Here is a 144179-nt window from a genome sequence, read left to right as displayed (position 1 = left end):
TGATGAGAATTACATTGAATCTGTAGATTGCTTTTGGCAGGATGGCCATTTTCACTATGTTAATTCTACTGATCCATGAGCATGAGAGATCTTTCCATCTTCTGACATTGTCTTCAATTTCTTTCTTTAGAGACTTGAACTTTTTTTAAACAGGTCTTTCACTTGCTTAGTTAGAGTCACCCCAAGGTACTTATGTTATTAGTGGCTATTGTGAAGGGTGTAGTTTCCCTAATTTCTTTTTGGCCCTTTTGTCTTTTGTATACAGGAGGGCTACTGATCTTTTGAATTAATTTTGTATCCAGCTGAAGTGGGATCTTAGAGAGGTTTTAATTATATTTTTGGAAAGTAAGAGTTTATTTTTAGGTTCCTGTTCTTCTGCCTGCCTGATAGTTGTTTCTGAGTTTTCTTTGGCAAAATATTTGTTCAGGCTCTTTGCCCATTTTTATTATTACATTAATTATATATGATATTTTTATAGCATTATGACATTTTTATACATGCACATAATGTATTGCCCATCTTACAAATGTTTTATTACATTTATTTTCTCTCTGTGTGTATGTTCCACACAACATATATGGAAGTCAGACAGCAACTTTTCAGGGCTGTTTCTTTCCTTCTATCATTCTTGGGGCTGAACTGAGGTTGTCAGTATCCACAGATTTCCATACTGAGTCACCTCACTGAGAGTTTTCAACTGAATTTTTTTCTGCTATTGACTTGTGAGAGTTCTTTATAAACAGATATATGGATTGCATTTTTTTTTCTGCAGTCTTTGGGTTGCCTTTTTATTTTCTTAGCTGTTTTACAGTAAAGAACATTTAATTCAATGTAGTTCCATTTATTTTTGCTTTTGGTGTGATATTGGTCAAGATCATTGCAAGACCAAAGTCAAGGAGATTTTCTGTTATGTTCTCTTCTAGAACTGTTGTTATGCAGGGCCTCATATTTAGGATGGTATCAGTTTTGAGGTGACTTTTGGATGAACTTTATTCTTTTCCATGTGGAAATCCAGCTTCTTCTCCACACCGTTTATTTACTTTTGCTTCATGTTGGTTTTGTTTTGAGAGTTTTCTGCTTGTTGTTGTTGTCTTCTGAGGCAGTCTCATTCTGTATCATCGTTGGCTGCATTTGTAGCAACTCATGGCAATCTTCCTATGTCAGTTTCCTAAGTGCTGAGATCACAGACAGGAGCCACCGTTCCCTGCTTGTCAGCCCATTGCTGAAGAGCTGGCCTTTCCCACTCTGCCTGCTTGGTGACCCTGTTAAACATTAGTTGACATACGAGGCAGCAGCGTTTACATTCTGTTCCATTGGCTCACATGCCTGCTCTATGCCACCGCCATTTTGTTTTTAATGCCATGGGATTATCACATGGATTTTTTTCTCTTTCATTCTGATTGTATGATGCATCACATCAAATTATTTGCCTTGCATGCCAATGATTTGGTCATAATGTATGAACTCTGTGATGTGGTGTCAATATAGTTTGGCATTTTATTGAGGGTCTTTCATCAATTATCATCAAAGAAATTAATACAGAGAAATTAAACAGCATGTTACTGAACAGTCAATGGACCAAAGAAGAAATCCAGAGGGAAATTAAAGATATCTTGAAATAAATGACTGTGGATAAATGATGTATCAAAAAAATCTATGGAATGCAGTCAAGGAATTTCTAAGACACTTATAGCCAGGGGTGTCTACATTTCAAAAAGAGAAATGAACCTGGCACACAGTTATATTAAGAGCACTCAGGAGATAGAGATGAGAGGATTAAAATTCAAACTCAGCTTCAACTGAATGGTAAAGTCATGTCATCCCGAGGTACAAGGGATCCTGTCTCCAAAGAACCAAAAGAAAAAAAAAAGTCCAAATAAATAGCCTCAGATTGTGCCTCCAGGACTACAAAAGAAAAAAGAAAAACAAACAAACAAAAAATCAAATCCAAAGTTAGAAGGAGGAAACAGTAAAAGTTATAACAAAAATGAATCAAACAAGAGAACCCACAGGAGAAACATCAATAAAGTCTGCTCTTTGAAAAAAGTAAGTAAAATCAGTAATCCCATAGCTAAACAAAGAGTGTGAAAAAGAAAAACCAAATAAATAAAATCAGAAATAAAAGTGGAGACATTACAACAGAACCCTCAGAAATAAAATGGACCATAAGAGACTATTGTGAGCAATCATATGCCAGTGAGCTGGATAACCAAGAAGAAACAGACACGATCCTAGAAAATGCTAACTTTGAATTGGGAAGAGACGGAAAGCTTGAGGAGACCAGTAACAAATGAAGACACTGAAGAAGTAATTAAAACCTTCCACCACTACCAACAAAGCCTGGGACCAGATGGCTTCATGGCTTTATTCTAACAAACATACCAAGAATTGTCACCAATACTTCTTAAATTTTTCCAAAAATATATAGCTAAAGGGAGTGTTTTCAAACACGTTTTTTTAAGCCATCATCTTGATGCCCAAGCCAAAAGAAGAAAGGAAAAATGTGACACATGTATTTAAAAATAATTTAACATTTTTATATTAGTGTTTTGTGAGTGTAGTAAACAAAAAGAAATGCACATGGATCCAATGCTTCTCCATACTTCAAATAAGAAATGCATACCACTAAAAGCATTTAAAAATAGTGAAAAATATGTCGCTGAATGACTACCACGGTTATCATCTTTCTAAGGTCTGAAATATTAAGAATCTGCTTCTCTCTTTTTGCTGCATTGACTGCCAGAATAAGGATCATTCTCAGCAGTCAGACATATTCAAGAAAACCCACCATTACTGGGGAGCCCCAGAGGAACTCTCAGTAGGAACTTTAATCACAGCAGTGTAGCGCTGATTCTCCTTGCAAAGAAACACAAGCTCCAGGTTGGCAAATGGTTAAGAAGCAAAGAAACTGGCCCTGCCCACACCATCTGCAGCCATGTTCACGGCGTGATCAAGGGTGTTATGCTGGACTTCTGTCTCAAGATGAGGTCTGTGTGAGCTCACTTCCCCATCCATGTCATTATTCAGAATGGGGTTTTGATTGAAATTCAAAATTTCTTGGGAGAAAAATACATCTATGTGGTTCAGATGAGGACGAGTGTTATTTGATCTCTTTCTCAAGCCCACAAGGATGAGTTAATCCTTGAAGGAAATGATATTTAACTTGTTTCAAACTCAGGAGCTTTGGCATAGCAAGCTCTAACAGTCAAAAACAAGGATATCAGAAAGGTTTTGGATGGCATCTGTGTCTGAAAGGGCAACAGTGCAGCAGTGGTGATGACCTGCATCACCCTCCTCCAGAAACCAGATCCTGAATTGTAAGTACATTTTGGAATGTTTTTTGGGTCAATAAATGATTTATTGAAAAAGTTGTTTGACAGCATTTTTTGTCTTGCTTTGTTCGTTAGCTGCAGTGTTGAAACCATTCTTTTCAGTCTCACTAAGTCACATGAAGCCCATATGCCCAAGAACTGCTATTAATTACAGTCACTAAGAGTGGGTGCTTCTTGTGGCGACCACATTTTGATATTTAATTCACATTTTAATGCAATTTCTCTATCTAAACTTCAGAAACAATAATCACACTAAAGTTAATTTTTTTAAAAAACCAGGCCTTTCTTCTTTCTAGACTGCTACGCTTGCTCTAAGCCACAGTTGTTCTGTTTCCAACACACAGCAGTCACGGACAGTGTACCAAGCTCTGTGCTGAGCTGTGAGAAGTTAACAGTATGGACAAGAACCAAATGATATATTATTCAACCAATAGCCACCAAGAATAATGGAGTCAATGGAGAAAAGTGCAAGATTATGGAATCCTACAAGTGGGAATTAATCCTGATGTAGCCTTTAGCAAAGACCTTCTGGGGAAAATCAATACTTCAGTTGAAACCTAGTGTTAGTTTTCCTCCATGAATGATTTTTTTTTTGTTCCGTCGGATTTGTTTTACCTAGACATATATGTACTTAGAATAAAGACCCTCTTTTGGATCTGCAGTTAAATCAAGTCAAACAATTAATGTCTGATAAATTAAGCGGCAGGATGTGTGAAACTTCTTAGTTACAAAAGGGATAGAATATCTAACGGCATTTCCTTCCTGCCTGCCCGGTGAAACACACCCTGAATGATAGAAAGAAAACATGACAGGCACAGAGGAGTAGCATCCCATGATACCTAGAGGAGCTTAGCCCCACACCAACCTACAGGAGATAAACACCCATCATTTAGTCGGCTCTCTGACACACACACACACACACACACACAGGTGGCCACACATCCTCACAGTTTCCAGAGGAAAAAGGCTGTCAGCCAGCCAGGAGGAAGGAAACAAAGCGAGCACAGTAGACAAATTGATAGAAAACCTTATCCAAGGACATCAGTTGTTCCTATGACTGAAGCAGACGTGAAATGGCAGCTCTGTCAAGATGAAGCTGCAGAAAAAGTGCACTAGGTTGTGGTGGAATGGGTGCCAATCTGTTCGTTCCCTGCGTAGCTCTCTGAGCTTGGGCACGTGATTTGTTTTGAACAATACGAAAGTACAAGAGAGTGTTTGCAAAGTCCTGAAAAGCATTTCATGCACTGACTTTTTAACTCTCATTTTGCTCTTATGAGCCTAAAGGCCACTATACATGGAAAGCCTAGGCTAACCTAGTGGAAGATGAACATGCTTGGACAAGCTACCGAAGGATGATAAACTGCATGGAGAAAAATGTCATCTCCTTAGACCAAGCAATGGCCTAATGTAAAAAGGACTCCTTGGAAATTATGCTTTCCTACTCCTAAAAGGAAGACTTGGTCCTTATTTTAACTAATTCCATTTTGTTCTTCTAACCTGTGCTTCCAAAGTTATTTTCTTCCCCATCTTGTCTCAAGTTCTAAGAACACAGCTCTGCAGTATCACTGTGTGACTGAAGTCTGGGCTGCTCTGAAAGCAATCATGACATCCTCCTTAGGCAATAGTGACTTCCTCAGAGCCAGAAGGAGCCAGCAGACCGACCTGACTATAGTGAGCAAAGATGTTTGATTAGACATACGTCCTGCCCCATCCTAGTTTGTCCCTGAGGGACACCCTACATCCACTGCTAATATGCCAAGGCATGGCTTAGGTTGCTAGTCCTTATTGTCTATCCATGTGATATGGGTATCCAAGGAAGTCCTGAGTGAGTGTATAAAGACTAGATGAAGGCCTGAGTGACATCAGTTATGCTGTTGACATCAGCATAGCTACATCAAGGATCCCAATGGGAACTGGCGGATCCTTCCTGTTGGTGAGGCTCAGAGGCATGGCAAAACCTTCTCTGGTCCCAGACTGTTAGGGTGACTTTGAATGATTGGCCAGTATACACAAACCCAGCATCTGCAGTTTCCGTGTCCCGTGACCTGACTGCGCCCTACGGAAGCCTGCTGAGCCTGTCTAACCCTCCTTCCCCTGCTCTACATAATAAACCACTGCTGTGTAGTTGGAGCCCCTCCATTAGGCTGGATAAGGCCAACCTCATCCCAGCTTTACTGTGTGCATGTCTGTTCTTTGTTCATTCCCTCATCACCCCAATCAGGTTTCCAGGACCAAGTATTTCAGGACAGGGCACATGTGGTCACACTAAACATAATTGCTGTCCTCCTTGGCCATCAGTCATGTCGTTATTTTGATTGGACTGACACAGCAATGGACTAATTTGATCAACCGGGGCACTGGTAGCTGTGTAACCTACTTGACTGTAGAACACACAGTGTGAATCATCTTCCAGATGACCTCAGAGGTCCGCCAAGGCAGCCCCGGAGAAAAATGACAGTTGATCTAACATTATGAGCAAATGGTATTTTAAACTGTTGCATTTTGAGATTTCCTTTACATAGCAAAAGCTAAGTGACAAACAGTTTTGAGACGGTGTGGGAGGGATATGTTTGCCTCGGTGGTGAAACCACCGGTGGGGTACACGAGATCCTTGAACAAAACACACACGAAAGTAATTCTCCAAAGCAGAACTACACATTAGGGTAGAAGAGAGACTAGTTTTGAAGATTAATAGGGGTAGAAAGAGGAACAGAACAAGAGGTAAGTATAATTAAATTTATTACACACATATATGAAAATATAATAAAAACCTATTGTGTGCAATTAACATGATAAAAAAGCATTAAATAAATGAATAAATAAAATAAAACCATGATATATTTATTAGACAACAGTTCCATTCAAAATATTGGAGTAGCAGTAGACTCTGTGATGTAGCCTCTGCCCTCCTGGACCTGCCCTTCCTGTGGGGTAGGCTTAGGAATTTGGAAAATCATGAGCAAAGATCAGGATAGGTTTGAAAAGGCAGTCCCAGTTACAAGGCAGAGAACAGGTTGGAAGGGAGTAAGCATGCACACTAGTTGCAGTGCAAGAGGCTGATATAGCAACCCCGGAAAGGGAGGCCTGAGTGATGCGAGAACAGCAAGACAAGGACAGAGGGGAGACAGAGGACAGACAGTAGTCAGCTCAGAGGAAGCCAGAATAAAATCTATCAACTGATTAGAAGTGTGAAATGAGGGGCCAGGGAAATGGCTCAGTTGGTAAAGTGACTGTTTAGCAAGCATGGGGTCTGAGTTGGTACTGGATGCCGAGACAGGAGAATCCCTGGTGTTTGCTGGCCAAACAGCCAAATTAGTACACTCCAGATATAGTCAGAACCCTTGTCTCAAAAAAGTAGTCAAACAGGGGAAAAAAAGATGAGGAAGACATGATGTTGACTTCTGTTCTAAACATGTATGAACATGTGAAAACATAAACTATGCACACAAGTAGATAAGTCAAAGAATTATGAAATGAGGAAAAGGGATCATGACTCACTCACATGTTTCTAGTTTGAGCAAAACACCAAGAAAGAAGAGCATTATTTATTGAAATACAGCACACTTAGAAGTCTATGTACAGAGTATTATCAGTTTAGGTTTGAGGATACTGAATTTGAGATGCTTGTGAAATATTGATATAAAGAGATCAAAAAGGCATCGATGTGATAGTGGAGTTTGATGAGAACTCTGGTCTGTCAGTGTCAGTCTGGAAAAACCGTAATCAAAGCTGCATGGGAGCTGGACAAAGAACAGCATAAATGAGGGGATGGGAAGACTTGGGACAGAATTCAGGGCGTCGTGAGGCCTGATCATTTAATAGAGCAGGGCAATTTAGCTAAGACTGAGAAGTAGCAGGCAGAAGAGCAGCCCTCCACAGTATGTTCTGATTTGATGCAGGACGGGAGCCAGTATTTTAAGTAAAGAATGACGGACCTGTAGTGTGGTCAAGTAAGACGGAGGCCAGCAAGTATTGCCCACTCCTGTGATTAGACATAGGAACCACTGGTGGATTAGCAAAGGTCGCTTCAAAGAAGCCTGGAGTCCAAGGGGGTCTCTGAAAAGCCAGAGAAAGGAGGTACACGGCACGTAGATACACAACTCCTTCGGGAGTCAGTGCTGTAGGAGAAAGACAAGAAGTGCTTTGTGTCCAGTCTAACAGGGCAGCAGAGAATGTGCAGCTAGAATGCTGAGATGTCAGCAGAGCAGGAGCCCAGCAGCCTGGACAGATGAGAGGCAAGAACAGCCAGGCAGGTGGCAGGCACAGGAGGCCTGGAGCTGTAAGAGTCAGGGACATCTCAGGGCAGAGCCTCCCGACACTCGTCTCTTCAGGCTTCGTGAGGGTGACAGCATTTAATGGGGTAGCAGAAGAGAAAGGAGAAGCAACAGTCAGAAGAGTGAAAACCTGGAATGTATCTTGACAGGGAAAATAGTATTTTAAAAAATATTTCAAATTCTTCTTTTGCGTTTGAACAAGACCTATGACCTATCACTTGCTACAGTAGGGAATGCGACGTGCACACAGGATGGGAGTCATAGTATCCTGCCACGTACACATGGGACGGGAGTGACACACAGGACGGGAGTGACACTGCGCACACCATTCCCACACAGGCTATGTGGGCTTACAAAGGCCACCTTTAGTCAGACCCTCTCTTTTTCTGTCTTCCAGAACACAAGCTGCCACACCGGAAACTAGCCTGTGTCAGGGACCCTGTGACAGAGAATGGAAGACAGAAGCCAACATATTCTTTTTTCAATTTTTGAAATTAAAATATAATTATACAATTTTGCCTTTCCTCCTCTCCAACGCCTCTCATGTACCCCACTTGCTCTCTCTCAAATTCATGGCCTCTGGCTTCTTTTGCTTTAACTCTTGTGTAATACATACATACATACATACATACATGTGTGTGTGTGTGTGTGTGTGTGTGTGTGTGTTTGCTTTAACTATCTGTTTTATACACACACACAGTACACTTAATTTGTAAAATACACTTGTTTGCACACAACCTCAGGGCTGACATTTTATATTAGATAACCAGGCTGGGCACTCTCCCCTGGGAAAGACTATTTTCTCCTGCTCTCCCGACACCTTCTTTAAGCTCGTATTGCCAAAGCTACATGAACTTAAAGGGGCTCCTTCCTCAGTCTAACCTTAGTTGGCACAGCCCAACCCACATGTCTAGAGCAACGTCTAAGGACCTGGAGGCCAAGCCTGTCCTCTTAACTCATCGAAACTGTGGGAAAGTCAGTGTGCTTTGCGCTCTGCTGGGCCTATGAGGATAATTCAGGAAAAGCATATATAACTGGTGGGGAATAAGCCAGAGAGAGAAATGCCAGGGCAGGAAGACAGTAAAGCACAGAGCATGTCCAGCAGCAGGTGGGTAAGGTAACGTGGAGAAGGGGCTCGGGGGAATCCACAGGAGCGACTTCAAAGTCCTGTACACTGTGTCGCGTCTTCTACAAGATGCTGAGGACAGTCAGGCGTTAAAGACACTGTCAAGGCGAGCGCTGAGAGTGGCCGGGGGTGTATCTGCAGGAAGCTGTGGATTTAGGCGGATGACCAGGAAATGAGCATGACAGGGGATGTCTATCAATAGAAAATGATGACCACAGCCTGCTCCTTTGGAAGCATACTAAGGAGTTGATGGACGTGGTCTTGGCCTATGTCTGCTCCTCAGGGCTCTGTAGCTTTTGTAAGCATGCAGACATGGAAAATTTCGTTTAAGTACAAATTGTTTAGAAGTCAGTCTGGGTACCTGTACCAGTCAGTAAAGTGCTGTAAAAGTTCAATCCCCAGAATCCATGAAAAAAAAAAAAAAAGCCATGTGTGATGCCTTGCATACACTCGTGAAACTGGCAGGTGGAGACAGATGGACCCTGGGACTCCTAGACTAGACTCCAGCTAGTCTAACCTCGTTGGAAAGATCCAAGGAAGGAGAGAAACTGCCCCCAAGCCAAGATGAATGGCTCCCGAGAAACAACATCCAAAGTTGACCTCTGGTCCCCACAGGGGTAAGCAGACACATCCTTGTACTCATACATGTGTGCCCGTTAGGACTTACACACCGGCACGTGCACACACACTGCACGCAGGCATGCATACAATGCAATCGAGTACACTCCAGAAATGTATTAATTCACTGCATGGAGTTTAAGTGCGATCATAGAAGGACATCACTGTAGAGCACATTACATTAGTGAAGGCTCCACAACAAGTCTTCTGCCGCTCATTATTGGACAAACTTGTTTTACAAAAACAACTGGACATTCAAAAACGGGACAGAGTGCCACATATACACTCCAAAAGGGAAAGCTTTTAGAAGAAACTGAAATGAAACGAACAAAGCCATTCAATAACGGAAGAAACTGAGACGTCCATATGCTCCAGTGAGGGCAAGGGGGAGAATGACCGTTTATGAAGTATGTAAGGTAAGGCCTGGTTACAAACTTACCTAATGGAACACAGTTTTATGAATATGATGTTGCTCTGCCCTAGAAGAGGTACTCGACTGACATCCACCCTCCGTGTGATCAGCACATTGCGTGTGCACGTGTGTGTGAGTGCGTGTGTGTACCCCTGCACACACTTGCAGACATCAGGGAAGACAGTGGCAGTCTTCCTTTATCACCCCCTGCTGTGTTTTCTTAAGGAACTAAAGCTCACTGTATCTGCTGGGTGGGCTAACCAGCAAGGAAGGTCCTGGGATCCACCTGTCTCTCCCTCCACCCCAGTTTCAGGTTATGACACACATGTCACACCTGGATTTTTATGTGTGTGCTGGGTTCAAATGCAGGCCTTCATATTTTTATATAGCGAGTGCCACCTTACAGCCCTTGATCAATACACTTCTCAAAAGATGTTTTCTCACTCTTTTTTATTTTATTTTATTTTCTGCTTTTGAAATTTTTGTTAATTACAGTTTATTCACTTTGTATCCCACCTGTAGCTCCCTCCCTCCTCCCCTCCCAATCCCACCCTCTTCCCTCTTCTCCTCCCATACCCCTCTCCAAGTCCACTGATAAGGGAATTCTTCCTCCCCTTCCATCTGACCCTAGTCTATCAGGTCTCATCAGGACTGGCTGCATTGTCCTTCTCTGTTGCCTGGCAAGGCTGCTCCCCATCATGTGGAGGTGATCAAAGAGCCAGCCACTGAGTTCATGTCAGAGACAGCCCCTGTTCTCATTACTAGGGAACCCACTTGGAGACTGAGCTGCCATGGGCTACATCTGTGCAGGGGTTCTAGGTTATCTCCATGAATGTACCTTGGTTGGAGTATCAGTCTCAGAAAAGATCCCTGTGCCCAGATTTTTTGGTTCTGTTTCTCTCCTTGTGGAGCTCCTGTCTGTTCTCTCCAGGTCTTTCTTTCATAAGATTCCCTGCACTCTGCCCAAAGTTTGGCTATAAGTCTCAGCATCTACTTTGATACCCTGCTGGGTAGAGTCTTTCAGAGGCTCCTGTCCAGTTCCCTGTTTTCTCCCTGTTCTGATGTCCATCATCTTTGCATTTCTGACTTAGTGCCAACTTTTGGGCTAGCCTCATGCACAGTATAAGAAGAAGCCTACTCTCCTTTAGAAACTTAACCATATCAAGCTGTCTCTTTACCGCGATAAGGCAGCTGCTACAATTAAAGCAGAATTACCTTTTACAGAAAAACAAAATCTGGCTCAATAGGTTTTAAACTTGTTCTCACCAGAAACACAACAGCACAACTCTTCAATTCTTTTAAATGAAAGAACTATGTTTTAAATGAACTATGTTTTAAAGGATATGAAATTCTAATGTTATATAATTTACATTCATGAGTATAGAAATGTATTTTAAGAGTTAGTTGATATTTGAGAATATATACATATTTTATAATTTTTAAATTAAAAAAATCATGTTTTCAGTGCTGGGGCCTACCCCAAGGCCTCATGCATTCTAGGCTGTACCCCTGAGCAGACATATCCCCAGTCCCCACCCCCTGCTCCTTTATGTAATGGAAATAAATGCAAGCATCAAAAGCCCAAGCTCCTGGGCTCATGAAATAGACATAGGCTTGAAGCTTAGAAAGCTTTCCCTCATATTCAACGTTTATTCCAAGTTTATACACATTAAAACATCTGTAATGTCTACAAAATCCCCAGGTGTTTGAAGCCATTAATAAATGAAAATGTTTGCAGAATTTCATGCCCTGGAGCAGGACATAAAATTTATGCTTATTTAAAAAATAACTCAAGAATTTCTTTATAAGTAAGGCATATATTTTGAAAATAAAAGAATATGCACAATTCATGAATTCTAGAACAAATCAGAATTTGTGATCTTGAACTACACCATTAAAACAATGCTTTAGCTTTATCACATACTATTAAATTGATTATTTTGTTGCTTTGAGTTTAATGAAAATTTTTTGATCCAAAAAATTTAAATGCTATGTTTTTGTTGTAGTTTGTCAAAACAACATTGCAGAAATGCCTCTATCCCCTAAATACCTAAATAGTATTGTGCACATAAGCCAACACATAAGCTACACTAAAAGCATGTGTCCTACAATATTTCCTTCAGGGCAGTTATCTCTGAGTGATGTCTTCAAGGAACTTTTTGACATTTAAATATTTTTATCATATACTTAGGTTTGAATCCTACACATTTAGAATATACTTATATGTTTTCAAAAAAAAGTTTTGCTAGGTTGTCTAATTATCAAAATTATACACAGCTTAAGATCTTAAAGGATAAACTGTGTATCTTGATTAAGGTAGCCTATTTTGAATATACAAATCCTAATATTTTTTACATTCATATTTAATTAAAAACATCCTCAAATGAAACGTGTTTTTACCAATCAAAGGTTAAATGTCCATTTACGTATTTTGTCTCAGGGGTTTAGCTCCACATTTCATTAAATAACAAATATATATCCATTGAGGAATTAAATTTTGCTGCAGGGTGGTCTTGATAGGAGTCACAGCCAGGAAACTAATACTTAGTTTCCAAAACACCTAGAGCGTACAAAATGGATTAACTTGATAGCTGTGTGGGCTTCAGTTCTCAGAGCTTATCACGTACGTCTTCCATATTTTAGTAATTGTCTCCATAGTTAAGGTATTATATCTTTTCACACTGTGTATGTAGGGCTAAGATACAAATTGAGTTCACTTAATTGATGCAATCATTAATTACCGAATCATCTCGGTTTCAATCATTCTGTTTGTGAGGTGATTTCATGATGTAGACTGGTTTTCATTATTTTATACTTAAGAGCCACTTCTCCATAGCCTCTGGTGCCATTAGCTCACCCTTCCAATCACATCAGATGAAGGAAACTGTATTAGCAAATTACAGCACCATGGCTAGTTCAGGGATCGTAGGAGATTGACCTTACTACAGAGAAACCTCTCACATGTGCTATAAAAACCATGGCTTAAGTCTCTATCTCCCAATCAGGCACTTCATTTCACTTAGCTTTAACTGACCAGACACTGGTGTAAGAGACGTGGCCTGCAGCCACCCAAGGGAGATGATAGACTGTAATTACAGAAGGGGCCACGTGTTTGTTGGCACTCGATCAATGTGCACAGCAAGTCAGTCGGCTGGGCGTCAGCAGAGCGTGGGAGACCCAAAACACATGAGACATAGGGCTGGAGGGACAAAGGAGGTTATGGCTGTTGTGACAAATGGCAGGTCACCCACCGCTCCTGCAGTGGCATCATGATTCACTCCTGGGTACCAACCCAGGAACCCAGTAAGCCAGCAATCGATGCAAACGTTCACGGGGCTGCCGTCTGCTAACAGGTTTTACGTGCATCAATATTTTTTTTTGCAGTTGAATTCAATATAAATGGAATAGAATTTAAACTGATCGATTAGAGAACTGCAGTTACAGTCTGTGAATTAAAAAGCATTCGTTTGCATCTACAAAGTCACGTCGAGAGAAAGTGGCATGGGATGAAGCTTGAAGACAGTAAAACCAGCGGATCAGCGTGCAACTTGGGAAAATTTATAAAGGATGCATTTTAAAGTAGCTCTTGCTCCCAATTGCTTCATCCCTCTCATTGCTTGTCCTTAACCCGAACATGCCACATTTCTTTTGCTGATGTAGTCAACGTCTTCTTTATGGCCCATTTGCTGTTACTTCGTGTAAAATAAAATAAAATAAAAAAGTGCCTGACTTTTCCCCTGCCACAGAGGTGAAGTTGGGCACCTTCAAGGTCCACCACCAGGGCCGAGGAGGGCATTGCTGCTGGTGGTGTAACCCATGTCAGTGCTGCTTAGAAGAGGCGCGGAACACTGTCCTCACCCACGAGGCGAGGCGTATGTGAAACCGCCAGCGCCTTAGGCCAGCGTCAAGCCGTCTCCGTGCTTGCATTCAACTGCGATGGGCCTAGGCTCGTCAGGTAAGCTGAGGTACTCGGGGTTGAGCACCAAATCAATCAGCCTTGTTAATGGCGACGACAAAAAGGAACCGGGGGATTGGCAGGCCTCAAAACTTGATGGAGAGGGGACGCCACAGAAAATGGTTGGCTCCAGTTGTGCAGTGTTAAGGACTATGGCAAAGAACCTCAGGCCAAAGAGGTCCCCGAAGAGTACTTTAAAATGCAAGAAATGAAAAGATAAAAAATTTTGGCTCATTAAAATAAAAGTGCCTGTCTATCTTCATTCTTCGGCTCCCACAAATGTACAACCAATACAGCAATTTCCCTGCTGTAAATATTCGATTTGAGAAAATTTCAAACACTATAAATGTAGAACAGGGAAGAGACATGTCAGCAGAGAGCAGATGATAAATGCTCGTATTTTCCTATGGAATTCGAATTTTATTTGGAATAAAAATCCGCTGAAGAATCAAATGAAAGGAGTCTCATGAAATGGTTTGACATGTACAGGGATTAATTTAGTTGCCATGGATATGGAGTAGAGCTGAGGAAAGAAACTGCAAGCGTGGAGAAGGTAAGAAGTTGTATGATATGATATGATAGTGCGGGTTGGTGGCTAGCTAAGCCACGGAGTTCCAGCTAACTAAGCACAGGGATGTGCATTTGATCTCCACATCCCGCAGGAAATGCCAAGCGTGGTGGCAGGAGCGTGCAGCCCGAGAACCGGGGCGGAGGAACGGACACAACCTGGAGCACCCTGGCCAGCTGCCGGCAAGCCTGCGTCCTGGAGACAGACTCCGCTTCAAAAGAGCCAGGCGGTCGGCTCTCCTGAAGACTGGCACTGGAGGCCGGCCTATGGCCTACACACCTGGGCACACATATACATGCATGTTTGCATACATGTCTGTACACACTTGAGAACACACGTGTAATAAACAGGTAAATAAGCACTCCCCAAGTATGTATGTGGGCCGTGATCATCGGCAGCTGTTGAAAGCGCTGCGTGAACGTTCAAAGGAATTCTTTTCAGCGAGTGAATAAGCGCAACAGCAAAGCTGCGAAAGAAAGACATCTCACCATTGCAAAAACTGAACCTGTCATGCCCTTTATGAAGGGATCTTGCAAAAATTCAAATCAAAGGGCCAGACAAGACGGCTGAGGCAGTGAAGGCATGCTTTGCTAAGCCTGACAACCGGAGTTGGTTGCCAGGACATACATCATAGAAGGAGAAACTTGACCAAAATTTGTTGTCTGACCTCTACACGTGCACCATTACATGCATGCAAACACACAGCCGTCACACACACACACAAATACACACATATGCACATGCATCTTTTAAAAGAAAATGAACACAGCTCCTAAGTTTCTGGACTGATGGTTAGAAGTGCATGGCTTCCCCAGGGTTAGGGTAGAGGTCAGGGCATAGCTTAGGGGGACAATTCCACCATGGGTGGCCTGGGGATCTCACTCAGGTTGCTGGGCATGGCAGCAGGTGCCTGTGCCTTCCCAGCCCCACCACAGTCCCTTCTGAATCTAATTAAAAAATCTCTACTGTAAGAAAACAGGAAAAAGAAACTACTTATGTAATAATGAAAAAAATCAAATTAATACAAGAACTGCCCAAGAAGTCCCGCATATGAGAGAATTAGCACATAGAACATTAAAATTATCTCAACTGTATTTCCTGTATGATAAGAATGTTTACAAATGTATAAGAAAGACTAACCAGAAAGACATTGTAAATCCCAGTCAAAATTTTAGAGGTAAAAATGCGAGCTTGATAAAAAGAAAAAAAGGGGGGGGGGGGTTAGGAGCCCAGGATAGAATAACCAGTTGTTTAGACACTAAAGAATTAATGACTTTTAAGCAGAAAGTCATAGAATTTTCTAAACTAACAGAGCAAGGGCTACAGAAGGAATAATGGGATTAAATGTCTTAAAACTGCTGATAAAGTGGGCCTGAACGAAAGAACCAGAGGAAAGAAATTGTAAAATAAGAAAGCTATTTCTAGGTCAGTAAATATTTGGGAAGGAAGACAGGAGAGGTGTCTTACAGGTGTCCAGGTGCCCCTCAGTTTACATTCTAATAAACTATACCAGAAAAAGAAAAAAAAAAAGCCAGCAAAGAGCCAGAACTCGAGCTTATGTTGTAGAACCAGTGCACAAAACACGAAAACCATCTTTGCTGTCGTAGATTGTCAAGACTGTAGAAGACATGTAGGAAGTCCAAGATGCATCCCATTCACCTCAACCAGAAAACACCTAAGCCAACCCACATGGCAACCCACAGGATGGCCATTTTCCCCAGGAGCTCTCCTGCCTGGGCACACACTGCTGCTACCCAGCATCATAAGTGCCATGCCCCACCCCGTATTCGCAGGGAAAGGTAAGTATCAATAATTGAAAGTAAAGATTTTACTGAGTATCCATTTCATGGCCCCATAAAGTAAAATAAAACAAACTGTAAGTCCAGCCCACCTGTGTCTGGGCCTGTCTGAAAGGAAAGAAAGCAAAATCAGGCAACAACTTGTCAGCCTAAAACTCTAGACCTGGAGAAAAGTACCTCGCAAGGAACAGCAAGACAAAAACAATTCTTGCCACATAAAAGATGAAAATAAGGTAAATGCTTTCCAACTCCTACTACAAGAAGCACAGCCATGTGCCTTCAAACAGGAGGAAACCACATTGAGGAGGAATCCAGATGTGCCATAAGAATACGTGAAAGCATTAATGTTAACTTAATAAAACATTAACACAACTTAAAAAAACTATAGTGGGAAAAGAAAAGGAAAATCATAATCACATCTTACATAAAGTACGCGCACAGAGGTAGGTGATGGTGTGAAACTGACCTTTCGGATCCCTAGGCTCCCACCAGCAATGGAGGAGGGTTCCCCTTTCTCCACGTCCTTGCCAGCATGTGCTGTCACTTGAGTTGTTGATCTTAGCCATTTTGATGGAATCTCAGAGTCATTTTGATTTGTGTTTCCTTGATGACTACAGGTGTTGAACATTTCTTTAAATGTTTCTCTACCATTCGATATTCCTCCGTTGGTTCTGTACCCTGTTTTGTAATTGGATTGTTTGGTTTGTTGGAGTTTAATTTCTTGAGTTCTTTATATATTCTGGATATTAGCCCTCTATCAGATATAGGGTTGGTGAAGATCGTTTTCCTGTCTGTAGGCTGTCATTTTGTTCTGTTGACAGTGTCCTTTGCTTTACAGAAGCTTTTCAGTTTCATGAGGCTGCATTTATTATTGTTGATCTTAGAGCTTGATCTATTGGTGATCTGTTCAGCAAGTTATCGCCTGTGCCAATGAGATCGAGGCTCTTCCCCACCTTTTCTTCTAACTGATTTAGTGTCTGATTTTATGTTGAAGTCTTAGATCCACTTGGACTTTACTGCAGGGTGATAAATATGGCTCTGTTTGCATTTTTCTGCATGTGGACATCCAGCTAGACCAGCAGCATTTGCTGAAGATGCTGTCTTTTTTCCACTGTATGGTTTGGCTCCTTGGGTTCTGTATCTTTACACTCCACCAACTGTAGATCCAAGACGTTGCAAAGTGATCATATCTGTCCTGAACATGTCCTTATTCCTTAAAGAGCTAAGGATAACAACTACCCACACAGCCTTCACCCTGTAAGAAGTAGGTAAGCAATCTCGAGGTGAGTGGAAGTATATGGAGCCATGTTACAGGCCATATGTGGATGCACTGCTTTATAAAGCGGGTTTAGGCACGCATACTTCTGGTATCTGCGAGTGTTCTGGAGCCCAGCCCTCCACAGATTACAAAGGACACATGTTTGTCCCTTTAAGAGTTTGTACTGGAGTGGTGTCATAGCAAGTGAAGACATATTGTGATAAGTTAAACCCCCAAACAGCCACTAGAAAAGTAAAAGTAAGAGTAAGCCAGCAACAGAGACAAATGAGCACAATAAAAATATTAAATGATCTAAAATGTGAAAAAGTAAAAGAGAAACAAATAGATTAACAAGTAGAAAACAAATAGTAAAGAGTTTCTGAACCCACTGTCTCAATGGTCACTTTGAATACAAAGGATTTAGCCATCTCAACTGAGATGGATCGAGGATCTTCCCCCACAATAGGTTTCCACATTGGAAAATAATACACAAAACCCAACCCTATGCAGCTTGCAGTAAGTTTTTAATAAGTACACAAAAATAATAAGCAAATGGATGGGAAAAGATGCTTCATGTTAATGACAAGCAAAAACAGTCCTTACTGGGGTTAAAGGAAGGCATTTCATAACAGTCAAAGTGTCCATTCAAGAGATAAGTCATAACTATGCAAATAAGCACAGAGCTTCAAACAATACAAAAAAAATTGGTATGATCTGCAAGTAGGAGCAGGGAACTCTGTGCTTTACATGTCAGTATGACTCCTGTTAGAATTGATAAAACAAATAAGATCAATAAGGAAAGAGATTTTAAAAATGATCTACCAAGCGGGCATGGATGGGGTGCACACCTCTCCACAAGAGAACATGTATTCTCTTCCGTTGCACACAAGAATGGTTACCAAGACAGAACATTTCCTGCCCATGGAAAAGACTCTAACATTTGCAAATTCAATTTGTTTTGAATATACTGTGACAACAATAAGATCGAGTTAGAACAAAGTCATCAGGAATAATAATGATAATAATAATAATAAAAATCCTAAGTATTTGGAAATTAAATCACACAGTTTTCAGTAACTTATATTTCAAAGAGCTTGGGAAGTGTCTGGGACAGGGAGGGGAAGTTGAAAATATTTTGAATGAAATGAAAAAGAAATCTTATTATTTCAAAATCAATGGATGTGGCCAAAGCAGTAATAATGGCCTAAATTATAAAATTTTCTACAAGCCAGAGGCCAAAGAAAAAGGGAAAGACAAGCTCTCTCCTCTGAGCTTGCTAGTCCTGTCTCCATCATGCAATTGTGACTATAGCTTAGTTTATTACTCAAAGAATTGCTTCTTCCAAAGGTTTTTTCCCCCATCTTTATTAGCTCTCTGAAGGGTCATGAAATGTGTTTTGATCATATTCCTCAACTCCTTCCATATTCATCCTGGTTTCCTACTCATCCAACTGTGTTTCTTTTAAAAAAAAAAAATCAAGTTGAATGAATGCTGTGTGTTTATCCTTGGCTGAGTGACTTTTCCACTGTAGTATGGTGGACTTTAAATAAATCTCTGTCTCTGTGTCTCTGTCCTTTCTCTCTGTGTGTGTCTCTCTGTCCCAGCAGCTATCATTTGCCAACATCTTCTTAGCTAGAGCTGGGACTTTGTGCCACCTCTCCTCTCCATGCTGTGATTGTCTGGCTTGCTCTTGAGCAGGTCTTGTGCTGTCACAACTGCTCTGAGTTCATATGCACACGCACCTTCTGTCTGAAAAACGTTTCCTTCTGGTCATTCACCATCTCTGGCTCTTATAATCTTTCCTATTCTTGAATGATTCCTGAGCCTTGGAAGGTAGAAGTATGATATAGATGCCCCATTTGAGAACGAACATCCCATAGTTCTTTATTCTCTGCACCTTTCCCAGTTGTGAGTATCTGTTATTCACCATCCGCTGCAGATAGAAGCTCCTCTGGGGAAGACTAAGAGGTGCATTAATGTGTAGGGAGAACAGTGAGTCATTGGGAGTTAGTTTAACACTACATATCTTTAGCAGAATTATAATGGCAGGTTCTCCTCTGGGCCTATTTGACCTGTCTAGCTACAGACTCTTATAATGGTTCTTGTGTATTAGGACAAATCAGAAAGTAACTGGTCACTTCCCCAATGCTGTGTCATTACTGTACCAATGTGCATGTCTTGCCAGGCATTATTGTAGTTCTCAAGGTTCACGTTAGAGTGCATGTTTAGTTTTCTCCTGCAGTAGTGTGGGTAGCAACTTCCCACCTAGGAAAGGTAGCCAGTAGGGATGAAGCTTCCAGATGAGTACTAACTTGATTTCTCCTTTTCCACGATACAAGTGTATGGCATCTTCAGCAATAGGGTCTTGTAGTAAAATTTTGGTGGGTCACCAGTAACACTGAAATACAGCTGGGTGAGGTGGCACACACCTGTAATTCCAGCACTCAGGGAGGAAGATGCACGCAGATCCGTGTGAGTTTGAGGTCAGCCTGATCTACTGAGTGAGTTTAGGACAAGCAAGGTTACACAGAGAAACTCTGTCTCGAAAAATCAAACCAAACCAAACCAAACAAACAAACAAAACAAAAAAACCATTGCATTACACTGTAATGTTTGGAGGCACCTATGGGACCTCACTGGCCAGTTATTGGAAGTGACCCACCCTGACATTGGACGTTTGTCAGTCTGTGGGGCATGGTTTGAGCATTATCACCATGTTACAGATCAACTTCACTTAACCATTTTTTTTTTTTTTTTTTGGTTTTGGTTTTGGCTTTTCAAGACAGGGTTTTTCTGTGTAGCCTTGGCTGTCCTGGACTCTTTTGTAGATCAGACTGGCCTTGAACTCACAGAGATCCTCCTGCCTCTGCACCCCCCTCCCCCCAGTGCGGAGATTAAGGGCATGCGTCACCATGCCTGGCTCATTTTAACTCTTTATTTTCCATATGCACATATTGTAGGAATCTTCTATAGTGATAGGTCTCCACATGACTTCTTCAAAAGACCTTCAGTGTTGTCAGACCCTCCGTGGATTTCTTCATCTACCCTGGCCTCCTACCTCCAACCCTAGCTTAACCCTTTCTATTATGTTACTGCCCTTAACCTTTTATGCCACTGAGTTTTCTTTCCTCCCTGCAGGTTCTCACACCGTGACCCTTTGCTAATTTCCGACTCCTGTGGTATTCCAAATGAAACACACATATCTGAAGATTCAAAGCATCCACACATAACTTTCAGCACTTGTCCTTCTGGGTCTGGATTACCTCACTCAGGATGTTTGTTTCCAGCTCCCTCCATTTATCTGCAAATTTCATGACTTCCTTTTTCTTAACAGCTGAATAATATTCCATTGTGTAAATATACCACATTTTCTTTATCCATTCATCAACTGGCTTATCAGCTATACATTTTATAGAGAGCCTGTAGCTAGAATTTACAAAGAACTCAAAAACAAAAACAAAACAAAACTCCCAAAGGATCATGAAGCCTTGTCAGTATCCATAAAATTCACCTACTTGGAAATAGCATCTTCACAGAAAATTAAGACGTGGTTATTAGGATGGACAGTAACTTAACTAATATTCATGTAAGATGAAGAAATTTGCATAAAAACAGACACATCCACAAACAAGACACAAGGGCTCACTATCTGCAAACCAAGGAAGGGTGATGCCAGATACCAGAAGCCAGAAGAGAGGCCCAGATGGTTAGAAGAAACCAACCCCGATCATCAGATCAGTGAGGGATTCCTAGCCCCCAAGCCGAGACAGCACATTTCTGTTGTGGGGGGCATTGCGGCAGCGTTAAGGAAGGCATTCTTCTGGGCAGGATGAAATGTCTAGTCCCCAGCCTCCTGACAGTATTCCCATAATCCATTTCCCCACCATGGAGGGGTCAGCGCTGTCCCCACAGCTTCAAGCTCTCCTCTGCCTCCCCATTTCACTCCAGTCACGAGTTCCTTTCCTTCCACGGCCCTTTATGTGTTTCCAGTTCTCCAATATGTATTTACTCAATTCCACATTTTTAATTCACTCTGTCACAGTAGCCAGATGTTTGTTTCTGAAAAGACAGCTGCCTAGAGCAGGGCGTATAGTGCAGTGTTAGAGCGTGTGCCTACCATGGGAGAGGCATCTCATTAAGCGAAGGAGAGCCAAAGATCCCATACAACCTGGAACCTGGATGCTTCAAGATATCACCATTCCTGTCATTTTCTGTCACTCTCTTGTGTCCACTGTTGAGAGCTGAGCCTCGTTGCTAATCCCTGGACATCCCCATCTTGCCTACTTCATCCAGTTTGCTTTCCTGTTCCTTATGCTCTGCATATACACAGCCCACTGCTCTAATCTTCATAACAGCCATTCCTTTAAAGGCCTGTGCCTTCCTTCCCTCTGTCTCTTTTCCCTCTGTCACTCTTGGACATCTGATACAATCTGTATCTAGAGGTTATCTGCCTCTGCCATTGGAGGCAGTTCCGTGTCTCCAGCGCCTAGAGGAGAGTCTTGAACACAAGCACTTATTGGAATATTGGGGGAGGAGCACTCGCACAAACGCCAATGGATGCCATGATGTATGCAGAACATCAGAGGACAAGGTGTGGGAGCCGGTTTTCTCCTTCCATCATTCTCAAGTCTCAGGAATCAAACTCAAATTATCAGGCTTGGGGCAAGTGCCTCTATCCACAAAGCCATCTGGCTGGCCCAAGTACTATAACAAGGAAGGTTGAATAACCAGAGATAAAGACAACCAGCTATCCTGCCACTGTGCCGGTCACTCTCCCTGAACTATGGCCAGTCTACAGTTGTTAGATAATGTGTGGTCTTTCTCTCCCTCTATGGAGTCATACGGCAGTCCGTCATTTAACTTGAAAAGACGAGGTCTAAAATTCGTCACAATGGGTGTACACTCAAATGTCTGTTCCCCCTGTTGACAATAAAAAGATTTTTTCTAAGTCATTCAAAGCTTTCAGAAAGTATCAACTCAAGGAAGATGGCCAGTAGGTAAGATTTATTGCGAGTTGGTCACAGTAACATAAGAGCAAATTGGACTCAGCTGGGGTGATCAAAAAGAGAGCTGTCTAATTCCTGGATCTGGTACGTATAGCTCATTCACACATGATAAAGTTTCTTACAGTTACCAACAATGCATGGATGAAAATAAATGCAGTATGTACATGCTTCTTAAACAAGGTATAATGGCTGGAAAATGATCCTTCTGATTCTGTCCAGGTGTGCAAAGGCTTTCTTAGGAAACACGAAGTGTTGATGCTTGATTCCTAATGAATTAGATGGTTCATCTGCTGTGGGGAAAGTTCTCTGTTTGCGTCTGGAGGAGAGAAAAATCAGAATTTAGTCCACCTGTGAAACAGGAGTCAGTGACTATTTCAAAATTCTGTCAGGGGCAGAGGAATAAACTCGGGGCCCCATGAGGGACCTGATTACTTGCCTTTCATAAACTGTGCGCAGATAATTTCCGGTTGCATGTGTCAAGACAGAACAAAGAAGTGATGTAGCTCAGTTGGGAAGGTGTTTGCTTTGCACGTATAAAGCTTTGGGATTCTTTAAATTTTTATTTATTCTTTTTTCATACGGTGCCCGCCTTCTAGTTCCCACTCTCCTCTCCCCCAGATCCTCCTCTTCTACCCTCCCTCTCCACCCTTGTGCTCCTCAGAAAAAAGCCTCCCAGGGTACAGCAAGCTACAATAAGACCATCATGTCAAGGTGAGGCTACACTAGACAACCCAGTGGAAGTAAAAGGCTCCCAAGAGCAGGCAAAAGAGTCAGAGACACCCCCACTCCCACTGTCAGGGGTTCCCCCAAAACAACAATCCAACAAACACAACATCCATGCAGAAGACCCAGCTCAGACCCCAACCTGCTTTGTGGTCACCGTTTCCAGTTCTGGGAGCCGTCATGAGACTTCCTCAGTCGACGCCTCAGGCCATGCTCCCAGCTTTCTGTTACCCTCTTGCTCCCACAATTCCTCCTACCCCTCTTCCAAGGGTTCAGTGGGTTCCCTGAACTCCCACGCTCTGAGGGGAGGGACCCAACGGGAAATACCCAATGGACAGCTTCAACCTGAGTCTTCTCTCCACCTAATGACTGGCTGTGGGGTCGCTGTGGGGTCTTTGTATTTGCTCCCATCAGCCGCCTGAGGCAGCCTCTCTGATGATGACTGGACTAAGCACCCATCTATGAGTAGAGCAGAACATCATTAGGAATCATTTCACTAATATTCATTTATCTATCTATTCATTCATTCATTCATTCATTCAGTCAGTCAGTCAGTCATTCATTTTGGCCAGTCACATTTGGTTCTACCCTGGGTCTTGGGAAGCCCTGGGATTTTATTCTGAGCAGTCCCTCACGTAGGCAGGAAGGTCCTTGTTTGCAATCCCGACACTAAGGAGGTGGGTGCAGAAGAATCAGCCATAGTTCAAGGTCATCCTTAAAGCATAAGGCCAGCCTACGATATGCAATTGTCCCAAGTGGAAAAGAAGGAAATAAGCTTGTCTCCTTTAGATCATATATGAATGCTCTACGTCTCTACATTTAGGATCAGAGCTTATAACAGAAGCATAATTTTGTAAAATCGAGTATTAGTTCACTCCAGATGCCCTGAGTCTGGAAGCACACAGCACAGAAGTACGCAGGAAGACCTGCCCCAACGCTATTGACATGAGTTTATGGCTGAAAAGTGGGAACTTGAACGACTAAGATGACTTTAGAAGAATCTTCACTTTAGGAAAAGACGTTAAACTAGGATTTAGTAATAAAGCCTAAACGCGTTGTAGACGGGGTTCTGCAGTCTGAGTGACCTGGGATCATGCCAGTGGCTTGATCTCAATAGAAGTCCTCTCAAGAACTATGAACGTGAGAGCTTTTCGCATCTTAAAGTCCTTGTGTGATTTATTTGATGGCCAAAGACTTCTAAGCAGGAGCACTGTTGGATAAAGCACATGGGAAGCGGAGTGGTTTTCTCCGTAATCTGTACACGTTAGACTACGGCAGTCCATGGGAAAGTGTCAGGTCTGTCTCAGGGCATTTGCTCTATCTGAGGCCAAATGTGTCAGCAGGCCTTAGGTTTCTTCTAACAGGTCCCTCCTGTTGCTTAAAAACCCGAACTTCACACATAAAATGTAACTCAGAACCCTGGGACTGAAAGGGACAAGGCTCACCAAGCCTCTGATACCACTTTAAAAGTAATTAGTTTCCAGACTCAATCACCACCAACTTTCATGGGAGCCTGGTGAAATCTTTGTCCAAATATGGTGAACATTCCTCTATTGCCAAAATGGGAAAAACAGCCTTATCCCCTCGTCAAAAGCCATCCACCAGGAAATAGGCTTCCCCGTTAAGTTCCCAAATAGACAAAAAGCATGTTCTGTGTGCCGCTCCTGGGAGGCATGTCCCAGAGCGGGCTTGCGGGGCTCCGGTAAACATGCAATCACAGCTCTTGATAATGTCAACTCCTCTCTAGAAACGCTCTAGGCAGAACTTGTCCAGTGAGGGGAAAGGTAAATTTGTTTGTACACACGGAGCTACATGGGGGCTTGTGCTTTCGCACTTCACTTTGGAGACTAAATTCTTCCTCCTCTGTATTTGCATACCAGAAAGTTTGTGCTCGAGGGTGCGTGCACGCAAGTACTTTACAAATGCCTACTGAACAGCTAGCTTGAGATCTCTACAGGTGTCTCCCAGAGCTCTTAGTCTGGGGTTACAGGTGGCCCCTTTGGGGCATCTTGCCTAGGTCCAGCCCGCATCCCCCCCCCCCCCCAGAAGCACCAGGTTCAGCCTGCTCTGTGATACCCAGCCGCGGGGAGCACACGTGTCTCCTCGCCGCTGCAGTCGCTCCAGGAACTTCAGCAAGGACCTGTGGGTGGCCCCTCTCAGACGTCTCCAAACCACCTCAGCCTACGCAAACCTCGCAGCATCTGGGTTCTCTCTCAACGCCTCGAGGCTCGCTGGAGACCAGCGGCATTTGCCCACGCCAGAGAGGAAAAGGCACCCACGAGCTCCCAGCGGCCGGCTGCAGCCCGGGGTCCATTCCTCCCCGGGCTAGGGAAGTAGACCGGAGGAGCGTGGGCAAAGCCAGGGAACCGCCCCTCCCTTCTCACCTCCCGCGGTGCCGTCTACTCACACGCGGTGTGGGAGCCCGGCACTTTCACCCCAGGCTGGCACCGCGGCCGGGCCACCCCCACCCCCGCCGGCGGCGTCCCGGGAGGCTCCGAGCCCGGAGGCTGGCTCCGGGGCGCTGCCGTCCCCCTCCCCGCCCGCCTCCGCCCCCGCCCCACCCCCGCCGGGGGCCCCCTCCCCTCTCCCCCCACCCCGGGCGGGGGCGCGCGGGCGCCGGTGACGTCAAGGGGCGCGCGGTGGCAGCACCTCCCCGCGCGCTAGTTAAAAAGAAGAAGAAAAGAGGGAGCGAAACATGAGAGGCTGCGTGAGAAGCTGCAGCCGCCGGCAGAGGAGACCTCAGCATCCTCGGAGCCCAGCGCCGGCCCTGCCTCCGCCCGGCCCGCCGCCCTGCCGGTCCCCGCTACTGTCCCACTCAAACAACCCCCACTTAGCGGGCGAGCGGAGCTCCACGGCTGTCTTCTGCTCTCCTTCCTCCTCCTCTCCCAACTCCCTCTCCTCCCACCTCCCAGCCTCCGCGGAAAGCCCCTAACCCAACCGGCGCTGGCCGCAGACGGTGCCACCGCGCTCCACCTCGCCGCTCCCGCCGCCCTGAGGCAAAGTTGCATAGCTCCACATCCTTCTCCCCGCCACCTCCCGCGGCCTCCGGAGCGCCCCGCCGCCCCGCAGCCCTCTCCTGGAGCTGCGCCCTAGTGCCCCCGCTGGGCAGCGGCCTTCCCGCCCCCCGCCCCCAGCCTCCCGCGCCCTGCCCTGCCGCTCCCGGCAGACGATGCTGAAGATGCTCTCCTTTAAGCTGCTACTGTTGGCCGTCGCTCTGGGCTTCTTCGAAGGGGATGCCAAGTTTGGGGAAAGGAGCGAAGGGAGCGGAGCGAGGAGGAGAAGGTGCCTGAATGGGAATCCCCCCAGGCGCCTGAGAAGGCGAGACCGGCGGATGATGTCGCAGCTGGAGCTGCTGAGCGGAGAGGTCCTGTGCGGTGGCTTCTACCCAAGGGTATCCTGCTGCCTGCAGAGTGACAGCCGCGGCTTGGGGCGTCTGGAGAACAAGGTAGGCACTCCCCGGCCCGCAGATGCGCCCCGCTGAGATGCTGGTAGCGGCCAGAGAGGCTCAACTTATTTGGAAGTTCTGATAACTTTTTTTAACGCGATTCAGTGGTCCGGGCGCGTTTTCTCAGGGGTGTGCAGATGGCCCTTCCTCTCTGGAGTCCGTTGTGGGATGCTGGCGAGACTTGCCTATCTGCAGAGAGAGATGTTTCTGTGGTACCCGCGTCCTGGGCTGGGCCAATACTTTAAAAGAATGGGAATTAATAGTGTATTTTGGATCAAATAGAGCACTTTGTGAGGTGGAACTGTAAATTAGGGTGGCTGTGGTTTCCGGTTTATTTTTCTGGGGAAAAAAAAGATTTGTTCAGTTTTCCCCACGTGCTCCAACTCGTAAGCGGATTGAATTCTGAAGGCTATCGAGGCGCTGTTGGTTTAGCAGCCCAAGTCCAGGCTGAAGGGTCTAGCTTGCATGACAATGGTTAAACCAGAGGAAGGGTTCCTCAAGGACTCTGAGGTTTTGTTGGAGCCTCTTACTTGAAGGTTTCTCTGTCTTGCTGTAATATTGTAAATCCAGGCTTTCACAGGTATTGCGTTGTCTAGGACTATCTTGTCTGGAAACTCATTTTTATGAGTGATGACATACGCACTTCCCATGCCGTTGATTAGTTTAGTCAAGAAGGGTCTGCCCAGTGCAAGACATCGTTGGTCTTGATTTCTGCACCAGATTTTTCTCGTGGGATCCTGTCATTAACCATCACTGCACGGGGTGGGGGCAGGGGGACAGTCAGATGTTTTTGCTCCCTCTCTCTTTGCCCTTCTTGGGTTTAATTAAGAATTCCTCTGTTACAACCCTGCAGTTGTCAAGGTCTGAGAGACTCGGAAAACTTGTGCTCCACTCTTGCTGGCCCGGGCATTAAAAAAAAAAAAAAAAATGCCCAGGCTGAATCTAATTTTTATGCTCAGTTCACGGTAGATTTCACCCTATTATCATGTAAACAGCTCCTTCGAATCAACATATGTGTCTGGGTGGTACCTCTCACTTTGTTTTGTAACAAAAAGCCATATTGCATCATTTAATTTGCTCAAGTCATGCAAATAGGAAAAAAATCAATAGGACAAAAAGGGGTCGACTTATCCTCCTCCCCACTAAACTGCTGCCCACACACAGCGCCCTGTTGCTTATGGCCAAAGAATAACAACACTGCCATTGTATTTGTTAGTTGGTTCACTAATGGGTGAAACTAGAGAACATCATTCTCTTTCAGTCCCCAGCTCTGTCCAAATGTTCATGCCTTTTGAGGGAGCGTTTGTCCGACTCGTTCTATTCCCAGATGAGTGAGAGCTGTCTTGCCGTGGGTTTCAGCTGCAGCTCACTCTTTATTCTTACCATATGCAGCAGTAGTGTGAGATGGGGGAACAGATACGCCAGCATTTTATTCACAACAATGTCATTAAGCCCCAGCCTCCTAATTGAATGAAGCTACAGAAACAGCTCAGACTGAGCATCTTAAAGGCTTCTCCAGAAGTCCCCACCCCATCCCCAAGGGGGAAACTCAGAGAAAGGTGTGGAAATATTTCCTGGCCATGCAGTCTCCCTGTGTGTACTGTATGCTGACCAGAGCAAGGATCCAGAGACCCTTGCAATACTGACCCCTTCCAGAAACATGTGGAATGCAAACTGTTCTGAACCAACTATGGTGGGAAAAGGGACAAGGGGGCAGACGGAGGGGAGATTATAATCCTTGCGGAGGTTACATTAGAAAAACTTAAGGAAAATAATTATTTAGGAGAGGTCTGCCATGGGAGCTGTGCATGATCCTGTCTGAGCTCTTCCACTCTCCACCAAACTCTGATTCATTGGGAAAATGTGTGAACCAAGTTGGATTCAGCTGTGCTGCTCTAGTGTAAGTGTTTTATAAACAATACTCAGCTTGTTCAAGGCAGAGACTTGGTACAGCCATGCCCATGTATTCTTGACCTTCGTTCCCAAATTTTAATAAGCTTTAAAAACACGTTATTTTACAATAAACATCGGTGTTCCCCCTTTCCCCGTAGCCTTCCCACATTCTATGTTAGGATATTATTTTATAAATGTGTATACAAGAGAGATGGTGGTTATTTGAATGAGACATTTATTGTTGTTGTTGTTCAATAAACAATAAATTCACAGGAAACATTTTTGCATTTCTTCAATTTTTCAAGGAAAGTACTACTGTAGCTTTTTCTCAGGGGAGAAATTTCTAAGACAAATGGATGGGGAGCAACTAACTACTCAGAAGATTGAATGTGGTCAGCTAAGCAGTTAAACCCAGTTGCTAGGCTAACAAACTTTCTTCAGTAACGAACATTTAGTTCAGTTTCCCAGACTCCATGCTATGTTCTTATGGTTGATTCCTTGTAGGTTTTAATAATGTCATGTAATATAATTAGATTGTTAACTATGATAACACATAAGAGATGCCAAAATTTCATGCGGTATGTTGTCTTAGCAAAATTGCTGCAGATCCTAAATACAGCATGCTAAAGGGATCTAATTCTCATTAGCTAAACTGAATCTACAGCCCACTAAAATACCTCATTTCTAAAACTTAACTTGTAGTCACAGAGAAACAGCCTCTCTCTCTCTCTCTCTCTCCTCTCTGCCTTGGTGGTTTCACAGCCAAAGCTGTCAAGGAATGGGTGAAAAGTAATTGTTTTCAAGTGTGCCCTTTTACAATCATTTGTTTGCTCTGGCTCTTGCAGGGACAAAGGCTATTGTTGAACACATCCAACTAAACAAATAACTCATCCTGGGGTCCCTTTAACAGCTGCCTTAGTACAATGATCTATTTACATATTAGCCTAAAATTGAAACTGAACTCTTTAATGACATAATCCAGCACTGTAGCCCAGAGGCGCGTGTGTTCTGCCCAAGCTGAACAGTCTTGTAGGCATATGATTTTTTAGAAATAGCTTTTCTGTGGGCCAAGTGATCTTAAGGCGACATCTTAATATACTGTTCTGTAGTTTCTCTGTTTATCCCTTCTTGGAATCCATGTGGGCACCTCTTTACATTCTTTGTTTAGTTACTTGATAAATAAAGAGAAACATGATGGGGGGGGGATCTCTGCTACTTATTTCTCTGTTGATAAGCTGTAGCTGTGCACTTTCTTCTGCACCCTAATACTTACCATACCTTTCTTCCCTGGATTTCATTTGCATGTGGATAAAGATTGGAGGATGAGCTGCCAAAAGTTACAGATCTGTCAGCCACAGCCTCACCCTTCCTAGGCTGGCTGTAATCATGTTTACAAGCTTTACACCATTTCCAAACTGTATTTAGCTAAACCACTATAACTTGATGACTTTGTATTTGGCTTTTAAAAACTGAAACAGAAAATTAACCTAAATTTCTTCTTGAAATTCATGGCAATGTCAGGCATAAAGTTAAGAACCTGTATGTCTGGCATAGACATTTTGGAGTGGAGAAAAAAAAGAAAAGAAAAGAAGGGGTGTCACTGCCCCCCGCCAGCACACACACCAGGACTCATCTGTCTAAACCAGTGTTGTTGCTTGGACTGAGTCAGTTTAATTGACTTCAGTAAGACTATTGGTTCATTGAAACCGAAGCCAGAATGATGGCTCTATCTATCTTCAAATAGGTGTTTACACTGCAGACCGCACACGGAGTAAAATGTTACCATCCTGCTGGGCCAGAGCAGCGTCAACCTTAACAAGAATAATATTCTACTTGATTTCAGATAATTTATTGAACCCTATTTGTGAAACTTTTGATGAAGGATCTTGCGGGCAGGACACATTCCAAAAATTGTAAAAGACAAAATTCTTTAGGCACTAAAAGCAATCTCTTCCTGAAGAGCAGCTGGGAGAGGACATGGGATCATTCTGTGTTAGCTATTAAAAAAGAAAAAAGAAGAAGCACAAATAGTCTCCATAAAAGCAAAGGTAATTACAGCCTAGTTTTCAGGCAGCAGAAGAGGTGGCTTCAGCTCTCTGCAGTAATTTGGTTCCTGAAGGATTGCTATATGCAAAATAAGCAGAATCAAGCTGTACACTATTCATCCTGAATAGATCTGCTGAGGTCTCCAGGCTGGACAATAAAAGACATTGAAAACATTCCTGGAATGCAAATTCTAAGTGTCTGGTGTAGGTTTTCTTCTACAAAACTTGGACCATTTAAGCAATTGTCACTTAAACAAGCAGATAGAAATTAAAATGTAAATGCAACTATGATTAATAACTTTTGAAAACTCTAAGTAGCTGTAACATATACATGCTTTTTTATGACCTGGAACAGCCTCTTTTAGACTGTTGGAGACTCTCACTGCAATTTATTTTTAGATTACCTTGTCTTTTAGACCTGTTTTTTTTTTATGACCTTTGTGATATTATAATCCAGAAAAACAGAGGCTATATTATTTATTCAAATTAGCTCAACTTGTAAAAGAAATACTTATTTTAAAAAACTAAACAATTTTCTAATATCTCAAACTTTTAATTTTAATGCACTGTTCCAGAGAAATACTGAAGTAGAAGCCTACATTAAAACACTGTAAAATTCATACATGCTCTGGCATTTTGTGTGTGTATGTGGGGAAATCAGTGATTGATTAAGATAGCATTAATTTTATGTCTCAGTGCTGATACTTCCCCTATACCCATTAAAGGAATCCTCAACTCAGGTTTCCAAGTGAAGACTGATGCGAAGACTTGCACCTACAAGTTATTAACTCAAGAAATCATCAGGTCCTCTGAATTGATCTTACTGAAATAAAGGACATATCACTGTAAGAATAATAGTAAGAGTATTCTTTTCCTAAAAATTCAATGTCCACTATACAAAAACACTTTCATTAAACTCTGAGTGTATTCATGCATATAAAATACCTAAGGAGCTAGCTAGAAAGTTTTTCCTGGCTTAGATATAATGAATATTAAAAACGGATCTTAAGCCCATTTGGTTCAGTTTGGGGTATTTTTATAGAGCATGAAAGACAGTACGTATTACTGCTGTCAGACTGGGAACAAGTAGAAATGTACCAAAATGATATCTAAGTACAGTTTTGAGTTGTGTTAGGGGCTTTAGGAATTAAATAGATTTTTCACCCATGACACAAATAAGCCATGTCTTTAAAATTACACTTCGGACACAGTTGGATAAAGGTACAGGATTTTTAAGGTAAACAGCAACCAGCATGTGCCCTGGGGCAGAGAAAGTGAATCAAACATTCAACAGTCTATAAACGTCTTAATTTTAACAGCAGGAGAACAGCTCACACACTCGGGTTTGCAAAGGCAAGACCAGCTTCTATGTGTCCTTCTCTGACCTTTGTCTCCCAACCCTGGCCTCAAAGATAACGTTTGTCCTTTTTTTTTTTTTTTTTCTGCAGTAGACTTTTCTACTCACATGATTGAAAGGGGAAAGAAAACCTGACAAAGCTCACTTTTCTCATGACTGACAGGATGTGTCTCTGGTTTGTGGCTTTCAGATCTCTTCTGCCACCAACAGCACAGAATGCGGCAAGTTGCTGGAGGAGATCAAGTGTGCGCCTTGCTCTCCACACTCCCAGAGCCTGCTCTGCTCACCTGAAAGAGACGTCCTGGGCGGCGAGCTCGCACTTCCGCTCCTCTGCAAAGATTACTGCAAAGAGTTTTTTTATACTTGTCGGGGCCATATTCCAGGTAAAAAACAAACAAACAAACAAAAAACCTGCATAGGTTAAAACATGCTAAGAATCTTTCTAACTGTTCTTAAATGTTTGCTGACAAGAGTTGTAAATTGTGTTTTGCCTTCCTGTTTTACTTCATAATTAACTTTTCCAAATTCATGCATTTTATTGCTATGGAAGAGAGTACTATAACTTGAGCTGACAGAGTACACCAACTTTGTTCTAAAGGTTTAAGTCTCGTATTAAGACACTAAGACAACGAGTAAACTTTTTACACATTGGATTATCAGTTTAACTTTATACATGCTGGGTTATTATCAGTCAAACCTTCTTCCTTTTCTTTTCTTTTTACCTCTCTGAACTCTAGCCCCAGCAAGGACATTTCTTGTTGGAGCCTTTTTCACAAGGTCTGTGTGAAGGCCATTGCCTCTAATACATAGATAACATAGGACAAGGGAGTTCCTGTCGGGTTTGCAGATACTCTTTAGGTAAAGTGTGACGTGACGAGGAATTCCCAAAAGAAACATGGAACCAAGCATTTTCACATACAGTTACTAGCTGATGCCTTAGAAATACAATGAGGTGGGTAGAAAGGTGAAGCCCTGCTGTCTGGACAGAGGGGAGAAACTGAGCCGCAGGAGACCTCTCCTGCTCTAGTCAGAGCAGTCTGATGAGAAGAGGGCGGAATTGCTGCAGGAGCTCTTCTAGACAGAGCGTCACAAAGACACCGGTCCCCATCATACTTCAGAACCTAATCAACATGGGCATCATCATAGCTCGACTGTTAACGCATCTGCTGCATGAGCCCTGGGGCCTGAGTTCACACGCTCAGAACCCATGTAAAAAAAAAAAAAAAAACACAGCCATGCACATGTGTAACCTAGGACAGGGATCACAGAGATTGGCAGATCCTGGGAGCTTGTGTGAGAGTCAGTGTCTGTATGGTTAAGGGAGATGGAGAGTGATTGAGGAAGACACCCAACATTAACCTCTGGCCATTACACTTATGCACACATGCATACATGTATACACTAGACACAAACAGAGGAGGCACACACACTTATAAATTGTGTAGCTGTCATTTTAATTAGAAGAATAAACATGGAGGAAGAGCATAATTTAACAAGACAGATTCTTGGTCCAAGTTCACACACAAATCACTCCAGCGAACCACTTATAAAACTAAATGGTATTTAAGAAAGAGGTAAGCCTGAAGTACAGGAGGATGTGACTTAGATAATTCTGTGAAAGTGCTATATATAGCTTGGTATTTTTCTGACCCACAAAAACATAGACAGAAAATTTGGGAAAGAACTCTCCTAAATACTAAACAATTCAGGTTTGCTTGCTCCCTCTGCATATAGTGTGGCGTGTCCCTGAATCCATTCAGAGTGAAAATATTGTCGGTTTTTAACTATGGCCGTGCCCTGACTTTTCTTAAACTAGTCGTTTCCCCTCTTTATCACATTCCTCAACACGAAGTGGAACTGCTCCCAGTAGCCTCAGTGGCCCACAGAGAAGTGATAACAGATTGGAGAGCATGGGGGTTGGCTGCAGACTTCCTGCCGTTACAACCGTAGCCGAGAGGGATACCAGCACTTGGCTTCTTCATTGCAACATGCTAGATTCACAGACTCCTCCACGGTGCTCTTTATATAGTTGAAGTTATTTTAGCGTCCAAAATAACAAAACAAAGATCAGCCCAGCAAACAGCCCTGAGCCCAAACTGCGAGTGCATCACGTCCCAGATCAACATATGTGGTGACGAATGACAAATTTATTTTTCTACAAAGTTTGTGTATATGTAAAACTGCTGAAGTGCATCAAGATGTCAAGTGCTCTTTGTGGCCACCCAGGCTGCCTGGAAAGATAGCCCCATGAAGGCTCCACTCCAGAAGTGGAGAGAGCACTGAGGGCCCAGAGACCCGGAGGGACCTTAGCAGCAAGCTGGGGGACAGCCTTTTCCTAGGTCACTGCTGACAGGAATTTTAAATGCTTGTCCCCAAAGTGAGCTGTAATAACAGACTCTGCGGCCTTGTGTTCATTGATTTACTGGCCAGTCAGAGCCGCAGCAGGCAGGCTACCATCCCCTAAATTGTGACAAACAGAAGGGGGGTCCTCCAGTCAGCCCTGCCTGCAGCCCAGAAGCGTGGACATCTGCAGCACGACCGATCTAGAAACCGTTGAAAGACCAACTTCTAACTATTTCACCTGACATCTGTCTTCTGGTGTACTCCTCTCGGTAACTCAAACCCATGGAAACAGCTATGTTGATATTCCGTTTTTAAGAAACCAGGCCAGGGTATCTCAGCTGCTCCTACCAATGTCATCTTCTTTCTACAAATCAAACCCTGAGAAGGAGCAAAGCCTAAGGAATGTGTTTTGTAAAATTATGGATGGGATTATAACAAAGTAATTTCAGAAATTTCTTTCCTTGTCCTATATCACTCAAAACACCAAAAATGTGCTTTATCATCTTGGCTTTAAGAAAACACGACCACCTCAGAACACACTTAGAAACTGAAAGGCAGTGCAGTTCTAGAAATTTAAATTCAGAACAATCGGGATCTACTTATTTTCCTAAAAAGTAGAAAACCAACTCAAAAGCAGTAAAATTGAGTAAACTCTGGACTATTAATCAAAATGTTCTCCATTTGTGGACTTTTTGAAAAAGGTGATTTCGAGAAAACTTCCCTAATGCCAAAATTGCTTAGCCCATGGTCTTTTCTTTGGCTTGAATGAGCAGAATAGATATTTTTTGTTCATTAAAGCTGGTATAATGCACCCTGAGAAGGGCACATGGAGACACCCATTGGTATTGCTTTATTCTTTGCACCTATTACCGTAATGATTTTTATCACTTCTAGACAGTCGTGTCCCAGCAGTAGGTCCCAGTCGTGTGAAAGGTCTGCACCCGATTAGTTCAATTGGTTTAATCCTGTGGCTAACGAGGCCAAGGTCAAGGGTTTGAGTCCATTGAGTTTCTCCAGCTCCAACTCCATCAGATACCTAACACATGTGTCTTATTAGTCCCAGGGAGAAAACACTAGAGGGACAGGATGGATACATCGAAAGCCTTCCAGGGCCCAGGAGCTCTTCCCCTTTCAGCATCATGCTGGATGAACATAGGGAAAACATAACTTCTGTAGAACACATACCGAGAAATAAACCGGAAAACATAATATGCTTTGGAGAGTACTTATTTTCCTGGCTAATATGTTTATAGGGTGCTGTGTGGGATAGCAGGATTGGACTCACCATCTTCGAAAATGGCTACAGACCCTGAAGGCTACTTAGTAAGCAGGGGTGTAACAGACGCAGTGTCTCCACCTTTGTAGACCTGAGCACAGTGTGGTGATCTAGGCTGGATAAACACATACCTGCAGTGAAAGGCTTCAGTGGATTCTTACAAACAATGCTGTGAGCTTGGCCAAAAGAGTCAGCACATCCGGTACCCAAGGTTTATAAAGATACAGTCGTGCCTAAGGTTAAGATAGTCTATTTGAAAATGAGGTCTCAGTTCCTAACATTTATCCCCAGCTTATAACACTCTTAAAAGTGAAACTAGTCATAGTTTCATTCATTAATTTTCTCTCAAAATGGTACTGGGTTGCAGATACACAAATTGCTTTTCAAGCAAACTTAAATTTTCATTTTTCATATTTTTACTCAAACAGATTTGGTTTTAGCACTTTCAGCTTTCAGCTGGGTGCTTAGCCACTGAAGAATGAGAGGAGAAAGTTATGTTTTTGTGGTGAATTCCCAAAGATGAATGAATTCTCCCTTCCTTTCTGTTTCTGATACTAGCAGATTCTCAAAGGGAGAAAACGTCCTCATTGCCCTCCTAAGGCTCATCCTCTGACTGTCAGTCCTCCTTTTCCACACCCTGCAAGCCTGTGTGCACATGCTCCGGGCGCACACACCACACCCTGCAAACTGTGAACCCACACCCCTGCGGGCACACGCAGTACCCTGCATGCCTGTGTGCACATGCTTCTGAGGGCACACACTTTGTCTGGCCTCCTTCTCCAAGAGCCCAGACAGAAATTGCTCTTGAAGAGTCTCTGTCAGCAATATAAAGGTGATACATTTCACCCAAAAGTGAGGTCAAAATGTATACCCAGCTTTATCATGTGGGACACTTTCACCCTAAGGGTGGTTTGTTCTGAGGTTTGGACTGAGCCAGGTCAAGCTCACTGAAAAGGAGCTTTGAGTGTCTTGCAACTCCACCGATAAACCTCACTTGGCTGAGTCCCAAATCTTATTCATAAAATTCTCAAAAAATCTGAATTTGTTATATAGTTTTTAAACTCTAAGTTACCGGATGCATTTATCCCAAAAGTAGTAGCAGATAGAAAAATCCACTTTATTCTGTAAGGATCAGAGCTTAGCTATAGTAAAGATAGGGAGTGAGAGGCATTTTTCTGGGTAACTGAGACTCTTGTCTGAGCTGACTCTGATATAAAACAGATCAAGCAGGGTTTTGTGTGTTTGTCGATTGTTTGTTTGTTTGCAGTGTTAAGATCAAGCCTGGGCTTTGAGTTGTTGGGGGAGCACTCCAGCAGTTTTATCCTCTGCCCAGATGCTGATAAGAGCAGACTTGGAAAGCAGAAGTCTTCAGAATACAGACTTACTAACAAGCACAATAAAGCCAGTATCTTAGTACCTCAGACTATGGATGTCAAAGTTTTTTTCTATATTTTCCTTCTGGTCCAAAGCTTTTCATTTTATACACAAGGAGAGCTCTGCTTATAAAAAAATCTTTGCAGACTCAGGGAATGGCTCAGTCAAAGCACTTGCTTTTCAGGCCTAAGGGCTGAGTTTAGTCTACAGTATGCATGTAAGCTGAGCACAGAGGAGTGGCTCTGTGACCCCAGAAATGGGAAGACAGGGATGGGGGCTCCTTAGAGCTAGCCAGAATCATGGATAGAATCGGTGAGCTTCATGGCCTCAGAAACTAAGGAGGACAAGAGAGGAAAACACCAGACATCAGCTTCCGACCTCCACACTTCCACCTGTATTCTCACACACACATACACAGACAGACACACACACACACACCAGCAAGCTTAATGTGAAAGAAAAGAAAAATCATCTTTATTTCACCACCTGTTTATAAAATCTATCATATAATTTTCTTTTGGTTCAGGGGTGTGTCGATTTTTTTTCTTCCTAAGAAGATAGAAGAGATCATTTAAATATAGATTATCATTATCCCTTAGAGAAAAAGGTGCAGGGATAAAAGGCTTCAAAATGTTTGAAATAAAAGGCTTACTCTTAGCATCTTCCTTGCTTAAAGATTGCACAGGGGGTTATTAGTTTAATATAGAGATATTTGTTATCTCCACATCAAGGCATGGCATTAGGAAAACCGGCCAACAGTAGACTAGCTTAGTTGTATGTGTTCTTTTCAGGAAGGTGTTTAGTACTGTAGGGAAATTAGACTAATTAGTGATGAGGTAAGTTCACAAATGTAAGCTGTCATCAGTAAGGAAGCTTTAGAAGAGTCAACACAGGAACCTTAAGAATAAAGAAGCCATGTGACAGGAACCCTGGATTTTTGTACCCCGCCTTTCATATAGCCTTTCCAGTAGTCAGCACAGTAGGGCCTGGAGGAGATCACTTACTTCTCTTGCAAGTGTCTATGTTCCCAGCACCCGTGCTGGCAGCTCACAACTGTCTGTAACTCCAGTTCCAGGGGAGCTGATGCCCCATGGCTTCCTCACACTCCTGCACACACATGGTACACCTAAGTTCATGAATGAACACACACATCATACCAATGGATAAAGTCCCTTAAAAGTACTCAACATAAGGTTACACTTTCACTGGAATTCATAAATGCATTTAAAGAAGAAAAGGGAATTCCAATCCCTACTGCCCTGCCCGTGCCTTCCCTTTCATATTCTTGTAGCCAAGTTCTCCCTGAGATTATTCATAGTTTCTAAAACTCCTCTCTGGTGAGAGGCCAAGTCTTTCAAATGAGCTAGTTTTGCTGGACTACCTCATGGTCCTAATGGCTCCTTCTATATGTCTCTTTAAAGGTCTTCTTCAAACAACTGCTGATGAGTTTTGCTTTTACTATGCGAGCAAAGATGGGTTGTGCTTTCCAGATTTCCCAAGAAAGCAAGTCAGAGGACCAACATCTAACTACTTGGACCAGATGGAAGAATATGAGAAAGTGGAAGAGATCAGCAGGTCCATACAATTCAATACTCTTCATTTATTTTTTTTTAATGCTCTTTACTCTTAAAGAAAAAAAAAGGAACAAGTCTGTGGTTTTGACAGCGACATACCCCTCTATGCTTATGCTCAGGAGCCATAGACTCCACATGCATTAGTTCCTTTTCCTTCTGAGTAGTTTGTCCCCTAAAATCATAGCTTAAATGCATTTAATACTTAGACTTCTAATCCTATGTTATGAGCTTCGCTTCCCTGTGACTCATGAGAATTTTACGGGCACAGTGTTCAACTTGGATTTTATGGTTGCTGTGAGCTTTATGGCACCATGGAAATATTCAGCACAATTATTATTAGCAAATCAGTTTTTTTATATAAATAGATCTTAGAACATTCGCCTTAAATGTCTTCTCATAAAGGTCCATATTTGTGAGTAAAAGCAAATTTTAATTATAGTCACTGAAAATAAGATAATGAGCTAATGACATTTCAGAATAAACTATTTTGGTTCTCACTTTTCTTTCTGAGAAAATGATATCTTGTTATTTTTCCATTGAAAAGATGATATGACTTAGCAAAAAAGAATCCTATTGTAAGATGCCTAGGCTAGCAGCCCTTCCTGATTTCCAAAATCATTGGCTCTTTGAAGAAATTCATTATGGAGAATGTATTGAGCGCCTCCTTCAGCAGGGGGCTGACCAGTTTTCTCTGATTTGTCTAGAAAGCACAAACACAACTGCTTCTGTGTCCAGGAGGTTGCGAGCGGGCTGCGGCAGCCTGTGGGTGCTGTGAACAGTGGGGATGGGTCCCACCGCCTCTTCATTCTAGAGAAGGAAGGCTATGTGAAGATCCTAACCCCAGAAGGAGAAATTTTCAAGGAGCCTTACTTGGACATTCACAAACTTGTTCAAAGTGGAATAAAGGTTGGCTTTTTACATTTCTTTATTTTGTTCTGGCTGTGTAGGCTTTCTCTTAGTGCTCCCCTTTTCACTGGAGGTTTGTTTCTGTAATAAAATAAAGGATACTTGAGAGGGAAAATAAGGAGCTACAACCCACGAGATCAGAAGCTGAGAGGGACACTGGCACTTCTGTTTTATTTACTGGCTGTTGAGCAGTGCACTCAGGGTGATGTTTTGACGTGCCTACCCTATATGTTGTTCATATTTAAAATAACTTCTGCTTTTAGGTCTCTGTTGATGGCATACCATTTCATGTTACATATTCACATTTCCAGTTAGAAACTGTAATTGATTTTTTTATCATGCCTTTTATTTGCTTGTGTCATTAGAAAAAAATCATTTCTTATACCATGACTTATTTGTACAATGCTTTTACAGGTAAGTCAAATTTTTTATTAATAATTAGTCATGTGTAGAATACATAATTTGAATTCTTTAGTCAAAGAACCTAGGTGTGTAAATAAACTGTCCTGAAGTTGATAGTACATGAATAACAGACAATGTTGGCAGTAGGAGACTATGAGGCATCTGTGACGTTCTCAAATGGACAGACACACACACCTTCTAATGACTATATAGGAGCAAAATAAATGAGTCTTGAATTTCAGAAAGAACTGGGTATCCTTTTCATTTCTTAAGAGAAAAAAGAACCAATGGAGGATTTACAGTCTGAGCCTCGTTAGATATAAACTACTTGATTTGTGTCCCTTTCTTAGTGAGGGGACCACCAAAATCAGAAGGAATCAATGAAAGAAACATATATTCCCATTATCTGTTCAGTACTGCTGTGGTATTTCTTTAAGTTAGAATGAGTCAATGAGGACATAGGTAATGCTGGGGGTCAATGAGAAGTGGGGTGACTTGGGGTGGGGTCAGTGAGAACACAGGGAATGCGGTACTCGTTGGAACCCTGTGGGCCTGTGATGTCCTGGTGAAGCTGAGACATGCTCCACAGAAGAAGTGAACCTGCCTCTGGCGTGCGGGTCACTGGGAGTGCACCTGCTTAGCTCGTGGGACGCTCTGGGTTCCATACCCAATACCATAACAACAGCAAAACAGAAAAAGAAGCCTAGCAAGATGGCTCATCAGGTAAAAGCACTTGCCAGGCAAGCCTGACCATTGAGTTTGATTCTTGGACCCCACAGTGGGGAGGACAGGCTTCTGAAAGCTGTTCTCTGCTCCAGCTGCACCAAGGCACACCTATGCCCACACCCACAGACTACCATGAACTATACATATCCTTTGATGCTGGAAATACAGCTCTGTACAGAGTTGACCTTTATGTGTGAGGTCATTGCTTCAGTCCTCAGCACTGGGGATGGGAATTAAGCCTTTCCTGTGATACATGTGTGTGTTGGGGGATTAAGCCTTTCCTGTGATACATGTATGTGATCTCAGCACTTCAGAGGCCACAGCGGGAAGATCACAAGTTCAAGGTCAGTCTGCATTAGACAGTGAGGTCCCGTTAGCTGTTTGTTGCTTTTATTATTTTGTCATTTTTTATTATTTTTTAAATTTATTATTCTTTTATATGGGGGGGTTGTCTGCATGTATGTCTGTGTGTCACATGCATGCCTGGTGTCTGTGGAAGCCAGAAGGCCTGGAGTTACAGACATCTGTGAGCCACCATGTGGTTACTGGGAACCAAACCTGGATCTTCTGGAAGAGTAACCATATTTCCAACCACACTCCTAGCCCCTTTAAAATACTTATTTTTCATATATGTGTATATAGATACACATATATATGAAATTTAACGAAATTTACAAAGTTTGTGTGTGTGTGTGAGTGTATGTGTGTGTGTGAGTGTATGTGAGTGTGTTTGTGTGTGTGTGTGTGAGTGTATGTAAGTGTTTGTGTGTGTGTGTGTGTGTGTGCGTTGGGCATCAGATTTTCTAAAGCTGGGCTTACAGGTGAACTTTATACACATATATATATATATATATATATATATATATATATATATATGGAAGAGAAGAAGGAAAGAAGGAAGCTTTTTACAGGAAACAACGTGGGCACAGGACAGATTGAGTAGCTCTGTTTGTACATTGGTGGTTTCCTCTTTCCCTAGAATTCATAGCAGATAATCAAAAGCAAGTACTAATGGGTTTCTATGTTAGTGTTCAATAAATGCTCTCTGAAAAGGGCCCTGATAACTCACTGTGGTGTCACTGCAGAGCAGAGATAAAGAGTGGCGGGTGTTTGCGGCTCACAGCTGTGGCTTCCTCCCGTGTGAGAACAATGTGCACCTTCAAAGGGAAAATGGAGAAAACTAGAGCCATCCTTTGCAGTGCCGCCGAATAAGGAGACCTGGTTCAGCTTCCAGAGCCTCCTTGTTTTGTATTAAAACCAACGGTCTTTTGTCCTAAACAACTTTTAAGTAAAATTAACACCAAATCACACACACACATTATATTTTCCTCTACTGTATTTTGGGACTTTCCTAAGGTTTGGAAAGTTTTCTCAATAACTTGCTTTTGGGCACTAAAGAGATGGCTCAGTGCTAAAAAAAAAAAAAAAAAAAAAAAAAAAAAAAAAAAAAAAAAAAAAAAAAAAACACTTGTTGCTTTTCCAGAAAACCAAGTTTTTGTCCCATCAGGTCAGTTGTCTCTCAACCACCTGTAAATCCAGCTCCAGAAAATCTGATGCTACACACACACACACACACACACACACACACACACACACAAATGCACACTTTGTAAATTTCATTAAAAACTAGCTTTTAGATGTTCCATTTTCTTCTTATTCAGCTTTCAGGATGACTCCATTGTTCTAGTTATACCACCATCAGCAAAGTCATTAGTCATTCTTTTATCTGTTATCTTTTGCTTAACCTGGTTGATGAATTATTCTCTTAGTGTCCATTCATAGAAAGAATGGTACTGAGTGGAATCTATACTATAAATATACATTCTCAATTTGGTTTAAAATATATTTTAGAACATTTAAGGATATAATATATTGCTTTCTAATACTATTGCATAAAAATGTTGACATTAAAAAGATACATATGATCAAAAGTAGCTATAAGGAAGATCTCAGAACCCTGGAAACTTTGATGTACAAAGTAGTAAAAGTGTTCATCTTCTTTCTACTTCAGTTTAACTGCCTTAAGAACAGATGGCTCCCTTTAAAGTCACAATGACTTTGAAGTTTTTCTATTCCCAATTACACGTGTTCATTGGGACACTGAATGAAAGATCCAGTGGGCTATTCTGTTCTGGCAGGGAAACGTTTCATAACGCAGTAAAATAGCACAGAGCAGAGCATCACAGTCCAGGGATCTGTAGTATGTTTGCACTGGAGGGTTCTAGGAATTTTGCAGAACATGACCAGTCTTGAAAGAAATCCTGTTGAATTTGGCATCTGGGTTTCCAGAGGAGCCTCAAAGCTCTGGAGCTTAACATAAACTTCAGAATCCATTATTCTGCTGAATTAATGGGACACACCCAAAGTGCGGCCTTTTAAGTTCTCTCAGGTTCTGGCACTAATGATGCCACTAAGATAGGAATCTGTCTCTTAGATATTTGAGTGTGTTTATTAGGAATGGGACCACATTGTGATAAAGCCAACTGTACTGTGTCTGACCTGTATCTCATCCTCTAGGGAACACTTGGATTGGAAGTGTTAAAGGCAGGCTCCTGCCGGTGTGTGGCATAGACGCCACCACATTCATGAGTGGATCATGAATATACCATTGGTTGTGAGCCTTTGCCTGTCAGAGGCTTAGGAAACGAAGACATCTCACAGTTGTTTTCAGTGATTGCTCAGGCTTCTTTGGTAGCAAGTGTTAAACATGCTTGTCTGTGAATTTTGTGTTTGTCTACAACTATTTTGCATAAATGATGTCAGTAAGACTTTTCATAAGTCAGTTCACACTCAGGCTGGCATGTCACGCGTCCACCGGACTCTGCATTGCACGACTGTGTGCACACAGTTGTTACTGCTGATCCTGTGGGCAAGGGGCACACAACTGTACTCCCCGTCTCCAGAAAGATCTCTGAACGCCGAGGCTGTGGACCACGGAAGCTGGGCTTCTCTGTGGTTTGAATCAGAGATTCTGAGGTCCAAGAAACAGCTCCCTGTCTGAATTCCTCAGAGGCCATAGACCAGTCGCTCTCAAGAATGGACAGTCACCTGTTACGCTGACCCAGGAGCTTTCAAAGTTCCAACTCAGGGCGGGCAGGCCTGGGCTCAGGCAGGAGCTTTTGCACAGTCTTTGAAAGGCTGGCAGTTTCACGGAGGCTGAGACTCTGTCTCTGCCTGGCCTGCACACCCGGCGCTGGGTGCCCCGCCATCACTGAGAGCAAATGGCTGAGCATCAGTCTCTGACCAGGATCCTTTGTTATTTTCTCAGTCTGTGCATATTACTTGTCCAGTCTGAGCAAGGAGATGAGCTGTCTGTGGTAGCATGAAATATTTGACACGGAGCTTTGAAAAGCATATTTTTTTATAACTTGTGTGTGATGCGTGTGTACATGCACACACACACTTGTGGAAGTCAAAGGACAACTTGTGGCAATCAGGTCTTTCCTTTTACCGTGCTTGTCCTAAAGATGGGGCTCAGGCTTGTGCCAAGCATGGCAGCAAAAGCCTTCACTCCACTAAATCCTGCTGTTGGCCTGACATCAAGCTTTGAGAATTGTATCTTAGCCCATCCATTATGGCCTTATTTTTATTTTCTCCATGTTGGAATCTAGTGCTTGACTATTGGCAGACTGTTGACATTAGTGTTCAGGAAGTTTGCTGTTCTCTCTGTCAATCCTACTTGCACAGGACCTTCACCCAGGAAGGTACTCTGCCATAATCTCCCCCGCTTTTGCGGCTGAGGCTGCAGAAGTCAGCCATGGCCTTGCCAGTGTGCAGAAGGAAGCAGCAGCCTGCACCTGACCCCGGAGGGGCCTGCCAGGCACCCCTCCCTGCTTGGTTCTCAGGAGCGGTCAGCAGACAGAGAGGGTCACATCCCCAGCCCCCAGCTTGCACTGTGCATCAGAGCCTGTCTGTCATTGGAACAAGTGTCACTGGACCCCTGTCCCTCTCTGTCTACTTGTATCCTCCCTTCAAAAGATGCTTTTTGAAGCAATCCTTTTATAGGGGGAGGAGAGGACATAAGGCTGAAAGCTGCTGATTGTCCGGGTGACTGAGCCCATTGAGGTGGGGCTCTTGAGAGACCCAGCCCTAGTGCCCGGCAATCCCAGGGACATGTGGAGGACAGAGGCTGTGAGGGCCCAGCCCTGCCTGCGCAGTTCCCGGCTTGTCGTTCACAGGCAGAAAACCAGCAGTTAGAGTGTGCTGAGACCTGAGTATTCGCTGTGAGCCCAGCCGGGCATGTTCTCCTCCTCTGGAAGTTTTGTGTTTTCTGTCATTGAGTTACAATTTTATGGCAGTGCCGGAAATGTCTCTGTTGCTGCTTGCATGACAGCATGCAGAAGCGAGAAACAACTTGCTTCTTCAAGTACCGTTGTGAGCATGGCATGCATTGTTAAAAACACGCAGCAGGGACTAGACCATGTGCAAAATGCATCCTCAAAAAAATAGCCAGTGCCCTGCTGGAGTTTGAGAGAAAGACACATCCAGCTGAAATAAAGCAGCAAATTATATTTGTGAAACATTGCAATAGGGTCATCACCATACTGAAAGGTTTTTGTACCCTGTCTGTCATTTAAAGGGTATTTTTTTTATTTGTATGTTTTTAAGATAGCCCAGGCTAGCCTCAAACTTGTGCCCTTCCTGCATCAGCCTTCCAAGTGTTAGGATTACAGATGTCATCCAACCCTACTTGGCTTCATTTTGAAAGTTTTCGACATATCAAATTACTTCCTATAAATTATTAAGCTGACCAAGAAAAAGAATGGCTATGGTGGCAGAAATGATTTTTTCATTCCTATAGAAAGCGGGAGACATTATCTCTCAAATACAAGCTTTTAAGTACCGTTGTTTTTGTTTTGTTTTGTTTTTGTCTTTTTGTTTTGGTTGTTTAGAAATCTGGTCCAAAACCAGTCTGTTAAAATGTAAACAAAATGTTGCCACATTAAGTCAAAATTCTTTTCTGTAGTGGGTTTTGGGTTTTGTTTTTCTACCAAGGCAGTGTTTTTTACCTTTTTAAGTATTTCCTGTGCTTTGTGTCATAATGCTCTGAGCTTTATGAAAACAAAGCATTTTCAAATTTTTAGCGTTTAATCTCATTTTAAAATATTTTTCATAAAGCAACAAGTGCCTTGTTATAAGTTGAACAGCTCAAATTCAAAGCTCTGAACTCTGAAATGGTTGAGAATCAGAGTCTGTGAGTACTTGATGACAAGAGTTACCTATCCTGGTGATAAGCCCTTTGCAACCAGTAGAAACACGTGCTGTGGGCTATGCCCGCCTGAGTCATTTCATCTGTATTTCTTCGCCATGTGTCCTGTTTTAAACTGGTGTGGCTCCCTGGGTATCCTCTGACTGTGTAATGAAGGTAGGCTTTCTCCTATTTGTCAGGGACAGGACATCAAGGGGAAGGTGGCGGCAGTCCCTGCTTGAATGTCTTTATCTTTGCTCAAGACTTCAAGGGCAGAGGAAACAGAGACAGTAAACCTGATGACTCTTGGATAATCATGTAAAATGAGGACAACCCATGAAACATGGATGCTAGGAACAGCCTCTGCCACCTTTGACAGGCATGTGTCCTCCCCTAGAAGTCAGCAGAGGAGACCCTTCCGTGACGTGGTGGTCAGCCTCCCAGTGGCCATGTTTCCTCGTGAAGAGGACATAGCACGGGAGCTTGGCAGTGGTAGAAGGCGGCATGGCATACCCTTTTATGACTCCCAACGGATCCACATCCCCATCTGCCCTGTTAGCAAAGTATCTCTAAGTTATCACATGGGTTACCTCTGCCATCCCTACGGGCCCCTGTGGGGAAGCTATTAATGGGCTCCGCCACGCTGTGAGGTGACACGGCCACAGGCTCTGGAACCACATTTCAGAAGCAGAGTGGGTAACGCTGGGCTCTAACCATGGCCTCAAACTGCTGTCCTCATTTCAGTGGGTGGTGCTGTCCCAGAAGAGAGGCTGCGGCAGGTCCACTGACGGCCGGCTGAGCACTGAGGGCCTGGAACCAGGCACAAAGATTTGGCTTCGTGCAGTTGCACCTGCTGTGTGCTGCTAATCTGACCCTGGGCAGGCTGTGTACTCTCTCCTTTAAGTCAGTGTTTTTACCAGTTGAACAAAGGTTGAGAGTAGCAGCGAACACTTTACATGCGGGATCTCACATAAACATGAAGCGCTTTGTAAGCCTGGACTATAATCATGCTCTGCAATAATTACATAAAAACAGGGCCTGAATGAAAGAATGACAGCCTTGACTGGGAGCTCAGGGACCACTGTAGATCTGTTCCATGGCTCGGAAACAACTCCCCCTTAAAGTATATTTGGATGACAGAAAATTTCCAATGGTGTTATCCTGTGTCAAATTTAGATGGGAGTTCTAGAGACACGGAGTTACACACACATGTATGGTGTTCCCTGCCAAAAAATAATGAGCCTGCGATGTGCCTGTTTAAAAATTTTAATTTAAATGTGATTTGTGGCTGGAGAGAGTTCAGTGCTCAAGAGCATGTGCTTCCACAGTAGAAGACCTGAGTTCGGATCCCCGAGTCCACAGCAGGCAGCTCACAGCAGTCTGTAACTCCAGCTCCAAGGACCTGACACTGGTTCTCTGTTGACATCCTGGGTAATGTCTGTTTTCTGTGCTCACGTGGATATACCCACACAGAGACACACTCATTCATACTTAACTGAAGTAAAATAAAATCTATCTTTAAATTTCAGAAGAAAAACATGCCACTAGAGAAAGATGGTGCCTTCATTTTTACAGCCCCTCCTGTGGACACCATGCAGAGGGTGGTGGGACCCTCTGCCCAGGATGCAATCCCCTTTGGAGTTACTCAGAGTGGCTGAGCCACAAGCCTGGCCTTTCATCAGAATCGGCCTGCTTTGGTAGTAGTCTTTCTGTGCGGATATTACAGTAATGCAGTTTTCTTTGTGCTCATTATGGAACATGCTTTGTGTCAATCTGCCATGGAGTTAATAAATCGTGGGATTTGCAAAGGAAATACACTGAGGCTGAAATCCAAGACCACACATATCTTCTGCCCATGAGCACTTATTGCTTAAAGGACAGATTTAGACTGTCAGAAGGGGAGGGGCATTGGGTCAAGTTGCTTTAAAATTAACATGTAACATCCTGTTCCGGTGATGACTTTACTCAACTGTTTTTATTTTGGTTTGTTTTTTAGCAGATCAATAATCAGTTCCACAGACAAACAGTGGGGGCGGCTATCAGTGAGTGTAGTGAAAGGCGCTGGACGCCCAGTGGAAAATCTTTAAAAAGAAAAACCTCCCTCTCAGACCTTGGCCAGAGGCTCTTCCTCCTCTCTCTCACACTTGGTTTACTAAAGGACACCCCACCATCTATGTACAAATAAGCACTGCAATTTCTTTCCAGTTCCCTATTATCACTCCCAAGTTTGCATTTATAGTATGTGGTTTTTCACAGTGCTCTCTCCCTCTCTCTCTGTCTCTCTCTTTCTCACATATACATATGTATATATATATTCAATGTGTTTGTTATATGTGTCAAACACATACAAAATATTTTTATTTCCTACAACGATATCTTAATGTAATTATTGATGGTCTCTGTCAATCAATGTTTAGTTCATTTAAAGCCTGTAAAATCTGCAGTTATATCAAACTGTCATAATATTGAAATTCTCAGATGCAGGGACTTATCTGAAGTGTTTTTTAAAACCAGATTATTGGTTAGAAATTAAAATCATCTTTACCATTTTTGAAAAAAAAATGTGCTTTAAGATTTCAGGTACAACTGTCCTCTTTAAAGACAACTGTTTATGAGAACTGTTTTATAGTTATAATCAGGCAGAAGGAGTGAGAAAAACTTTTTTGAACCCTGTCATTTCTTTATCCCCAGGCTACTTTGTGGCCAACTGCAGCACATCTGGCTACAGTTGTTCTCAAAATTACCACTCAAAAATGAGTTCAAATGTAAGTCCTCTTATCTAGCAAATTTCCATGTTCCTCGGCCTGGGCGTGCTGCAAACAGCTTAATCATTAGCCTCATCTACATGCCTAATTAGTGTACAGACCTAATTTTCAAATCACAGAAAAATACTATTTAAAATAATTTAAAGTCATCTATGCTATGGTCGAACATGAATGATAAATATAGATTTTTCATGTAAATTTGATATGCACTAATGCCCTTATTGCTAGCAATTGAAATTATTTAATTGAATCATAAAATTGAATCTAGGAAGCTGAAGCAAACATAGAAATAAAACTGCATCTAAAGGGGTCATACAGCTTTATGCCTGGCTACAGAATTCCTGGGAAAAGAACACTCCTTTAAAATATTCAACTGTGGATAATGTCTTTCTCTTAAAAACTAACTACGTTACTTACTTTTTTCTTTTTAATTCTAAGAAACTGTTTTTAAACCACCCTCTTAGCCTAAAGCACCTTTGATCCAAACAGGATCACAAACCTAAATCAGAGACATCTGTGCTCGGGCTCTTTCCAGATAGGGAGCACATCTGCTCCGCAAACAGCCCCAGCCAGCAGTTTGAAGCCCCTAGAACAATGTCTGCGGTGGGGGCAGGGCTGCTTACTCACTGTGAATGTGATGCTCCTGGCTGGACAGAAAAAAAATCAGGCAGTGTCACTCTTCAGAGGATTAAAAAGGTAGCCAAATTCCATTCCCATTAAATGCTAGACTTCCTGAAAAAGATGTGCGGAGGAAGCTAACATCTTTTGTTCATGAGTGTGAACACACCTGTTCAGGAAAAGTGAGAAAGAACTTGAGCTCACGTCTCCTCCAACCCCCAAGCGCACACAGGTCACCAAACATCTGTCCTGAGTTATCAACGACTGTCCTGGATGGGGTTCAGCCGTGCTCGCCTCCTGCCTGCCTCACAATTACCGCCTCTTTTTGAGAGGTCAGATCCCCCAGGATGTCGGTAAAGCACTTCTACCCACCGCCCTGGGGCTGCCCTCGACTTCTGTGAGAGTTACAGCAAAGACACCAGTTGGGATGGTTCTGTAAGCGCAACCTGCAAGGTTCCTTGTTTTCAGATTCTTGGCTTTGATTAAATATGTGTGTGTGTGTGTGTGTGTGTGTGTGTGTGTGTGTTGTTGTTGTTGTTGTTATGTATGTGTGTCTATGTGTTCTAAGCAAAGTAACAGGCAAATGGGAAAACATCTCCAAGATGTCTATCTTTCCTTGGGAACAATTATTAGAAGGTCTACTTAGATGGCTCAGTTGGTGAGTGCTTGGCAAACACACAGGACCTGAGGTCGATCCCCAGATCCCACATTAAAAAAAAGCCAGTTTGTAGCCAGGCATGGTGACTCACTCCTGTAAATCTCAGTGCTGGGGAGGCAGAGAGAAGTGGGCACCAGAGCTCCCTGGCCAGCCAGGCCCCCAGCAACGTGACACCAGGGATGCTTGCTGGCTCTACAGTGTGTAAAGCAGAAAGCCATGCAAGTTACAAGAGAGTTACAGTCAGGGGAGATGGCCTACATGACTCCGGTTTGCCTGGCTTGGAGAAGGTGGCCATTGCTTTCTTTTGATTTAAGGATCCAGAAATCCCTAAGGCAGCACTCTCCCGAAAGCTGAGCTCGCTGGGCACCTTATGCTCTGACATACCACTTCCTGTGTGGCCATCATCGCTCAGGATGGTTTTCAAACCCACAGAGGCTTCGGGTTTCAGACAGCAATGGGTACATGCCTTAAGCATTCAGGATGGCCACACAGCGATTGTCCAAACTTGGACTGGAAGGCGAAGGCCCTCAGTGGCCTCTCCATGGACAGCATTTAGCGTGCTGGGGGAAGGGACAGCTTGCAGCCATGTAAGGTGAAGGCAAGGTGTGGCAAAGGAGTCTGCAGAGCCAGGCAGCTCTGGGCTGGCAGAGCAGGAAGTACACCTCCAGTCACACTGGGTCTTACCGGTTCTGTGGGAATCTTTGGCTTTTTACTCACAGAGAAAAGGGGATCATTGCAGGGTTTTAGACAGAAAAATAACATGATCTGAACTGATCTTTTTGAAAACCAAGATGAGCAGCAGTCATGTAGGGGTAGACGGGAAAGCAGGAGTGAAAACAGGCCTTGGGTCAAATACCAGCTTCCCTCTACTCCAGCTTTGCGCCCACAGTTGTCCCAGATTACCCCTCTAGCCTAAATTTTCCACCTGAGAAATGAAGTCTTGTCAGTTCCTCCATTTAGTGAGTTAGTACTGGCAAAGATAGTCAGATATTTTTTCTATTAAGCATTTTACACACGGTATTTCATGAATTTATGCTGCCTTTCTAAGACTTTTCAGGGGCAAATTTTGAAATGTGGCACCTTAAACTTAAACTGTTTAGTTGGTCCAGTGAGAGGCTATTAATTTCAGGGAAATATCAATCATGGTAAAGAAGGGAGCCTAGTGCATACCATTTGTAAATGCTAATTCATAAAATGCTAATAACCACCCAAAACTGATCAAGATACCCAAGACTGTGTTCTTGTGGGGGAAAGATACAGTAAATGACAGAAAGGAGGCTCAAACCCAGTTATGCCAAAGATTAAATGAAATGTGAAAATATAAGGAAGATGCAAACGAGCCGTTGTAAGGAATTTCTAACTTTTTAAGTTGTACAATACTGTGCTTATTTTGGAAATATCTATAACTCACTCTCATGAATAGAATATTTCCAAATATCCTCACTAGCCTCCCTCATTATTGGCATTTTGAACAAATAACCTCCACTAACAAATCAGCTTTTCAAGCAGTTTGTTAAACTAGCCAAGAGCAGTTTCTTTTCCTACCTGCTCCTGAGCCTGCAGAAGTTGACTGGGCTGTGGACAGAGTAAATGAGATGTGAAAAGCTGAGTGGGAAAGAGGGTGGCACTTGCTGATTTTGCTCGCGCACTTAAGTGTTTCTGGGCTCCGCGCTGCTTTGAGAGAATTCCCCTGGTGCCAATTGACCTAACTTATTCCAAAACAATTCTGTGTTTGGAAAGAATAATTTTCATTGTGGGTGTTCCTGAAATTGTATGCCTCTTGCCCTGTTATTACAGAGATGTGTGCTGTGCAATGAAAGCACCAGCTTCATTTCCACGTCCTGTGTAGATTAACACTACACCCCACACACAGAACCAAATAATCGGTTTTAATTTTATCCCATGCATATATAGTTTAACTTTTAAATAGGTTTTTAATGTGCAAAAACCCTTCTTTGCCTAATATTAAACCAAATTTTTCATATTTAAATTATTTTTAAAAACCTAAAGACAGGAGACCTGTTTCAGTCAAAATTAGCTTTCTTTGCAAATATTTTTTTAAAGTTGACTTTCTTGGCTTGGCTTAAATGGCATCTTCATTTTCCTTTGAAATTATGTGAGTGCATTTTTCGCTAGTGTGAGAGGAAAAAAAAAAACTGGAACAGAAAAGTTCAAAAAAGACTATAATGAACTTAGCCAATGCACTCTCTATTTTATTAGGCAGTGTTGTCTGTTGGGCTTTCTGCAGTGTTTTTCTAAAACTCCAATAAATCAATTAAACAATATTCATTATAAGATTTAATTTGCAGAATAGAATATATGTGCTTTTCATCAGGGCACACATCTTTTCAAGTCTGGAACCACCACACACAGAGAATTTAATTCTGACAGACATTTGTTCTCAGCATAAATACTTTGGGGCCAATAGTTGTCCCCACTTAATCATGCCTCTTAAAAGCAAATTCCAGAAAACCTGAAGCTCCCAGTGACCCCTGGTAAGGTGAGTTGTCAGTAAATTACTTTTATGATATGCCCTAGGAAAGCGGGCTGCCAGGAGGACGAGGGAGGGGGTGGGGCCCTTGCCTGGAGCAGGATGGCCTTTTACTTTATCTGACCTTCCCACTACCAACTCCACATTTCTGGGAAGCTGTTAGCCGCATTGTTGAACATCATGGTGAAAGAGACTCATAAGCCAGGAGATGTGTTAACCGCACACTTCCAGATGGAACTCACTAGTGAGCATTTGATTTCTGTAATTTAATTTTAAATACGAAACATCTAATGAACTGAGATAGAAATGAGCTCGGAAGAGATCTGGGTAAATTATGACCGCCTTGGGCGACAAAAGGACACGGCTGCACTGAAGTCCACCCCTCCGCTACGCTACTCTGAATATTATGTGGCACCTGGACATTTATAGAAACCAGGTGAAGAGACCACGTCAGAACTGCTTCCTGTTTCTTCACAGACTATTGAGCTATTGGAGACTAATCTTGATAGTTTTATTTGTCTTCATCATAAGATGTTATGGTGTCTTGGTGAGATAGCAAACACAGGAATTTGTAATCAGTTTTAGGTTTTTTAAAACTCAGACAGCAGATATTACAAAGTAATGCTTTTATAGGCCATGAAACACAAAAAAAGGTTAATTTCCTGTTAGTGGGTAGGGCACAACTTCTGTAGACTTAGATGTCCATCTCAACTTCATGAATATCTAATTTTTTTCTTGTCCTATTGGTATTAGCTGGCACAGGAGGGACTAGTGTCTCAGATTCTTTCATGCAGAGCTGTTTTGTTTTCTATAAGTGTATTTTATCATTAAATGGCAGTGTGTGTGCACATCGCATCCAAAACACTACGTGATGGCGTGAGATAGTGATGGATATAAGCTTTTCTAAAACAATTACACACCACATTTTTCATCGGACATTGGACAACACTTAGGTATAGAAAGATACAGACTATTCCTGCTCTGGTTTCTGTCCTAGACTGTAGTATGAGCAAAGCAAGCAGCCTGGGCTTTGCATTTGACGTCAGCCTTTCTAGGCAGACTAACAGTCTACAGTCTCAGCAGCAAAAAGTGTGAGTTCAATAGCTCTGCAGAGGGGAGGGAAAGAGCTCAGCCAGTCAGTATCTTCCTGTGTCGGAAGTTTCTGGCTCAGGAGCAGATATAAGCAAGAAGGAAGTTTTAAACCTCGCTCATGTGCCACATGGGATAGCTTCAGAGTAGTCAACCCCAAATAGCTGCTAAGCTGAATATTGTCTTAAATGATGGGAAAGCAGTAAATTGATGTTAGACTGTGAACACAGGCATGTGCTTCTGAACACAGGATGCCCTCTGCCCCAGTGTTTATCTTTGCCTCAGAAGGAGAAAATAAGAATAAAGAAGACATCATTCTCTGACAATACTAGGAAGATTTTACTTGAGAACATGCTAAAAAAGCTTGAAATCCGAAAGCAAATTTGGAAACAATACTTAGACTCGATGTCTCATCAAGTTGCCTATGTCCAACCTTTTAAGGCTGTTTTTATCCTGCTCCAAGTGTTCATTTGTCATCACGCACACTGCTGATGACATGGGGCCAGCCCGATGTTCTGTGGGCTTGTTTTGTTGAGAATATCCGGATGATTTATCTATTACAGTGAGCTCCACACTATCATTCCCTGGGGACTTGCTGTTTGGCCCAGAGGTTGCCTTGACACTATGAGATGCCCGCCAAAGAGGCCCATTTCTGAAACCATTTGTGGACCTAACCCGAAAGCTAGGACCTGGAATTTGGGAGGCCACATTCCAGATGGAAATCTGGGGACTTTGACAAAAAGAAAAGAAAAGGATACTAAGTACACACACACACACCCTTACACTCACACAAACTCACATACACACACACAAGTACATGCACATACCAGGGAAATGAAAAGCTCAAGTCTAAAGAGAAAGAGGAAACAGATCTCTGAAAAATGATTGCTGTCTCCTACCATCAAAGTGAAATCCAGGAGGTGCTGGAGGAAAGAACAGGTGACTCCATCTGTCTGTGGATGACAGTGTCTCCCAGAGGAAGTGATTCTCCAACGAGCAGAGGGAAAGATGCAGCCTTTGATGCAGGAAGCATGGGCAGGGTGGAAACCAGACTATACGGGCAGCTGAGGCAGGAGAGGTGTGTGGTACATCTCAGATGCTCTGCTGGGGTTCCGAATGTCTGCAGCAGAGAGCAGGACAATGTGGCCACCCCAGTGCAGTGTCTGGCCTCTGTTCCTACTTAGCTCTTGAAGCTAGAATCATTCAGCTATGCTAACTGCCCCACAGCCCATAGATGTGATTGCATGGTTCTTCTCCCCTCTGGGATCAAGGTACGTTAAGAACTGAATAAAACTGGATACAGACAGAATCCAAGAAAAAGCCTAAATTCAACTCAAATGGCTTAACTAAAATAATTCCTGATTTTACTTTCCAGTGAGCTTCACCTCTCCTGCTGCTGATTGTAGTAATCCCAAGATTTCCTACTAACAGTGTAGAAAATCCTGGCTTCTTCTCCAGAGAGCCTATACAAATCCAGCAAGGGATGCCCCCGAGTAAGGCATTCCTTTCCTGTGCTGCTTTGAATGAGTCTTGGTTGCTTTTCTATCGCTGTGACAAAACACTATGAGCAACTTAGAAAAGAAGCACTTAATCTGGGTTTATAGCTTCAGAGAGTTGGAGTCCATGATGGCAGAGAAGAAGGAATAGCTGAGAGCTTACATCTCCATCTGAAAGCAGGAGGGAAGGAGGGAAGAGGGAGAGAGAGGGGGAGAGAACACTGGAAATTGTATACAAAGCCCACCTCAGGGACACACCTCCTCCAACGGGGTTCACCTTATTATTCCATCGGCTAGGGAACAATTATCAAATATATGGAGGGAAGGCTTCCTCTTTCACACCATCAAGGGTATGTGCTACCCTTGTTTGGTTGGGGCCTGAGTCGAGTATCCTTTCCTGGAGCCATCCATAGAGTCTCTAAGCAAGGGTAAAAGAATTAATGTTCTGTTTCCATTCCTCAATTGAGGGACATCTGGGTTGTTTCCAGATTCTCGCTATTATGAATAAAGCTACTATGAACTCGATTTAGCAAATGTCCTTGTAGTATACTTGAGCCTGTTTTGGATATATGCCTAGGAGTGGTACAGCTGGATCTTGAGGTAGCACTATTCCTGATTGTCTCAGAAAATGCCAGATTGATTTCCAAAGTGGATGTAAAAGTTTACATTCCCACCAGCAATGGAGGAGGGTTCCCCTTTCTCCACATCCTCTCTAGCATGTGTTGTCACTGGAGTTTTTGATCTTAGCCATTCTGATGGGTGTGAGGTGAAACCTCAGGGTCATTTTGATTTGCATTTCCCTAATGATTAGGGATGTTGAGCATTTAAGTGTTTCTCTGCCATTTGATATTCCTCTATTGAGAATTCTCTGTTTAGCTCTGTACCCCATTTTTTAATTGGATTATTTGATTTGTTACTTGAGTTCTTTTTATATTCTGGATATTAGCCCTCTGTCAGATATATGGTTGGTGAAGATCCTTTCCCAGGCTGTAGGCTGTCATTTTGTTCTGACAATAGTGTCCTTTGCTTTACTGAAGCTTTTCAGGTTCATGAGGTCCCATTTATTGGTACATTTATGCAATGGAATACTATTCAGAAATTAAAAACACGGAAATCACGAAATTTGCAGGCAAATGGTGGGAACTAGAAAAGATCATCCTGAGTGAGGTATCCCAGAAGTAGAAAGACACACATGGTATATACTCACTTATAAGTGGATATTAGACATATAATATAGGATAATCATACTAAAATCTGTACACCTAAGGAAGAGCTAATCAAGAAGGAGGACCCCGGGGTAAGATGATCAATCCTCATTCAGAAAGGCAAATGGGATGGACATCAGAAGAGGGAGAAAACAGGGAACAGGACAGCAGCCTATCACAGAGGGCCTCTGAAAGACTCTACCCAGCAGGGTATCAAAGCAGAGGCTGAGAATCATAGCCAAACTTTGGGCAGAGTGCAGGGAATCTTATGGAAGAAGGGGGAGATAGAAAGACATGGAGGGGACTGAAGCTCCACAAGGAAAGCAACAGAACCAAAAAAATCTGAGCCCAGGGTTCTTTTCTGAGACTGATACAACAACCAAGGACCATTCATGGAAATAACCTAGAACCCCTGCATAGATGTAGCCCATGGCAGCTCAGTGTCCAAGTGGGTTCCCTAGTAAGGAGAACGGGGACTGTCTCTGACATGAACTCAGTGGTTGGCTCTTTGATTACCAACCCCTGAGGCGGGAGGGTGGGGGGAGAGCAGCCTTACCAGGCTACAGAGGAGGACAATAAAGTCAGTTCTGTTGAGACCTGATAGGCTAGGATGAGATGGAAGGGGAGGAGGACCTTCCCTATCAGTAGACTGGGGAAAGGGGCATTGGAGGAAATGAGGGAGGGATAGTGTGATTGGGAGGGGATGAGGGAGGGGATGAGGGAGGGGATGAGGGAGGGGGCTACAGCCAGGATAGAAAGTGCATAAATTGTAATTAATAAATAAATAAGGGAAAAAAGAAAGCAGAAAATTTTATATATATATATATATATATATATATATATGATTCAGTTCTCCTTCCACCATGTGGACTCTAGGATCAGACTTAGGCTGTGTTGTTTGGAAGCAACTTTACCCACTGAGCCACCCCACCTCCCCAAGCTTCGTAGCTTTATGCAACTCATCTTACCAAGAGAAAAAAAAAATAAAGAAATTGCCCTTAAAAAAAAATAAAGAATAAATGCTGAAGATCAATGTTCAGTGTCATTAGCAGAGAAGGGGGCAGGTTGCTGGGCAGGGCAGACTGTGGCTTATTACACTTCTTCCATTTGTAATGCCCATTTACTCAGGACATTTCACACAACGACTGGCATTTTTTGAGGGAGTATACAAATCCAATACCTATTGATAATCAAACAGAAAAAAGTTGTATTAAGACAATTCTTTTTCCTATAATTTTACCACTTGTTAGAGACAAAAGCAAACGTGTGTGTTAATATGATGGACATAGCTGTTTACATTTAAAAAAATCGTATCTGAACATTTGATGCTACCTTTGACCTTTTCAGAGTTGATTGATATTTTTATTTAATAATTATCAATATGGCACATAAATACATAACACAAAATGGCAGAAATATATCAGGGCAATTTCAGACATTGTTGAAGGTTCTGTCTTCATCTCAACCCAAAATTCATTGAATGATTTTTTTTCTATGAAACTCAATTTGGGATCTCAAAAGGCAGTTTTTAAATAAAATATTCAAATACAATACAACCCAATGATAAACTAATTTGATATTTGTGTTCTGAGGAATGACAGTAGGAAAATGCCCACATTTTTAAATTCCTTTAATTAAACCATTGTGCTTTGGTGAGAGGAGAAAAATCCCCCAGTGTTTCAGGGGTTGCTGGTACTGGGGAGCGGACGGGCATGCGCCGTGCAGAGTCAAGTGCTGTGTGTTCCCAGGCAATGCGAAACAGGAGAGCTATGCCAGAAGCACCTTTCAATCATTCTGTGTTGGGCTTTGTTTTTTAAGATTTATTTATGTGTCTGTGTGTCTGTGCACCTGTGTGCTGATGCCCTCAGAGGCCTGAGAACGATGTTAGAGCTGGCCCCTTTGGTTTTAAATTTTTGGTCCTTGCGCATTCGGACATTTTTCATTGCTGCTCAGATTTTTCACGAGCCTCAAATCAGCTCCCGTCTAGCCTGGGTCATGACTTCTACAGTTTAGGCAGCTGAGACCCAAGACAGACACCTGTCCTCACCAGGGCCTGAACTCTTGATGTCAGTCCTGCCTTTCTTCATCGACGGCTCATTACTGAGCTCCTAAGCTTTAAGACCTATCATTGGTGCATTCAGAGGTTGTAAGGCAACCCACTAAAGCAGTCAGTTGGGTAGTACGTCCGACATGCTTTCTCAGTGGGTGTCCAATACTTGTACCTCACCTATTTTTCATCTGGTTTAACATCACATAGCCCAGATGCCCACGTCTGACACAGTAATGTAATAACCTGCACAAGAAAGAATTGCTAAACTGCCAGGCTCAATGCACTCAAAAATGATGGCTGTTTCAGTTGCAGAAAATGGGTCTTCTCCAAAACTGAGGTGGCTGAGGTTTGGGTGCAATGCATCTACACCACTCAAGAGTTCTGAGTTTGAAAGCCCTTTGTGACATTCTAGTTTTCTTCTGTCTATTAATCATATTTATTAGCGAGTCACTATGTAGTTGCAGCCAAACCTCCAAGAAAAATGGAAGCATGAAGAGAGCCTCCAAAAGGCTCTCATGGAGAATAAGAAACATCTAATGAAAAAAAAGTAACATTGTAACATCATTTGGGCATTTTTTTGTACCCTATGGGTTTTAAAGTTCCCATTTTCTAACTAATGATACTGAGTTCCATCATGTGCAATCTAATTAACTTTGGCGAACAAGTTTGACAAGTTTTAATTTGTCTTTAGTTGTAATGGTATAATTAATGCGCTGCAAACTACCCAGAGTGTAATGTGCTCATTATTTCTTTACATTTTGAAATATGAAGGGTGTTTCTGAATATCCCCAGTCAGTTAGCAAGCCTTTGCTAGACAGCTAATATTCCTATTAAAATCTGTTCTTATTTATCCAGTTAAGTGAAAACAAGGGAAAGTCTGAAAAGCATGATCCTGACACTCTACCGGAAGATGCATGCCTTCATCTAATCTACAACAATTAGGGAAAATATTTAAATCATCCATTTGTTTTCTCAGTAACAGCCTTTGTCACATTCAAGCATGTTCTTGAAATTAATGCCAACTCTATTTTAAAAAATTCAAAACCAAAAAAAAAAAAAAAGCTTTTTGTTTTTTGGGTTTTTTTGTTTGTTTGTTTGCTTGCTTCAGTTAAAAATGATTTTTGTCTTCTAAAGGACTTTATTCATTTAGTTTTGAATTGCTAAACTGCCAGGCTCAATGCACTCAAAAATGATGGATGTTTCAGTTGCAGAAAATGGGTCTTCTCCAAAACTGAGGTGGCTGAGGTTTGGGTGAAACACATCTACCCCACTCAGAGATCTGAGTTTGAGAGGCCTTTGTGACATGTCTCGTTTTCTTCTGTCTGTTAACCCTACTTATTAGCGAGTCATTATGGAGTTGCAGCCAAACCTCCAAGAAGAATGGAAGCATAAGGGTGTGTGTGTGTGTGTGTGTCTGTGTGTCTGTGTGTCTGTGTGTCTGTACACACTCCTGTGTGTGAGAGTGTCACATGCTGCAGTGTGCACATCAAGGGCAGAGAACAGTTCCAGGTGTTCTGAGGCAGGCGCTGTTTGATCTTTGCTGGAACATACAGGTTGCCAGCGAGTGTCCAGGAACGCCCCTGCCTCAGCCCCTCATCTCACTGCAGGAAGACTGGGTGTGCAGGCACATGTTACCACATCTGAATCTTACTTGGGTGCTGGAGATTTGAACTCAAGTCTTCACTTGGACAGCACTCACCTCACCCACTGAGCCATCTCCCCAGACCTTATGTGGATGAATTCTGAATAGGACGAAGATTTTTATGCACATGCTGATTTTTCCTTTGCAGTTTCCTTTCTTCCTGAAAGGTTGCCGCGCTGAAAGCATTTCTCTACTTCCTTTAGTATACATTATATGTGGGTCACATTCATTCCTTCTAAGGGTGATGATTCATTTGCTCCTGTGGGAAGCTGAGGGAGCTTGAGCTTCCGCTTTACTTTCACTGCTATGACTCTTGTCATATTCTGCTCCTGCGATCATGTTAAAAGATGATATCACTTTTCTTTAAAATTGTCTTTTCAATCATGAGTGCTCTAGGTGAAATCCAACCAAAAGATTATTAGCAGAAGATGGCTAGAAAGCCACTTTGTGTTTGAGCAAAACTCAACAAGCACTGTGACATTCAACTTAGATGACAGACTTTTTCTAGAGGCTCTGTGTAAGGATTTACTAGATATTGTCCATGTGTTCAATAGCTTTGCAATAAATAAATACATAAGTAAATCAATAAAATAACGTGGTGCAGGGCTGCCTCTTGTTGGTTAGTTGGTTTGCTCATTGATAGAGTCATTTGCTAAGCAGATAATGAATTGAGCATCTCCCAAGTGAGCCAGTGGGACTGGGAAAAGCCCAGAAAATGCATCTTTATTTAGTGACACATTATGATAACCTAGGTGTGCCCTTTGGGGTAGAAATGTGCAGTGTTAGAAGGAGAAGGAGAGGTAGGCAGTGAGGCCATTTGGAGCTGTGTCCACAATTATTTTATAAGCAGATTCAAGAGTCTCCCCACTTGCCTATGTCTTAAGGAAGAAAAAAAATGTCTCATTGTTCTTAGTATTAACTGGGAAATGTAACATACATAAAATTTCTATTTACTTTTAAAAATGGGAACTTCTCATTAACTGAATGGTTCAGTTAACTGATACATTGAAAGCTGCATGATGAAGTGACCAGTTTTATGACAGTACCGTGAGATATGCCAGCCATGGCCTGTGTCTTAGTTACTTTCTATTGCCATGATCAGATACCATGACCAAGGCAGATTATCAAAGAGAGTGTTTGGGGTGGGAGCTCATGGTTTCAGAGAGTGAGTCCACAACCATCATCCGGGAGCAGGGCAATGGGCACACAAGTGTGGTGCTGAGCACTTACCCCTGAGAAACAGCCATAAGGCAGAGAGCTAACTGCGAACGGTGTGGGCTTTTGAACAGCCTAACCTCAGTGATGCGCCTTTCGTATACTTCTGGGGCTTTTTGTTTGTTTGTTTGTCATTTTGTTTTGTTTTTTGAGAAAGGGTTTCTCTGTGAATCCTTGGCTGACCTGGACTCGCTTTGTAGACCAGGTTGGCCTTGAACTCAGGGAGATCCGCCTGTCTCTGCCTCCTTGAGTGCTGGGGTTACAGGAGTGCGATCCTGAACTGGGTAGCATTTCTTAAAAGTTGGGTCCTGCTTTAAAACACTGATGTCAATTATACTTTTCTTTTGCTCCAAGAATATTAAAAAATTTGCAAAATGTCATGGTTACAATAGTTGGTTCTTGGACTATAGTTCAAGAGTTGAGTAAGATTTGCCATAAATGATGCCAAGCACTTCTTCATGTGTGGATATTGCCGTCCATGGACCAAAGTGAAGAATGTCTAAGATGAGCTGTGCGATAATGACTTTGTTTAGGAGTTGATGGACTGTAGATGGACCATAAAGTTTCACTGGAACACTGCCACACTTCACGTGATGTCCGTGGCAACTTCTGTGCTCACCAACAAAGCTGAATGGTTGCCATAGAGATTCAGTGCCTTCTGAGGCAGTCCCAAATCCAAAGGGTCTACTCTTTGGTCCTTTAAGGAAGTGGTCTTAAATACATTCCTCTTGGAAGTCATGTGGCCATAAATCTTTGAAGACACTAAACATTTTAGGGATATTTGAAGAAAGTTATGGAAACCATAAAACTGTTAACATTTCACCACCATTTTAGTATGATGGGAAGAACCGTGTTTCACTATGGCCTTTAGTTCTAGGGCTCTGAAATTTGAAAACATCATCCTAATGTTTTTTAACTTACAGATAGTTGTAGTCGTACACTCCTTAAATCACAGAACTTGGAGGCAGAGGCAGACAGAACCCTGTGAGTTCAAAACCAGGCTGGTCTAAATGGTGCATTCCAGTATACTCAGAGAGACACAGTGAGACCCTGTCTGCCTGAGCACCGCAGTTGGTGTGTGTACTACAGGGGGGTCTGATAATTTATCATCATATCTAGAACTCTTGAGAAAACAGGACAGTCTGGGCAGTTCAACTGTCTGTGAGCCAGAACTGAAGCTGCACAAAACAGCACCTATGTGACTCTCTTCTGTAGATTTAAAAATTACAGTCCTTTCCCTGTAACACTTTGCATGATTAAAGTGGCCTCGGTAATGGTGACTATGAAATGACTAAGACCAAAGTGTTTTTTAAATTGAGGGGTTTCGGATGGCTTGGGCTTTGTATTATTGACCTAATAAAAGAACACCAATGGCCAAGCTATCTTTTGCTTTCCCACCACCTTAGACTTTCTGCTCTGTTTTGTCATTAAGAAAAAAGAGTGGGGCCGGATGGATGGGTCAAAGGTAAGAGCACTTCCTGACCTTCCAGGGGGCCTGAGGCTGATTCCCAGAGCCCCTGGCTTTCAGCTTACAGCCACCTGTAATTCCAGACTTAGGATCTGATTCCCCCTTCTGGCATGCATGGGTACCTGCTCCTGTGTGCATGCTTTCTTAATTTAAAAAAAACTTTAAAGAAAAGCAGGTGGCTGACACTATACACAATTTGCCAATACAAGAAGGAAACATGGTGGGAGAAAGAAACTAAGAAGGGATTGAATCAGAATTGGGAAGAAATGTCTTGCATAAGCCATCTTGTTTCATTTTTATTCCTCTAATTATTTTTTATTATCATGAGGCATGCATTGATCTTGCAAGAAGCTTTACTTTTACAGTAAAATCTGAGTACAGCTTAAATTATGCAGTTCACTATATTAAGCCCAGACTTTCCAGTCCACCCAGAGTTTCCAGTAAGTTCTCTTTGACCTTTGTATAAAGACCACCTTCACTAGGTGACTTATTTTTGCCGCCCTCGTGGGTGGTCGAGTGAGGCAGGTTTCTCTCTTGAACAACATAGAACTTTCTCTTTTGCCAACCGAACATTACCCTGGGATGTGGCTTGGAGGAGCAGCTTCTCGATACCATAAACAGCTGCTTCCTTGGAACACCCTGGTGAGGTGTGGAGGCTGCTCTTGGAGTCCCTTCGAGTTGTACATGCATTGGTTGAGGAGTGAGCGTGGCTGGCCCGCCAAATTACAGTGGCCCTGATGTAATTAAGTTCAGTGCCCTCCCTAGAGGTTTTCAGAAGTATCATTATGACACCAAACCTAAAGACAGGGAATTTTTAAAAGGCAGGAAATCAGTGAGAAACAGTCTTTGGGGGGGAATGTTGCAAAGCAAAAATAATAATAATCAGTAAAAATACATTAAAATTATTCAAGAATATAACCTGTTCTGATACAAGTTTACTATCTGTGCTCCTGAGTACATTTTAGTCAGTAATAGAAAAAAAGAGAAGATAAGAAAGGAGAAGAGAAGAGAAGAGAAGAGAAGAGAAGAGAAGAGAAGAGAAGAGAAGAGAAGAGAAGAGAAGAGAAGAGACGACCACTAAAAGAGATTAAGGAAGGCTCAGAAATTAATGATGCATTGGAGCATTGGAATTGGAATAGAAAGTTAAACTATGTTAGAAATTTTGAAAATAAAAAGGAAATAAAAACACTCCTAAAGTAATGATTGAGTGGGCATTTGCTTTGTGATTGCTTAAATTAAACTGTACCCACCAGTAACAACTATACTATCAAATTACAGACAGGATAAACTATTAAAATGTCATCTGAGGAATAAATGACTATGCAGAGTCAGGGGACAGACTAAGAGGGAGATCCTTTTACCAGTCCCAACCAGCCAGAATCTTCCCAGCAAAATAGCATGCATCCTTGCCAGTCTTCTGGAATGATCTGAGCTCAACGCTCAGGGACAAGAAGGCTTGGAGCCCGTGCGTGAATGTGTAAGTGCTGAAGGATGTTTGGCTTGTACTTTGTCCCAGATCGCTCTTGTTCAAGGTACTGCTTTTCTCTTTTTGGGACTCTGACAGATTTTCTAAAGGTGACTTACCAAGTCTTCTGAGCAAATGCATTTTATATTTGGGGTAATATGCAACAGCCTTGTCACTTTGTGCACCTGTGACAGTCAGCCTGCATCTCATTGACTTCACTTTCATAATGCAGGTGATGGTGCTTAGGTTTTGCTGCATAGCTTTCAGAGATTGCAGACACATGTGGGACACTTTCCAAGATAGCCTGTATCCTGACAAGAAGCCACATCACAATAAACTTCATTTCCCAAGAAGAGCTGCGCTGGGCTGGAGAAGGACGGCCACTTGATATGCAGAGTAGGTTCTGGTCCTAAACCAAAAGACCATATACAGGTCCAGCAAGATGGCTCACTCAGTAAAGATGCTTGCCACCAAGTCTGACAACCTGAGTTTGATCCCCATATGGGAAAGAAAAAAATAAATATAATTTCTTTAAAACTTCAAAGTCCGAATTACAGCACTTGGTAAATCCATCTTGCAGTCATTCCTCTACATTACGTAGCCCAGGATAGCTCATCATGTGTGTGCCAGACAAAATAAATGTATATATGCTCTTGCAACCTGTCGGCCACTGGGTGGACACTCCTTGGCTTAGCATTTAGTCCCTGCAGGGTGGTCTCGAGAAGCCGGAAGGTTAGACACCTGGCCTAGCAAGCAACTCCTGTGCGCAGGGCCCCTTCCCAATGCTGCTCTCTGACACCCACACTAACCTCCTGGAGGACAGCCCAGCCCCTTCAAGGATAATCCAAGACAAGCTAATGCGCATCCCTGAGCATCTGTGGAAAGCAGGAGGCACCAGCTTCCAGTTCTCTGGTTCTATGTGAATTTGCTCAAGCAGATTCTCTGGGTCTCCTCGCAGGAGCAACACTAATGCTCATTTGACCTAATATGTGTGGGAAAGCACTGGATAACTTTTGCTGCTGGCCTATGCCATCACAGCACTGCCAGAGGCCGATCTGAGGCTTTACTGTCTCTGTGTGTGTCTGTGTGTCTGTGTGTCTTTGTATGTTTTTATGAGTGTGTGGATCTGTGTCTGTGTGCCTTTGTATGTCTCTCTGTGTGTGTGTGTGTGTGTGAGTATGTGAGTCTGTGAGCATGTGTGTATATGTGTGTGTGTGTCTGTGTTTGTGTGAGTGTGTCTGTGTTTGTGTGTGTGTCTATGTTTGTGTGAGTGTGTCTGTGTTTGTGTGTGTGTGTCTGTGTTTGTGTGTGTGTGTCTGTGTTTGTGTGAGTGTGTCTGTGTTTGTGTGTGAGTGTGAGTGTGTGTGTGGTGTGTGTGTGTGTAGTATGTGTGTGAGTGTGTGTGTGTGAGTGTGTGTGTGTGTGTATGTGTATGTGTGTGTGAGTGTGTGCGTGTGCGTGTGTGTGTGAGTGTGTGTATGTGTGTGTGTGTGTATGTGTGTGTGTGTGTGTGTGTCTGTGTTTGTGTGAGTGTGTGTGTGTGTGTATGTGTATGTGTGTGTGAGTGTGTGTGTGTGTGTGTGTGTGTGTGTGCGCGCGCGCGCGTGTGTATACTGATATGCTAAGCCCGAATGACCGAATGTTTAACCCTTCGGCTTCTCTAAGTTTAATCCTTGCCATGGTCCTATTATCTCAATCTAACCAACCCAGCCCAATAGTGCATAAATTATTTTAACTGGAGAAACCAAGATTAAACTATTGTCTGTCTGATGTCAATCAAAAGATAGAATCCAGCCGACATCCATGCGGCATCCAGTCTCTGGACGCACCCGAAAACAGTTCACTCCAGAGTCAGCACTGTCTCTAGGGCTGCCGTCTTCTAGGAACATTTGTATAAGTGAGGACAGGTGAGGTGCAAACCACAGTGTGCCTAACCCAAGCAGCCTCCGTTCCCAAAGTGGTGGATTGATCTGAGAACAAAAAGCTCATTGCTGAGGTAGAAAAAAAGGCTATGCTTGATGTGGCCTTGAGTGGAGATATGAATTGTTCAGGAAGTGACTGTAGCTCAATAGAAAAAGGCCCCCAGCTCCGTACTGGTTTGACAGGGTGGCCTTCTACAGAATTAATTGGTTTGGGTTTTTCTTCTGTTGTTTGTTTCATTCAAGTCTGGGAAGAAGTCTCACGTGTGCAGAGAAGATTGTTCCCATCCTGAATGAACACAGTTTGCCATTTCTGCCGATTATACCACCTTAGACGTGGACTAGAAGAAATTGATGGCTCCTTTGTTCTCTCACTTTGTTGGTTTTCATACTTCAAAAGACTCACCATGAAGAGGTCATTAAATTTCTCAGAAACTGTGGAAACTTATAGATGCTAGTGAGCCCTGTCAGATGAAACGATTACAAACATCATCAACTGATCATCTGAAAACTATGCTGGAATGCAAGGATTGAAAACACACATGCAAAACTCAATTCCCCTGTGTCTATGATCTTGCCTATATTCCTGTTGCTGGTGGTGAATCTGTGGGTGGAAAGTGGAAGCCCATTCTCCATCCATGATCCGTGTCCTATCAGTGGGCACTCAAGCTTGTTTCACATACACAGCTGGTTCCAGTGACAGGTATAGACCTTCACAAGAATTTGAGCTGCAAATGTTGGAGGGAAAAAAACCTTCATAAATGTCTGGGTCGGGTTGCATGAAAACCTCTGTCCACTGTGAATAACCCACCTGTGCACGTGCTCTTGGCGGCTAGCTGTCTTTTGATTTCCCAGGGCTGTTAGTAATGTGCTTGATTTCACACCAAAGCTGTTCCTTCTAACAAACAGGAAACCTCAGTAAGTGTAATCCAAGGTTGAGCAATGGAAAGGCATATAGATGATGTCGTGCATTATAAATATTTTTTGTACTTGCTGGTTTATTTCTAAGGAAACTGCCGATGGCGTCATAATGATGACTGACTTTTATTAGTGTTTTGCTCTAAAGCACTAGACCAGTCATTACAAAGAAAAATAAATTAGCTGGCGGTATCCTTTAGTGCTTTACTTGGGGTCTTCTAGAGACATTTCTGCTCAAGCGTGTTTCTGGGGGTTCTCTACCACATTTGGTCTCCTTATTCTTTTATCATGAGATGCAACATTGAGGCCAAACAAAATTTTATAAATTTCAGAATGGGAATGACTGTTAGTTTTCATCTGAACCATTCACATTTCTCTAAAAAGTCTATCTTCCACTAACAGTTTTGGTCACCATATTCCTTGTCAGAAAAAGGCATTTCACAAGGGTTTAGTTCATGTTTTAAACATATGCTGCTTCAGCCTGCAGCCTGTGGAAGTTGTTGACATTGTGCTTTTACTAACTTACTCCAGTGTTTTTTCTAGATGGATTCTTTTATTGGGTTGCTTTCGGGAATTCTTTAAGAATCTCACACACTGTGTTTTAATCCTATTTACTGCAATTCCTCCCAGTTTCCTACCACCACTTTCCTACCACCCCCAACTTTGTATCTTTTTTAATAACTCTTCAACTCCAATTTATGCTGCTCATATATTCCTGTATGTGGGACATCTAGGAAAGCATATCACCCGCCAGGAGCCACCTCCTGAGAAAACTTACTGTCTCTCAGGAGCAATTGTGTGCCTCGGCTGGGAGTGGGGACTCGTGAGCCTCCTCCCACTCCCTTTGAGAAAGTTACCTGGTTTGTCATGAGCAGCAAACAGAGCCGCTGTGTGAGCTCACACGCACAGACGCGCTGTCATGTCTAGAAGATGCTGTTTCACTCCAGTCCTCCTTGATTTAGCAATCCCCATCTTTCTGCCCTTTCTTTCCTGGAGAGTTTCTGATCCTTAGAGAAGGTAGGAGATGTCCCATTTATGGCCGAGCATTCCACCAAAACCTGTTCTCTGCACTTTGACCATCTGTGAGCTCTTCATTTACCACCATCCACTACACCAAGAAACTTCTCTGATGAGGCCTGAGAGCTGCACTATGGGTAGAGAGAAACACATTTAGAGGGAAGTTTGATATTCCCTCCCTTTAGCAGAATGCCAGCTTTAGGTTCACCCGCGCGCCCCCGAGGCCATGAGCTCCCCAACTACGGTTCCTTGTCACACTTACAGCACTGGGCGTGTGTTTCCTCCTGTAGAGCAGCAGGCCTTACATCAAGCATTGGTTGGCTCCCGTAACATCTGTGCCACTACTGTGCCCACTGGCACATCTTGCCATGCCGGGCATTGCTGTAGGCCACAAGGTTACAGCTGGGTCAGACTGTTAAGGACATTGTCCAGTTGATAAATCTCTTTAAATGATTTCTTTGGCCTGACTATATTTTAAAAGAGCAGTAAAAGTGGAGTTGAAATATATGTACACGTAAGATAGAATTATAGGTTTTATTGCCTTGTATTCATTCGTGCAGTTAATGTTTGGGTGCTCAGAGGTGACAGTGTTCAGTTTCTAAGTCTTGGGGGTACAGTCAAAGAATAATAACATGTTGTTTCCACTCAAGAGTCTGTCTTTATGTGGAAGGGAGGCTGGTCGGCATAATTAACACAACATGATGAGAGTTGAGTGGTGTCCTAGGAATGGAAAATGCTAGAAAGAAGAAAAAAGATACACAGAACTCTTACATCTAGACTTAGCAGGGAGGTAGGAGCTGGACCTTGTAATACCAGGAACTTCTTCCAGAGAAACTACCACCAAGATGAGAGGCCTTCCTCCACTCACCAGGAAAAACTACCCGAAAGGTACCAGTATTAAAGCTCACAGGGTTTCAAATTGACTCCAGCTGGAAACACGTAAACCTGAGGTAAAATTATCTGTGGGGAATGTCCAGAAAAGCCTTTTGGAGGCCCACATGGAATGGCAAGTGAAGTGACTCCTAAGACTCCTCAAAAGGCCTGATCCACTGCACACAGTGGTGATCCTCTAGGGACTCCTAGCACCCTAGATATGTCTCAAAATTATTACAAGGCTAGGGCAGTGACTGATTCCCCCTTCTTTGCAGAGTCTCCTAAGGTGACCTTCCCCCATCTCCCACTATCTCCTGATAGTCCACTAACCTGAGTGATCGTTACTGGTGCTTGAAGCTGGCTTGGGATGGTCTGACTGGCCTTTCAGCCATCTAAAGGCTGTTACACTGGACAATGACGTTAGAGCCTTTGAGTTTGGTCTTCAGAGTTTGATTCTTGAGATTCTGCGTGGGCTCTGCCAACACTCACCCCTCCCTTCTCCTCAATTCCTGATTCCCACAGTCACCAACGCTGAGGTTGGAAGACAAGAACCATTTGGTGAAACCTTTTCTATTATCTGAGAAAACATCTGTCTTCTTTCGTAGATGATATGAGTCAAAAGTTGCGTGTTTTTTTTTTTTTTAAGGAGAGTAAAATGATCATCGTTTTGGCAAATCTGTGTGAAGGGTGGAGCAATGTCCCAGCCCACAACTATCAAATATGGCCTAGTAAAAACTCACACAACCAAACACAAGTGGCCCTCTCCTCTTGCCATGATGGGGTTTTTTGGTTTGGGTTTTGGTTTTGGTTTTTTACCTCCATTTAGATTTATATTGGAAAATTGCTTGATTCAAAGAAAACAGCTTCATCTTTTAGGCACCTCCATAGCAATGGATATAGTTTTGCCAGAATTAATTAGGACAATTCTATCTCAAGCCACTTTACTGCGTACAGACCATTCTAAAATGATGTACAATGTCACTCAACATAATATTTCACACTATATTTGAAGTCCCTTAAGAATTCCTACATGTGTCTGTGGCTCCCTCCCTTTTTATGGTGGTAAGGGAAAGACTGCCAATGTTAAATAGAAACAAGATAACTTCCTCTGTCACTCTTGCATTGTTTGTGGCCATAGCACTGACAGAATTCAGTGATGAATGCCATTATTCTCAATCATGAACTTTCAATCTTATATGTAGTTAAGGGTAGCCCTCCTGTTGCCCAATGTCACAGTCACAGACAAACCCATCCCATACCAGAATGAGAACGCTGGTTGGCTAGCACTGACAGTGAGCCAATTAGAAGCTTCTACTTCTGTTTTCTGTGTTCTTTGTGAGGGGCTGGTGCCTTGTGAAAAGAAGAAATAATGCCTATGCAATAGGGAAAAAAAAGCTTTGGGGACAAGTTTTTGCCCCACTGTCAAACAGCTGCAAACCAGGGTTAAGCTGGGAAACTGCTAGAACTCGCTTCTTTCCGCTGTGTTCCCACCCTCCGAGCCCTGAGATTCACCGCAACACAAGAGCGAGAATGAGAGACTACACATACTTTTGTGCCTTCCTTTTCATTCCTCTCCTTCCAAAGAATGGTTAGGGTTCATGGTTCCCAGATGGGTAAAGTTGTTACATTACCCAGTTCCATGAGGTGCCTGAGAGGCTGTCCTTCCTCACCTCAGAGTCTCAGGTGAATGCAGTCCAGACAGAGCTTCTCTAAGCCCTTAGGCTAAGTTGAATCCCAACTCCAATGCTCTTTCCTATAGCACCCTATACTCTTCTTTTAGACTTCTCCCTAAATGTTAACTACTGATTTATTTGTGACCATATGTCCTTAAAATATGGCTTCCCAAGTAGAACATACTAGCCCAGGCCACAGCGTAGGAGAATAATGTAGACTGAACTGAGCACTAGGAATGTGTCAAAGCTGTTCCTTGGTCCTTCTGTTACCTACTTCACAGTGGCCCACAGGGTAGGAAAGGCTCTCATTTGTATGCTGCAAACACGGGGCTTCTAAGATCCCCCCCCCGAATCAAAGGCTCATAAGTGGGAAACCTACAGTAGATATTGGTGTCTGAACTCCGAGTTAGGATTCTTCAGTGTGGCAACATGAATGACTAGAAGTTTGGTGTCCTAGACTGTAGAATCAGCTGGCTTACCTTATCATGCTGATGACTTAGGGAAGATGACTTCATCCTGGGCATGTTGAGGATGAAGAGGATAAATAAGGCCATAGGTGTGGAAAGAGTGGATGCTGTTAGGAAGATGAATACTGTCTTTGTACAATTCCCTTGGGATTCTGGGAATTGAATGGGTAGCATCCATTTCCCTCAGTTTTGTCCAGATTGCCTGATGTGGGAAATCATTGCTATTTCACTAATTCTTCCCCCAGTTAATTGAGAGCACAGTCTCATGTGATTTAAGCATCAGAAATTCCTGCGTATTGGTCCTTTGGTTCCACGTTATTTATTGTCCCTAGTAATCTAAAGTAAAGTTTCTGTTGAGAAACTATAGGAAACAGCCCTTTTTCTATTGAAAACTGGCAGAACTCCATGGAAAAGGTACATAACTGTTTTTTCCTCCTTCTCTTCCGCCTCCTCCTTCTTGTTCTTCTTCTTCTACTTTGAGTAAAGATTCTGTACTCCTCACATTATTTCTTTTAAGAACTTATTAAATCAAAGAGGTTTACAAGATAGCTCAAGCTGTAGACAAGCTTGCTACAAAAGCCTGGTGACCCAAGTTTAATCCCTGGAACCCATGTGAAGATGAAAACGGACAGAACCAATTTCACAAAGTTGTCCTCTGACCTCCACATGCACAGTGTAACATGCCCTGTTCCCACCTGTCTCCCTTTTTCTCCCCCCACACACAAATAATAATAATAATAATAATAATAATAATAATAATAATAATAGACATCCAATCCCTCCCTATAGTCTTTCTTAATGACTCTTATTCTGGTTTTACAATCTTTATCTAGACTTTATCCAAATTAAATACATATCAGCCCCATCCTTACATCAAAGATGCATTTATTCATGAATACTCATTATTGCTTTTATGTGGAATTAGTATAGATACATAAATACTAAGTTAGCATTGGTGTGTGTACAGCTAAAGCAGGAAGAGGAGCCCAAGTTTGAGTTTAGCCTGGGTTACACAGAGAGATTGTATCTCAAAAAAAAAGCCATAAAAAAGAATTAATACAAATACATAAGATATAAAATATTAACTATTTTTTCTCAGTTTAGATATGAGACACAAGTGTTTTTTCTCACTATTGATTATAACTGATTTTTTGCAGTAAAAGTGATTTTATATGAAAAAAGCATGATTGTCTTTTGGTCAACTGCTCTCTCTAGAACTCAGCATTTTAATTGTTTTCTAAAATGGTGCTTCATAATAATATCAAAGAACCAAACAATTTGATTTTGCTACTTTGGTAAATTGCAAGCTTAATTGACACATAAATCATATTTGTTCAAGCCCTAACTCAGAAAAAATTTTTAAAGTGCTATAATTTTTATGTGACCTTGAAGTTCCAGCAATCTATTATATAACTTTTCAAGAGAGGTCACATGAAGGGAACCTCATATTTCCTTAAATTTATTAGTGTTCCTTGGTGGTCTAAACTGCTAGGGTTTTTTTTTATTTTTTCATGGTTCCCTTACAAAGCAATAATCTTATTTAATTGCTCAATTTTTGTACTCATGTAAGTCAGTTGGAGCCCTTATTTAGAGTCATAGGAGGAAGTACACAATGAGAAAGGGCCTGGAACAGGCCTTGGGAAGTCAAGTGCATTGGCCTTAGATGTCTGCATAATGAAGTGAAGATAATACTGTTAGCCGCATAATCGCCATATTAGCCACACATCATAAAAAGCAAACTTTACAAAACCAAAAGTCAAATTCATTAAAAGCAACATTATACCCTTTGCTAGAGTAAAGCATTTACCTTTTATATTGTTTATGACTTTCTTTTTGCCTTTATTGAAAAAGCCCTAAATTTCTCCTTTTCTGGCAGGAAAAAAATTATTTTTCCAGCTACACAGATATAAATCACATGGAACTATGAAAGAAATATAATTTATAGTCCTGTGTCTAATGTTTAAAAAACCCAATAGTCAGACTTAATGCCTCAGAGATTCCAGCAGTGAATGAAACCTTACAACTCATTTTATTTCATTAGTTTTTCACTATAAAAATCTAATATTCCAAATAATTCATTAAATTGACTTTCATCCTTATGAAAGTACAATCCTGATGCTTATGAACTCATTAAAAGTTTGCCTTTATTATAGACTAAGTCTTTAAAAATTAAAAAAAACAACTAATTTTAAGTATTAAGACAGTAGAATGACACTTCACCCATGAAGTAAAATGTACCTGAGAGGGGACTTGTTTGCTCACAGAGTCCTTGAGAAGCTCAGGCTGTGGGGTCATGAGTACAATGATTGTACGGACTACAGAGCAAGGTACAAACCGCTCTGGGTTGAATAGTGAAGCCCTGTCTTGAGTAAACAGGTAACAGACTAGATGATAGGTTAAAGATAGATAGATAGATAGATAGATAGATAGATAGATAGATAGATAGATAGATAGAATAAATAGAATTATAAGGAAGTCTTAAGAAGTTAATATGTTTTCTAAATTTTCTTTATCTCACAGATTTGGCCAGTTTTTGTGAATGACAAAGTCTGACTGTGTAGCATTGGCTGCCCTGAAACTCGTTCATGTTAATCAGGCTGGCCTCCCGTTCACAGACATCCATCTGCCTGCCTCTGCCTCCAGAGTGCTGGATTAAAGGCATTGGCCAGCACCCTTGGCCCAACCTAACAGCATTTTTAACTGCTAATACTTTTGAAAATGGTCCTAAGGAAAATTCCCCAAGGAAATGAGAAAAGACAAAATTGGTCCAGCCTAATCATAACCAAGCAATGTTCATTTCAGTCTGTTACATAATCTGATAGTCTGGTGTGTGTATGCTTTTAGCACCTGTGCCTTGAAGAATCTCACAGTCTTTCCCATTTTATAATTAAATACCCAACTTTGGGTCTAAATTTAGTAAGCATGGAGTTTAAAAAAGCATGTGTTATATTAATCAGCATTGTTCTAAAGTAATTTCCAAAGCTACTTGTCACTGTATGTTTTTCCATCACAAATCTTGGAAGCACCGTTTATGAAGGATGCATTTGTAACATTGATAAGACCCTTCTGGGATTTGATACAGGTTTTCTCAGAGATCACACCAATTTGGGGTTGATTTGTTGCTCCAAATCTTGTCTTTATTCACTAAATAAATTGCTTTATGTTTAACTTCAGAATACTGTTTTAACTGACATTGTATTTTTAAAACTCAACTAAATTCCTACAATGGCCCAGTATATATGTTTGCAAATCGTTAATAAACTACTGGTAACACACACCACCTACATCTCCTGAGAAGAGAGACACGGATTTATCAACAGTATGGGGAGAGCCCCCTGCTGAATAGAAATAGAAATCTGTCTTTCCATGCCTCCACTTTTGTGAATCCCAGACATCCTTTGGATATTTCAGAACAAGACAAGGCTGGTTCCCCAGAGCACAAAGTTTCTCATAGGACCAAAATGGAGGACCTCACATTTCTTACTTCAAAATCACATTCCCATCTCCAAAATCTTATCTTTTGGAAGAACTGCATCGCTGTGAACCCTCCCTTTTTGGCCCTTGTCATACTCAATTCAAGTATTGCTATGGAGGTCGATGGTTTGATATTCTTGCCATCCTTGAACCTCTAAGTAGGTAGCTATTCCCAAAGAGAATACATGAAGCCTCAGGCCCCTTTAAATGACCAAGCAAATTCTACCATCAAATAATCTTTGAGTGTCCAACTCTATTGAAGGGAGGAAGTGTAACCAGTCTGTGTGAATGTCCCATCTAAGATATCAGGAAGGCACACTTCCCTCATGTTTGATGGGTGTTTATTTAATCATTTCGAATCCTTGGTTACTTCACAGAAGAGTCTATGAAACAATGAAGGACGAGAATTTGAAAACAAGGGAATAATGGAAAGGTAAAGTAAGTCTAGCGCAGTGGGGTGTTCCCCAGGGCAGTGGGGTGTTCCCCAGACAAGCCCACAGGCTGACTGCCTTCATCTCTCCAACACCACACAGCCTGGCATCAAACAGCCAATTTTCACTCGGCCTTGGTAAGCTTATTTATCAGAACACAGAAAAGGACACAAGTGAGGACTTGTTTTTCTCTGATGGTAGCTTTATCAGTACAATGCTATCTTGTTGAAGACAACAAAAAATGACAGTATTTGAGGGAGTTGTCAAACAAACTTCGTTTTTGTGGAGGAGGTGATGAATACAGCATAAGAAAAGTTCAGTTAAAGCTCTTTGTGCATTCTTCTGTCTGCAGGGTTGTTCATGCCTCTTTGGCAGGATAAAATCAATAAGCAATGTAAATATTTTTTTATGCTTATTATATCCATGTAGACAAATTTTTCTCCATGGAAATGCCTTACTTGTTTCTTTTATCTCAACAAAGTTGATGTCCCAGCTTCCTTCTCTTTTGACTTCAAGAAAGTCTGAGTCTAAAAAATAAATTACTCTTTTCCCAGAGGGAAAAACATTTTTAAAAGATACCTAGACATATATATGACTGTATAAGTTAAAAATAACTGAGTTGTTTAAATTAAACTAACATCTATTAGCTAAAATAACTAAGATACAGAGCTCACTGTTTTCCTAAGCCAGACTATTTCAAAGCCACTTCAGCTCCTGAACAGTGAACTCGGAAGAAGGAAAGCTGCCCCACATGTCTCCTGTGTTTTTGGTCAGACTGCGACACGTGTTTTAATTGTCTGTACTCCAATCACAAATGAGCCCTGCTCTGCCATTTCTAATTGTGCATTCTGGACAAATTCATTAATTCCTTGAATGAAATAATGAATGAACAATGAAATAATGCTAATCCCGGGACTTGTAGCATTGAGACCAGCACTCACAGATTCCTGCTGCAGTCTCTAGGGCACAGTGAGGGCGCAGCACAGGCCGCTGTAATGGCGTGTCTTCCCAGGCCCGTCAGAGCACACCTTCAAGAGGTTGCCAGCCCCAGGGAGAATTGTTCTAATTCCTGTTTTACATAACTGACATTCAGTTGTGTTTAACAATATAATTACCCAATATTTCACCCTTTTACAGATATCTTAAAAATGGTGTGTGTGTGTGTGTGTGTGTGTGTGTTGTATACAGAGCCTTTTGTGCACACAAAGCAAACATTTAAACCAAGCTACACCATCACCCAGAAATACTTCACAAAATAAGGCCCAACATATACTCTAGGTCATAACAGAATAATTTAGTGACCTACAATGCTTCTCTTTTTCTAAGCAATTCTCACTTTACCTTTCTTTTAAATCCAATGAAATTCCTTATAGTTTGCCTAATATTTTATTTATTTTTATTTAGCTTAAAAGCATAGAATAAGAGCTTTATATTCTCTAAGTGGCATCAACATTTTTAAACTCTTTCTTCATAAAAGTGCGTGGTGCTGTTTCTAAGGACAGTTAGCACTTCCGTCAGCTTATTGCTTTGTTCCTTTATCCTGAGAAATGTGTTTCAAACCTTAACTGTATTGATGCTTTTCACCTTTTGGAGATGTTTTACTAAACTTTGGAATATCTCAAAATTATTACTATGTGATATACGTTGAACCATAAAGCTCCCAGTGTGCAGGCCGTTCATTGCCTGATATAACAAATTCCTCTGGTACGTATATTAGACGTTCTACAACAGATGACCAATGCTGGAACATGGTAAGTACAGAGATCTGTTTTTCAAGAGGTTGTGCTGTATCAAACGAAGCCTAGAGAAGACATGGAAATATAAACACAGTTTAATCCCACTTGACAAGTTTAAATTTAACGTAAAATGAATCACAGACATGGGTGCAAAAAGTATTATGATTATAAAACTTAAGTGTCTGAAGGTGCACTTGTCCCTTTGGGTATGAAATGTGAAAGAAACGTGACTATGGAGTAAGAAGGAGTGGTGAATCTGAAAATTCCAGAAAGTCGGGGCTCTGTAGATTCCCCAAACCTTCCAATGAAGCGCTTCGAGCCACCATTTAGGAGGGTCTAGTGTTTTTTTAAACTGCCTGTGTTCAGTGGGGAGGATCCGTGAGTGTGGACAGGTGTGCATGTAGCAGGCTGCTCCAGGTGTGAGGCCTTGCCTTCCACCTTGTCTTACGGTGTGCTGGCCTGCAAGTGCGGGGGGATTCTCCTGCGGCTCCCTAGCTGGAAGTAGCACTGCTGGAATTATGTAGATCACATCTAGCATTATGTGGGCTCCTGGGATTCAAACTCCAGTCTTCACAGTTGCTCAGCAAGCCCTTTGCTCAATGAACTAGCTCCAAAGCCCGGGAGTTTTTAACAGAGATTTTGTTATGTAGACAGGATGGATTAAAGTATTAGCCATTGGTAACTGAACTTAGTCATCAGCTCCTCTGGCAAGGTGAGGGGAAAGAGCTGAAGATTCTGCAGTCACAGAGTTGACTTCTCAGGCTACTACTCTTGACCTACCTAGGGGCCAACAATAGTCATTCCATCAGCATGAGTTCAGGAGCTGAGAGGGTGCTTTATAAATAAAAAGACATTTCTATAACTCAGGAAATTCCAAGAGTTTTCAGGGCTCTGGGCCAGAAACTGGAGACAAAGACAAATTGTACTTTTTATTATCTGTGTATTTCTTCCCATAAGTTCACTCAAGATCCCATGGGACTGACTCTTCTTCAGAGATTAAATTACACTTTTAGGACTGTTGAAAATCAATGTTTTCTACCTTTTCCAGAATGTGTGGAAAAAAAACAGCAGCCTACAGTATATTTTGAAACTGCGAACAAAGAAAAATAATATAGAACACAGTTTAAAGAAAAAAAGAACTTAAAATATTAGCTGAAATTGCTAAGATTCCCTATCAGGCATGCTCTCCCATATCTGATAGCATCTCCTGTGTCATGAGGACCCATGTAGTTAGAACGGGAGTTTTACTCTTGATTAATTTATGCAATACCAATTTCACTTGCCCCCTTTTTATATAACTGTCTTCTCCTCTTTTCTTCTCCCTCACTTCTGATGGGTGTTGTCACTCATTCTAAAGATTGTCAGGATTATTTCTGTCAGCAATCAGGTATCCCCACTAGCCTACTCTCATGGACGTAGCAGCATCTAATATTATCACCTGCCACTGCCAGAGGTACAGTGTGAAAGGGCCCAGCCACCCAGATCTCTCTCCTCTCTCTCCTCTCTCCTTTCTGTCTCGTCTCTCCTCTCTCTCCTTTTTCTTTCTCCTCTCTACTCTGTCCCCTCTCTCTTTCTCCTCTCTCTTCTCTCTCTGTCCTCTCCTCTCTCTCCTTTCTCTTTCTCCTCTCTCTTCTTTCTCTTTCTCCTCTCTCTTCCTCCTCTCTCTCTCCTCTCTCTTCTCTCTGTATCCTCTCTCATTCCCTCTCTCTGTCTCCCTGCCTGCATCTATTTCTATCTCATCTCATCTCTCAAGTAGATCTGTCGCATGGCCTACTTTCCCAGCCACATTCCTTAGCACAGCCAGCCAAAAGTACCCCTCCCTCACCTCGTATTATTCTATCAATTTCTATGCTGGAAGCTAAATTAGCAGGTGTGCCATGGCAGCCTTCCTTCTGTGCCTTCTGGTGACTATGTAGGTAAGTGTCACCACAGAGGTCACGGCGAAAAGACTCAGTTTTAAATGCTTAGGATCCCATTTTTAAAGGCAGATTTAAAGATTCTTGCGGTTTGTTGCTGACCAAATATGTCCCCACTCTTATGATGTTACCTGAGGCATCAGACGAAAATTGGGTTAAAACGGGACCCAGAGTGCTAACCTACACATAGGTCGGGGATCTATCCTGGGTTATCAGGCAGACTCGTGGTGTGCACAAATTTCTGAAAGCAGAAAGCAAGGCTGGAAGGACTGGATTGGTACGAGGTTACAGTTCACCCTGCTGTTGCTCTCTTTGAAGATGGAGGGAAGGAGACATGGACAAAGAAATGCAAAAGGAGGCTAAATTGGAAAGAGGGGGAAAACTTATCCCCTGGAGAAGGCAGCTCCACTGAGTTATTTTAACCCTTAAGACCCAAGTGGAATTCTAATGTACTGACCGAAATCACAAACACTCTTGTTTCTAGCTTTGTAAAGATAGAATCTGGTATTGTGTTTGGAACAACAATTCTCAAAATAATAATAATAATAATAATAATAATAATACAAATAAACAACTTGTTCTCTTATTTCTGAATAACAGAAATTTCCAGACTCACAGAAAGCAAAGGCTTATACAAGGAGAAATCACATCGCTTGCCAACCCTCTTTTCCTCTCATTCTGTGCAACAGCAACACACAGAAAAGTGAATGATGACTGATAAACAGAGTGAGAAAGTTAGCCTGATAGCACAAAAATGTGTTTTAGGCACAAATTTAAATGCCACTTTTCCATTCTTCTGATAATTCTTAAAGATCCCGTTGGAATTAAGCAAACATTTTTTTACCTGAGCCTGTCTTTTCCACCTGTGCCCTGGTGTCATGAAGAAAATGGTCTTACTATCTGCAGAAACTTGCCTGATTCTTCAAGTAACTTAGGTGCAAGGATGAAGCCAAGCTTTCTCTTCTCGTTACTGTGGTGGGGTTACTAAATCTGTGAATAGGTACCTGAGAAAACTCAGATATTTATACACAAATAAGTTTGGTGAAAAGATGCTCTAAGTATTTCTCTACTCTGCAACTCTTGTTGTTTGGAAATGCACATTTCCGGTGAGGCAGCATTGTTTAGCCACTGAAAAACATCAGCATCTTAGAGAGGTATGGTGGGAATGAAACACCCAAAAATCAGTGTTGTCTGCTTCTATGTCTGCCCTTTGAGCACCAGGAGATCTTGTCCCTTACTGCCAACCAGAACCTGACACCTAGTATGTCCTCAATAAACATCTGGTCAATTGATGTTAGCTTTTACTTGTTACAGTATAATGACGTCTTTATTGTAGGACTGTTTTTATGCTTTTTGTTGCTTAGTGCCCTAGGGTCATGATATGGATGGTGAAGTCACACTAAAGAAAGCTAAGCAATATGTGCTTAGGATACCTCTGTTTTGTTTTGTTTTGTTTTGTTTTGTTTTGTTTTGTTTTGTTTGGAAACAGGTAGCTCAAGCCGGTCTCAGACTCATTATATAATAGATGCTGGCCTTGCAGCCCTGATGCTCCTGCCTTCCCCTCCCAAGTTCTGGGGTACAGCAACCACACCTGGCTGCCGTAGCCTTTTAGAAACTAGATTAAAATGTCCACACCACAGGCACAATAGCCTGCTCCAAAGGTATCCGTGTCCTAATCCCTAGACACTGAATACGCTAGACAGCAAAGGTTCTGGCTGAACTTGAAGTCAGCCAGTTAGTTAGAGGTCAAAAGAACCCTAAAGGAAAACTATGTTAAAAAAAAAAAAAAGTAGTGGTACTTCCTGCTTCCAGTTACATGTTGCCCCTTCCCAAAATTCTCAAATTAGCATTCTGCAAAGGGGATGAAAGCAAATGTAAGAGAAATAAAAACTCAGAACAGATTAAGTTTAACACATATTAAAAGCAGAGGGAAGCCAGGCATTGTGGCACACACCTTTCATCCCAACACTAGGGAGGCAGAGGCAGGTGGATCTCTGTGAGTTTGGGGCCAGCCTAATCTACAAAGCAAGTTCAGGAAAGCCAAGGCTACACAGAGAAATCCTGCCAAAAGAAAGAGAGGGGGGAAAGAAGGAAGGAAGGAAGGAAGGAAGGAAGGAAGGAAGGAAGGAAGGAAGGAAGGAAGGAAGAAGAGGAAGGGAGTTAGCAAGATGGCTCAGCAGAGAAGAGCATTTGCTGCTCTTGCACAGGTCCTGAGCTTGGTCCCCAGTACCCACAACTCCTGACCATCCATAACTCCAGTTCCAAAGGCTTCAATGCCTTCTTTTGAGCTCTGAGGGCATCAAGGATGCATGTGATATAATACAGACATACATACAGGCAAAACACTTATACACATAAAATAAAGATAAATAAATCTAAAAATTTTAAAAAGAGACTATAAAGACAATGTTTTCTTTAGAAGGTATCACAGTGAAAGACAAATCCCTCAAAATTTTTCTTAAAGAAAAAAAAATTGTTGTAATCATATTATGGTTACTTCTCTTTTTCAGATGGACATTTCTTATTATTCAAAAAAGAATATCCTTCCACAACTGTCTAGAACCTCAATCTGCTCAAGAGGGTAGAGTTAACCCCAACATCACAAGAGGAGATATGGCCCATTGAAATCTTCAGACTCTGCTGGGGAGCGGTGTGGCCTCTGTGAGGCTTCTCCCGAGTTTATTCAAAGTCGCTGGAGAAGCTTTTCTGACTTACTCTGAAATGGTTTAAGGATATTATTTTCAAATCACTCAAAAGTCCACTTTTCAGTATCCCCTTGTAGTTGGTGTGAAGCTGCCCAGACTTCTGTAGTGTTGTGAAGGCTGGGGGGAAGAGGGGAGCCTAGGGTACTAGCTTGAGACACCAGCCTCCAGCCAGAGCATCAAGTGTGTCCAACCTAAAAGCCTAACACACAACCATGATCACATTTAAAATAGCATGAGGGTTGGGTTTTTTTTGTTTTTGTTTTTGTTTTTTGGGGTTTTTTTGTTTTGTTTTGTTTTTGCCAACTTTTTCTTCTCTGTCTTTCTTTTTAAGCATGGTTGGGAAGCTCTGCAGATGATAACCCTGTTCTTGGATGTCAGAGACATTCCCCATCTTAGCTTCTGCTGTGTGTCTCACTAGACTGTCTGCACAGGCACTTGAAGCACAACTTGTGTCCGAAGTATTCGGTAGCTAATCGTAAAACCCAAAGTTCAGCGTGAGGATTTAAAACAAAGTCATTCGCATCGGAAATGATAAATATTTTGGACATTGGCTAACAGATTTTCGAAGCACTGTGTTAGAAGTCATACTCTCTCTGAATGCACAGCTCCCTGGACCATGAGAATTTCTCCATCTGCCATTCACTGAGTGTGCTTTTATCCCTTATGAGCCAAGTCAACACTTCTCATCATGAGAGAGGCCCCACAGGTGCTCCCGGGATCAGTTTGGAACTCAAAGCATTTCTGGATGGAGCTCATGGTTTTCATTCTATGAACTCTGAGAGATCATGAAAGGAAGGATAAAAGGTGTTAGGACAAAAGTCCGTGAAGATGACACAAGGGCTGGTTGATTCTTTCTGCTGAGTCTTTAACACCGCCTTAGCAGAGTTTGCAACAGAGGGGAGAGAAAGGAGGCTTTGGAACTGTGGGAGAACAGAATGAGACTGTGAATACAGATGGCCACAGCTTGGGTGAAAAGGACGTAGGATTACAGGAAGGAACAACTGAGGCCATAAAGGAGGCTGTTTTCAGCCACCTCTCTTGCTGGGACAGTCCCCTGTTAATGTCTAAAGCAATGTTAGGAGACTGGAGGCTTTAAAAATATTATGGCATCACTGTTGATAAGGCCTCTGACCCTGACATCCTTGGGTGCCAATCAGCATGCTTTTTCATTAAGACCTTGACAATGAGCCAGACCTCAAAGGCAGGTTTTCAGTTGAGAGTTCAGTTATGATTTTCTCATAACATGTTTTAATTAAATAGACAACAACACTGTGAAACCTAATTCAGGTGAACTGCCTGTCGTTATTTCAGTCTCCTGGATCTATAGGAGAGTCAACAAACCTTTGTAATCCCTGAACCCGGGTTATTATTAGAGACATCCATGACATTTATATTACACCTGAAATTCTCTAATACTGTAAGAAAAACATTTCTTGGAAATGACTTAAGTAGTCGTTTCTAAACCAATCAGGACACAACTTTACACCTGGAGGGTGATTTGAGAAGTAGATCCTGTATCAAAAGTAATCAAATGTCATGTAACTTGACATTTGTTGACATTACATAACTTGACAAGTCATGTAACTTGAAAAAAGTCGAAGCCTTGACTTTTAAAAAATGCCTCATCAGGTAGGTGGTGGTGGTACACACCTTTAATGCCAGCTCTTGGGAGGTAGAGGCAGGTGGATCTATGTGAGTTTGAGGCCCGTCTTTTCTACAGAGGGAGTTCCAGGTAGCTGGAGCTACACAGAGAAACCCTGTCTCAGGAAAAAAAAAAAAAAAAAAACACTGTCTATTTTCTTCTCATTCACAACCCATTTGTTTTCTGAATTTCGCCCCTCACTAAATGTCTGTGCTGTTCCTGTATTCGTGGTTGTGAGCCACGTGTTTCTAAAGCAAACACACGCGCACTCCCACCTCTACCTCTGTTCTCAGCTCTGTTCCATTTGGCCACCTACAACCCATTCATTCTACAGCTCTCATTCCTGAAAAGCCACCAGCACAGCCCTGAACCATGATGCTCCCCTCCTCAGGCTGTATTTCTGACTACTTGATTTGCTATAGAGAACTGCTTTCACCCAAGGCCGTATACTGCATAGGAGATTAATCACGCTCAGAATCCCACCTGTGCGCCTCCTCATGGAAGCCGTCAACGTTGTTGAAAAGTGCAGACACTCTACACTCAAGTCTTAGTTGTACATCTCAGCTTCTAGAGTCCCCCAAGGCAGTGAGACTATTTCTCTCCCAGCGATATGAGCAGTAAAACAGCAGCATCGAGTCTGTATTAAAACTATCCTCACAGAATAATCCACACTCAGCAGAGGCTCATTCATAAATCAGAGTCATTAGCATCTGACTCTAATGATTAAAGTTAAAATCAGGCAGATGGCAATGTGTAGAAAGGTTAACACTTGAATAAATGATTCAGTAGTTCCCGGATATTTTCAACCAGTGTATAATTTATGCAACTCTCAAAGTCTGAATAGTTCTACTCTGGATGCTACGTAGCTAAATACATTTATCTCTGAGCCATGAAACGCATAAAACAAGGCTTATTTTAAAAAAAAATTTAACTTTTATACCTAAAAGTTCATGTTCTCAGACTGATGAAGAATACAAGTCACCCTCAGTGCTATTCCATGCTTGTGATAGATGTTGTGTGGGGCCATGGCCCTTCAAAAAAGTTCTGGCAGTACAGGCTTTTCCCCCATTTGACACTTCAGAAGTTAATTTCTCACCATGTTTTGCCAAAGCAGGTGTGATGTTAAAGGCATAAATAGAGGGTGGGTGATTGTAGAATGCCGTTTCTGTCAAAGGGTGTCACTGCTGTGGATAACTCACCAGACTGTAGAGAAAAATGTCCACTCATTTCCTAGAATATGCAGTATAAGTCTCTGGTCTAGGCAGTTTCAGATGCTTTGATTCTAAGAAAGACTTTCCTAGACTACTTGAGGACAAAGCAAATGCTAGGACCATATTGAATTTCCATGAGCTGAATTAGCAGAAAATGAAGATAAAATGTTTTTCTATTTCAGAACATGATGGTGTTTTAATTGCTCTAGCATTTGGCATGTCTAACGTATACAGACTTTGACGTTCACGTAATAACAAAAGAGAGTCATTTGAGATTTTTCCTTTATTTCTTAGCATCCCCTTTCCTTTCCAGTGTTCCTCCCACCCCCACTCTGGTCCTGGCCTTTTGCTCTCCTCTCACCCCTTCATCCTCTGCGTTCTGCAGTTAGGGATGTAGAAATCCCCTCTCTGTATAGATGGGCCAGCTCCACTCTTACCCAGCTATGATGTTCAGACCACCATCGCTGTGACAACTGATGTCAAAGCCTCCGGGTGAAACAAAGGTTTATACATTACACAAGCAATTTAACTGCTTTCTAAACATATTGCCAAGACAGTGGGAGCTGGCAGCCCACACTAGGTTTTAGGTTTGGGTGAGCTGGGTTAGAAGTAACTGTTGATTGTGAGCAGTTTTTATTTGTCTCCTATGCCCTACAAGCAATCTCGTAACCCAGTAAAGAATTTCTCACAGCGCTGAAACTGCTGTCCCAGCTTCCCAAAATTGCATGCACAAATCACTTGATTGAGGGGGCATCAGAGTCGTGTGCATAGATAACTGCACAGGACAATTGTCTTGTTCTAACCTTTAAAGAGCACCACATGGAGAAATGTTTTATAATCCTTTTCTGTGCAGTAGGCAGAGGAGAAAAGAAAAGAGCTTGGGCAAAGATCACCCAGGAGAAAGAAAGGAACTCCTTTCGGGGTTCCAGTCGAAACACAATAAAGAACATAATTAACTTCACAATTCTTTGTGTTTTCCATTTGACTGCAGGGAGGAGATGAAAGGGGCCTGCTAAGCCTTGCATTCCATCCCAATTACAAGAAAAATGGAAAGCTGTATGTGTCTTATACCACCAACCAAGAACGGTGGGCTATGGGGCCTCACGACCACATTCTCAGGGTTGTGGAATACACAGTATCCAGGTATCATTAACTGATGTGCATGGAAGCCTACAAATTCTGCCATCTTGTTTTCTCTTCTTCGCCTCTTCACAAACTGTTAAATTATTGCCATAAATTGGTAGTAATTAAAGCAGAATCTTCCCATGGTTTAAAACACGGTGTGTGTGTATGTGTGTGTGAGAGAGACTGAGAGAGAATTTTAATAAAATAAAAGTCTTTGGTACTTCTCCTCGATTACTTCAGCTTTAAGGATATTCCTAGAACATTGAGATTAATGTAATCTTTCATGTAATTCTGAATAGCTCCATTTCAACTGTGGTTGTCTGTCTGTACACGTCTTTCTTTCCAGTGGACCCCCATTCTGCCTGTAAAGTCATGGTGTTTCCCCCTTCCATCTTGCAGGAAAAATCCCCATCAGGTTGACCTAAGGACGGCCCGGGTGTTTCTGGAAGTCGCTGAGCTCCACAGAAAGCATCTTGGAGGACAACTGTTCTTCGGTCCCGATGGCTTTTTGTACATCGTCCTCGGGGACGGCATGATCACTCTGGATGACATGGAAGAGATGGATGGGTTAAGGTAACACACTTGCTTACCAACAGGCCTTCTTGAGTTAACGTGATTTCAGTGCCAGGACACAAGGTCTGAACCAGCACGTGGAAACCACAGCTCATGATCGACCGTGAGGCCATTTTATGCTGAAGGGATGCTTTGCTTTGTTCTGAAAGAGTTATTGCTCATGGCTGTGCTACACGTGCAGCCACACACAGCACGAGGGAGGGTGCTGCTTCCTCTGGGCCCAGCTGCTCCCCCACCCTACGCATCCACGCTGCTGCCACACCCTCTGTCTAATGAAATAACTGCTGTCTAGGGAAACATAAAGTGCATAGACTGGCAAAGACGAAAGCGGACAGAATTTTAAAAGAGCAAGCAGCATGCTATGCCACATCTGTGTCCATCCTCCTGTGTCCAAGCTCCCCTGGGTCTCACTTCTTGGCACGTGAAATTTGGAAATCAAATAATTTTTAGTCAAATGGAAGGATGATCTTTTTCCTCCTTAGAGCGACGTGGCCACACGTCCGCAGCCAGAATGCGAGGTACTCACGCCCTTCCTACTTCCTCAGTGATTTCACAGGCTCCGTGCTGAGGCTGGACACGGACACCGACCTGTGCAGCGTGCCGTACTCCATTCCACGGAGCAACCCCCACTTCAACAGCACCAACCAGCCCCCGGAGGTGTTTGCCCACGGGCTCCACGACCCAGGCAGGTGAGGACGTCTGCCTGTCTTGTCCCTGCTCTGAAAAAGACACAGCTTGAGCTCTAGGAAGAGATGTACGCAGCACAAGGGGTGGTGCCCTGTACAGGGCCGTTAGCTGAGCAAGTATCTAGCCTACTTTTTGGCATCCTCCTGTGAGGAAGGTTAAAAAAATTAAGCAAGGGAAAACACAAGTTCATAGAAAAAGGGGGGGGGGGGTGAGGACTACTATTGGATGACTTTGGCTTTCTTTGTTTAAACTCCTCTAAATTTTATTTTCCTGGTTGGCTTTGTCTGCTCTACGCTACTTCAACAGTATGGCACATACATGTTAATTTATAAACAGCGATAGGTTTCGGCTCAGAATTTCAGATGCTGGGCGGTCTGAGGCCAGGGTGCCGACATTTGCTCAGCATCTACTGAGAGCTTTCTTGCTTCCTCATCTCATGGTAGAAGGTGAGAGAAAAAGAGAGGGAGGGAGACAGAAAAGTTGCCCAACTCATCCTCCTCTGGGGAACGCACTCCTAGGATTGCCAGCCCCTCTCAGAGCAAGCGCATTAATCCATTGGCATTGGCTAGTAGAGCTCTGATTTCGCAGCTTGCCCTGGAGGCCCCATCTGTACTATGGACTGCTGGGATCAGGTTCCGGATGTGCGCTTGGCGAGGTACATTCAGGCCATATCACATATGTTGAACAGGGGTGGTAACAAGGATATCCTCAGGGCTCTGTCAGGATTCCCTAAGAGTCCACAGACAGTCTAGAAGGGCCGTCATTCCCTACACCTGGGTGAGCCTTCCTGCCATCTTTGCACTTAATACAAGATGGTGTGGTGTTGCTTTTCAAGGAACTGAGGTAAATGTTAATGTCTTTCACGCCTGAAAAACTTACAAATACTAAAGGAATCTGTGTTGGCTGTTTTCAGCTCATACTATAATGAACCATAAAAGAAAAGAAAGCTATGAAGTCTATAGAATGAGGGATTTCAGGCACACTTTAAAAATTCTATGAACTATAACAGAAATTCTCTGATGAAAACCCCTTCCAGTCTGGTCTATCATTCAGACTAAGGGGTATGTGGCCACATTCATTCATTTACTAGCTTGGCTATTATTGCTATTTAATGTTTATTAAGTGTTCACTATGTGCAAGGTGAATATTTCTCAAACTTTTTATTTTTATAATCCCTCATGCCCTTCATCTTCCCTCCATCAAAGCCCAAGTCCACAGTTCATTTCCTTTTTGGCATCTCCACAGATCTTAAAATCTGTTCAGCAGGGAATACTTAAGGTGGGCTCAGGATGTGGAGGAAACTGTCACATTCCATCTCTATAGCTCAGAACGCACAGACACCACAGAGCAGCACTTTGAAGTAAAGCGGCCTGAGTCACCACCCGGAGCAGAGCGTTCTCGCAACCTTCCTGGGGGTCCAATCCTCAGTGCAAAAACACAGGATGAGGCGCTTTCCAGACCCTGCTCATGGCAAGACGCCTGCACGGCGGAGCCTGCCTCCTCTGGCCGCTGCGAGCTAAAGAAAAATTCTGTTTGTGCTCTGCTTTCCTCCCAGGGAACCTCGGCAGAGAAAGATTTAATGAAGAGAAAGAAACTAAAGCTATTCATGGCTCTAAGCAGAGCTGACCATCATTAAGCACCTTGACTCCGGGCACTAAACTAAGAGCCCTCTTGCTAAAACTTTGAGACGCTGCCCAAACAACACGTTTTAATTTTTTTTGTGTGTGTGGTATGTGCGTATTCCCGTCCTTACACGAGGGTAGAGCAAGGGGGGGAAAGTCACGCGTCTTCCTCCATCATGCACCTTTTCTTTATTTTTTCAGGACAGATGTCTCACTGAACTTGAAGACAGGTATTTCTGTGAGACTGGCTGATCAGAAAGCTGTCTTTTCTATTACCCCCCCACATACCCTAGCCCAGTGTAGGATTATATACTCGTGTCATGTCTGACTTTTATGAAGATGATGGAGATTCAAACTCAGGCCCTCTTTCCTGCACAAGTATTCTTCCATCTCCGCAGTCCACCATCCTTTTTTAATGTCAAGAGTAATTAATAGATCCACAGTAAAATGGCCACAATGCGCAAAGACAACCGGGACAAGCCCGCTGCCCACACTAACCTACCCCATTGCTAGCATTCCCAGCAGAATGGTTCTTTCAGTAAACAACAAAGGACACATCACTGGCACATCATCATTGCCAAGAGTCCCTTATAGGCATTAGCATCCATTTGTGGTGGTGTACGTGCTTTTAGGCGGATACTGACAGGTGTCCATCATCGTAGCCTCATCTTACTAGTTTCACTATTTGGCTCCCTTTGCACATAAGAATCTGAAGGCCAGAGGATGGAGTATCACAGCCCCCAGCAACTCAGCTCAGGGAGAGACGACTTCTTCAACATTAGCTGTTTCTTGTTGAAAACAAGTCAAACTTCTTTTTGTCATAGACTCTTTATCTTAAAAAAAAAAAAAAAAAAAAAAAAAAAAAGGTACCACCTTGTGGGGACTAAAGTTCCTCATTAGGTCCCAACAGGACTGTGTCTCCAGCCCCTCCTGCCAGACACTGCATTGAAAGGATCACTCTTAGAGAGGACAGTGGGGCCCTGTCACTGGAAAACTATCCCAGGCCCTTCTTTATTATGACTGGCTCTTTGGAACCATCAGTTGTTGTTTTGTTTTATTGTAATAATTGCTAAATGACTCTCCATCTCTGAATCCCCTACCCTCAAAATTTTTTAACGTTTTAAATTTATTTAATAGCCCAGTGGTTTGGTTTATAAGAAGTTAATGTATTTCATTGGCCCAAAAAGCAGTTCTCAGTGGAATGTGTTCTGCCTCAAGGGGACGTTTGGCAATATGTAGAAACATTTTTGGATTTCACAGCTGGGACGAGGGACTAAGAGCAGGGCAACGGTGCTGCCATCTAACGGGCCAAGGCCAAGGAGATTGCTAAGAGTGCCAGGATTCACAGAGCAGCACGCTTCACCCCCAAACAAAGGCTGCATGGTCCCAAATGTCCAGAACCCTGTTTTTTGTTTGTTTGTTTGTTGTTCCTGCTGTTGTTGCATTTTTGAAAAGTTCAAACATTTTATTAGGTTTCATTCTTTCTCTAATCCTAACGTCCTATTGACTTAAACACGCAGGGAATATTGTGGCCTCTTACATCTAGACTAGGTAACAGGAATTCAGCCATCCCTGACATTGTGAGGTTCAGTCCGTGGCTGGGACCACAGCAATACCCTGATCTCCAGATTAGCTATGGCGGATGTGAAGATAGTGTAGAGGGAACAGGCCCCCATGCGGGCACAAGCCAGCTGTGTTTCAGTCCCTGGACTAGAACACGTGTGTGGGTTTGGGGGAAGGTGCTGCAGGCCCTCAGACCGAGAGTATAACCATTCGGAGACTGTTGAGATGGTTGAGCAAGGAAAGGCACTTGCCACCAAACCTGGACGTCTGAGCTCATTCCCAGGAACAGAGAGAAAGAAGAAAACCGACTCACCCTGATTGCCCTCTGACCTCCCACAATACACTGTGGCGCACACACACACACACACATACACATTGAGAGAGAGAGAGAATAAATATTTGTGATTTTAAGTAAATATTCCATTTAAGAAACACAATACTGGCTCTGAGGCTAATATATTACATACATTGTATGGCACAGATGAGTTGATGGCAGCACTGATTCATATTTCCAAACTCTGCCAATGTGTTATGCATGAGGTAATCCTTACCAATGGGCTAACAAAGGTTTTTAAGATAGTGAGAACGTTCATTAGAAGAGAGATAGCCAGAAAAATTAAGAAACACATTCCTTAGGTCATTAGCTTCAGTAGAGTAAACAGAGATGTCAGGAGGTTTCCTTCAGTGGTTTCAAGAATTCCCAAACTAAATTGCTCGTAGCATCCTTGCCAGTCCGCAAAGCGTTCCTTTCTGTGCCAGGAAGAGACCCTGGCAGGAATTAATGAGTATCTGCCGCTTATTACGCAGATGCGCCGTGGATCGACAGCCTACTGATATAAACATCAATCTAACAATACTTTGCTCAGATTCCAATGGGAAAAACAGATCATCAGCCAGAATTCTACAGATAATAAAAGGGAAAGATTACGGTGAGTCAAGCAGATGCTGCTGCTTTTGCGTTATCTGAAGCTTGGTTTTAGTATATTAATTGGAAGGGGGAAAGAGTTTGCATAATGAACATTTGAGAAAGCATAAAAAACACTGGCCTGACAAAGGCCAGTGAGTAAATTGCTCCATTTTTAAAGGTTCAAGGACTCCTCTAAGCCCTGAGGGTCGCTCTGCTTAATTACCTTGAATGGTTCTCTGTAGGTTCAAATAGTTTAATGGTCTCAAAAGTCAAAGGCTTGTATTTTGCTCATCTAAGACTCGAGGTGAGGAATTTCTCTTTATTCGCCATGATAAGGAGAACTTGTCTAAACATTTTATATACAGAGAAGGTAAGAAATTACCTAACATTCAACTTGCAAGTCTCAGCAATTAGGAAAATAGTGTTTCTAATAAAAATAATTTTAAAATTTTAAATGTTTTTTTTCAGAGAAAACAAAGTATTTTGCTTGTAAAAACAAGTCATGGGAATAGAATGTTTAAACATTATTTTTAATAACATGATTACTGGAGTATTTGCAGAGAATTTAAAAACAAAAAGTGGGATAATGAAGTGTAAAACACTCAGTATTTTTCAATGCTGTAGGACGGATTCCTTTCCAAGGCCACAGCAGAGTAAAGCGTTATGGAGCACAGTAGACTGAGATTATTGAGTTGATCGCTCCTTCTGTTTACTCATCCAACAGACCTATTTATTTTAGCACTAAGAATGAGGGAGCTATTTGATTATTTTACTTTGCTTTTTCTCCAGGTCTCTCTCTCTCTCTCTCTCTCTCTCTCTCTCTCTCTCTCTCTCTCTGTGTGTGTGTGTGTGTGTGTGTGTGTGTGTGTGTGTGTACCCTATAAAGCCAAACCAAAAAATAACATACATGGTTTGGAAAAACAAAATCTAAGAAGCCACTAACTGATTTAATGGATTTTGTTTATATCTGGAGATTAAATCAAATTCTACTAATCAAATTAACTTTCAGATAAAACCAGCTACAGTATTAATACTTACATTTATGTATTTTAAAACACATCCGAAATGCACGCAGCTCCCACTATGAACGCATTCACAGAACCACAGTGTGTGACGGGAACACTGGTCATGTTGTACAGAGGGAGACACTGGGGGACATGGAGGCTAATTATCTAAGTAAAGATGGATCTGATCTGAAGCAGCCTGAGTTGTTCAGTCATACCATCATGTTGGGTATTTGAAACATGTTTTTCCCAAGCTTTATTTATAATCATGTGAAAGAACAGGGACTTTAAAATTACAGTGTTGAGCCAAAAAATCTGGGCCCAGAAGGGCCTGCAGTGACTGATGAATCAGCCAAGGACCATGCATGGAGGTGACCTAGACCTCCTGCTCAGATGTAGCCCATGGGCAGCTCAGTCTCCATGGGGAGTCCCTAGTAAGGGGAGCAGGGGCAGTCTCTGGCGTGAACTAGGTTGCCTGCTATTTGATCACCTCCCCCTCATGGGCTGGTCCTACCAGGCCAGGGAAAAAAGAGGATACAGACAATCCTAATGAGACATGATAGGCTGGGGTCAGATGGAAGGGGAGGAGGACCTCCCCTATCAATCGACTAGGGGAGGGGGAGAAGGTGGAAAGAGGGAAGGAGGGACCAGGAGAAGATGAGGGGGCTACAGCTGGGATACAAAGTGAATAAATTATAATAAAAATAATAATTTAAAAACATAAAATTACTGTGCTGCCACAACAGCTCTTATGTACGGTACCACATGTTAACTTTTGCTTATTTGATATCAAATGCGTGAGAAGTAATACTCAGGTGACTTTGCCACACATAACTCAGAGGAGCTCCTGGAGCAGACACTGCTGACCTTGCAAGTCTATAGGCAAAACCATGAAAGGGCCTTAAGTGAAGACAATCTTTGAATAAGTGACCAGTTTTTAGGAATTCAGTAAATGTGGGTTTAAAGACCCACATTACATGTGTTATGCTTTTATTTTCATTAAAGTGTGAACCTTTAAAACTTTTTAAACATTTTATATGATTTGTTAGGTCTGGTTTGAATCACTAAATGTAAGCAGAACCACTTTTTTTTTACAGCCATTTATTGTTCAAAACTCAAGTTTTTAAGTATTTTGGGTCTAGGGTAAATAACAATGATTTCAAAATATTTAGATTTGCATTGTGCTGGAATACTAGTGTGTCCTGACAGATAAAATGGCAAGTTCCTGATGAGCGTTTTTCATTTCATTAAGCTTACACTTGGATGCTATTTCAAAAGAATTTCATTATTCTCGTCAGTATACCTGAAAAGGATCCATGTCCTACCTTATGAAACACAATATGGAATTAAATTATTGTTACATGCATTACTTGGTCAGAATCACCTTTGCTTCTGGAAATGTTTCATTTACTCTAATACTATTTTTTTTTCCAGAAAGCGAGCCATCGCTTTTAGAATTCAAGCCATTCAGTAGTGGTCCTTTGGTTGGTGGATTCATTTACAGAGGTTGCCAGTCTGAAAGATTGTACGGAAGCTATGTGTTTGGAGATCGCAATGGGTATGTTTCCCAATGCCAAATGACATGGCTAGTGTTTGGCACACTACCAAAAAGTATCCACGTGGCTGTCCCTCATGAGTCAGACCTTGAACACACATTTCCTTGTGCTTTTACCGCATCTGGAAGTATAATTGAAGAGATGTTTCCAGAGAGACCCCTTTCAACAGGGAGAATTTGGAAGGCAAAGAACTCTGAGAGATTTTTCATTTATTTTGACTTTTCCCATTATCCTCAACCTAATTCCCAGACTTGTTTTACAGAAGTTGTAATAGTTGTGTTTTTAAAAATTACCCTGTAAGATTAAGAATTTTGGCAGCACCAAACTCTCCAGACTTGGTGCAGCAGAGAGCAGTTTGTCTACATAAGTAGATACTACAAAATAAAAGTGTAGCCTACATTTTCAAGGGCTCATGGTGGTTGGTTATAAGAAGCCGATGAAGTCCATGCTGAAAGTTTGTTTCCTGAGCTGCTGACACTCAGGCAAAAGGAGCCCTGGTGTGCTCGGCTTCAGCAAGAGGCAAGCACTGGACCTACCCTGTGCTCGACCCACTTTCATGCTGGCCGTCAGCAGGACAGCCTACCCTTGAGACCCACCTGGGAAGACTTAAGGGTGTAGGGTGGGGAGAGGATGTCTCCTCCTGAGATTTGTTTCAGTCCCCCTCCAAGCCACATCATTCCGTCTTTTACCCTCATCTGCTGCTTTCACGGCGCTCCCATTCACCTCAGAGGCATGTTCTTTGTCCCTCGAGAGGCAGTATCTTTGGTGTAACAAGTCTTCATTGCAATTTCTATTCTAAAACATTTTCAAGTGCCTAATAAGCCAGCATGATTTCTCATTGTAGGTTTATGGTGTGTTTCATTACAGGAATTTCTTGACCCTTCAGCAAAGCCCAGTGACCAAGCAATGGCAAGAAAAGCCACTCTGTCTGGGGACCAGTGGTTCCTGCCGAGGCTACTTCTCAGGTCACATCTTGGGATTTGGAGAAGATGAATTAGGTACCACATCTATTGCCCCGTTATGTTCTAGTTTCACTCCTTGCTTGTAAAACATTGTTCATCCCTGTAGAATAATGGTCTCTTATTCCATTTGTTGGAAATGCACCCACAGAAAAGGTGACCTTCCACAGAGTCTCAAGATAGTCATGTGACACTTGCCTTCCCAGTACCCTTTTCCCAGGGTCTGTATACCTTGTTCATATTTTGGAGATACAAAAGCAATAAAGCAGAAAAAAAAAAGAGGCAGAAACAAGGAAAAAATAAGTTAAAGGGGAGAAAATCTTTTCAAAGCTACTGATATTTTTCACAATGTACTATAATGATCCTTTCATTCTCTATGTAAAGGCTATCCCACTTGCCTGTGTCTCTTTAATTTTCAAGGGGCAGAATATGAAGCTAGCATACACTCTTCATTGTTTTCTTATTTATGCCCATTTTGTGCAAGACAATCTAAGGGGTAGAGTTCCTTTCCAATAGAGCAGAAACTCTCTTGTTGACCACCCATATGGCAGTATTTTGGCGTGTTTATTAATGTATGGAAGCTATTTGTGTTGAATACCCCGTCATCACAATGCCATTGAGAGGTTGTGGCACCCATAGCAGGTGAGCCTCAGTGGGGGTAGCCTTTAAAAGCTACTATTTATATGTGTGGTGTTTAAGTGCATGCTTGGTGTCTGAGGAATTGAACCCAGACCCTCTGCAGGAGCAACAACTGCCTTTAACCTCAGAGCCATCTCTCCAGCCCCACACCTGTTGCTCTTAAAGGGAGTGTTGGAACCTTCTTTTCCTCCATATCTTTGCCTCCTGGCTGCTGTGAGGGTTTCAGGCCTTCTTTGCCACACTCCTGCCATGATGACTATTCCCAGTAACAGAGCCAAGCTAACATGTATTGCAATCCCTGAAACCATAAGCTAAAATAAAATTTTCTTCCTCAAAAAAAAAAAAAAAAGAATGGAGTCTAATGAGCAAAAGGAAGTTGGAGTTGGAATGTGATTAATCAGAAAATGAAATTGGCTACTCTCCACTGTTTTAAATTACAGAGTTCAATGTAGCGTTTGTGGTATTTCATTTAACTACACCCTAACAAACCATGAAGACTAGGATCCTTAAGCCTCAGAGATGAATTTTAAAGCATAAAAAAGGAAAGAATATGTTTCTTTCCTAAGTCGGAATATTCTCTTTGTAATGAAATCCCAGGCTGATTTTCTTTGTACACTAAACGGGAAAATCAACAGAAATAGTTCTTTGTCACTCATTTAGATTAACAAAGGACTCAGGCACACACATATTTAAGAGACACAGGATATAATAATTAGGAAAGAGATTTGTCTGCTCTTGCTCCAGAGGAAAAGCATTTTTATATCTGAGTTAATTATTTTTTTTTATTTTCTTCTACCCCTCTCAAGGGAATCAGAAAGATACACTTTTCTTAAGCTCTATAGTATAATTTAAATGTTCTTGTCAGACTTCAATTTTTTCATTGTAATCTTTTATTTTTTTATTATTACAATTTATTCACTTGGTATCCCAGCTGTAGCCTCCTCCCCAGATCCCCTCTCAATCCACCCTCCCTCTTCTCCTCCCATGCACCTCCCCCAGTACACTGATAAGGGAGGACCTCATCCCCTTCCATCTAATCCTTGTCTATTAGGTCTCCTCAGGAATGACTGCATTGTCTTCCTCTGTGGCCTGGTAAGGTTGCACCCCCCTCAGGTGCTGGTGATCAAAGAGCCAGCCACTGAGTTCATGTCAGACACAGTCCCTGTTCCCTTTACTAGGGAACCCACTTGGACACTGAGGTGCCATGGGTTACATCTGTGCAGGGGTTCTAGGTTATCTCATACATGGTCCTTGATTGGAGTATCAGTCTCAGAAAAGACCCCTTTGCCCAAGTTTTTTGGTTCTGTTGCTCTCCTTGTGGAGCTCCTGTCCCCTCCAGATCTTTCTGTTTCCCCTTCTTTCATAAGATTCTCTGCACTCTGCCCAAAGTTTGGCTATGAGTCTCAGCATCTGCTTTGATTTATCCTGCTGGGTAGAGTCTTTCAGAGGCCCTCGTGGTAGGCTCCTGTCGTGCTCCCTGTTTCTCCTGCTTCTGATGGTCAGACTTTAATTTTGTGAAGAACTAGGGCTAGTTGTGGGTGTCCATGGCATAGTGCTTGGCTAGAATACAGGGCTCTGAGTTTGCTTCTAGGCATCACAAGACAGAGGGATAAGAAGGAAAAAAAGATAAAGAATGAAGAAAAAATGAATGGAAAGAGTGAGGAAAGGGGAAAGGAGCAGAAGGGAGGAAAATGAAAGAACGCACAAAGGGAGAGGTTTATTCAGGCACCTTCATGAGAAGACAGGAAGACCTAGTTGATCTAGCTGATATCATTTCACTATTAAAAAGAATCCCTGGGTAAGAATAAACACAGAACAGAGGCTGAGACAGTTTTATTTCCTGGGGCTGTGGTCCAGGTGAAAAACAACATACTCCTAAAGAGGAATAGTCAGGGCCTGGGGAAGAGGAGATTGGGATCAAAGTACACTGCAGAGGTAGCCTTACAAGTGCTGTGCCAAAACTAAAGTCCAAGTGGACCAAAGACCTCAACATAAAACCAGACACACTAAATTGGTTAGAAGAAAAAGTGGGGAAGAGCCTAGAACTCATTGGCACAGGAAACAACTTCCTGAACAGAACACTAACAATACAGGCTCTAAGATCAACAATCAATAAATGGGACCTCATGAAACTGAAAAGCTTCTGTAAAGCAAAAGATACTGTTGTCAGAACAAAACGACAGCCTACAGACTGGGAAAGGATCTTCACCAACCCTTTATCTGACAGAGGATTAATATCCAGTATATATAAAGAACTCAAGAAGTTAAAAAGCAACAAATCAAGCAATCTGATTTAAAAAATGGGGTACAGAGCTAAAAAGAGATTCTCTGTAGAGGAATACAGAATGGCAGAGAAACACTTAAAAAAATACTCAATGTCCTTAGCCATCAGAGAGATGCAAATCAAAACAACCCTGAGATTTCACCTGACACCCATCAGAATGGCTAAGATGAATAACTCAAGTGACAACACATGCTGGAGAGGTTGTGGAGAAAGGGGAACACTCCTCCATTGCAGGCGGGAATGTAAACTTGTACAACCACTTTGGAAATCAATCTGGTGCTTTCTCAGACAATTAGGAATAGTGCTACCTCAAGATCCAGCTATACCACTCCTAGGCATATATCCAAAAGATGCTCAAGTGCACAACCAGGACATTTGCTCAACCATGTTTGTAGCAGCTTTATTCGTAATAGCAAGAACCTGGAAACAACCCAGATGTCCCTCAGTTGAAGAATGGAAACAGAAATTGTGGCACTTTTGCACAATGGAATACTACTCAGAAATTAAAAACAAGGAAATAATGAACTTTGCAGGCAAATGGTTGGACTGGAAAAAATCATCCTGAGTGAGGTATCCCAGAAGCAGAAAGACACACATGGTATATACTCGCTTATAAGTGGGTACTAGACCTATAAGATAGGATAAACATACTAAAACCTGTGCACCTAGAGAAGATAAACAAGAAAGAGGACCCGGGTAAGATGATCAATCCTCACTTAGAAAGACAAATGGGATGGACATTAGAAATAGGAGAAAACAAGAAATAGGATAGGAGCCTAACACAGAGGGCCCCTGAAAGACTCTACCTAGCAGTCTATCAAAACAGATGCTGCGACTCATAACCAAACTTTGGGTAGAGAATCATATGAAAGAAGGGGGAGTTAGTATGACCTAGAGAGGACAGGAGCTCCACAAGGACCAAATATATCAGGGCGCAGGGGTCTTTTATGAGAATGATTCTCCAGCCAAGGACCATGAATGGAGATAACCTAGAACCCCTGCCCAGATATAGTCCGTCGAAGCTCAGGATCCAAGTGGGTTCCCTAGTTAGGGGAACAGGGACTGTCTCTGACATGAACTCAGTGGCTGGCTCTTTGACACACAACCCCTGAGGGAGGAGCAGCCTTGCTAGGCCACAGAAGAGGACATTGCAGCCAGTCCTGAAGAGACCTGCTAAGCTAGGGTTAGATGGAAGGGGAGGAAGACCTCCCTCATCAGTGGACTTAGAGAGAGGCAGGGAGATGAGGAAGGGAGGGTGGGACTGGGAGGGAAGGAGGAAGGGGGCTACAGCTGGGATACAAAGTAAATAAACTGTAATTAATACAAAAATAATAAATTAAAAAATAAAACTAAAAAAAAAAAAAAAAAAAAAACAAGTGCTATGCTAAGCTGCAGCCATCAGGTCCCCTGGGAATGGCCAGAAGTCCAAGCTATCTGGTTGGCCATGCCATGCTATGAGTTCATGCTTCATTCTTTCTCTTTCAACAGGAGAAGTTTACATTTTGTCAAGCAGTAAGAGCATGACTCAGACTCACAATGGAAAACTCTACAAGATCATAGACCCAAAAAGGTAACACTATTTTTTTTTCCTCTTGAGTTCATTGCCCACTTACTTTAGTTCACTCAAAGGTCTTGATGGAGAGGCATAGTTTGCAATGGGCTGGGGTGGACATTTGACCCTTCCCACGACAGAGGGCTGCACTTGACCTGAAGGACTTGAGAAGCTCCTTGCTCTCATTGTGTCCTCTCAGAGCTGGATTAGGCTGTGGGTTCAACGTTCCCAGTTAAAGGTCAGGAGAGGGCCCTCACATGGAGGACAGTGGCTTCAGCTCTCATGTTAGAAAAGCAATGAAACCTTAAATTTTAAGAAAATGAGAAACATTCTAACAGATAGCACCCCCACTCTGGTTTTTGTTATATAAGCAAGATAAGTTATTTTAACACTTGAACATCTGAACTTCATTTCCAAACTACGTGACAGTTAAAAGCACTCATGAAGACTGACCAAGCAAATGAAAACTACAGCTCTATTTTGTTGCTTCAGCAAAAGGAAAGCATATATTTTGATGGGTTAGTGAGGAAAATATTGCCGGGAAAGCATGAGGATAAGAGCTCAGAACCCAGAACCCAGTAAATGCGGTATGGCCGTGGGCACACCTCAGAGCAGGGATAGGGGATCCCGGGCAGAAGGACTCTACATAGACCAGCCAAACAGGTGAGCTCCCAGCTCAGCAAGAGACCCTGTCTCAGTCAATAAAGCAGCAAATGATCAAGGAAGATACTCAGTGTTAACACGTCTTCTGCACACACATACACACCTGCAAACATACGCGTGAACATGCATGCACAGATACATGCTTATTGCACATATACGGACCCATACAGACGTGTGTGTGTGTTTCTGCTGCTGCTTCCTCCCCATCTACTCTCTCAGTGTCAGCACAGAGTTCTGCTATCATTTGAAATCATCATTCACCAGTCGCAAGTTTTCAATATGAGAGCTGAGCTGTCAGAAGCTGCTAAGAGTGCACGCTGCCACACGGATGTTGGTAATACAGAACCTAATCGTTTTTATAGAGACAGCTTGTAAGTGGTGAACTATTACTCTTTACCCACCAACACCATGCTGAAAACTTCAAATTGTGAAGATTTTCTAAGGAAAATCAATTCTAATGATCAGAAAGGTTAGCCAGAGGCATTGACGTCATTCAATTCTTAAAATACTATTTGTAAGTTTTGTCAATTGTGTGTTTTCCTGGAAAAGCCATGGACTAATAACTGGAAAGACTACCTTTTCTAAACCAAAAAAAGCGGTTCTTTTCCTGAAAACATCATAGGTTAGCATTGGCTACTGCACGAGAAAGAGAATCCATGAGCAGTGAGTGCCCTCTGTCCCCTGCTCACTGAGGGCGGGCCCTCACTTCTTCACAGTAAGAGGCACACTTGTTGTTACATGCACATTGTGGTGAGGCCTCTTTTCTCTTACGTGTGAAATCAGTGTCCTCTCTAAGGAAAGCAGAGAAGTGGAAGACTGTCAGAGACTCAGGAGAATGCGCAAACACAACCCAAAGCGTTGCAAACTCGTGGCAGGGAGCGTTCTGATGACCTGCAGGGAGGGCTTGGGGTTTCAAAATGAGTTTCAAAATGCTCCCTGTTGCTCCATTATGTTGTCGAAATTGATCAGCTTCTGAAGCTTCCCCTTAGTAGGGTAACGAATTCCACCACCCCCAAACCTCTCCTGAGCTGGATTGTTTAGTCTGTTGGGGAGTAGAGGTGAATTTTACACCTTCAGTCTATTATTAGAATCTAATTATCAGGGTTGCCATGAGTGACCTTGGCTTTGTGATCTTAGGGCCCCTCTAGTAGGGTGGTCTCAGAGTGACATACCTGAAGGCCTGGCTTCTCATTATGGGCCTGTTTTTGGTGATTCGTGTCATGTGTGGGGCCAGGGTTAAGATCTGTGTTTGCTTTGTAGAGGTGGGGGAAGTGATAGAATTCCACAGACCCATCCTCCTCCAGAGGCATATTCTAAACTACGCTGCAAGCGAGCGAGACTCGAATGTTTTCTCCAACATTTGTTGGGAAGCTCTCACCCTTTTGATGTGAATGCCAGCGATTATTATTGCAGTGTTTCCCGGGGATGGGGGGGCTGGCGCTCTGCTCAGGCAGGATTACTTGGGGCACGCCAGTTAATTGTTGGCATACGCATGCTCAAGAGGTCAGACAGAGAAGAATGATTTCCCTAAATCTGAAGAAAGAACATCATCAAATTTCAAAATTTTTATGTATTGCATATATTGATATTCCTTGTTATTTAAAAAAAATCAAACTCAATTTGAATAATTAAGTTCGGTGTTTTCTGACAGAGAAACCCCTAGACTTATTAGACTATTTCCAAAATAGCTCATATGTCAATTGATTTCTGACCCTGGAAGAGAAAAATACTAAATTGCAATTTGTTATATTTCTGTATAGAGTATCATAGAAATTATGTATTTATCATAATATTTATGCTACATTTTCATACACACACATACACACAGAGAGACTAAATAAACTTAGAAATATAACTCTCAGCAAAAACACATGAGGTTCCAATATTGTCTCTCCAATCTGTAAGGACAGTTTGGTAGACTCATTTGCATTGTTTTAAATTATTTACAGTGAACCAATACCCTCAGAAGAAGGCCTTTTACAAAGAAGCAAAGATGATTAAATTTTAATTAATTACTGCTTAATTAATTACTGTTTAAAATATCTTGTACATTTTATAAACACATTTGTATGCTGCTCCTCTCATGCTGTTCCTCTTCTTTCTTCTTCCTCCCCTTTCTCACTCACTGGTCATCATCCACAGTAAAAATCTGAAAATGGAACATGGCCAGGTTTCCTAAGTTATTGAGGGAAAGCCTTCCCTGGGGAGACAGTACAGGGGTGAACTTGTCAGTGCCAAAACACTCAACACATTTCAAGGATATCTTCAGAGCTGGGAGAGTCGCCCCTCATGTCAGTCAGGTTTGGGTCCCTAAACTCTCCAGTACTCAGTCCAGCGTGCCCTGTCCTCTACCCTTGGAGGCCCCATCAGCTGACCTTCCGGGCGACAGGTGGAGATGCGCCGGCACACACCTCCTGTCGGGCAGCGACCCTCCTGTCACTCAGTGCTCTTCTCTCTGAGTCTTCCTTGTTTTAAATGGCACACCCATTGTCAGTGTGCTGTGCTCCTAGTTCTGTCAGAAACTTATAGATGACCATTGCCTCTTGCCTCTTGGCTACATGGGGCTCTGACGTGAGTTGAATAGCGTAATTAAAGTGTATTCAAATCTCCAGTCTTGTTGGGCCTCATTCTTTGCATTCCATGATTATCTTCAGGTGATTTCTCAACTTTTCAGTTTCTCTCCCTTCCAAAACTAGGATGCAGGAGCCCACGGCACTTGACAAAGCTCTGAATGCCTACTGTTCAGACACTCGAGTCCTTCTGTACATGCTTGCCCCTTACTAACGCTTTTCAGAATGAACTAAATGTTTAAGGGGTGTGAGATGGCTCAGCATGCAAAGGCACTTGAAGCACAACCCTGACACCTGAGTTCAAGTTCCGCTTTGTAGAGGCAGAAGGAGAGAACCCAGTCCACAAAGTTGGTCTCTGACCTCCAAAGAGGCTGTGGCATGAACCCCCAACCCCACCCCTGCACACTCAAATGAATGAATGAATGAGGGAATGAGTGAATGATTTTTTCTTTTTTTTTTTTTCTACACTTTATTCACTTTGTAGTCTCCCTGTAGCTCCCAGAGTGAATGAATTTTAAAAGAATCAGGATCAAGCGCTCTCTGACAGTGGTGGAAATGGAAAGGTTCTGACATCGTTGTGGAGCACAAGCCTCTACTTTCAGCTCAACTTCAACCAAACTGCCTTAGTTTTGACTGTGAAATGCTCTCTGCGTTAATTCTCCAGGAATGCAGAGAGCAGAGCTATTCCTCTCTGCTGCTGCTTTCCCTTCCCTAAACCCACTCTTCCTGTATTTCAAAGCCTTGCTTAGTCCTTCTCCAACCAAGATGGGGGGAGGGTCTATAAATTAACAATGCAAATTCCTAGCGTGAGAGGTCGCACTTCAGAAACGCTGTGTCCCCAGGCTCCTCTAGGACCAGGAGCAAAACCTAAGCCTTCTCTCCACTCCCCTCTTCTCCCCACTCCCCCGTTCTCCCCATTCTTCCCCTTCTCCCCACTCCTCCCTTCTCCCCATTCTTCCCCTTCTCCCCACTCCCCCCTTCTCCCCACTCCCATAAGATGCCACTTAGGTCCCTTGGTTTGATTTTTTTTCTTCTTAAATCACTTCATCCTACTCCTTATTATGCAAGATGCTAAAATATTGGTTTAAAAACATACATCTCAAGGGTAAATCAGTGCTTTGTGTGTGTCTGGGAGCCTGTAGGCAGCTCTGTCGCTCTGAAGAAACTTGCACATTAAAGAGTAACTTTCGTCCAGTGAGCCAGTGGAGCCCAGATTCATCAGTCGAGTCTTATGCAAGTGGCCCCTAGGCTGACCCACTCCCACAGTGCCCGTTGCCCCAGCTGCCAAGTCCTCTTGTGGCAGGTGGTGTTTTCACGGCCACCCTGACAGTAACACAAACTGTTTAGCGGCTCCGCTGACCTTGCAGCTATTAACAGGGAGGCAGGCTCCACAGGGACTTGTTCTCACACAGGACAGAATTTCTTAACACTAGGGGTCAAGAACAAGAATACGCCCTATAAAAACCCACCTAGTGTGGTCAGTCAGAACTGTAAAAGACAGGCAAGCATTTTCCACATTTTTGCTATTATTTTTATCATGTATATCCGATAAGCAAAAATGTGTGTTCGCTTCTCTCCTTGCCTTTGTTTTTATTGCTGATAAACTTCATTATGTGTGCACTTTAAAAAAAATGTCCTTCTAGCTAATAAGTTACTGCAGGTCATCTCAAATTTAAAAGATTAAAAAAATAAATAGGCAAAATCAAGGTAAAAACTTCAAATGAATGGCTGATTATGGGTACATAATGTGTTGTAATGACTCTGCTATAACTAGAATTGCCTCATATTTTGTCAAGATTTGCATATGTGTTCATTTGTGTGCTTACAGACATGTGTCCATAGACCTATGTGATACCTGTGTTGCACAGAGCCTTTACCTTCCTCAAAACAAAGTCTCACATATCAACGAGACACTAATGTGGCCAAGTCGTTTTAAATACTTTTTATTTTCTAGTTTTGAAAACAATCGTGTCTTCATTGAAGATGATGACAGATCTGTGTTTACAAAATGCCAGCCTAATTCTGGCCCTTCCCCTCTTAAAGCTTGCCGATTTTGTATGCTATCACAGTGACTCAAAACTGTCCTCTCTGGATCTGCTAAGACAGAATGAACTGACCAACAAGAACTGTGGGTGTTTGCAGTGTGCAGCCCAACCCCCACACCTCGCCCTTGGGGGGTTGTTGCGAGAGCCCCACTGTTGTCTGCAACTGCTGATCCAACACTGCACACAGCTTTCTCCAGCCCACACCAAGATAAAGCTTAATTTACAAACTGGACATAGAGAAATTCTATGTTGTTTGCTATAACAACATATTTTAAAGCCTAGCTGGAACGTTTCATTAGCATCTTTAGACCACTATTAAAGAGAAGCACAGAAAACTGTAGACACAACATCATTTTTTAAATTTAAATGTATTTTTTATAATGTATTCATTTTACATCCCTATGGTAGCCACCTCCCTCACTTCCTCTCAGTCCCACCCTCTCTCTTTCTTTTCCCCTAGCCCTCTCTCCTATTCTTCAGAAAGGGGGCCCCCCTACCATCTGACCCCAGCCTATCAAGTTTCATTAGGATTGGCTGCATCCTTTCCCTCTGTGGCCTGGCAATGCCACCACCACTAGGGAGAGGTGATCAAAGAGCAGGCAACAGAGTCCGTGTCAGAGGCAGCCCCTGCTCCCTTACTAGGAAACCCACATGGAGACTGAGCTGCCATGAGCTACATTTGAGCAGAGGGTCTAGGTCCTCTCCATGCGTGGTCCCTGCTTGGTGCATCATCAGTCTCTGGTGGCGCCCCTGGGCACAAATTTGTTGGCTCTGTTAGTCTTCTTATGGAGCTCCTGTTCTCTCTGCATCGTTCTATTCTCCCACTCTTTCCTATGACTCCCTGTGCTCTGCCCAAAGTCTGGCTGTGAGTCTTAGCATCTGCTTTGATCCCCTACTGGTTGGGGTTTTTCAGAGGAGATCTATGGTAGGCTCCCATCCTGTTCCCTCTCTTCAACTGCTTCCAGTGTCTATTCTATTTGCCCTTCTGAATGAGAATTAATCCTTCCTAGGGTCCTCCTTGTTATTTAGCTTCTTTAGGTCTGTGGATTGTAGTATAGGGATTACATAATTTTGGATAATTATGTGAAATTATTAAGTCAAGCAAGTTAACATATCCATTAGTCCACATACTGACTTTTTATGATGAGAACACATGTAAATATTTTACATGTATTTCCTCTTTCTTATAGTTGTGACATAGACCCACAATGTTCAAATGAATTTTCCATTTTATTCAATGATAGTCTTTCTTAATCTATCAATTCTGAATGCTAGACCATTGGTCCCTATGATGACTATTACAGGCTGCCATGAAATTTTGATTGAATTGCCACTTATAAATGCCATTTATTTACAAATACATAAAATGTAAAATGTAAATAATGAAAATTTACCCTTTAAAATTAGATTTATTTTATTCTAAGCCCAAGGTTCTTAAAGGCATTTTTAAAGTTCATGTGTCTTCCCTTCACCTACCAGCCCCCCTGGCTCAGTGCTAGAATCTGATAGAATTAAGTCTTCTGAATGTCTTACGCGTTTATTATATTTTTATTTGTGTTACATTTTTATTTTATTATATCAGGTCATCTTAATGAGCAAATGAAAATTAAGTCTGGGTTTCGCTCACGTATGGAGACCTCAGCTGAGCTGTTTGTCCTGCCCTTCCTCCTGAGTCCAGAGTTTCATTCCCATCACATTTTGACTTTGTGTATTTCTAGTCTGCCCGAGGGCTGTTGCTTGAATTGCCAGAACTATCTCCCAGCCTTCAGCCCTATGATAAATCTGTGACTGTCACTTAAACCTCCTAGACGATTTGCTGTACTATTACACGGTGGTGAAGACAGGGAGATTCTGTTGGGCTGAAGCAGTAATCAACACGAAACACCTTGGAGACAGATTTTTTCAAGCATATGAAACTTTGAATTAATGTTTTTTTTTTCACATTCAGCTCTAATAATTATAGTTGAGCAGTCAAGAGGCTGCAAATGTATCAAATAGTCTTGTCTTTCCATCTAGAACCAGATGACATTATCATTCCGTTTTTAACCACTTTGCCTAGATTAAGAAATCTTATAATTTTTACCTGCTGATTTCCTCATGGAAATAGAGAGGGTGATTTGAGTTGATAAATCTTAATGTGAGAGAGTCACACACCCTTGTAGACATTTGTGGCTTGGGGTGCTGCCTGGACCACCACATTAAGAGGGGGTGCTGCTGGTTAGGAAATGGCCTCCAACTGAGAACGGAGATGCCTTTCATCTGAAACTAGGCTGTGGGTTAACAAAGGTTTAGACAATTGGTTTCTTTTAACTTATGAGAATGGAAAAAAGGATGGAGGAGGAACAGTCTTATAAATATGATGATAACAAGGAGACACTTTTCCATGAGCTCCAAAGTGACTGTGGGCAAAGAAGTGAGAAGGTTATGTCACCCTCATCCTTCAAGAAGCCACCAAGAGAAGCCATAGAATTATCCCATCTGCTAAAACCTCCAATGAGTCAGGATTTTATAAATGAGTAGTCCTTAGGATCTGTATCTCGTTTTATGATTGAATGAAGTTGAAATGTGTATACCTCAGAAAAAATTCAGAATGAACCTTCTGTGAAACACATAATAAGCAGATGTCAACAGTCCTCATTCAGGACAGGATTCATCACAGCGTTTCAACACAAGCTGCCAGAAGATGTCTCATCTATTAATTTATTTGTTCATTCATTAAAGTAAATGCTTTAAATTAAAGCCACCCAGAATCGCACTATCCCGAGACAGCCAATGCTGCCCGTTTCTATTCGCAGAAAGTCAGGCAGACAATGTGTATTATAAATAACCCATGCTTCCCGCTGTCTCTCTTCATTTCAGAGTAACCAGACCTTTGTACCACTTCACAAAACCAGCCAAACTGGGCTTCTAAGAAAGTGTCTTAACTTTCTGGAAACAATACTTTATATACTAAAGCAATTTTCTGTGATAGCCCCTTAGTGTTTCATAATTTGTCATGTGAGGAGATGAGGAAATATGCTTTTTTGGTTCAAATTAAGCTTAAGGGCTGTGGGGATAGCTGTCAACACATAAGCACAATATATTCCTTATTGCAAACTCAAACACCCTGTTGGCTATGTTTTCTATTTTGAAAGTTACTTCTGACTCCATTCAATACAGCTCAGCATCCAGGGGCTTGAAAAAAAAAGTGATTTTGTTTAAAAGAACAAAACTATTCAAATGATTCTAATTGGATTATACACTAAACACAGTTTTCTAGTACAATGGAAATGCGTATTAAAACTACTGTGATGAATGTGTACTCTCGATTTTTGCTTCGCTGTCATCTAGGTATGGCTAGATAGTGTTTACGGATTCTTAAGATGATCGTTTCAATGCAATGGCCAGGGGTGACAAAGTGCAAAGTGCACTGCCTTGCCTCTCTTTCCTCCTCAGTCCATGCAAACCTGTATCCATAGCAAACAGCATGCCAAGAGGAACACTTGGCTCTTCACAGCAAACATCATGCAGAGAGGAACACATGGCTTTGCCAAAGATCTTTGTCATACATACTTTATCAGACATGCTCTTGGGAAAAATGAATTTAAATACATTGACTTCACCTCTTCTCTAGACGAAGAAACAATCCTCTGTCTTTAGGACACACAGACCTGGACATTTTAGTCTTTGGTATATTTCTAGTATTGTAGTTAACATCCAAACACATAACTTAAAAATAAATTCAACTATACCATAAGTAAGAATTGTTAGACAATAAAAAGCTTTATTTTTATGACATAAAAGTATATCAGTTTGGTCAGATGTATGGTACATGCCTTTAATCCCAGAACTAGGGAAAGGGAGGCATGTATCTGTGGCTTTGAGGCCAGCTCAGTACTTGCAGTGGTGAGTTCCAGGGCTATATGCTGAAACCCTGTCTCGTGTATGGTGTGTGTGCATGTACATACATATACATACCAGCAAGACTTCCTTGGGAACCCTCAGCAGAGTGCAGGGAATCATATGAAAAAAGGGGAGTTAGTATGATATGGAAAGGATAGGAGCTCCACAAGGACCAAATATATCCGGGCATAAGGGTCTTTTCTGAGACTGACACTCAACCAAGAACCATCTATGGATATAACCTAGAACCTCTGCTCAGATGTAGCCTGTGGTAGCTCAGTAACCAATTGGTTTTCCATAGTAAGGGGAACAAGGACTATTTCTAACAGGATCTCAAGGTCAGGCTCCTTGACTCCCTCCCCCCCGCCAGGGGAGGAGCAGTCCTGTTAGGCCACAGAAGAGGACTTTGCAGCCAGCCCTGAAGATACCTAATAAAACAGGGGAGGAGGTCCTTCCCTATCAGTGGACTTGGAAAGGGGCAGGGAGGAGACCAGGGAGGGAGTGTGGGGTTGAGGAGGGAATGAGAGAGTGGGATACAGCGGGGACACAGAGTTAACAAAATGTAACTAAAAAAAAATTAAAATTAAATTAAAAAAATAAATAAATAGACAGCCCCCTCCCTTGAAAAAAAAAAAGACTTCCTCGGGAAACATATGGAAAATATAGTTGGTGTTGTCTGAATAGAAATGGACCATATCCATTTGTAAATAAGCAGTTGAGCAGGTTTAAGGTTTAAGCCTTCAGAATTGCAACATTACTTGCAAACCACAGTATTTTCAGCATAAAGTAGGACTTTCACTGATGAGAAGCGATAAAGAAGTTTCTATATAGCTTTAGTATTTGAGATTCTAACACATGACTTTGGATCGTTGTAGAAGTGGTCTGGCCTAACTTTGCTCACTGTCCTTACTGCCTTCACATGTTTGTTGGGCAGCAAGTGTCCATTATGACAGATAGCACCAGTCCTGTGATGTTGCCAGTGAGGCTCCAAACAAGAAAAACTCCTAGACACTACCCTACATGTTTATGGATCTGTACTGTGCTCTTCTGTTTTTAAAATACAATGTGAGGTTCAGTAAGTAAAAGCACTTGCTGAACAAGCCTAAGCCTGGCCTCCATCCCAGAAACCATGGAAAGGTGAACGGAGAAAACTGACTCCACGGGGCTGACCTCTGATCCACATAAAGGAACCATGGCACACACATGCATGCATTCACACACACAGACACGCATGCACACATGCAAGCAAGAATGTATTCACTTGAGCACACACATATATACATATGAATGCATTCACACACAAATGCATGCACACGCACACATAAACACACATGTAGGCACACACACATACCATATAAAACTTTAAAATATTTAAAATTACGGTTTCTAGACATTCTAGTTAGCAAATACAAAAAGTCATATTATTTTGGTACTTTTTAGTGGAGAATTTTGACAGTAATAAAGTTTCTTAGGCTGTTACACATTGCCAATGTATTTCTGTTCTTCTGGAGTTGTGATTGACTGTGTCACTGGAGAAAGGTCTTCTGAAAGTATCAGACGTTCTTTGTAAGCTGTCAGACCACCACATTTTACCCCAAACTGATTTTCAACTGATGTGCAATGTCAACTCTTGTTTTGGGGTGCAGACCTTTGGTGCCTGAGGAATGCAGAGTCCCCGTCCAGCCCGCACAGACCCTGACCTCGGACTGCTCGCGGCTCTGTCGAAATGGCTACTGCACCCCCACGGGCAGGTGCTGCTGCAGCCCCGGCTGGGAAGGACCCTTCTGCAGAGTTGGTTAGTATTCCTGTTAGCACCCAGAAGACTGAAAGCCCTGAGCATGAGAAGGGAGCACCGCCTGATGCTAGGACCATCTAGTATGCAAGTGGCCAGCCCTTTACAATGTCTCTTTCTGAAGTTACAAACAAAGTCTTCCCCGTTCTGGATACACTCACATGTCTAGGCTAACCATCAGCATAAAAGGTCTTTTTAAAAGACTGTTTCAGAAAAGAAAAAATATATGAAAAACAGCACCCCACAGCCCTGTTTGACATTCACACCAGCCAAAAACTTGGTGTTTGCCAAACCCCTGGCAAGGGTTAGTATTTTCCAGACACCCCATAGCTGCCTTCTCTGGCTTCCCTGCCTGCGCTTTGCTGTGACACCCTAGGAACGGGGCTTTTTGGTGGGTGTTGCTAACTCAAAGCGAAAACACAGCTATCTAGACACAGATCACAAGATGCTTCTATTCTGCCCCCCTCCCCAGTAACCCACCGTGGAAGTGCACATCTGCTCAGAGAGAGAGAGGAGCTCTGCTCAGGTGATCGTAGCCCTTCAGGAGGATGTCCTTAACTTTGTGCCATGTTGAAGTTTTAGGAAGTTTACAAACTTAAGAGTTTAACACTGTGTTTAAAACGTGAATTCAGTAATGATTGTGCATGCATTAGTCAGGGATGATTTTGGTCTCTACTACTTCACACACTCACGCACACCCTGCCAATGGGAACCAAAACTTCAAATTAGTATTTAACATGGTTTTGGCTCACAAATGCTGCTTCTTATTCTAAAGATGTATTTTCCAAACTATATTGTAATTATGATTTGCCTAGCTAATATATTGCCTAACAAAAACCATCATCACCTAAAGATCATATAGACAGTGCATATTTTAAGCTTAAATTGCTTCTGCCATCTAGCAACACTGCTAACATCTGACTAGGACTAGAGGTATAAATCTAGGTAAGAGATTCGGAACTATAACTCAGCAGAACCTCGGTAGGTGTTCAGAATAAGCACGTACACTCTACTGACCAACTCCATCTCCCTTTACGCAGTCGAGCCCAAAATTAAGAATCAATGTACAAATGTAATAACCGTTATATACTTAACTATTCCTCCACCTCTTTTGGTATTTGACTCCCTGTTTGTTTCACATAGCATTCTGTTAGGTTCTTTGCACTTTGCCTAACTTCTATGTCCCCTCAAACAAGTATCGGTTAAAAATTTTTTCTGAGCGCCTTCTTGGGACAGCATGCTCAAACTGAGGGTGAAAAAATTAAGTGCTCATGTGCTAGCCAGTGTCTTGATAGATACCAATCACAAGCAGAGAATCATCCTTTGATTAGCTTGCTTTGTTTCGGTAAAATCTTCTGAAGTAGAACTCTTCTCCTGATTAAATTTAAATATTTTCAATAAATAAGAAAAACTAAATTGTTTCTAAAATCAATCCTGGGTTTTCTAAATTTTTATTTTTTATAATTTATTAACTTTACATCTCTATCCCTCACCTCCTTCCTGCCATCCCCCTCCCCTAGTCCACAGAAAGGAGAAGCCCTCCTCCCCTACCCACTGACCCCAGCCCATCAAGTCTCATCAGGACTGCCTGCATCCTCTTCCCCTGTGGCCTGGCAATGGCCACCTCACCAGGGAGAAGTGAACAAAGAGCAGGCAACAGAATCCATGTCAGAGGCAGCCTCTGCTCCCCTTACTAGGGAACCCAACATGGAGGCTGAGCAGCCATGGGCTACATCAGAGCAGGGCTAGTTCCAATCTGGGATGTTGTCAAGGAAGAATTGTATTTATGCACCCAGGTGTCTCACCCCATCTCTCTTAGGTTTGAAGAGAAAATGTGTCTCATTTTTTTGTTGAACTCTCTTTTTCATGGGTCAGCCCCAGAAGCATGAGTTTTGAGTACTCTATCTGAAAACACGAAAGTGACCCTGATTCATTACAGTACAGGGACATGTATTCAGAGGACTTGATTGTGTCCATCTCCAGACTTATCAACACACGACAGCTAGTGAATTTGCCAAGTTGTGTGTCTTCACATCACCTCAGAAGTAAGGCCTTCCACTCTTTTCCTATGGGGCAGCAATCAAGTAGGATTCACTAAGGAGGTTCTGTGCTGTAAAACAGCCCTCAGGAGCGTTGCCCAGCACGTCCTCAGCCAGCCTCTTGCATTTGGCCCAGGATGGGATTTCAGGCACAAGCAGAGATCAATGTGTTCGGGGGGGCCCCGCTAAACGCATGGGGAAGTGGGGAGCCCAGGGAGGCCAGACACTGCATTTTTCATGTAACTCCTGTCCCAAACTGACCTTATTTCAGCACCACATTGGAACTGCTCTAGCTGGCCGCCCCTTTCTCAAGGCTAGCCTCTCTCCTTGAGGTCCTACCCTGAAGAAATGGAATTGGCTGCTGCTTGAATGCCTTGTGGAGCAGGAGCTGAAAGGGCTGACATCGCTGTTTTAGAGTCAGCTGTGCAAGCCCCTGAGATGGTTTCTCCTGAGCTCTGCTTCTCAAGGTGCTGACAGCCAGACGCTTAGCTCAGTCCCCGCCCTAAAACCGCTGTGTCTGGAAACCATCCTTCCCGCTTGCATCTTCCTCTGTCTGGTCATTTTATTCCTGTCTTCTTTTCCTACCTTTCCTTATTCATCAAATCCTTGATCTCGTACATGGCTTCTGACATAAAGATGAAGGATACCATGTTGTTTTCTTTCTTGCAGCCAAATGTGAGCCGGCATGTCGTCACGGAGGTGTCTGTGTCAGACCTAACAAGTGCCTCTGTAAAAAAGGCTACCTCGGTCCTCAGTGTGAACAAGTGGACAGAAACATGCGCAGAGTGGCCAGGGCAGGTATTCTTGATCAGATCATTGACATGACATCTTATTTGCTGGATCTCACAAGTTACATTGTATAGTTTCTGGGACCGTTTGAATATTTCTTTTTGGTGGGCATTTATTTTGATCTTGTCATTAAAAAGAGAGACTGTCCTCCTGCTACACACTCCTGTGATTTCATTTTCTTTTAGTAATTTAAAAGGAATTTACAGAGATGTGTAGATCTCAGTGTGTACTTTGGCACGTGTTGTTTTGTTTTGTTTTGTTTTACATACACATGTCCACACCCGCACTTACAACCCCTAAACCCAAGGTTGTATAACAGATTTTTTAAAAATCTACTTCCTGGTGTGGAGTACTTTAAACAGAAGTTCCACTGCACATTGATCACGGAATTTTTATAGCATCGGAAGATATTCTTTTACTTCCCAGGAAAAGTCTATCTGTAATTCCTAAAGCTGACCTTTGTAGGGCTTGAAATGTTATTGTGCAATGTGGTGGAAATATTTTTATATTAAAAGTCTATAATAAGAGAGCATGTTTCCAAACTCCTTGGTGAATTTCTGAACAAGCAGCTTGATGTAAGATTGTAATCTTCATTTCTGTTGATGTATCTGCTGACAGAATGTTACACACTTAACCTTTTTAGTTGACAGCGCAATCTGGTTACTCCAGCTTAATCTCAATATGGTTTTCAAATGTTTATGATTAAATCGGAAGAACCTATTTGAAAAAGCAATCTTTCTGAATGGACTGCTTCTATTGTATATTTTGTGTAACAGTAGGCACTGGGTTTTGTTACATGTTTATATTCTTTATTTTATTTTTATAATATGGACCTCACCTGGATGAAACACCTTTATCCTGTCCTGTAAATTACTAAAGTTACGTTTCCTCCAACTTAATTGGAAAGAAGGGGAGTACAAACAGCCAACAGCCTCTGATGTGCTGTGGATCTGCTCTAGCAGTGTGTATGTGCCAGCATCCAATCACTCCTGCCAGATGAAAAAGCAAGGAAACAGCCAGTCCTTATAGCTTGTAAAGTCCTTTCCCCGCAGCAAGCTGTCAGAGTCTGTGGGATTAGAGGTTGCCGTGTCCGCTCCGAATGCACCCTCCCTGGAGAAGAGCTTGCCCGTTCAGAGCCAGTTCAGGCTGCATATAAGCTGCTCACACACAGATTCTTAAGATCGGCCTTCTCGGCAAATCTGGCTTCTGATGCATATGTTCCGTCAGGTCTCTGTGACCGTGCCCTGTGGTTCTTGCCTCAATAAATTTTCTGCAAATGTTCAGATTTTCTTAAAGAAATGATGCACTCTAAATTTAAATGACTGACCGACATTTTTCTTAATGGTTTTCCATTTGCCACCTCTCCATGTTTAGATTTTAACAAAGTATAAAAGTTTTTGTACTACTGATGTCTAACCGTGATAAGCACATACCATCTGCCGTAACATCTATTCCTCTGGAATCCAAACTGTAGAATCAGATAAGCGTGCAGCGTTGGCATTGCACACACGCTCTTCATCTTTAGAGTACGAGCCTTAATTATGGTGCAGGGACAGTAATCTTCTAGCTAGTATTCCTCTGTTGTTTTAAAGTGAGAGAGCTGCAAATTAAGCACGTCCGAGGACTCCACAATGTAGAACCATTTGTTGGGTCCACTGTGCCTGCCTTCCATATATGACCACTTGGAGTCCAGTGACCTCATACCAAATGGAAATGGTTGGGAAATCTTGGTGCTTAGTGAGCAATAGCCTGCATTAAAAAGTGCATGCATAATTTTGCACAATTTAGATTCAATTGACAGTCTATTCAAAGAAGTCTTGGGAGTAAATGAGCATGGAGACCAAATTGCCCTCTTACCCCAGAGAAAGGGTGGTCCCTTCTAGTCTCACCAGCACTTCATTGGCCCAGCACTGTGACAAATCTTGCAATGAACCGTGCAGTAGCCTGCATCTGTAGGTTAATAGCAATCTTTTGTCTCCGTTGCTTTCTCTTCATAGTCCTTTTACTGAATTCCATCACAGAAAGTTTTACAATTTTTTTAAAAAAGGAAAACTTCCCCTGAAAACCATTTTTGTAGGCAGATCTTACTATCAAGCCTTCCCTTATCCAGCGTGGGTGACACCGGCAGACTGTGAAGTGCTTGTGAGGGAGCCGGCTGTCCAAATCTGTCAGATTGTACAGTTTCATTACACACTCTCCCACTCATAGTTTGAGCAAAAACAATAAGGATGCCTCTAGAAAGTCAGCAAAATCTTAAAACCCAAGTGCCTCTTTTTCTATCTTTAAAAGAGAAGGTGTTCTATTGGTGGGAGCTCCCCTTCCTATAACCCAGGCTAAGCTGGCCATGCCCAGAGCTGTTTCAAACAGCCCTTTCCCAAGTGAAAAGGTTTCAAGTGGCTTAGAAAAGCACTATGTACCCAAGATGTTATTGCCTTTTCAGTAATGAGCCATTAAAATGAAAGACAAAATTCTCTTTAAGGAATTTCATCCATAGATATTTAACCCAAGCAGAGAATGTTAGGAGAATCCTTTCATTCTGTCCTTAGGAGAAAGATGAATAACAATGACTGATAATGACTGTGTTTTAGATTATGTGACCAATTCCAATTTTTCCTTTGACCTGTTCCTTGAAGTCTGTTTTTAAATATGACTGGGGGATTATTGTAAATTATTTGAGAGAGACAGATGGGAATAGGTTAAAAAACAAACAAACAAAAAAAAAAAAAAAAAAAAAAAAAAAAACATGAGCTGAGACCAATAAATCCCTAACCATTTAAAAGTGAAAATGTACCATCTAACAAAGCACACATCTAAAATGGAGAATGATGTCATTATGTGTCCCTTACCCACTCCAGACCTTAAGCTCTGGGTACCAGCTGAATATGAAATAACCTTCCTCCCAGTATTGCTACCAAACTTCTGCCCTGTTTCAAAGCACATAAAGTAATGATATGAAAACTAAATTGGCATATCATTACAGTGAAAAGGAGGAACATTTAAGAAAGTTCAAGCTCTTCCATCCATACCTCTTAGGATCTTATTTAAGATGTTGGAAAATATTTTACGAGCTTTACTCAGAAGTTTCTGCCTTTTAACTGGTCAATTCATGAAGGATGGGCAAAGAAGTCAATACATGTCTACCAAACTCAGCTAGTAAACTATCTCCTTATCATTTTATGCTCTGAGTAGTCATGCCTTCCCTGCTTTTTGTTTGGGGAAATATTACAGAATAAGATACTATTTTTTAGCACATTTGTCTTTGGCTTGTTTTAATATCTGAACCACAAAGAATACAACAAATCTAATCAGGGTGAGAAGTGAATTAGACACCGAACCTGAGCTCTTTCCAAGAACACACTGATCCAAGATGGCATGAGCTTCTCTTCTGTGTCTCGGCACACAAAAGAATGCCAGTTTCAGTTTGTAAGGAGAGGAAGTATATCAGTAAAACTGTAGGTGGTGTATCAGCTTGCTTTCTGAGCATCTGTCTAGAACATTAGGTGGGGTTCTACGCGGCCTCTCCTTTCTCTGCCCTTCCACTCATGTCTCTCTACCTGCCTCTCTTTAAATCTCTCCCTCCTCCACTGCCATTTTGTGTTGTTTTTTTACTAAGCAGACATATCGTGTGTGCTCACTATGAAGCTGTCCTGGAGCAGATACCGCACATTTGGGGGGGGGGGAGTCCCTTTTGTTTTCTTTTCTAGAGTCACATTGACTCAAATTCAGTATCATTAAGAAGAGTAGAGAAATAGCTTACCAGGCCGGCTTACTAGAGTCACTGAAAGAAATGACGAAAAGCACACACATCCTCCAGTGCAGACACTTCATGACAGTCTTCTAGCAAAGTCACAGGAAGTTAAGGGCAGCCACCCTCACGGAGAGCTTGACTGACAGGAGAGACCCCTATTTAGTCCCCACCAAAGCGATGTACATCTCTACAAAGTCTAATTTAAGGAAAGCTATTCCAGATCAGTGTGGGAAAAAATAAACACTAGTATCTTGGTGATGACGACCTCAGACGCATCCCATGTATAGTAAATTATCTCAGCTGCTGTCTTTTAAGTAAAAAGAATAACATTCTGTTATCTAATAGATATTATAGAGAAAAAGTGAAACAGGCAGTGATGGGAAATTCATAGTGGTCAACTCTATAAGCCTTTTCTTCTCAGTTAGAAATTCAGTCTGGAACATTTCTTTCCATGCTGAAAAATAACTAGTCAATAGTTTCCATTCACATGAATAAGGTATGATTAGGCTTGGCATGGTCTGTGCCAGAATAAACATCGGATGTTTCTTTACTCCATAATCTTAAAATCTGAGGCATGACTTTCCTGGAGTAAACTAAGAATCCGTGTTCAGAAGGTTCATTTCATAATATTGTTTTTGAGAAGCTAAACTGACAGCCTTCTGAGATATCAGATATCCCCCAAACCTTATTCTAGTGAGAGTGTGTACGGGTGTGAGTGTCTCTAAGAGCCGTGAAGTGCCACGATGGACAACACTGAAGTAGTGTGAAGTGGAAACTGGGTTCCCTAGGACATGGCACAACACACTACTATCGGAAAAAAGTCTGTCTAGTTGCAAGGGAAGTTATTGAATCATGGCCGTAAGCCTGAAGCGATTCTAATAGGAAGATCTGAATCTTCCTTGCAACTATCTGTGAGTGATTTGTTCATTGTTGGGGGCGGTTTTGTGCTCCGTTCTTCTCACACATTTTGGTGTTCTGAGTTGTCCATTTCCTTCAGGCTGTTGGAAATCAAGGCAATCTGATCTTACAGGATCTTACAGGAAATTTCAGAACCAATCCATCCTCGAGTTTCTGTCACTACATTGATAAGAGGCAGAAGGCGGTAGGAACATTTAGTAACCTAGGTGCAAGTTTAAAGAAGCAGAATTAGTGCAAGAGCTGCTCATGATTTGTAAATGTTTCAAAGAGTCAGTGTGCACAGCTACTGGCCTGCATGATCCCCTTGAGGTTGAACTAACCTGGTTCGCTAGGTCAGTTTGTTAAAACGTGAAGTTTCCTTGCCTGATCTGTCATTCAGCCCATCTATTCACTAATGCAATAAAAAGGCGGAGGTGCCTCGTGTAATTTCACAAGCGAGGGCACCTGCAAGGACAGTGCTGTACGCTCACTGGGATGATCAACACGTTTGATGAAAAGAGACTTTCACATCCAACTAGCTCAGCTTTAGACTCCGGCAGTTACAAGTACAGGTGGCCTCAAGTACGTCTGTGTGTATCTGTACATGTGCACACCCCATGTATATGTATATATATTTATCTATCTGTACAAACACTACATATGTATACACACTATCTATGTAATATATAATATATGTATAATGCATATAAATTCTAACAAGTGTATTTGTGTTATCTTTAAAATAGAAAAAAATGTATCTTGAAGTGGTAAATGCAGAGAACTGGCTTTTATTGTTGATCTGTGGATTTAATGATGTTTTAGGTGAAAGGATGTTTTAAGTGTATAATTTCTTTTCTTAATTTAATATATTTATGTAAATGCATGCCTGAAATTTGGTTAGATTGGCTGTGTTTTGTGTCTTAACATGATCAAATGTATTAAACTTTTATCTTATGACTTCATGCCATGTGCCCTTTCGAAATTTGTTTTTATTTTAAGTTTTTAAAAAATTTCTTCTAAATTTTCAGACCGGTTACACAAACACTCTTTTTCCAATATTCTATATTCAAGTTACTTCTGAATATTATTGTCTTCTGTCATTATTCATGATCTAATCTTAATATTAAATTTAATATTTTAATTCACACAAACCGCAGGCTAATGTTGGGGTTAGTTTCATTGTGTAAATCTATGAGGCAATCAGAGAGGCCGCATTGGTTTTCATTTGTTCTTAGTTGTGAGTTAAACCTGATCCTTCTTTTTTTTTTTTTTTTTAGTTGTTTTTTTTTTTTTTTTTTTTAAGATTTATTTATTTTATGAGTGTTCTATCTGCATTTACACCTGCCAGAAGAGGGAATCAGTTCACATTATAGATGGTTATGAGCCACCATGTGGTTGCTGGGAATTGAACTCATGACCTTTGGAAGAGCAGACAGTGCTCTTAACCACTGAGCCATCTCTCCAGCCCCAAACCTGATCCTTCTAAACCACTGGTCGGGTTTAAAGCCTGTGGAATATAGAATTACACAAAGAATGTAGCAGAACACTGGCAATGCTGGGTACCACAGTGAAGAGGATGCATCTTGGAGCATGGAGAAGAGGGGGAGGCAGATACCCCACCACTCTGTGGTCTTGTTATTGGATTTTAAGCAAAGGTGTTTGTCAAAAGTCTGAGGAGCAGGACTAGGGAGAAGGCTCAATGGCCGGAGCCTTCAGAGGACGCCAGGATGGTCCACCACACAGCTGCTCACAGCCATCCTAACTCCAGTGACACAGGTCCCAGTGCCCTCTCCCAGCCTCCACGGGCATCAGGCACTCATGTATGTGCATCCGGCAGATAGTAACACATAAACGGTTTTAAAAGCCTGACCAGTGAATGCGAACAAATATCAGAAGAGCCATCTGCTTCCATCCCAGCCCCTACGTTTCTAAATAAACACACCTCAGTGGCTTCCTGAAAAGAAAAAGAAGGATCTGCAAAAGGTTGTTTCTAAGAGAATAAAACATGTGGCAAGATCCACTCAGGACAGAGCTGAGGTTACTACCTAGAAGTTTACACAAAATGACATCAGGAAAGCATCCTTCAGCTGGTTCTCACAGGGGCCCAAGAGGCACCAGAGACCTCCGCAGCCTCTTCCCTCTGGCTGTTAGAGCACATCGCCCTGGCTTATCCCACAGAGCATCCCTGACTCTTGTGCATGTGTCTGCCTCATTGTGAATCCCTGACAGAGCTAGAAGACATACCACACACAGAGATAAAATAAAAATGCCTACGCACAGCTAGAAGTCGAAGCATTCTTGCTCTCCCTGCTCGCTCTGAGTTCATTCTTTCTTCCTCATTTATCAGTTCCTTGTTTGAAATTCCCTAAGGTATGAGCAACTGAAGTTGCTTCCACACCTATTTTTAAACTCTTGGTTGATATATACATTAGAGAGGGGTGAGGAGAGAGATGATGCTCCTCAAATCGACCAGGGCATAGCAGGGCAGGGGTGCAGCTAAGCCGTAGGGTGCTTGGCTAGCACGCACAAAGGCCCTCCCTGGATTTCATTGCCAGTACCACAAAAAAGATAAGAGCAGAATATTCAAATGAGAGGTTAAAAAAGATACTAACATGCCCTCTGGAACATCACAACACTCTGCTCTCATGGACCCCATGAGTACGAGCACAGTAAAAGAAGGTCAGGAAACTGTGGAGACCGCACATCTCCCAGGTCCTGCTGAGGGCATAGTCCCCAGCAGCCGACACTGAGGATTCGCACAGGACGCAGTTGTGATGCAGCGGCCAGAGTTCCCTGGGCAGTACAGGAAGCGTGTCAGGTGTGTGTGCCCACTTCACTTAGGCTTTAAAGGAGAGGGAAGAAAGCTGTCCTGCTGTGCAGCCATGAGAGCCTGGTTCGGGTCCCAGCATGGAAAGCCAGGACTTGGCTGCACACGCCTGTTACACTTGTGAGCTGGCGTGGTGTCTAGTGAGAGACCCTGTCTCACAAAAACAAGGTGGGAGTGACTGAAGCTACCTTCTGGCTGAGCAACCACATTTGTATGTGCATGAGTACAAACACACACACTCACACACACAGAGACACACACACACACACTCACTCACACACACACTCATGCACACACACTCACTCACACGCACATAGACACATACATTTATACACTCAGAGAGACACATACACAGAGAGAGAGAGAGAGAGACATACACAGAGAGAGAGAGACACATACACAGAGAGAGAGACACATACACAGAGAGAGACACATACACAGAGAGAGAGAGACACATACACAGAGAGAGAGACACATACACAGAGAGAGAGAGAGAGAGAGACATACACAGAGAGAGAGAGAGAGAGAGACATACACAGAGAGAGAGAGAGACACATACACAGAGAGAGAGACACATACACAGAGAGAGACACATACACAGAGAGAGAGAGACACATACACACTCACACACTCACTCATATACATACATTCACTCACACGCACATAGACACATGCATTTATACACTCAGAGAGACACATACACAGAGAGAGAGACACATACACAGAGAGACACATACACAGAGAGAGAGAGAGAGACACATACACAGAGAGAGAGAGAGACACATACACACTCACACACTCACTCATATACACACACTAATATATACACATTCATACACACATTCATACACACAGAGAGACACATACACACTCATAAACACGCACTCACTCATACACACACACACACACACACACACACACACACAAAGGATATTTGAAGTTGATGTCCTATTTCCTGGGAAATACAATTTAAAATATAAGCTACAAGTTAGTATCTCATTTTTTAAAAAAATTCCCTTTTTTCTGTCTAGCACTCCAAAGAGGGGTATCCTAGAGATAAAATTGTACCATCCATCAAAGAAACGAAAAGATTAAAAAAAAATAAACAGGCAAGTACTGTGGATTATTTTGAATGTGTTTTCATAACTTGATTTATAGTTCGTTCGTATGCACTGTTTTTCCTAATTTACAGAATTCAAAAGGGAAGGGAGACAGGACAGAGGAGGCCTGATTGGCAGTGCCTGTGAGAGTGGCTCCCTTAGGGACGGTGCCAGTGTCAGAAGCCACTTGAACTCAGTCTGTGATGTAATAAGGTGCCGTCAGAGCCCTTCGACATATTTATAGCCTTGTAATTAAGACTCCTTGATACAAAATCCATGTGCTGCATGAAAAGCTACTTATCTTAGCAGAGACACCCTGCTCCCTGAGCCATAGCTACCAAAAGCCACGCACGCCAGGCACAGTGGCAAGGACCCTGGGAGGCTGTAGGGGCACACGCCAGGAGTCTGATGGGTCACCTCGCTGGTACACGTACACTTGGGAACCAGCTTCTTTCTGCTAAAAAGAAAATTGGTCAGGGGAGACACCTCTGTAAGGAGGGTGCCGGCTTCCCAAGCTTGGATCGCATCTCGAAAACTCAGCACAGCCGGACATGCTTGTAACTCCAGTGGGGTCATCTGACCATGGCCAGCAAATCAAAACAGAATGGGCCAAACACCAAGCTCCAGGTTCGTGAGCAAGCCTGCTTCAATAAAGAGCAGAAAAACAGGTGAAGACGACACCAAACGTCAACCTCTGACACACACACACAAGTGCACGTACAATAATGTTGAAGGACATCCTTATGCATCTTTCTCTAGTGCCAACCCTGACCCACCCCCGGGTTCTTCCTCCCGTCTGTGGGGCTGTTGCTAATTTCTCTGACACGGTCTGTGAATTTGTCTCCATTGTTCCTGTCGTCCTAGAATAGGGCTCATTCTGTGTGTCCTTTCAGGTCCTGTCCTATCCGATCCGTGCCTCCCTTCCTCCGAGTTGCCGAGGGTGTGGTCACAGAGAGGTGACAGCTCCCTCCGGGGTCCTTCCTGTCTACTTTGCCTCTGTCAGTTACAACAGGACGGAGAAAGCGGCCACAGAGGAGGCCCCCTGACCTGACTCCTTCCCTGTGCGCCGCCCTTCACAGCCTCTGCAGCTCTCCACAGCACCGGGCTAAGAACCGAGCCTGTGGCTTGAGTGCCTCTCCGGAGCCTCTGGAGCGCGGTCCAGCTTCGGAGTGGGATGCACTAAGGCTGTGCAGGTGAAGCTCTCCGGACGCTGGGAGGGGTCGTCACCACAGTGGCCGCTCTTCTCAGCGGCACAATCACCACCCAGCAACGCGCTGGGACCGTCCCAGCCCGAGCCAAACTCAAGCTGGAGTGTGCCGCGCAGACATAGGCCGCACAGCCGGGTAGCACACGCGCCCTTGACGGAGATTAGCTTTACGCGGTGACCGCTGGGCCAGCAGCATGTAGTAACGTGAAGGTTTCCCACTAAGCGCAAAACTTCAAAGGGAAAACATGGCCACAGACTCGTGTGCTTACACTAATGCAGAGCTCGAAGAAACACAAGTCTGCTAAACACAAGTCAATTTTCCTTACAAGTTATTTTAATAAGCTCTATTTCTTAGAGCAGAGTTGGGCTCCTCTCAAGCCTTGACAGAAGGCGCGGAGTGATCCCTTAAGCCCCTCTCCGTATGTGTGCCCTGCCTGTGCCAATATGGAGACTCACTCCTGGAAGTGCATTTATCACAGTGGAAGTGGCAACTGACAGCGCGTGTCCGCGGCGGCAGGCCACGCCTCCCCGCCCAGCGTTCGCTAAGGTTGTGACAGATGGGAAACGACGGGCACCCTCGACTCCAGTGCCGCACAGCAGCGTCGCTGCTGTGGAAGTGCTCTGCCCACTCATTCCCCTCCACCAAGCCTTTTCTGGAGCAGTGTGTGCAGGCAGCAGAAAGGTTCTTTGGGTTGGCTTTTCCCCTTGAGATGTCCATTTAACTTTCTTCTGTCTCATATTTATGGCTCAACAGTTCATGACCTATTCGTGCCCATACATCCATGTAGCACAATTTACTTATTTCTTCTCCCACTAAAAGATACCATATTTTCTTCCAAACTTTGGCAACTATGAACAAAGAGGCGACAAACATTTGCAGGTTGATTTTTTTTTTTTTTAATGGATTCGTTTGCAGCTGCTCTAGGTAAATAGCTGAGAGTTCGGCTTATAATCCAGTGATTACGGTCAGAAAAAATGCATGTGGTTTGATAAAATACTGCCAAAGTCTCCCACCAAATGATTACTCCCATTTACTTCCACCACCAATATGACAGTTCCTAGGCCAGTGAGAGCTCAGTGAGAAAAGATGCTTGTAGTTAAGCCTAGTGATGGAAGTTGAATCCCTGAGACCCAAACGGTAGGAGAGAGAGTTGGTTCTTTGATCTCCACATGCCCATGCACACAGACAGACCACACACACACATACAGGGTACAATCAATCAATTAATCAATACTATTTAAGTAAAAGCAGTTCCTACGGTTTCACGTCCTGACCAGCACTTGAATTTGCCAGTGTGTACTGACTTTTCAGAAAAGAGGTTCTACAATTCCGTTCTAACACCAAGATATTATTATGATAATTAGAAATAGCTATGGAGAGTCAAAAATGCCAAGAGAGCACATTTTGAAGAGAACGCAGACTTCCCCAGGTATACACTATAGAGTCAGTGTTTGACTCCAGGAAATCTGGCTCTAGAGAGGCATCACTTCTCAAAAGTAGCACTGGAGACATACATGTGGCTAGGTTTAAGGGTGTGTGCAGGCATGCGTATGTGCACACGTGGTGTGTATATGTGTCCATGAGTGCCTGCCTGTGTACAGTCAAACCTTCCACTTAACACATTGCCGGGGGTCGTTTTGATGCTTTATCTTGATGATAATTACTGGCCCTCGAGATCTACTTACCTCCCGGATATACTATCCTTGTTGTGTAAACCTGCCTGAGACATTATACCTGATTGGTTGATTAAATGGCCTATATCTGGGCAGGGCAAAATGAGGCAGGCATGGCTAAGGTTCCCAGGCTGACAGATGGGAGGAGAGGAGGAAGAAGGATGCCACGATGGGTTAGCATGGAGAAGGAACCATGGGGGCAGGGGGGAAAGACTTCAAGGATGGCACCGATGGAGAAAACACCCAGATAAAAAATATAAGCAAGTATTTATAGGATTAGGGATGAAGGGTAGCCAAGACAGGAATGGTTAAGGTGACAGTGGATGGGGGCCGGGAGATGGATGGTTATTGAGATAGCGGAGGTAGAAGAATGTGCCTGGCCCAAGGTCATAAGGCCATTATAAAATCTAACAGGTGTCTGTGTCTTATTTGATTGTGATAGCGGGTAAATAATACCACTGTGATAATCATAGGCCAATTAATAAATAATAAAATAAATAATCCAACAGTCATTTTATTTCCTATAACAATACACCTCAAAATTAAAAAGAAATATATGAAACTAATTTTATTTTCTATAATTCAATGTATATCTAGCATTTCAGCATATGATCAGCACAAAAAACATTAATAAAAAGCTTGCATTTGTATAATAAATAATTCCCTGAAAACAACTGCACAGTCTCAATTCAGCCCATCTCAATTCAGACAGAAATTTTTCATCAGAAATACTTGATTAGGAATACCTAATTAGGAAAATTTTCATTGAAAAAGTCGATTCACATAACCATGTTACTTCAATCATGCCCAAAAGTTTTCCAATTATGAGATCAACTGTTTCTTGGTATAGTTAAACTACTGAAAATGAAGCCATTTAAATATTCCGTTTAGGCTCGTGGCAGCCTCATCCCCAGTGTTTAAGGACCGTGGGTGAATAGCCGCTTCTAAACTGGACAGCATGGTCTAGAGCAGCAGCTTTCCCCCTTCCTAATGCTGCTTACAGACCCTTTACCACAGCCCTCATGTTGCGGCGACCCCTCAGCCAGAAGATTATTCTCATTGCTACTTCATAACTGTAATTTTCCTACTATTTTAAGTCACAGTGTAAATATCTGTGTTTTCTAATTGTCTTAGGTGGTCCCTGGAAAGGGCCATCTGGCCCCCAAAGGGGTTGCAACCCAAAGGCTGACAACCGCTGCTCTAGAGCCTGGACACGTGTCCCTGGTCACGTGCCTCCCAATAAAAGATTTTTTAAATATCCACAATTCAAGTTCAGTTCTTCTTTCTTCCCACGTTTAACAGAGCCTCAGTTGCTTACTCTGTTATGTCTGCCCAGAGGGATATGGAGAGAAATAAATAGTGCATATTGGAAGGTCCCTGTCCAGGCTCACATGCAAGACAAACTTGGTCTGACCCACGTTCCTTATCTCTTGCCCCTTCTTGGACGTGGACGTGTGACCATAAACATATTCCCTGGCCTCCCTGCACTCATTTCTTCATCCTAAACTAGAGTCATATAAATAGCTGCCAAAGAATAAAATAAATCCGTTCATGCAAGAAGCCTAGCACAGTGCATGCACATAGTTCATACTAAATCCATGCTAGTCGCTATTGCTAAGTAGAATACATTTAACTTGTATGACCAAACTTGTATAGCCCATCTTCAAGGTGGCATTTCTTTTCCCTGGGGGGGCTTACCCACTTACCTGTGTAGCCCAATATCTCCCTCTAGTGCCAAAACCCTTGAACAGCAGGCATGTCTACAACTCACAGCTCCCCCAGCCAGTGCTCATTTTAAATTAGTGCTTCTCCAGGTCTTTCTATCACTCTGCTAAAGTTTGGCTGTGAGTCTCAGCAGCTGCTTTGATATCCTGATGGGGAGAGTCTTTCAGCAGTCCCCTGTGGTAGGCTCCTGTCCTGTTCCCTGTATTCTCCTACTTCCAATTTCTGTCCTGTTTGCCCTTCTGAATGAGGATTAAGCTCTTCCCTAGGGTCCTCCTTTTTGTTTAGCTTCTTTAGTATGTTTATCGTATATTATATGGCTAACATCCACTTATAAGTGAGTCTATACAATATGTATCTTTCTGCTTCTGGGACATAGAAAGACCTGGAGGGAACTGGAGCTCCACAAGGAGATCAACAGAGCTAAAGACCATGCATGAAGAGGACCTAGACTCCCTGCTCAGATGAAACCCATAAGCTGCTCAGTCTTCAAGTGGGTTCCCTAGTAAGGGGAGCAGGGGCTGTCTCCAACATAAACTCAGTGGCTAGTTCTTTGATCACTTCCCCCTGGGGTGATACAGCCTTGCCAGGCCTCAGAGGAAGATGAGGAATCCAGTCCTGATAAGACCTGATAGTTTTGGTTCAGATAGAAGGGGACAAGGTCCTCCCCTATCAGTGGACTAGGGGAGAGGCAAAAGGGGAAAAGGGGGAGAGTGGGTAGGACTGGAAGAAGACGAGGGAGGGGCTACAGTGGGATGCAAAGTGAATAGATTGTAATGATAGATGATAGATAGATAGATAAAATTTTAGTGAGAAATATTTAAAATCAGTGTTTAAAAAAACAAGTTAGTGTTTCTCAAAGCTCCTCTCACCAGCCCGCTAACAGGGGTCAATTTGCAATGTATAATGCCCTCAGAACAGAGTAGCATAACTTCTCCTAATTTGTCAGGTGATCTCCACTACTGAGATTTCTGAGTAGCAATGTTTTAGTCAATTCTATTCAGCAGCCAAGCTCTTTTTAAAGAAACTGCCAGGCTGTTAGGATATGGAATTACAAAGATAAGTAATATGTTGAGAACATGTGTAAAAAGAAAAGCCCAGAAGAGTTACATAAGCTAAAATACACCTGAATTTTAAAGAGGGAGTCCAGGAGAACCAGTTCTTCCAGGACACCTTTGTAGCGGGAAGCGCCAAGGCTGTGTGGAACAGCACGGCAGTTCTCCCACCCCTTGGCCTCGCGGCGTAATCAAAGATCACTGCTGAGCTTGACCTAATGTCTCCTCAGACTACTCTGTGTCCATACCACAGTTTGTCTCACCATCACACGGCCTACGTGATGGCATGGCAGGAAGGCCCTTGACCAGTAGTGAAAGAAATCGTGTCAGTTTCTGAGTATGCCTGTGCTGATGGCCTTTCTTATGTCTTTATGCTCAAGAGACATCAAAACGTCAGCATTTGGACGACATCATCATCTGCACTTCATTCCGTTTCTGACAGGATGAATGCAGCAATCACTGTCCCATTTTTTACCAACCTCAGAGGAGTTGACGCAGTAAAGGCACCGAGAAGACAGCATCACATCCACACAAATGTGATTTGCTAAAAATCCGACAGGCAGAAGGACTAACGTCAGTGCTCTTTGACATGGATAAAATGAGGGTGGATACATTTAGTTAAATGTATCCAACTAGTATTTTTTAAGTTAATTAAAGCCACAATGACATAATTATTTCAAATCCCTGGGTATTTTGTGTTGTCTCCTATAAGGAAATTGCCAAGTTAATGACAATATTTATTTTTATCTTTTTTTTCAAATCTTTTCTTCTGGTAATGAATTTAATATACAGTTGCAGTTCATTGGAAAGTTTGCCCTTATCATACTAAACAAGGGACAATTGATTGTACTCCCAACTTTGGTATAAAAAAAAAAAAAAAGAACAGAGTCTGTAAGACACACTGATTATCAAACAGCAGTCATGTGGAGAATCTTCGGCACTTATCTCAAAAAGCATTGTGATACTGTTCAGACAGGATCTTATAGCTTTTAAATTCATTTTCAACATCCTTTCTCATGAGTGTGTCCAAATACCAGCCTCCACCCTTGGTTTCATAGTAAAAAAAACTACTCATTTCGCCTCTGTTGGCCTCTTAGAGGTGAGTGTGTGTGTGTGTGTGTGTGTGTGTGTGTGTGTGTGTGTTTAAACGGGAGTCTTTTAAGAAGATTTATTTTAAAGAAATATGTGCGTGTGAGTGTGAATGGCTGGGGCATGAGCATGTGAGCACAGGAGCCTGTGAGAGCCAGAGTGAGAATTAGACTGCCTGACGTGTGAGTCAAACGTCACAAGAGAGCAAATGCTATTAACTATCTCCTCAGCCCCTTACAGGTGTGTTTTAATGTATTTTTCTTCAACCTGTTTTGTCTTAGGATCTCATAGCAATATGTTCTCGGGAATTGATCATCCTCTGTATTATACCACCTGCTTTTTGCACATGTGTGTTTGTGTGGGGTGAAGCCCATGTGTGTTTGTGCATGTGCCTGTGTGTGCTGAGGCAGGGTCTCTTGCTGAACCTACCGCTCATTGTGGCTCTGCACGTCTTTCCAGGAATCCCTGTCTCTGTTCCTGTGCACTGGGCTACAGTGGGACACCACACCTGCCCAGATCTTCTTCTAGGAAGCTAACTCAGGCCCTCATGCTTGCCTGACAAGCCCTCTGCCCACAGAGCTGACTCTTCAACCTCCTGTAACAGTAGATCTTTTTTAAAGCACTTAACTGGATTCACTATAATCACCACAAACGTAAAGGGAGTTTAGGCTAGAGTCAGAGAGAAAACAAACACAAAACACAGTCCTACATTTCTACGTTGAAAGAACATCGAGGAAGAAAGGAGGAGGAAAAGGGTAAAGAGAGAAAAAGAAGATATTTCCGGGTTTTCTTCTCGTAGACTGTCTTTGCAGTCACACCGCACACCGGGGCCAGGAAACACTGATTCCATTGCACAGTCGCGTGAAGAATACTTACACAATCCACCCTCAACTGGTAAAGGCTTACTGGAGACCAGACAAAGGTACATGCGGCAGCCTCACGATGCTTAGCATCTGAGAGGAGAAACAGTATCCAGACATGCCAAGAAAACATTATTAGAGTCTAAAAGTACTTAGCAAGCAAAGCGAAAAATTTGGCTTACCTCCAGTCCACTTCGGTTATTTACTTAAGTCCTATGTTTGGGGACTGGGCCAAGAGAAAAGGGTGAGATCCTTTATGTCATTATTAAGATTCCAGGTGAGATTTTCCTGTAGTCCATTAGATGACCCAATACCATTTGTCACTCTGGGCATTGTTAGGGTTCCCTCCAGCACGCTGGAGTCCTGGGCCAAAAGAGCACCATCCTCTCACCACCTTCAAATTGCTGACGTCAGTCTCTTTGTCTGCTTAACTCTGTTAGCACTGTTCTTTTCTGCTGTTCAGCGCATGGGCTGCTTCACTAAGATTTATAAAAGTTGCAGGTAGGTACCCTGGACCAATAACGGTATGACTGTAGCATTCTATTGAAACAGTGTATTCAACTCACTCACCAAATTTTCTGGTGGAAGACGCACGTGAATGTTGCCACAGGTGAAAAACTGGAATCGGTATATCTCAAGATCAGTACTTGACTGTGTCAGGCTGACTTCAAGATCCATTTAGTTCCTATCCTCAGTGTGGGAGAAAAGCAGTGGTTTGTAAAGAATCTTTATCTGGAAGGTCCTACATGAAGACACATCATCACTGTTCTTACAGAGACGATCCAAATGCTTTTGCAAAGCATCCCTTTGAGTGCTTCATCAAACCCCTTCCTGACAGCTCACAAGTCCTCTTGGAGGACTTTGCCTGGAGTCATCCATACACAATTCCACGTGTAGCACAAAACACTTGTGGCAAATGCAGTAGAAAGTCGAGCTGAAAAATGAAAGGGAAGTTAGGAAAAGTTCATAAAGTTATTCTTTAACCAAATACTTAAAATTCATAAGGCAGTGTAACCAGTGTATGGTTAGGTAATCAATAAGCAATAATCACCAGAGGAAGTATTGGTAGCAGAGAACCTTCACGTGCTCATTGCCCCGAATTGGAGAGCCTGGAGCAGGAGGATGGGAGCATGCAACTCCAAGAAGCAGGACAGGGCACAGGCTTCTGGCGCCATAGGAAGCCTCTGTCTCTCAAAGGATGACAGAGCATCTATGAAAATGCTAAAAGTAACCTAGAGACCATGAAACCACAAGAAAAGAGAGATTTCTTGGAGTCAGCCCTTATTCATTCCTTCATCCATATACTCGAGCCAACAGAAAAGTGGAAATGTTGGTAAGTGGCTTTTAGGCTAGGTCAAAAGGTAATGCAATGCCTGCATTTTGCCCACAGGAACATTGACCGTTAAAGACTTCGGCTACCGTGTAAATTGCTGGACTTCCCTAAGGCCATGAAACTATGAAGATGCTAAAACTGGTCCATATGGAGAGAACGTGATATTGAAACACAGCGTCTAGCCTTCCTAGAAGTCCCAACCTTAGACTATTCCGGCTCCACTCACCTCCAGCCTGGCATTGCGCGGGAGACTCAAGGCAGACGCTTCCTGGCGGCACCTGTCAATTACTGTCCCAACAAATAGATGGTGAACTGCAAATCAAATGACTGCTTTAGATTTAAACAACTCGGTTTGAGGGTGCTTTTTCCTGGCGTGGGAATTTGCAAAAGAACATGTAAGAAAATGAACAGGGTAATCATGAACAGTTGCTGGGAGCAAGAATCTCTTTAAACAGGCAAGCCACAGAGATCGTATCCTAGGAGACAGGTGAGAGGCGTTTGAGAAAATACACCCCAAGAAAGAAGTGAGTCCAAGAGCCAAAGGGAGGGGAAAAAATTATGCACATGTCTGGTCCCAGAATAGCTCAAATACTGGCAATGAAAAGAAGAATAAAGTGGGGGATATAGGAAGGATGCAGCTAAATAAGGCCTTCTGGGATTGATAAGGAGGTTGGGCTTCATTTTAAGTGCACTACAAAGCCCTTGAGCAGTTTAAAGCCCCCAAACTTAAGTTTGCACCCCTTACTCCAGATGCTTTGAGCCCCTCATCCTGTCTGCGCCTCTCTGGATGTGTGGGAGCCCAAATAAGAGGCTTCCAAAATGAAATAAAATGGGGTGAAATCCAGAGAAAGCATACCCATAACCCCACTCACCATTTCCTGCCCACATTGCTGTGGCCCTCATGTCAACACATCGGGGACAGGAAACTCTGTTCTTCATAGGGCCTCCTGATCCTAAAGTCTCTCAACATTACACTTTGTTTGTTTATTAATTTTCCTTCCCAAACAGTTTTATCTTGTAGTTCCCCATTGTCTTAGTGGGGAATTTTTCCCTTGGTGGCTGGAACAGTGCAAACAGCAAAGGACATGCCAATTGTTTGATTAGGCAAAAAAAAATGCATAAGTTAGCGAACTGTAATTAATTCCATTCTTAACTGTAAATTTTGATGCAATTCTTCAAGGTGACACCTTTGACTTTCAGGGTCTTCAGGCTTGCTCTTTTTTACTTTTTAAACAGCGTTTGTAATTCTAAAGATACTCCACAGACTTCCAGCTCTATGAGCAAAGAAAGAGGTGGTAGGAAGGTGGGGGAGGGCAAGCTGGGGAAGGGTGGGCCGGGCTGGCGACTGGTTCTTATCACAACTGTTTAAATTTCATTTACATTTTTCTCTGGGTTGCTCAGGTCCAAGACAGTGTTATTTGATGTTGAACACCTGCCTCTCCACACAGTCTGCAGCCAGCCCTGCCAGGAACAGCACTGACGTCCCTGCTGCACAGAAGTTAGAGGGTTGTACAGTGAGGCCAAAGTGTGGACGCCATGGGCTCCTTATGCTTCATGGCACCCAGAAGAGGCACAGCATGCAGTCCCTTGGGAACTCAGGGACTCCTGTGCTGAGGCAAGCTTGTCCATGTTCTTAAGCCACTTGTGTGTGTCCTCTAGCCATTCTAGGTCCCAGGTCACTGTCTAAGATGACACAGGGAGATGAGTGAAGCCCAGGCTCAGTGGTGCTAAGCTTTGGTCACTGGCCACACTGTCAGAATTATCTTCACCCAGAAATGATGAGGCTCAAATGCTCCATCTTGGGACATCTCAAATAATGCACAGGTTGCATAAAAAGTCTTGAAGGGGACTCTAGAATGGTGCTTCTCAACTTCAGGGTCGACACTAATTGTACTGTGAAAGCTACAGATTCTAATACAGTATGCTGGGAGTGGAGCATGAGGCTGAATTACAAGACGATAAAAATGTCCAGGTCAAAGACCAGAGTTGGTGAAGTTACACTCAGATTCTCAGAAGCTTGAAAAGAGGGCTGTGAAGACGGCGCATCCCAAGGACCTCGCTTTAGATCCCCAGCACCCATATGAAATGTCAGGTACACAGGCGTGCTGCAGAGGTGGAGAGAGCTAGGTCCTTGGAGCTCACTGTCAAGCCAGTCAAACGGTGAGTCCAGACTCAGTGAGAGACACTGTCTCAAAAATAAAGGGGAGAAAGAATTCTGGACTCCACCCAACATCGACCTCTGGCCTCACGTGCATCTGCATGTACACAGACACCAGAGACAGGGAGACAACACAAGCACATAGTTTTAGGACCCGCAGCCTCAACTTTACCCAGAAACTTATTGATAAGTCTAAGTGTAGACCTTTGGTCACTGCCCTAAAACTACCAGATAAATCCTAGGGGTTTGTTTTCTGATGGACAGTGCAAAGAGTCCTGACTCATACTGACTTTGAACATCAAAGGTACAACCAAAATATAAGAGAGGAATCAAATTCCAGCCAGTGTCTCTAAATTTCATCTAGTAGTCAACAGTTCTGGGATCAGATCGTCTCAGATATAGAGATTTTAAACTCTAGATCTAGGGTTGAGCTCTCCTCAGAGGACAATGTCTACACAAAAATCCTCAGCAATTGCTCCCATCTAAAGCGTGAATCCAGAGCCAGCAGGGTAGCTCAGTGGCTGAAGGAACTTGCCTCCAAGCCTGAAAATCTGAGTTCTGAGTTCAATCACTACAATCCACGCGGTGGAAGAAGAGAACCAATTTCTACAAGTTGTCCTCTGAGCTCCACATAAGCATGGCAGCAGTGTGTGTGTGTGTGTGTGTGTGTGTGTGTGTGTGTGCCTGTGTGCCTGTGTGCCTGTCTGTCTGTGTGTCACAATACAATAAATGAATAAAAATGTAATAAAAAAGATAAAATCCTTCAACCTCCATTCAAAACCCTTGCACAATAATATGAGCTTACGGCAAGTCATGAAAGCTGAAATTCTAGGTCAAAGGATGTTGAAGCTCATTATTATTATTATTATTATTATTATTATTATTATTATTATTGTAACACTGTTTCTCTGTGTAGCCTCAGCTGTCCTGAACTCACTTTGTAGATCAGGCTGGCCTGGAACTCACAGAGATCTGTTTTTCTCTGCCTCCTGAGTGCTGGATTACAGGCCTGAGTCCCTGCTCCCTGTGAAGCTCAGCGTCTTAGAATCTAGACCATCCCTGAGCATTCCCGGGGGCCTGTGGTTACCCTACTTCCACCGGGAAGTGGAAAGGGAGTTCAGTGCTGTGTCAGACTGAAGAACTGCAGACTCGGGAATCAGTTTTCCTGCTCAAATAGAGGCAGTCAAGTGTACAGCCCACCGAAGTGATTGGCATTTTAGGTCAATAAGGCTAGTAATAATTATACTGCCTTCCCAGCATCGGCTGGAAAAACATCTCAGACCTCGGGCTTTCAGCATAATTTCCAGAACCACCAAGACCACGTTAACTGCCTGTCACCTCTGAAAGGGCAAAAGGGCAGCTTACTCCACAGGTCACCAGAGAAGGTGGAGCCTGGAGCCTGTCCAGGCCACAGAACGCCACCTGGGATCCTGCGAACAGGCGTGGAGATGTCATTTCTACTCCAGTTTCAACGTTCACAACGGGGACCACTTCGCAGTCTTAGCTTTAAGGGTAATCTTGGAGGGAAATCCATAAACCCCCGACTAACGCCTTCGCCGCTGTGGCCTGGAGTGGAAGCCCGAACGGGCTGCAGTTGGAATAATGCTGACTAATGCCGGGCGAGGCAGCTGTAGCTCTCTTCACCGCGGGCCTCAGAGCGCCCTGCCCGTCCGTGTCACCCGGCTGTGCCTTCTAACAGCTTCTGAGAAATTCGGGGGAAATACTACTATCTCCATTTCCCAGAAGGAAAAGAAAGCACCTGTGGACGTCCTGGGTGTCACTCTGAGCTCACAACGGGGCTCAAGCCCACTAAGAGCAGGCAGAAAGATTAGGAACGTTAATCTCAAGAGGAATGGAGATAGATGAGCCGCACCCTGGGGAAAATAAAATAAATAAAAATAAAATAAAATAAAAACTTAGTGACATAAGCAACATTGACCTTGCAAGTCCCAAAATTCCTAAAAATCGAGAAGAACTGGCTTTTAGACGCCTCGCCCAGGAGAGAGCGAAGGGATTTGCCAGTTTCCCAGTCCTGTCTCAGAATGCAAAGTGCGCGACCCGGCTGTAATTTAAGGCTTTGGGTCTTCCTCACCTCGCGCCAGGTGTCCTCGTAAAGCCCCACCCTGGGGTGCAGCTACTCAAAACCTCCTCCACCGCTTCCTGTGGGCTCCTCACCCACCGCTTTTCCCCAGGGCCGCCTCTGAGAGCCACATTTATTTACTCAACAGTTGCAGCAATCTCACTGAGGGGGTCACTGAGGGCCTTCTCAAAAATACCGTAGAGACCGTGATAGGTTGGCAGTGAAAATGACTTCACTTCTGTAATTACCCTCCTCCTCCTCTTCCTCCTCCCTCCTCTTCCTCTTCTCTTCCTCCTCCTGCTTTCCCATTTGAAAATGTCAAAGGCTTCCTGACATGCTCTGGCCATGGACATGGAACATATTTTCTCATTAGGTTAATTAATGGCTCTGCTTGGGTGGCATAATTTGGTGTAAGTTTCCTTTTAGAATTCTGTCATAACTAAAAAGGATCTTATTTTTGTTATGTTTTGTGGTGTCTTTAAATTTTTATGACCTCTACTTTGTTTAGTCTGTGTGTAATCCTTCTTTTGAAACCTAATGTCCTAGAAAATTTACAGTTTTTCTCTCAAAACCATCACTTTTTTACATTTTACAGTGATTCCTGTTTCTTTGGTTGCACTAGAACTTCATTTAAGTCTTTAAGGTGTGATTCGCAGCTCAGGGAATTTATGATTACATCGGCAGAGTAAACTCCCCAGGTGCAATGTATTAAGCTTGACAAGCTGCTGTTCATTAATCTCTGAAATACCGCCAGGTGTGATGTAGTGAGGGAGGCTTCCAACCCAGCAGCTGAAGAAGGCCAAGCACCCCCGCCCCCAGGACTCTTCCCTGCCACTGCCAAGGCTGCCTGGGTGGGGATGGAAAGAGCCAAAGATCTTTTCCTTGCCAACCACGGCATTCCCTGTCTCTGCTGGCGCTCCTACAGCTCTACAGATTTTCTCATCTTTCCACACATGTGGAGATTCAACAAATGTTTATTGGGAACCTACTATGTGCCAGGAACCAGGTGGGCTTAGAAGGGTAATAGTACCCAAAACAGACACCATTTCTTATCCTGTGGGGCTTGTTACTTGTCTAGCTATGAACAGGCGTGTCAATGTATCCCAGTTCAATACTACACTTCTATGCCTATAACCCTGCAGGAAGCCTTGATGCTGGCTGATTCCCATCACCTGTGAATGAAGGGCGTTCTGCTTACAGAACCCACGGCTAGAGGTCGGTAAAGACATCATCAAAGAGGATCAGGCAAATGTGGAGATGGGCAATCACCTGTCAGTCAGATAAAGCAAGGTCCAGATCAAAGATGCTCCCTGTTGTCCTTCCCAGGCCTCTTGTTTGCTTTTCTGCAGTAATGAACTAATGCAATGTGGGATCCTGGACCGAACTCAGGAATAAATAAATGACATGAATAAAAAGCTGATGGAATCTGTCAAATATCTAGAGTTTCTTTACCAGCAAATATCAACGTTGGCACCTTAGATGTCACAATGTGCCATCATAGTGTAGATGCCAAAACCAGAAGAACAGGTTGTGTTCATTTAGTTCTCCGTTGTCTTTAAACCTTTTCTAGCACTCTGAGATTACTCTAAATGAAGGCCTTTTAAAATGTTGCTTATAAAGCAAGATCCATGGGATTACCTTTGTTTATTTCTGTTTTATGTGTACAAGTGTTTGTCTGCATGTATGTACGTGTACTGCATGCATGCCTGGTGCCCACAGAGGCCAGAAGAGAGCATCAGCTCCACTAGAACTGAAGTTATAGACGGAAGCTTCCATGTGGGGTGCTTCCGACCAAGTCTAGATCCTCTGCAGGAGCAGCAAGTGCTTAACCGCTGAGCCATCTCTCCAGCTTCCACAGAATGAATATTTCCTCCAGCAAATGGTCTGCATAAGGAAATTATGTTGCCCCTGGTAAAAGCCACACACCTTACACGTCTGTCTTGAGGCTCTGGAAATATGGACCTGGAAACCCAAAGCCCCCAAACTGATATTTCACAAATGACAATGTTCACACAGGACTTTTCCCTCTCCCTGTCTTTCACGCCACTTGAAGTTTGCTACATTGGTCTTAATATTCTCCGAGTATGAAAATAAAAAAACATGAACAGAACCATCATTCTCAAAAAATAAATACCTGTCAGATCATTTCTTAATTCTCTTATTCTTAAAAGCGTTGCCTCCCCGCTCCCCTTCCCCCCTCACACAGCCAGTGGGACGCCCTAAATCATGACTAAAGCACACCTCACTTGCCCTCCCCTGTCTGCACACTCACTCTTACATGAGCATACATGGGCATTTATAGGTGCAGATCGCCACTACTCCTGGTTAGAGTTCCACTCAGGAAAACTTGTCTTACAGTGCCCAACCAGTGATTCTTGTTAGACTGGTTTTGTGTGAGGTAGCTATACAACACACATAACACAACATACACACACACATACACAATCTTTTCAGGCAGAATTCTTTGTTTCAAAACAGAAATGGTGGTCTGAAAACAATATTTTCTTAGCTAGCTGAACACTTGAAAAGACAATGCCTCTGAAAAGCAAGTGCAAACCTCTGAACAACTGTTGGCTACAAGAAGGGCTTCGTCAAAGAGCAGAAGTAGCTTTTCAACATCCAAATGGTGCCTTGTTTAAGATTAAGATTTATGCCCATCTGGGGAAATGGGTCACAGAATTAGACTACTAGAGCTGGGAAGATTCTCAGAGATCATTGGATGTCATTTTATCTTATTACAGATAGAGAAAGAAAAGGAGGCCTTTGTACCTTATTCAAAACTTTAATGGATAAATTCAAAACCAGAAACCAGATGCGAGGCTGACTGCTCCTCCCCCAAATACAGAGCCCCACCTTCTGCACCTAGGTCCTGGGGATTTTAATATGATGACTACAAAGTTTGCATTTAGACTGAAGAAATGGCTCAGCAATTAAAAGCACTTTCTGCTCTTGCATAGGACCCACATGAGGGGGCTCACAATTTCCTGTTACTCTAGTTCCAAGGAATCTGACACCACCTTCTGGTCTCTATGAGCACATGCACACATTTGTATACACAGAGTGACACACAGATATACACATAAATAAACATAAAATAAATCTTTAATTTTTTTCTTTGTGCTTTATACCTTCTTTATATTGAATGAATAGTACTGGTAAGTACTGGAAAGTCCCATGGAAAAAATATTTGTAATCCTGGAACTGTTGTTACCATCATCTACACTGGGCTATAAAAAGGATATATGCAGATTTCATATCTGCCCTGGACAGAAGGGTAGTTTTTAAACGCCGGCACTGTACTGTGTTTTATCCTTTCTGCTTCTATTGCTTTCTCCTAGGGTACTCTGTTCTCTCCAAGAATCTGCTTTTGAAGATTCTTTTCCTTTTTTGGGACTCTCACTCTCCTTTGAAAATATATACTAGCCAACAAGGAGGGCTCATTGAAGAACAGGGCTCAGGCTTCTGGAAAGGCTCTGTAAATGGGAAATGAAACCACACCCCCGAGCGCCAGCCAAAAGGAACAGACCCAGCCAGCCTGGGCACTCTCTTGACGTTGTCAGCAACTAACGCTTCTCATTTCTCTCTTCCCTTGCAAAGGAAAAGGCAGGGGAGATGCCAGGCAAATCATACCATGGGAAAAATAACACCTTTAAACTCAAGGCGAAATTCTCCTTGTCATTCTGTGCTCCAGATGCCCCATCCGGTACTGATTGGCAGCAAACACGGCTCTCGGAACAAGATGCAGAACACAGGCTGGAGAGAAGAGGTTGGCCAGAAATGGTTTGTTATTTTTTTTTCTTTAATTTGTAGATGTGAAGCCTGAGAAATCACACTGTAATTTGGTTTTCTGCAACAATCCAAGCAAATACATAATAAGCGATATTTCCTCTAATGGCTTCAAGAAATGGATCTTCTGGTTCCCCACAAATCATTTTAATGACTTACTCCCAAGTTCTCTTGGTACGAACACTTATCATTAACTGGTAGCAAGATGGCAAACTCAAGATTCAGTATTTCAGTTTTTGTCCCAGGGAGAAAATTGCAGGAGGGGGTTAGCCCAGGCTGGAAAGACCATTCTTGATTGTGTTTCTAGTTCCTATGTGGTACTTCCTCTCTCCTAATCAGGAGAGCACTCATGGACAAGGACAAGAAAAGAACCCACCTTCCTGATGACGTTGGCTTTCATCTTTCTCGTCAGCCAAAAGCAGCAACTGAGAGGAGGGAAAAAAAATATCTTCCTGCTGAAACAGACATTTGGATCCAACAGACTTGGATTTTCATCCATGTTCTACCATGAGCTCAGTATGCGTCGTCTCCAGGCTATCAAGCTCTTTGTGGCCACCAACACACTGTTTTAATAATGTGGACAGCCTTTTCCAGACTTTGCATTCTGACTTTACTATCACTGACATTAGATTTCTGCCAAGTAGGCGGGAGTACATAAATACCTTCAAAAACGGCTGTGACGTGTTCGAGAGAGCACAAGCTTGTATGTCAAGAGATGGGTGCCGTGTGGTTTGAATAAGAATGCCCCCGTAGGTGCATATATTTGAATGCTCAGTCATCAGGGAGTGACACTACTTGAGAAGGGTTAGGAGGTGTGATATTGTTCCAGGAAGTCTGTCACTGGGGTGGGCTTTGAGGCTTCAAAAGCCCAGGCCAGGCCCAGCATTTTTGTCTCTCAGTCTCTGTGTCTATCTGTGTCTCTCTCTGTCTCTGTCTTTGTCTCTCTCTCTGTCTCTGTCTCTCTCTCCACCTACAGATCCAGATGTAGAACCCTCAGCTCCTTCTCCAGCACCATGTCTGCCTGCGTGCTACCGTGCTTCCCGCCCTGACGACCATGGACTAACCCTCTGACAAGCTGTGAGCCAGCCGCAGTCGAATGCTTTCTCTCACAGGAGTTGCCTTGGTGTCTCTGCACAGCGACACAGCAGTGACCAAGACAGGCGCTGAGGTGGCTCTATGCCAAGAGATTAGGACATCACTGTGTTTCTAGTGTCTCCTCTCCTGGCGTTTTCCTCACTGCTGCTTTCACCCCGGAAAGGGGGCAGGCAGCAGGAAACTCACACATCCCCAGAAACTTGCTTTCACCCCGGAAAGGGGTCAGGCAGCAGGAAACTCACACATCCCCAGAAACTTTATCAGCATTGACTGAGAATTAATCAAGGAGAGCATTTGGAAGGATCGCCTTGTGGCTAGTCCCTGCTTTGAAAGATGCTCTGTGGGTTGTGGAAGGAAGGCAGCAGCATGCAGTGAGTTCACACTTGGGTTCTGAGTGAATTCCTCCTGTTTAGCCCTATCTCTCCTCTAATCACCCTAGCACCAAAGGACAGATATGACTATTCCCCTTTGACATATAATGAAAACCAAGGCACAAAGGATCTTAATAACTTGTACAAACTTACATACAAACTCACATCTTGGGACAAATTTAAACCAAGTTCCAAGGTTTCTCCTCCACATGTCAGTGTATTTACATTCCTTTCTCTGGACAAAGTGCTACAGAGTCAGGTACATACAACAATGTCTTTAAACTGTCATGCAAAGACTATTAGGTTTTGTGAATAGTAATATAAAGTCAAAACAAGAGAGAAAAGAATATCCATGAGAGGGGGGTCTGTATGTGCATGTGTGCACGTGTGCAAGAGAACACAGGTGTGCCTGCTGGTACACCTCCTGTGAGTGTGTAGTAGAGGCCAGGGGTTATTAAAATATATTGCCTTCCACTGTTGTTGTCCTCCGCCCTATTTTGGAAACAGCCGACCGTTACAGCCACACCAGGCCAGTGTTCTCTGCTCTCTTCCTGCCTCCACCCAGTACTGAAGTCACAAACATGTGCCACCTTGCCCACATTTCACTTGGCTGAGTGGGATCCAAACTCAGGTCTTCACACTCAGCAGAAATCCCCTCTTTACCCATGAAGCCATCTGTCCAGACCCGATTCACAATTTATAAATGAGTTGATGAATGTATGATCCTCCTGGTGGAAGGTACAACCAGAGTTTAAAAAGTGTCAGAGGTAGTGCGCATCAAATTGATCAGACTTCTTGCTCGCTGTGTTTTCCCAGTAACATTTCTTTCCTTACCCAGGCTTCAACCCAGAATGCTTCCAGGGCAAGAGAGGCAGGAAGGAAATGAAGGGCTGTGTGGATATGGGGTCAAGGCCAGGTGTTGTATATCTCATATTTCATAAATGTGGAAGCCACCAAAGTGAGATTCCAAGAGCCACCCCTGGGCTTTGTTTTCAGCCCTGAGAGGGTCTGTAAGGTTTCCTGGCTGGGGTTAAGCTCCTAAATACCCTCTCATTCCCTCCCAAGTCCACGTAAGTCCACCTCTGCTTCTCCCCATGCTCTTCTACCTTGCAGAGGCAGGGGTTGGGGGGACAGGGCGCAGGAAGAGACTGCAGGTGTCCTGCTCCACTGGGATCAGAGCAGCTTAGTTTTCAAGCCACCACCACTCAGCCCTTTCTTCATATTGCGCTAACACTCTCTCTGACAGGCACGCCTTGCTCTTTTCCCTGCCTTCATGGGAGGTGCGTACAAAGGAAAGCACCTGTCTGTGAAAACCAGACATTTACAGCAGTGGCTGGGCAGACAACAGATCACATTGGGGAAGTTTCTGGGCCTGAACTTTTCGAACAGCTGTATCTGTACTCTACTCAGGCTTCTGTGAGGTTTGGTGTTGAGAGAAATATGCTGCTTGTCTTTGCCTTGGAAACACATCTGAGAATCTGCCACAGTCTATGGCAAACGAACCAAAGGTAAACATTTTATAGGACCTGGAACTGTAGGCCTCTCCCCTACGCAAGGTTAAAACATGCTGCTTAAAGGAAAAGCTTGGCTGAAACTAGATTCCTCTCCAAACACAAAAGAAGATTATAATTTCAAGCATTTTTCCTCCTTGGATTTAGTCATGAATAATAAGTATTGGTACCCAAGTGCCAGAGTGACAAACCAAAGAAAAGACCACCCATCAACTTAATTCCAAGGGATTATTTCATGTAACTCAAGCTCCATTTATCCTAGACTGAGTGATGCTGCCCACAACTGCCTGTAAGAAAAACTAAAAAGCTTGATGGCAACTTGACCTTTTCCTTTTCACCCGTTTATTTTCAGATAGATGGGAAAATATTTTCGACTTGTATTTAATGACATTATTTCCAAAGTATCTTGCCTGGTCTTCAGTTAGCCAAGACCACCTCAAATGTCACTCACATGGAATCACAAGCTGAAAAGATCCTTATTCATTAATATGAAACTTTACCAAGACATCCTTTGGGTTTGGTGATGCACAGAACCATGAAAGCAGTTCACTTTCTCTTGGTTCAGCAGTTGACCCCACCTGAAAGCCATTCCTTTTATTCCCTTTTAACCATTTTTATTCCATCAGGGTCAAACACCCCATCCCTCTTAGAGGAGCATGATCTCCTCAAGGGCCTCAACCCTGGCCATTCCAAGTGGAAGGGAGAGGTTATAGCCTTTGTCATTCCAAAGCCTAGAGTGTATCCCTTTCCTCCTGAAAACAAGAAAGCACAGATGTTGAATCAGTTCTGTGACAGCGTGAAAGCACATCCGTGGTGCATTGTTTGCCTGGAGAAATAAAATGCAATTGGAGGAGGAATGTGGAGCAAGGTAATGCTAGAAACCCAGGGGCAGGGGAGAGCTGAACAGCTTGATCGGTGGCAAACATTCACAGCTGTGACTGCTCTGTTTCAGCATGACTTTCCGGACACTGAGCAGATCATTGCTTAGGAGTTGCCACCTGCTCTAAGAAGTCAGCTGAGGAGATCCCAGGTGTCCTGTCAGATGGAAAGCCCCTGAGAAGAGCAGCTCCTCTACCAAGAAGACATCTCTTGGAAAGTCTGCTGCTTTACCTTTGGAAATGAATTACATGCAGTGTCAAGATCAGTAAAAGGGGACAGTTTCCCATCCTTGTTCAAGTGCCTCCCACACAGGACAAGAAAGACGAGTTCAAGCCCTGGGAGGTATGGTAAAATCCCCAGAGAGCTGTGGCAATCATCACATTCATCGGCTTTGGTTAACAGTTTTCAAAATGAATTCCTTGGTGTTCAGAAATGAGCCTCATTTCTACCAGCTTCCCTGTGAAGGGGCCTCCAGTAGGTACTTAATTAATGTCCTGGAGGCCCAGCAGGAGGGCTCTGTGTAAAAGGGAATTCTTTAGTAGGCTGAGGGGAAATATCCCGTGTGAATAAGAAGGTGGGTCATGAATGGTCAGGCCTCACAGATGGCCACCGTGTTTCGGAACAAACTTCATAATGAGTCAGACCAAAGAACTTTAAGAAAGGCTTTTCACAAAGCTCTGTTCCTGAGTGATATCTACAGGGCTTGCTTGATCCCAGTAACATGAGCAGATGTCAAATCCTTGGTGGCCTGAAGGAAAGAATTTGTCTTCCTACTAACACAGCGGGGACACACGATTGTCTGTCTCAGACAAAGTCATAAATGGTGTGCGTTTGCTGCACACCGAGAATAAGCACTTTCCTGTTATATGGCGCCACTAACACACCTGTGCTGGGTCAAAGGACCCGTTCTATTCTCTGTATCCACAGGCAAGTGCCCATGGTGACAGGCAAACGCCTACCGGCTCACTCGGAGTCCAGCGCTATCCCAAAGGAATTGTCATCTCCTCCCAGTTAACAATGACTCTAGAGCCCACTACTTTGTCCTCGGTTCCTTCTCCCCTCTGCTGGCAAACACTGGGAAATCACCCAGGTGAACATGCATAAATTACTTTGCAGAGGGTTTGGAAAGACAATCTCACCACTCAATATTCAAGAATTATACCCTGTGCTTTTTCCCAAACTTCCTGTTATTTGTTCAGCTTTTTACAACAAACACCATTATTTACAGAGCCAGATTTGATGTGAATTTATTTCACAATTTCAGGCCAAAGTGCTTTTCATAATTTAATTATTAGCATTGCTACATTCAAACATTCACGAAGGGTTTTTCCATCCATCTTACAGAATAATAATTTCCTAAATGTGTTTTTAAACAATAGAGCCTTTAAAAACTCACTCAACAGCAAAAGAGCTATACTATGTCCAAGGAATGTTAACTGGATTTTAAACAAAGGGTAACTATTGTTTTGTTGCTGTGTCGGCCATTCCTAATGATTTTTGTGACGACTTCCATAGCTACACAATCTTCTTTTCTCAAGTAAATTAATGAGAAGCCAGTGCGTGAATTTGAGAGCTGCTCAGGAACAAGGACGGATGGGAGTCCTTCAGGCTGGAATAAAGGACCCAGGAGCATGAAGGAAAAGTGCACTGTGGTCCCAAAATTACACGTTCAAGACAAGGGACATAATGACTACACCTTTCTGTGTTTTCTATCCGATTTAGAAGACAGCTGCATAAAGCCGCAATTTGAAACCTATGTTACTGGCTACACAAGGCAACTATTAACTACATAAAGGATCTTGTGAATCACATAAAGAAGGGCAGGGTGCAGTGTTTGTGTACTATTGAAATGAAATTGAAATTATTTTGAAATAAATTGTTATACTCTAGTGGCTTCCCAAGGAAAATCCCAAAAATATAGTTAAAGAAATGATAAGGGGGTTCAATGATATACCAGAAAATATGTATTTTATTTAGCAAGAAAAGAAAGGAGGAATAAGACAAAAGAGGAATTAGAAAGCCTAGAGACATACAAGAACAGCAAAACATAGACACAGATGATTAGTGACTACAGTAAATGTAAATTAAACATTTCAGTTGAAAAACATAAATGGGAAAAATAAAAATTTCGTAAATGTGACAACATGCTATTTATAAAAACACACTTAGGGGCCCACAGGAGGGATCAGCAGGGGCTGGAGAGATGGCTCGGTGGTTAAGAGCACCAACTGCTCTTCCAGAGGTCCTGAGTTCAATTTGCAGCAACCACACGGTAGCTCACAACCATCTATACAGGGATCTGATGCCCTCTTCTGGCATGCAGGTATATACGCAGATAGAGCACTCATCTGTATAAAATAAATAAAGTAAACCTCTTTAAAAAAAAAAAAAAAAAAAGATGGATCAGCAGGTAAGAGCACTTGTCCCAAAGCTTGACAATGAAGTCAGTCACGGAAATCCGTGAGAGGTGAGAGGAGAGAACCAGTTTCACAAAAGTTGTCCTCTGGCCTTAACTGCCACACTCTGGCATGCATGTGCCCTCACACACACACACACACATACCATGTACACACACACAAATTTCAAAAACATTCAGATATAACTTAGTTGAAAGTAAAAACAATGACGATAAAGTACCATTGAATTAGCACATATGCGTACTTAACTAGAGGACACCAAAATACGTGAAACATGACTGATGGGATTAGAGAGAGAGAATTCAGCAGTAGCTCCTGGCATTCCATACCCTCTCCAGTAAAACCATGACATCAAAGACGTAACATTAAAAGCAT

At 42.7% G+C, this 144179-nt stretch overlaps 1 protein-coding gene across 1 annotated transcript; it reads left to right on the top strand.

Moving 5' to 3' along the window:
* Positions 1 to 25694: 25694 nt before the first annotated feature.
* Positions 25695 to 117602, top strand: Hhip (hedgehog interacting protein). Its single transcript, XM_021635645.2, has 13 exons — positions 25695 to 26516; positions 32002 to 32194; positions 38226 to 38379; positions 39083 to 39284; positions 84736 to 84887; positions 85269 to 85442; positions 85988 to 86131; positions 90122 to 90243; positions 92660 to 92783; positions 93649 to 93779; positions 98152 to 98233; positions 109022 to 109170; positions 111876 to 117602. Exons 1-13 carry the CDS (start codon positions 26241 to 26243, stop codon positions 112067 to 112069), a joined length of 2097 nt encoding a protein of 698 aa, XP_021491320.1. The 5' UTR covers positions 25695 to 26240; the 3' UTR covers positions 112070 to 117602.
* The last annotated feature ends 26577 nt before the right edge of the window (positions 117603 to 144179 follow it).

The sequence above is a fragment of the Meriones unguiculatus genome, chromosome 10, assembly GCF_030254825.1.
Source record: "Meriones unguiculatus strain TT.TT164.6M chromosome 10, Bangor_MerUng_6.1, whole genome shotgun sequence".
Taxonomy (NCBI): Eukaryota; Metazoa; Chordata; class Mammalia; order Rodentia; family Muridae; genus Meriones; species Meriones unguiculatus.
The sequence above is the reverse complement of the archived record's forward strand: the minus strand, read 5'-3'. Positions and strand labels throughout refer to the sequence as shown.

Coding starts and splice junctions, on each gene's coding strand:
- Hhip (XM_021635645.2), top strand. CDS start 26,241: ATGCTGAAGATGCTCTCCTTTAAGCTGCTACTGTTGGCCGTCGCTCTG. Junction 38,380..39,082: donor AAAGTGGAAGAGATCAGCAG/GTCCATACAATT, acceptor TGATTTGTCTAG/AAAGCACAAACACAACTGCT. Junction 85,443..85,987: donor GAAGAGATGGATGGGTTAAG/GTAACACACTTG, acceptor CTACTTCCTCAG/TGATTTCACAGGCTCCGTGC.